General features: G+C 44.6%; 7 protein-coding genes across 18 annotated transcripts in view; 3 read left to right on the forward strand and 4 right to left on the reverse strand.

Annotated features, from left to right (window-relative positions):
- Window positions 1-2683: 2683 nt before the first annotated feature.
- UBE4B (ubiquitination factor E4B) lies at window positions 2684-35739 on the reverse strand. 2 transcript variants are annotated; one of them, XM_058039330.1, is made up of 29 exons: window positions 35595-35739; window positions 29598-29784; window positions 26697-26832; window positions 26104-26191; window positions 25746-25890; window positions 24958-25186; window positions 24089-24496; window positions 23112-23225; window positions 21176-21317; window positions 20579-20679; window positions 19775-19889; window positions 18177-18260; window positions 16588-16644; window positions 16110-16226; window positions 15903-16001; window positions 15348-15461; window positions 14671-14869; window positions 14314-14452; window positions 12169-12268; window positions 11343-11470; window positions 10891-10989; window positions 10282-10517; window positions 9428-9554; window positions 9002-9146; window positions 7793-7927; window positions 7226-7417; window positions 4874-5048; window positions 4296-4442; window positions 2684-3972 (listed from the first exon to the last, which is right to left on the reverse strand). In XM_058039330.1, exons 1-29 carry the CDS (start codon window positions 35616-35618, stop codon window positions 3914-3916), a joined length of 4041 nt encoding a protein of 1346 aa, XP_057895313.1. In that variant the 5' UTR covers window positions 35619-35739; the 3' UTR covers window positions 2684-3913. The 2 variants fall into 2 exon arrangements, with proteins under 2 accessions (XP_057895313.1, XP_057895312.1); XM_058039329.1 differs by lacking the exons at window positions 23112-23225; window positions 24089-24496.
- A 2959-nt stretch (window positions 35740-38698) lies between these two features.
- On the reverse strand, window positions 38699-40690 carry RBP7 (retinol binding protein 7). The gene is made up of 4 exons (XM_058039380.1): window positions 40307-40690; window positions 39607-39785; window positions 39249-39350; window positions 38699-38941 (listed from the first exon to the last, which is right to left on the reverse strand). Exons 1-4 carry the CDS (start codon window positions 40419-40421, stop codon window positions 38891-38893), a joined length of 447 nt encoding a protein of 148 aa, XP_057895363.1. The 5' UTR covers window positions 40422-40690; the 3' UTR covers window positions 38699-38890.
- A 311-nt stretch (window positions 40691-41001) lies between these two features.
- Window positions 41002-47145, reverse strand: NMNAT1 (nicotinamide nucleotide adenylyltransferase 1). 3 transcript variants are annotated; one of them, XM_058039572.1, is made up of 5 exons: window positions 47070-47145; window positions 44498-44665; window positions 43894-44077; window positions 43583-43728; window positions 41002-43207 (listed from the first exon to the last, which is right to left on the reverse strand). In XM_058039572.1, exons 2-5 carry the CDS (start codon window positions 44613-44615, stop codon window positions 42789-42791), a joined length of 867 nt encoding a protein of 288 aa, XP_057895555.1. In that variant the 5' UTR covers window positions 44616-44665; window positions 47070-47145; the 3' UTR covers window positions 41002-42788. The 3 variants fall into 3 exon arrangements, with proteins under 3 accessions (XP_057895555.1, XP_057895554.1, XP_057895556.1); XM_058039571.1 differs by lacking the exon at window positions 47070-47145 and adding an exon at window positions 46705-46786; XM_058039573.1 differs by lacking the exon at window positions 47070-47145 and adding an exon at window positions 46252-46294.
- On the forward strand, window positions 46171-55068 carry LZIC (leucine zipper and CTNNBIP1 domain containing). Of its 5 annotated transcripts, none has more exons than XM_058039577.1 (7): window positions 46171-46341; window positions 47393-47533; window positions 48557-48692; window positions 49178-49276; window positions 49731-49826; window positions 51602-51683; window positions 52625-53023. In XM_058039577.1, exons 2-7 carry the CDS (start codon window positions 47433-47435, stop codon window positions 52681-52683), a joined length of 573 nt encoding a protein of 190 aa, XP_057895560.1. In that variant the 5' UTR covers window positions 46171-46341; window positions 47393-47432; the 3' UTR covers window positions 52684-53023. The 5 variants fall into 5 exon arrangements, with proteins under 5 accessions (XP_057895560.1, XP_057895559.1, XP_057895558.1 ...); XM_058039576.1 differs by lacking the exon at window positions 46171-46341 and adding an exon at window positions 46472-46552; XM_058039575.1 differs by lacking the exon at window positions 46171-46341 and adding an exon at window positions 46764-46822.
- A 2751-nt stretch (window positions 55069-57819) lies between these two features.
- Window positions 57820-78723, forward strand: CTNNBIP1 (catenin beta interacting protein 1). Its single transcript, XM_058039580.1, has 5 exons — window positions 57820-57894; window positions 68199-68288; window positions 70753-70874; window positions 71306-71396; window positions 76752-78723. The coding sequence occupies exons 3-5, from the start codon at window positions 70779-70781 to the stop codon at window positions 76808-76810; spliced, it is 246 nt and encodes an 81-aa protein (XP_057895563.1). The 5' UTR covers window positions 57820-57894; window positions 68199-68288; window positions 70753-70778; the 3' UTR covers window positions 76811-78723.
- Window positions 78724-91951: 13228 nt separating this feature from the next.
- CLSTN1 (calsyntenin 1) lies at window positions 91952-121455 on the forward strand. Of its 4 annotated transcripts, XM_058039558.1 has the most exons (19): window positions 91952-92058; window positions 100779-100901; window positions 104625-104654; window positions 106025-106220; window positions 107643-107851; window positions 108076-108225; window positions 108324-108509; window positions 109599-109847; window positions 110703-110824; window positions 111565-111727; window positions 112835-112885; window positions 114535-114692; window positions 115316-115464; window positions 115947-116173; window positions 116468-116638; window positions 117193-117338; window positions 117942-118077; window positions 118329-118513; window positions 119127-121455. In XM_058039558.1, the coding sequence occupies exons 1-19, from the start codon at window positions 91992-91994 to the stop codon at window positions 119319-119321; spliced, it is 2913 nt and encodes a 970-aa protein (XP_057895541.1). In that variant the 5' UTR covers window positions 91952-91991; the 3' UTR covers window positions 119322-121455. The 4 variants fall into 4 exon arrangements, with proteins under 4 accessions (XP_057895541.1, XP_057895539.1, XP_057895538.1 ...); XM_058039556.1 differs by lacking the exon at window positions 112835-112885 and having other exon boundaries at window positions 91962-92058; XM_058039555.1 differs by lacking the exon at window positions 104625-104654 and having other exon boundaries at window positions 91962-92058.
- PIK3CD (phosphatidylinositol-4,5-bisphosphate 3-kinase catalytic subunit delta) overlaps window positions 120168-138482 on the reverse strand; it is a 23586-nt gene continuing 5271 nt past the window's right edge. The window contains exons 2-24 of one of the 2 annotated variants that reach the window (XM_058039554.1): window positions 138215-138288; window positions 137688-137851; window positions 136746-136974; window positions 135682-135905; window positions 134799-134924; window positions 133996-134145; window positions 133626-133715; window positions 132663-132884; window positions 129798-129894; window positions 129363-129493; window positions 128708-128767; window positions 128396-128563; window positions 127797-127918; window positions 127492-127635; window positions 127182-127281; window positions 126420-126598; window positions 126108-126217; window positions 125771-125849; window positions 125390-125557; window positions 124927-125050; window positions 124541-124686; window positions 124169-124301; window positions 120168-123657 (exon numbers count right to left, since the gene is read on the reverse strand). In XM_058039554.1, the coding sequence (XP_057895537.1) occupies window positions 123520-123657; window positions 124169-124301; window positions 124541-124686; window positions 124927-125050; window positions 125390-125557; window positions 125771-125849; window positions 126108-126217; window positions 126420-126598; window positions 127182-127281; window positions 127492-127635; window positions 127797-127918; window positions 128396-128563; window positions 128708-128767; window positions 129363-129493; window positions 129798-129894; window positions 132663-132884; window positions 133626-133715; window positions 133996-134145; window positions 134799-134924; window positions 135682-135905; window positions 136746-136974; window positions 137688-137828 (3081 nt within the window). In that variant the 5' untranslated portion in view covers window positions 137829-137851; window positions 138215-138288 and the 3' untranslated portion in view covers window positions 120168-123519. Of the gene's footprint in view, window positions 123658-124168; window positions 124302-124540; window positions 124687-124926; window positions 125051-125389; window positions 125558-125770; window positions 125850-126107; window positions 126218-126419; window positions 126599-127181; window positions 127282-127491; window positions 127636-127796; window positions 127919-128395; window positions 128564-128707; window positions 128768-129362; window positions 129494-129797; window positions 129895-132662; window positions 132885-133625; window positions 133716-133995; window positions 134146-134744; window positions 134925-135681; window positions 135906-136745; window positions 136975-137687; window positions 137852-138214; window positions 138289-138482 lie in introns of both variants that reach the window. The other variant, XM_058039553.1, reaches the window with a different exon arrangement.

The following is a 138482-nucleotide window of genomic DNA, read 5'->3' on the forward strand; positions in this document are numbered from 1 at the left end:
CCCAGCTCCCGACTCGCTGTGATTCAGTGGGATTTGCATCCTAAACTGGGCCTAAGGGCGATGCTCAGAGGGGAGGGATTAGTAATCCTCCCTCCCTCCCTCCCTTCAAAACGTTTCTTGAGCAGCCCGAGTCATATTTTTAGACCTCATAATGTATTTTTAGGCAAATGATTAAATTTAGTCAATGATGCTGTATTAACTCTCATGCTTTTAATAATTTCATGCATATTCTCGTAGGAAAATGTTATTTTGTGGCAATAGTTCAGCTTTAAGTTCCTCCTTATCATTAGTAATTTGGGAATTCCTGCTGTTAGAAACTGGCTCATGTTTAAGCTTATAAGCACCTTAAAGGAAATCACTTTACATAAAATGCCTTAATTACATATGTTTCATACACCATCATATACAAATTGGATTTAAGATGTTCAGGAGAACATTCAGGACCTGAGAATTCTAGTTTCAGAACAAGGTTTATTTCTGTTCACAGCCTCCTGGCTATTAGCTATGTTAACCTCAGCTCTGTCCCTTCTGTTCCCCTTAAGGATCAGATCTTTGGCAAAAGTTATTTTTTACTTTGGTGAAAAGTGACTGAATCCCCTCGCCAGTCTCATCTGCAGTTATGGCAACAGATGCAGAAGCCCAACAATACATGGCTGAACAGGAGGCTTAGGGAAATATTGCCACAGAAACAACAAATCAAAAGTAGGTGGCTTTCCTGTGTCCTAGAAAATACCATTATTTGAACTTGGAGTACTTCCTATTGATGGGACAGATAATTTAATGGTGGTTTTAGGGTGGGGTAACTGTGCTAACTCCTACCTAGATCTATGGAGAATTAGGTCAGCCATTCTCTGAAAATAAAAGGGCAAGAACACCTCAAAAAAACCCTCAAACCAGTTTCAAAATCTCCTGCAAGCTGCCCAGACACCGTGTGCGTGCTGTAACCCCCACGGCAATAGACACTGTGATTAATTTGACTCGAGCACAGTTTGTGCAGTGTCCCTGGGAACAGCAGCTCCTGCCCCAGCCCGATGCCCGAGTCTGGGGAGTGCTCACCCAGAGCCTGAACGCTTGCCTTGGTCACAGAGCCCTGAAACAATGGGCTGCAAACAGCCAGAGCATGCCAAGATGGAAAACAGGGCATGAATGCAGCCATTTCTTGCATTTATTGGTGCAGAGGAAATGACTCCAGGGACTGAGGCAGGGCACAGGGGCACACGGTGACACTGCTGCTGCAGTGCTCCTCGCTGCCATCCTGGTCTCAAGGCAGGGCACAGGGCACACGGTGACACTGCTGCTGCAGCGCTCCTCACTGCCATCCTGCTATTCACAGCTCAGCAGGGCAGAGCTGACAGAGATGTAAATTGGGCCATTACATAAGTATAAATTGTGATACAATAGAATCAATTGTCCTGAATTGCGTTGCTACAGCATCGGCGCTTGCCCCAGGAACTTCTCTGGTCTCTGGTGTAGAGCTGGAGGACAAGGAGGGAGCAGTGATTCTCGATAAATTCCAAGGAAAGCTCACTTTGTAACAGCAGCATGAGTTAGCCATTGCTGGGGTAAACCATTCCATGTCAAATGTAAATCCCTCCACTGACAGTTTATAAACTCTATTGCAGTGAGGTTACAATTGGATTGAAAAAGGTAAATGACATTAGTGAGGGGAAGGGAAATCACCAAAACCTGCAGGTAGCATTTAATTAACTAAACTGAGAATTGTCACACAACCCATATGCTTTTGTGGGAAACTGATTTTTAATCCAGCTTCAGCTTTGCTTTTCAGTCACTCAAATGTCCTCTACCCACTGAAAGACAGGGGTTTGATTCACTTTTGTGGCCAGACACAATAGAATGGCACTGCAACAGCTTGTATTAAAATACATTTCATTATTCTGCTCACAAATGCAGAATTTGGGAGAACACTTGTCTGAGCTCACACCTTTGAAACACGTGATACTTGTTGCCCAGATAAAATTGTTTTGGCCACTTATGTCAAGCCTGTGTGTCTTGTGCAATATCTGCATTGACATGTTTTCAAATGATAGATGTATGCCATAATTAGACAAAACATTTCAGTAATGCACTTTGCTATTTATATTCCTCAGGTCAGTCTGACACAATGGCAGAATAAACATAAATTCGGATTCTGAAGGGCATTGTGTTGATTAAAACATCCCACACCAAACGTAAATATTTCTATTTCCTCCTGGCAAAACGCAAAACTATAAAATCTTCATTTTATCACCTATCAATAGAGGCAATAGCTTTGCAATCTTCTCCCATCCTTGCAGAGAAGAAATAGAAGCTCATGCTCTAAGAGGAAGCACCACTAAAAACCCACAAACAAACAAAAAATACAGCCACGACTGTACCTTCCCATTTTGTAATTTAGAGTTATTTGCACACCTGAAAGGTCAATGCTGGATTCTGTACAATCTCACCAAAATTCCCCTTGGAGCTGTCACCAGCTGTCACAGAGCTATGAATAGGTGCTCAGTGGCACCTGCCTGGGAACATTCTTGAGTTTAAAGGATTACTGATATCTGTGTGCACAGAAATTTTCCACATAATTGACAAAGTTATCTACAGATCCTAAATGACTGTCAGCAAACCTGAACAAAGACACCCAATCATTTGTAATTTTTATATTTTCACTGACACAAGAAGGGCCAAGGAAACATTCTGTGCGAGTGTGTATCATTTATTGTAGTTCAAGAGAGTCAGGAATTGAACAGAAGACATGGCGAAAAAAAAAAAAAGAAAAACAACCTTTTTTTTTCCAACTTAATTTTAAAACACTGTGGTTTCAAATCCTTTTTAAAAAGGAAATTCAAGTATCATATGCAGGGGGCAGTAATATAAAAATGTTTGTGACTTTTTTTTTTTTTTAAAAACGTAATTCTACATTTCCTGCACCCTTTCTGCTTTGGTAAGGCCAAGCCATGGATACAAATTGGTAAGCAACATAAAAAATGACCCCTGCCCCAAACTGCAGCCTCCAAGGATAAAAGTATCTGCTCTCTGCGGACAAGCTCCAATGGCTCAGAACTGTCAGTTAGCATTGATCTGCAGCATTGAAAGAATGTATTTTATTTTTTTTAAAGTCACTGAAATCCTGGTATTCCCAAGCATCTCATTCATGGCAGCTGTTTTAACATATTTCTATCTCAAGGCTTTTCACAAGTACCAGAGCATCTTGATCAACATAAAGGAAAGGGACATCTCAAGGAAAGGAAATTAAAATCCACGTGTGAAGTCTTCGCTTTTTTGAAATTATCCTTGTGTCTAACACCAATTAAAAACCAAATAGGCAAATATGTGTAATATAAAAATACGATCCCAAGATGAACACTTTGTTGCAGGCACAGTTATCGCACAAAATATGTTCTTTTAAGGGCAGGGGAATGATTTTGATTTTCACAGGGTTTGTATTTTTTTGCATTACAGAAGAAAAAAACAGCAGTGCAGGTTCATGGGTGGAACAGAAAGAAAGGAAGAGAAAGAGAAAAAAGTTACTTTAGCAGCAAAATGTCCAAGGTTCTAACCACAATCAAATTAATGGATATCTGGCGGTAAAAAACAAGGTTGAAGGGATGCTGCCCTGATCCATTCGTCTTTGCTAAAATAATTCAGCTGTAAAAACTCCAAAATGTGACATATTGGAGGACAGTTTTGTAACATAAGTAACTTCCTAGCTTGTCCTCCATGTTATTGACCATCGTTATCATTTAAATATATGTACAAGAATGAAGCTGCTTTTCTCCTCATCCACATGCTCCTGTGGTCACTATGAATCAGTGCTGTGGGCGTGCCAATCCATCAACAGCTCCAGGTGTGTCTGCTGCACTCCTGCCAGGACAGCCCACACCCTGCTCTGCCCACTGGTGGTGGCGTGCACTGCAAGGGAATTTCAATGGTCATTCTGCTTGTCTCTCATCCAGGCTTGGATTTGCTCTTTAAGTTCTGGCACTAGTAAGGTAAAAAAAAAAGAAAAGAGGAAAAAGAATGATTAAATTACTTGGTAATAGCATTGTAAGAAAGTCCCTCATGACCAATAGCCATTTCCCATTTCTACACCATAATGTTTTTCAGCCCAGCAGTTAAGAAAGCAAGGGTGTGAGGGTTATTTCCCCTCAGAAAAAGGGAAGGCAGAGGGAATGAACTTTTCTGTGCAAGCTGACATGAAAGAACTGTTTGTTAGCCCTGCTGCAGGCTCAGCAGTGTGCTATCAAAGTGCAGACCTGCCCACAGGTGGCTGCCCAGCCCCACGCAGGGCCAGCTGCCCCCTGTACCTGGTTCCAGCATGTTCTCCGTCAGCGTCTGACGGTTGAAGGGGTCGGTGGAGGAGTTGAGCAGGTGCCTCAGGATGATTGACCTGTCCATGATGGTTCCCGAGGGCAGCCTCACGGGGTCGGTCATCAGAGTGTCCATCAGGGGATCTGAGGGCACAAGGGTCTCCTCATCAAAGTGAGCAAACAGCTACAAACGTTATCTGCCCATCAACCCACAGTGCAAAACCAGTGCTCGGGGTCCCCAGGACACTGCTAAGTTATAGAAAATGGTTAAATGGACATAAATCTTCACAGCACTTTCCCCTTTCTGACCTAAGCTTTCCCTACTGTCACCCTATTTTCAGCTGGGGGGGTGCTCTTTTCAAGTACATGTTAGCAAAGCATGGCAAGGACTGGACAGTACAATCCCAGGGAAATCTAAAAAACTCTTAGTTCTGTATTTACTTACCTACATCATTGAAATACAGACAGATGCAAGGCTTCATAAACAATATATAGTTTCTATTAACATATGGAATCAATGCAACAAACAAAATCCCTCTATCCAAGACAGGCAGAGTTCAGAGGACTCCACTTGCCTCTGAATTCATCCGGAGCATCGCTGTAATCAATCTCTGCACGGGCGTTCTTGGCAACAATTTCCTCCACTTTCTCTGCCAGCAGTTTGAATTTCTCTATTGCTATGGTAGACTTGATGCCAGCCTTCCTCATCTTGGAGATAACCTCCTCAAAGAGCTCTTTACTGTAGGACCTCTACAGGCAAAGCATAAAAAGACAACTTTGCTGAGTCGTAGTGTCCTTACATGCCATAAAAATAGTAAAGACATTTAATGCATTTTTTAAATGGCAGAAGAAAGGATCAATGAAACCTCAACCTTACATCAAAGCAAATGTATGTAGCATTCATCTAGCACCAAAATGTCAACATTGGGGTAGACTTACAATTCTTTTTACCAGTCATCACCACAGTAGAACTATTAAGGACCAAAAAGAAAAGGGCAACATCACCTAAAGAAAATGAGGAAGATGTTCAGAGAGGCTGACTATAACTATTAGAACTGTTTTGAGACAAAACATCTGTCTTGCCATTCTCCTGTCTGTATTCTTGTTCTCACAAGTCATGGCTGAAAATACAGCATAAAATGAACTTCTTACCTTCTGTGATAAAATGCAAGGCAGTACTGGGAAAGGAGTGATTCTTTCTCCTAATCCAAACAAGAACTAACAAAAAACCGACCCCACGATGTTGCAAAAATAGTAAGAGAGCTCAGAGAGAGTGAATGCTGGAAATCTGCCACCCAGTGCAGCAGGACTATCCAGAGAGACCAAATGCAACTGAAGCAAGCATTACTTTCACGTGAAAAAGAAAGTTAGAGAAGGACTTTTGTAGCTGCCTGTGTTCTACAGAGACACACCATTTTCTTTCAAGTTTACAATGTCATGTTTTGACATAATCCTTTTAATACAAAGTGTTATGCACTTTCCAGTGCAAGGTTGAATTATATGACAGAACAAAACACACTGAGTCTCACAGACTTCTATTTCCCTTGGGATTTTTAAAGCATTTAACACAGCCCCACTGCTTTCATCTGCAGCAGCCTGCAGCAAGCAGTGCCACTCAGCAGGCAGGACACACAGCGCCCACCCAAACGCCTTCCTCGTGCTCAGAGGGAACAGAGTGATGGCAACGTGCCCAGGCTCCATAAATGTTTGCAGATTCCCTCTCCTGCGTGCTGGGATTTGCAAATGGCACATCTCTGAAAATGCTTTAGAGAGATCCCACCATGATCAAGCAACTTTTTGTTTGTTTTGTTTTCTCTCCCAATACCAGTAGCCATTAACCAACCGCACATTTCCTTGGTGTTTCTTTCCTGTCACTGACAGTTTCCAAGAGACTGGTCACTCCCCCCACTCCTTTTTGATGAAGGGCCACTTTGTTAATTAAGCTTTTTTCCAGTTCTCACACCCGCAGGCTTCTTTCTTTTGAATCCCTACATCAGTCTGTGCATTTGCTGTGGCTGGCATGGATGCATGATGGAAAACAGTCTCATATACACTGAACAGCATAAAAATATTCATTATACACATGCAAACACAAAGTCTGTTTCAGATGTGTTACTGGTATTTTCTGGAATGATCAGAACTTCAATAACTACAGAAAAACAATCTTGAGCTACCCCAATACTGCTGCTTCACAGACATGCAAACAGCTTCACATGCTGTAAGCCAGCTTCCTCTAGAATCTCGAGTAGCTGCTGTCTCAAGAACATTTCTTGCCCTCTATACTTTGAAAAGTTTGTATTATAAGACGTGGGCATGGGCAGAAGTGACTCAGTAGTTTGACAACTTTACAAGGACACAGAGCTGCAGTAGCTTATCTTGCTCCCAGTATTACCATGAGTTCAAAGGTGCTGTTAATTGTCTCATACATGCTGTGCTTTGTCAGTTTATTACAGAGCCATTTAATAAAGTGTTTTCAGAGGGAATACAATTTGGAAACTGTTAACTAGTGAATGAACTTTCATTTGTTGAGGGAGGAACCTGGTCTCAGCTCTGCCTTTTGATGAGGAAAGGGGAGGAAGTCAAAACTCTGCCTCAGTTCTCCCACTTGCAGAGGGACAAAATATTTCTGCTAATTTACAACGAGGCTATAGGCAAAAAGCACATCACACTCAGGAAATTTCCTATGCATGTGAAGTGCCATGGATATTTGTGTATGTTTACAGGTTTGCAAAGCACTGGGAAGACCCATCTACAAAGAGCAGACAGAATATGAACAGAGATGATCTGCTGAAAGAAAACAAACTGCAGGGATGTAAGACAAACTGTCTGGCAGCACACAAGCAAGATGAAACGCTTCTAGAATGTTCTGCAAAGTCCTGTTTGTCCACAGAGCTTTTGCCTTTCTCCTCCATCCTCGTGGAGCTCACCTGATCATCAGCAATTGCCTTAGCAAAGCGAGCACAATCCAGCTGCAGATAAATGTCAGTCAGTTGGTCCAACAGCTTCTTTGGTTCAAACCCGTATTTCTCTGGGTTTTCAACTTTCAGGTCACGGCACTTGGGGCCACAAAGTTGCTGTAGGTTAAAGTTCAACATAGCAGCCAGTCGTGGTCCAAGTTCCTGTGAAAGTGAAGTAAAGCACAGATCACAGTGTGAGGGCACTGATAAAGAAAGTTATCTCTAGAGTTGCACACAGCAAGATCAGGAATTATTAACTAATAAAATTTTCATTTGGTAGGCTTGCAGGAAGTGCCTGTTCTTTATGTATGTTTGCCATTAAAAAATGTCATGCAAACAGTTTCTGTCTGGAAGGATCACACCATCTCAGTGACTCAGGTAATGCTCTCAACATCAAATAACATCAACAGCAATTAGATTTTAATGAGCTGAAGAAAGGGGAGGAGAATGGAGACTAAGTGCTACCAAACATTCCCAGGTTATTATCCAGAGATGTTAGAGAAGCAGGGAACCAGCTGAAATCTGAGCAGGACTTACAGGTCTGAGAAAAGGCTTTTGGACCTGCTTGGTAAGGATATGGAACATATCAACAGTTTCAGTTGCCAGGGCGAGATAGGAACGGGACACGCGCTCATCCTGGGCCAGCTGCGACTGCCGGGCCTGCTGCTGATCCTGCAACACAAACACAGCGTGCTACACGGCCATGGAGCCTCCTGCACCCCCAAAACCTCACAGCACAGTGCCAAGGGCATCCGCACAAAAGGAACACACTCATTCCAATACAGATGTGGGACATCCTTTAGTCTAAGGTACAGCTGCTCACTTTTATTACCTAGTACTAATGTCTCCATCAATTTTCCAGAATTCTGCAGCACTAAAGAATGAATGCAAACAGCATAACAAGCCCCTCTGGTTGTTGAGTTTGTTTACATCCTCTAACTGCTCCTCACAGCTGCAGAACTGGGTTATGCTTCCCTTCCATCCAAATGCCAATACTTCAAAACCAGCTTGGGATCTGGGAGTCAAATGAAGCTCTCTCTAATTCCCTCTAATTTATGCACCATTATAAATAATAAACACTCCCCAGTGGAACAATCTGCAGATGATATACCAGCTCATTTTGTAACTACAGTAATGGCTTTACCTTGCTGGTAGGCACAGACAGGAAGAAAGGCTTCCGAAGAGCAAACCAGAACATGTTTAACAAACAAGATTTTTATAGCTTTTCCTTTTGTACTTTTTCTTTTTTTAAATCAATAACCTTAAAATAGAAATACCTGACATTGGTGGGTCAACACACACAATTACTGTTTAATCAGGCCAAGCTCTGAGGTACAGGACTATAACTGTCTGCATCAAATCTACCAAGGACCAATGCATTAACAGAGTAAAAGCTTCTATTCCTTGAAGTCAATTCAACTGGCGAGCATCTTCCCAAACTTCCTTCAGGAAGGTTAAAGTCTCAGTTTCTCCACTTAGAATTAAGTGCACAGTAATTTGAAACTTCATACTATTTCTACTTCACACCACTCTCTTTGCCAGCCACAACATAACTAGGCAGAATGATGGTTTTTTGCAGAATGTCATTCAGTGACCATGGCCATACTGGCAGCAAGAAAAAGCATTGAGAACTGCTCCTCACAAGCAGCTCTTTGGTGCTGCCTCTTATAAAAAAGCTTTTTTAATGGTCTTGTATTGAAGAATTAAAAATAAGTAAAGGGCACTTTAAAAAACAGCTCTGTTCACCCTGGGCAGCAGGTCCCATTGCTCTTTATTCTTCATCTCCTCTTGCACTTCATGGATACGTTTGAGGGACTCCAGACTCTCATCCAGCAAGAAAGTTGTGTCATTTATCAGCATGTTGATGTAGCGAACAAACTGCTTCCCAGAGCTGAAAACATGGAAACACAGGTATCACAGCAGAGCAGGTGGGAGTGCTCAGCTGCAAGCCCAGCAGCACTGCTGCACTGTATAATTCCAACAAGGATCCCATTCCCCAAGCCAAGCTGACTGTGGTGTCCAGAGCTCAGTTTAGAGACACTCCAGTTGCACTGGAAGGGGCTGCCATGTAAAATACAAGGGAAAGCAGCATCACCCAATGGCAGTGACTCCTCAGGCCCTGCCTGAGCAGCCTGCACGGCAGGAAGCTGCCTCACACCACCTCTTACTCACTTGAACTCTTCCATAAATGTACCATGGTGAGCTATGTTCTGCCAGAGGCTTTTGAAAATGGTGCTGATGTGGTAGCGGATTGTAAACTTGTCATAGAACTCGCTAGTGGCTCCGGTGTGTTCCACATCTGGAAAAGAAAACAGATCCCAAAACCTTCCCACCAGGATTCACTGGCAACACACCTCTCCCTACTGCCTCCAATGTGATGAGCTTCAAGCACCCAGGGAAACATTAAGGGATGAATTTCAATTCCTGTTCAGAAGTCTCCATCTTAATTCCCATTAGAAGAAGCAGCACTATCCATTTTCTAATCTAGACCCAACCTCATTTCGGAAGAAAACCCCCCAGAAACCAAAGCATTCTGCTCTATTCAACTCTGCTCTTCATCCCACAGTCTAAAATCTCACTAAGAAAACTCTGGGTACTCTACAAAAACACTTGTTTTTGTTATGGGTGCAAAAACTTTTCTGAAACATCCAAATCTACAGGACTAGCAAAACTACAGCGAGGAGTTTTAAAATCCCAATATTCCTTCAGAAGCAAAGCAAAGCAAAAGCTTTAATTTTGGAATCTAAAGACCAGAATAGCAATTGTCACATCAATTCACACTGCTGGACTTGTCAGTGCACAACAGCTTGTGACAGGACTGGAATTCTCAGGGTTCCATCTAGTGCTACTTCCCCCCAGTTCCTGAGCATACAGCCTCATCGTCACAAGACTCAAGATCTGTTGGGGGTTTGGGGAGTTTTTTGTTTTGGTTTGTTTGGGTTTTTTCAAACAGTTACAACAGCTAACAGAACCTTTGGGCTTAGAACACTATTGTGCACTCAGTGAGCTACAGACAAAGCACTTACCTGTGTAAAACTTCATCAAGGAGGGGACTAACAATTTAGTGGAGAGAGGGTGATTCTCAATCATTTCAAAGAACTTCTGTGTGCGGGGCTGCACAGCTGGATTTGTCATGAACATCACTTCCACCAGCTTGGCTACTAAGTAAGGATTTCGGATGTAGTTCTGGTTGCACAGCATCACAACGAGGAACATCACTATGTCCTGAGTACAGGGCTCATACAGCACCTGAGGAGCATATCTGGAAACAGGAAACCTAAATTAAAAACCCCAACCCTCATGTTCTACTTTTAAGATATGGCTTTAAAAAAATTTATTCCAGTGATGATTTAACATATCAAAAGATCAAAAGCTCTCACCGAAAACCATAAAGAAAATTCCAAAAAATTTTCAACTTTCTTCCAAGACAAATCTAGTTTAGAAGGACTGTGGAGCCATCTATGCATTACAGCTGCAGCAATGCTGCCATGCCATAACCTCATGGCTGTATTAACAACCAGAACATTAACTGCAGATTGTTAGAAAACTACTTTTGCCCCCTCCATTTATGCATGTGCCACCTGCTAAAGGGACAAGTGGCAGTACAAGTTTCCTTCAAAGATGACTTTACTTACTGTACAATAAAAAATAAAAATTCAGCAACATCTTCCACGTAAAACTCTGGCAATGATGCAAATACTTTCGGAACCTCAGGAGTTAAAGGCAATTTTATGCTGTAAAACAGAAGAGACAACAAACAGGACAGTAAACCAGCAGGGTTAAGCAGAAAGTGTCATGTGCTCACTTATGGAATCCTTCCATGGAAGTCCTTTATAAGAATCAGAGCCTGACTTTTCAGAGCTCCATGTCAGTACTTAAGGGTACCAAACATACCTGAGGGGGCCCCCAAACCCAAGTGAACATTAAACTCTGAATAACAGAAATATTCCATGCAATGATGCATGTCACCAACCTGTAACAATGCAGACATTGTAAGCAAAATTCTAGAGCTGCTCAATTCAGTGAGCAATCCAGCAGGATCTGACATATCTTTGATCCAACTTACACAGATAAACCTGACACTCACTTGGGATAGGCAGGGTCAAGAATGCGAAGCATCAGCTGAATCACCATGCCATAGAAATTCAGGCATCTCCTGAGGAAGTTTTCATCCAGCAAACCAGCATCTGCACAAGCCTTACACCTCACCAGTTTCTGCAGAACATGCACACAAAAATTAATCCAGGGCAAGACAGCATAAAGGAATGGGAAGCCTCTTCAAGATAATCAATATATCTCTGGTCAATAAACAGTGGTCTCTTCTTACAATACACTCTTATTTCAAGAAAATAGGGCCCCAACACAGCAAGTAAAATACAATTTAGAGTTGCAGGGACAGATGTGCCTTTCACAAACTTTATCAAAACAATGAAAGAAGTAACAAATGCATCCAAGTGGGAAAATGTGTGATTAAAGCATTTTGGTGCTACAGCTCAAAACAATCGAGCCAATTTCTTTGAGGAAGATCTAAGTAGAACAGGCCTACAAAAAACAGAGCAACCGGCTTACTCATCTTTGCAGGAACTCTGTGTGAGATCAGTGACTTGAGAGTTCCTACTTGTGCATGGACTGTGAACCCACAGCTACTCCTGAAAAAAGCCCAGTCCCTTTGCTTGGTCTCTTTCCAATTAAAATACACAGAATTTTCTTATTGGTGTAACTTTGAATCTCAGATTCACCACTGATGTTATATTCTGTAATGACCACCATCCAGTGCAGCACTCCCAGGGGTCAGAGGTTCAAACCCACCATTCTCAAGCACAAAAGAGAGAAGTTGTACATGAACATGGGGACAAAAGTCAACACACACGGGCCGCAGAAGGGTTTGGCTGAGAGCTGAATCACTTACAGACCTTGAGCTGTGTCTTGCACCGTTTCAGCATCTCTCGATGCCTGGTGGCCAGAGGAGAATCCTTCCACTGACTTTCGTTGTTTTTCAAATCTTCAACAGTCCTGAAAACCAGATGCAGGAACTGGTTATCATGAGAGAGGGGAAATGTGCTGCCAGCACAAGGCATTTCACTGACTTATCTGCTAAAAGCCAATGAAATACAGAGAAGTGGGGAAAAAAAGCTGATCATTTTCAAAGAAATTATCTATCATCGTAGCAAGAGAAATAAGTTGCTTTTGTAAATGCAGACTGAACATCTGCACAGCCAGAACTCAGAGGCACCACATACACTAGCTCCAACACCCATGAAAATTAAACCTTAACACAAGGAAAAGATGGTTCCATCAATGAGACAGAGAGTTCATTCATCTTCTGGTACCAAAAAGGAAACTGGAAGACAAAATCAGCTAAGGAAGAAAGAGGTGCCCAGCACAAAGTCTTGTTAGAAACAAGAAAGTTGCAGGTCCATATCGTGTGTATCTTTCCCCTTTCTACTATTGCAAATGATTTCTTTCGAGTTTTGTTCCACACTTCTCATGCTCCACTGCCAAGAAAACCCAGGCTTGAAGGGGAGTTCAGTATGTGAACAGTCCAATTCTCCCTATTGGTGTAAGGACCAGAAGGCCAAGGGGGTTGATATTCCTCCCCTTCCTTACCCATTTTTTTATGCTGCTCCACAGAAAAGAGAACTTAAATGTACATTACACACACCATTTGCATTAAAACAAAATTCTATGTATTCACATATCTTAATCCTTTTCAGGAAGTGCAGCTGATTAGAACAAAATTCATACACTGAACTGCATGAATACAGTCCCTTTTCATCCCTTCTCTAAACACAAATTCTCTTCCACATCAATGTCTGCCTACAGCAGACAAATATCCCATTTGTATGTGCAATTTCTTTACTAACAAGATCTAAAGATGTTTCCAGTGTTGTAAGAAGCTATGCAATTCATGGAAAAGGCTGAAGCCTGAGCTCCTACTGCTGTCAGGAAAGCCAAGAGCTCTTCCCTCCACACCGTTGGATGGGGATTGCTGCATCAGCAACTCCTGTGAAACAATTCTAAATAAGGAAAAAGCAGCAATTCCTTTTTCAAGCCAACATATGGCTTTTTACAAGTAATCCACAAGCTGTTTATAGGAAAATACTTTTTACTTTAACATATACTGACTCTTCCTACTCTGCTCTCTGCTGCTTCCCAGGTTCTTGGCCTGCATATGCTTTAAAAATGAAATCATTTCAAATGCAGTCCAAAAATCCTGTAATGAACTCATGGCATTACTGCCAAGGAACATTTACCAAATTGCAGTGAGTGCAATTATAAACAATGGAAAATACTGATGATACAAAATCTGTTCTAATTTTAACAGAGTATTCTTCAAGGTTTAGCAACTGTAAAAGTGTATTTGAGTTTATGCCAAGAGAAATGGAAAACAGGAGTACCTTCATGTTAACACCATAATGTATTTATCATTTTTAAAACAGTAAACCATATGCTGAATTACATGTAGAGAACAATATTAAGAGTTCACTGCTGAAGGCTTCTTTCCCCCTGTCCTGAGAGTATGACAAATTCTCCTGTCTCAGAAGTTGAGGGGGAAAAGCTAAATATCTTCTGGGATGTTCAAAACAGCTCAGGCACAACTCACAGTGTCTGGTTTCTGAAATCACAAGTCACCTGCACAGTGACCTGGTTATCAGCCCCAGAACCTGACACACACTCCTCCAGCTCTGCCAGAGAGCCCGAGGCACTGATGCCCACACCCTGCCAACCACACCACAGATTAGTTATAATGAACAGTGGTAAGCAGTGTCACGAATCCTAAAATGTTCTGAAGAGAGTTATCTTTCAAATAGCATGGTCTTCTCACCAACTTGAGCTGCCTTGTGTAACCAACACCCTCCATCTCACTGTTATCTGAATTCCTGATTCAAACCACAGTCCCTCAATAGCCCAAAATGCCCAAGGGCCAAAAGCAGCAGAGAACCAGAAAGCCGAGGGGGTCTGCACCCAGCACCAGCTTCACCTCAGTTGTTACTGTAATTTCCTGCAGTTTATCAGGTTCCTATCCCTGCTGGCAGCACCCCCAGCCCAGCGCCCACCTGTTGAGCTCCCTGATGGCACGCAGCCTGCGGATGTAGCGGCGGCAGCTGGGCAGGATGGACAGGTGGTGGGCGTGCAGGGTGAGGAAGAAACATTCCGTTGGGAACTTTGGCTCAGAAAACAGAGACGGGTCCCTGTCTGAAAAACAAAAGCAGTACAAGAGAACAAATTCAAACATTAACTGCCTTGTCTACGGTGAGACCTCAAATTCAACTTTCTTGAAAACGAGGAAAAGCAGACAGCATCAAGAAAAGGGATTTAGGAAAAGGGAATTCTTTGCTGGAATCAAGTACTTCCATGTACCCCCGTATCAGAAGGCCCAGTAATGCTTAACATATCTCAGTAAGAGTACTAACAAAGTTCAGCAATCCAGGCTGCAACCTCCTCCATTGTTGCTTTCACTCTTGTCTCATCTGTGGGAAGCTCGATTCGACACCTGGGATGGAATATGTACATGGGATCAACCGTTTCCAGCTTTATCTTCGTACTCAGCTGCTGCAGTACCCAGAGGAAGTTGAGCATGAAGCCATCTGTGGACACCAAACGATCGTCTGTCTGTGGGGTGAGAAAGCAAAGGGCTGAGGACGTGAGCTGAGAAGCACCTGGGGATGTACAATGCCAAAATCCCACCCCTGTGGTTTCACTGGAGCCATATCTGTGCTGCTCCTTTTACAGACACCACACAAAGCCCCGCACTTCACCAGCTGGGAAAGCAGAGTGCTAAACACAGTCCATTGGAACGATGCCCTCAGAAATGGGGCAGGGCAAGTACAAAGTTTTGAACATGTACTACAGAAGCCCTGTTAATGAAGTGATATCTCAGTTCTAAGAGAGGAAATCAACTGTTAGAATAGGTAAAACATATGAATTTCAGAAATAGAAAATGTATTGCAACAAAGAAGACAGGGCTTCTTGCCTGTGGTAGCAGGCACTCAAAATTCTTTTGTCCTCCATTCCAGACCACCACTGCATGAGCCATCTAGTGCTATTTGTGGCTGGATGAATCACAAGAAGAGCATTTCCCTTTATTTACCTGCATTTGGGCCTTTTTCATGTTGGCATTGACCACAGCTGCCATGTAGCTGAGAGCTGCCTCCCGGGTGTCCCCGTTCAGCAGGACACTGTGCAGGATCTTGAACAGCTCTTGCTGCAATTGCAAACAAACACCTCTCAGCACCACAGTCCTGCCTGCTGTTTGTCTGGATTTTTATGTTATACAAAATTCAGTAAAACTTCTGTTACAGTCTTATCACCACCTTTATATGCATGTTAGTCATGACATTAGTTAAACCAAAGATATAAATACAAGAGTAGTGCAACACACTACTAACACAGTATGCACTTACTCAACCTTTAACATGATCTGTAACTCATGACTAACTGAGCAGATATTTTCTGAATTGGCATACAGCCTTAGAGAAATATTCCTAGCACTCTAATTTTTTTCCCCAATTCATTTCAGCCATGTCCTGAAAGGTTTGTGGTTTAAGACAGAAGCTAATTTTTTTAGATTATATTCTTCATCTATGTCAAGACCAAAAAAATCCACATATTATGCTTTATTTTTTTAAAGAATAAGAATACTTACCCTTGCTAATTCCAGGTAATGTTGCAAAGACTGGCTAACAACCCGGGTGTTCTCAAGAGTAATGGCAGGCCCTGAGAAGTACTTTTCAACTACTTTGTTCTGAAAGTAAGATGAATATTGGCAAACATATTGAAATGTTCTGGGTAAGTAAAACACCCCTCACAACAAAAGAACCCCACCACATCAGCATCCTTCTGTGACACTTACATCATCTTCAGCAAAGACAGACAGACTGAAGAAGGCTCCAAGGTAGGAAAGTCTTTGCAGTTCTCTTCCTGCGCCTGGGCTTAAAGATTTAGGCAACCACAAGGGCAAAGAGACAACCTAAAAATAGGAGAAACAGCAAGTTCTTCAAAGCTGCTGTGTCAGCCATCCTGCTTTGTCCCCTTCCAGTGTCTGCCACACAGCCTCCAACCTCCAACACTCAGTCATGCTGATGGCAAAATGGAACCATCTCCTCAGTATTCCAGCAACCCAAGCAACTTGTGTTTGTCCCAGTTTTAATAAATTCTCAGGGTAAAGGATTCCCTCTACCAGCTTAATTTTAACTATTGTTTTGCATGAGAGGCTCCAGTAGCTCTTGCTTAGAGTTCTGGAAAGCATTATCAACAGGGTCTGTACAACACAACCAAAATAAGTTAAATGGTTCTTTTAACTAGAAAAAACTCAAACTGGAGACACTCACCAAACTGCACATGGGGTGCGTTTTGCCAAACTTGATTTCACAAAGTTCGCATAGTGCCTATAAAGAAAACCCAGTAAAAATTACTTTTTTGAGTAATTCTTAAGTAACCTGTCTGCAACAAACAAGCTTACTATGACAGACTGCTGAAAGAGCAGAAGCTTTCACACTTGATCAGTGGAAAAGCTTCACAATCACAGTGAAAATGTCCAAAGAGAACTAAAGCACATCCTGCTCCCATTTTAGCTTTTACATCTGCTCCAAGCCATTTTAAAAGAGCCAACATGTCTCACAGGATAACAAATTATTGCACTTATTTCAAAGATTAGCTGTGCAAATTGTTGTTTGCTCAGAACATGAAAATGCCTGTGCTGGACTCCTGACCTGCCCCATTAAAACCAGTAACAATAATAAATAGAGCAATTGTTTAATCCATACACCAAGGCCTTTGTCTTCTGAATCGGAGTGGAAAAACGTCAAATGAACACAGAACCCAGGAACAAAGAATCCTATCCAAGATCTCCAGCTCACTTTCAACTGCAGCACAGAAAGAAGCAAGCAGCCATAACAGAGATTTCTGGAAACACAAAGATCCTGCTGGGTCCCACTTGTCCTGGGTTACATGTTCTCAGTCCTCAACTGCACTACAGTGAGTGACTACTATTCCACCCTTTTGTTGCACACTGTGCCAACTACAGATAAGGAAAACACAGACTCGTTTTCAAGTAGTCCTTCTTTCCAGCCAACAAACAAAAAAAGCAGGAAAACACAAAACCAGAAAAAAGAAAAATTAATGTTTTTTGCCAAGTAACAGAGTTACTCGATCAGTTTGATTTGCAGCACCCTAGTCCAGGTGATTACCATAAGTACAAATTAAACCTGAGATTTAACAGCCATTTTTGGCATCATACACTGAAGATCCTAAAAGGATCCGAAGGTGTTAAGATGACAATGCTCAATTTACCAAGAATCCAGCTTGCTCCTTGGTGGCCAAACACACTTTGCAAAAGACTGGTTTGTTTTGTCAATAAAAACAGTAGGAGGGAAGCAGACCTAGGACTAAAGTAGGAATTTTAAAAAGACTAAAAATAACCCCCTCAGCTTTTCAGCCAGGGAATATTAAGATATTTTTCTCAGTAGATAGATTCCAATTCAAATAATTTGGGGTTTAATGCAACCTATTTGAATTTTCACATATAAGAGTTGAGTCTAAACATAGAGTGGTATGGATATTGGGTGCTATTCTCCAGAGTTAAACTGAGAGAAGTTTATTGGGATTTTATAACCCTCCACAGTATTGTGCATGATGACATCCATATATTTGATAATTTTATATAAAGCAATACACACAAACATTTGAGTAGTCCACTATACAAACAGTCTTCATTAAGCTTAGGACATAATTGGCCTCCCACTCTACTGAATTTTTCATGTTCTTTACACATCTCATGCCCCATTAATCTTCTGACAGAGTTTAATAGCAATCCACTAACAAAAAAGAATCCCCAAAATGTTGAAGTGTTATCTTGCTTAGAATCTGCGTGTTATCAGTGAACATAAAGAAACTGCTTCTAGAAATGGACAGTCCTTACCATAAGGGGATATTTAAAATTGTCACTATCAAGGGAGCACTCTTTGGAAGCCACAGCCAGGCCTTGTAAGATGGGAATAAAGATCTGTAAAAACACAAGTAAATTACTTTACTCAAGAACAGGAAACAATCAAATTACTGCCATACAAAGCATGAAATGTCTGCTCATTCTTCAAATAGTGCAACTTACACAAAACAAAAACTGTTTGGTTTTTTTTTTCATTTGTATCAGTTAAGCCCAAAGGCTCCAGAGAGTATTCAAAGCTAAAACCCAACTTGCTTGCTGTAGTCTAAGCAATGGGGTGTTGCTCCATTGAGTTCCCTGCATAATCTCTGCAAGCAAGTTCCCTGTGTGCTGTAGACACAAATGAGAGCACGGGTTCTGTACAGGTGTCCCACAACCTACTGCCCAAATGGGGAATAATTTATTTGTCTGTACACTTGGGACAATAATACAGCTCTAATTCTGCATGATGTGTAAGTGGGTAAAGATAATAAGCAGCAGTCAAGGGTTGTTAGGAAAGAGGAAGTGACTTGACAGGAACTTATTAACCAGAAGTAATTATACCCATTTAGTAAGTCCCAATCACACTGTTCTGACAACTACACCCTCACAAAATAAACCCATAGTAATTTTGCAACAACAACAACAGGAGTCCCACTGAATTTAAAGTATATTCTGTTGCTCCTGTGAAGAGACATAAAATGTTATTAAAGCATTCCAGGAAAGCACTGTACAGATGGCCACGTGCTTCAACCCCAGGAATGCTTCTCTTCTGCAGGACAGGACCTCTTACACTTTTACATCTGCTTTTTGTTCTCTACGTGAACCTCTACTAACAGGAGTCCAGACAGAAACATAAATTATCAATAGTTACTTGCACTACACATAAAAATTATCTAATGTCATTCTTTGCAAAACTGGAAGGGTCAAATGCCATTTCAGAGGCCCCTTTAGAGCCAAATCAAATCTTACTATGGGAGTGCTAATTAGAGACAACTACACCCTTACAGATCTGCTTTACACTATACAGACTAGAAGTTTGCTAGTTTTGTATCTTAATTACTTTTCATCTCAGTGAGCTACTCTGACACACAGAACAGACCATCTCATGTTTCCCAGTCATTTTCTCTGTAAATATGAAGAATTACTGGACTAGGATTTGTAAAGTGCTCTTAGCACCTTACACACAAATTATTAAAGATGCAAAGAAGGGTAAAGATTGCAAGATGGCAAACACCATAAGTCTGAGTAAGATTACTGAAGATCGCTGTCTTAACATCTACATTTCTAGGAATTTCATACAAAAGAATGAAAACCAAGATCAATCTTGTAATATATGCCTGCACATTCCAAGTAGTCCACTCCTACATTAGTGTTGCTGCTTATTAGCAAATACACTTTTAATACTTAGAACCAGCAAATACTGAAAGTCTGTCTTTTTCACAAAATGCTAAATGGGTTAAAAAAAGAACAAAACCAAACTCCAGCTGCTTTAACAGGCTGCTAGTCCTAGAGGTAATGGGTAGAAATCCACTCTCTTGGATACTGCAAATTACAAAACCATGTGCTAGAGCTATTTTTGACCTGTGCCTCACCTGTTTGAACACCTCTTCATCCTGGTAAGTTGTTCTCACCAATTCTTGAATGAAGCCAAATGGGAGATTCCTACACAGCATATATGGTACCAGCAGAGACTGCTGCTGCAATGACCTTAATTTGTATAAAAAAAAATAAAATGTACTGATTATCTGCACTAGTATTCACAAAAACATCAGAGCAGTCACATGCAAGGATGTGTCTGCAAGCACATCAGCAATATCTGGGTACACCTATTCCTTTCAGAAGTAACTAATCTTGTCTGCTCAAGTTACTTCGGGAAAGGTTGTTCTCTAACAGATGCTGCTGCCAACATCACACTTCAGTTAACGAGGCTGGAAGGAAACAACAGCTTCTCTGTAGTAATTGGTTGCTCCTTCTACCCCTTCTAATAAAAAAACCTCTTTGTTAAGCTCAATTGGTGAAGGAACAACATTTTTTTTACATGGGTTTTTCCAGATTAAAAAAGAACATAACATGAGTATTTTCTGAATTAATGCAGTCGTTACTTTTAACACCAACTTTAACTGCTTCCTAGCATTCTGAAAGAAGGGTCTCTTTTCTTCTCAGTCCCTGATCCCCCATTTAAACTGTTCACATCACCCTGGCTGATTTCACCCAAATGCAGATAGAAAACACTCAAACTGCTCCCCACCAACTCATCAGTTGTAAAGCAACAAACTACTCCTCTGGCACAGAATTCTCCTGCTGCAACAACTGATCTTCGTTTTCTTGTCTAATCCTCAGAAGGAGAAAAGGACCCTGGGACAGTAACTCTCATGATTAACATTAGCTGGATTTACCTTGGTTGAGTTAAGGATCCCTGTAGCACCAAAGCAGCGTGTGAAATGCACTGGGATCTGATGTTGCTCAGTAACTGGCTAACTGTTGGCTGGCTACACATCTGATAAAAATAACTTCATTTTAGTACAAATCAGAGATTAAATACAGAACACACAGGAAAGAGCATAAATTTATTTGTGCAGTATAAATGTAATATGGACACTAAGATTAAAACTACTCCAGTTAAAACCTTCCAGATTATATATAAAAAGTGTGGGTTGGTTGTTTTTTCCCCAGAAGCAAAAGCTTGGAGTAGAACACAGAACAATGACAGGGAGCCGCTGTCACAAAAACATTTTGCATGAAATAAACTTGGATAAAATGTAGTAGATCAAAAGGGGAAGGATGATTCCTAAGAGGGCTTATTTAAGAGATATAAAATAAATGCATCACTCAAATTTGCTCAATTAACAAGAGTCAAAGGGCCTCAATAAATTCAATAAATCTATTTCTACAACAAAGCCATCAAGAATATTATTGCCACCAACTTTCCCCACTAATGAGTCAGAGGAGTGTTTGTGACAGCACTGACACAACCTCACTCATGTGAAACATACCTTTGGTGCTTTTCTCTCCTCTATTCCAACCCTGTCAAAACACTCAATGAGGTAGTTCAGCATCTCTGTCTCCTTACAGTTTTCAATGGTGAAGTGGTCACTGCAGGAATCGGAAACACTCGAGCTGCCAGAGCCTCCCACACTTTAAAACACACAAAAAGCAGAAACAAAGCATTCAGTAGAGTTCTTCACTTGTGCACAGTCAAACGATTCATGAACACTCCTCTGCCAGTGCTCTGAACACTCCATCCCATCACACACAGGGCTCAGAGGTTTGGGTAATTTCTGTGATAGTTCAAGATCATTTCATTTCAACTCAGTTCATTGCAGTTCAGTAAAAAACATCATTTCATTAAGTAGCACCGCCTCAGTGGGGAAAATAAAACACTGATATTGTAAACACAAAAACTAAACCCACAAAACCAAAACCATCCTTGAGATGAGAGAAATTGAATACAAAAGTGAGAACAGACCCACAACTCTCAATCTCAGACTTGTCATCTCTACAAAATTCTTCTCTACATAACAGCTTGACAAAGCTAATTGAAAATAACATCCTCATTTTACAGAAGAGACTAGAGACATGATATATTCACTTTATGCAAATGAAATCTAAAAACCAGCAATTACTTGGATGGTCTGCTGCAATTCTCAAAGAAAAGTCTGTGTACAGTCAGGATAGATTGGAATGAAGACCAATTTATAAGCCTCAGATCCTAAACTGGAAAATATGAGTACTGGTTTCCTTAAATGCAGATTTTAAAAAATATATTTTAAACTACAAACTGTCAGAACTGGAATTTCCTTTAAACTGTAAAATAATTTACATTACTATAATTGAGCCATAGAAATCTATTGTGCAAACTTTACAGTCCAACCAATAAATCCAGGAAAGGTTATTGCTGTTCACATGCTGAGCTACCAGATGCTAAGAAACACAACATTCTAATAGCAGCAATGTCTGTTTGCAGAGAGATGTTTTCAGTTATTCAATTAAAACTAACCCATGTAAAACACAGCTCTATTGAAATAGTGCTCAGTAACCACAAAACCATGCACATGGGGTTTTTTTAATGGTCTCTTTTTTAAACCTCTTGAATTCTCACATCCAGCTTAAAAAATACTCTTTTAAGAACATAAATTTCTATGAAAACCTGCTAGTTCTACAGTCATTCTGCTAAAGGTTTCACTGCAGCAATAACTTCAACTGTTCTAACACAAAGCTCATCCATGCTGCACACACATTGAATGCCTTGGTGTTTTCAGTGTGCCAGCTGTGCATAGCTGTACAGCCACTGTGTTTATGTTCCAACAACTTACTGCTGCCTGCAAAATGCCAGGACACAATAAACACACTAAACCTCAGAAGCACAGCAGAAATCCCGCCCAAAGCTTGGCAACTCAATCCAACATTTGGATTGAGTCAACAACAGGATAAAAACTAAACAAAACAGTGGGGAAAATAATCCTAAATTCCACATACACAAAGCCCTCCTACAGCTGTGTTATCAAGTTCATTCTCTTGAAATCAGACTGAAGTAGAAAAGGGGAGATGGTACTTGGAAGGTGCATGTTAACCCTTGCCCTCATTTTCCAGTTTTTTCATAGGAGAACACGCACAGGGCTTTAAAATTACAGCCATGGGCAAATACTGTTCCTTCTACTCATGCAGCCTAAGAGAAGCTCCACTCAAACACCTCAGAACCACGTCCATTAGGCCTACAAGACTGTAGGATGAGCATTTCCCTTAGTCATGTCTCCAAAGGAGAGCTGACTGCACTCATTACCCGTGTTTACACACCAACCTAACGAGCCAGCCAAGTCACATCCTCAGCTTCAGTTGTTCCCCAAATTACTTTGAAGATCACTTGACACTACACAGGCTGTTAGTTCCTAAACAACCAAACATGCAGGTTACATTCTCTTTCTTCAATACCTGGACCCAAACTGGACACAAGAAAAATCATCGTCTTCATTTTCTTCATCACTACTGTCCTCAGACACATCAGAAACAGCAAGAAGGAGGAGGGAGAAAGGGTTGTCGTATAAACTACCACAACAAAAATGGAAAAGGCCATCAGATTTTTTAAGCCAGAAGAAAAAGTAAATGGTAGCTTTTCTTTTTAGGTCTGTCAAAAATCACCTTCTCTAAACGTGCAGACAACAGGTAACTCCACGTTAGTAAAACCAGGACCATACTAACATGCTCTGTTACACTACTACAAGTTATTCTGGTATCATAAACGCCACACATTTACAACCTGAAAACTGAAAAAGAACTTTTGAGACCAAATAAAGATGATGTCTAAAGTGGAATGTTTAGACATGACTGAATAATAAATATTACATTTCTAAGCTAATGACTTTAAAGCTCTGCTCTCAAAACCGTGTGTCTTTGTTTCTCCCGCCTGCAGGAACAAGGGATTCCAGGAACAGCCAAGAGAGGAAAAGCAGTGATACTTAGCCTGGCATTCTGAAACATGCTGAACTGTAATTTAAATCTATGCACCAGGGAATCAAATCCAACCCAGTCCAGCAAGTAGCAGCATTCAACAAATTAGCTAAGGCCCTACTGAGAAAACTGATTTTGGAGCAGGAGTTTTATGTGGTTTACCATCCAACAGCAGCAACTGAACTATAAGAAAGCTTATAGTTTAACTGAAATGGATCTACCAAGAGGAAGAAATTAAAACCATACTGCTGCCTTTAAAGTAATTACATCACACCTCAAACGCACACAAGCAGGTCAAAGACACCTGGTTAGCAAGTCAAGGTATTAGCACAAAGCCAAACGCAGAAATCAACTCGGGGTGAGTAGGGTGAGCTCAGCACAAACATGAGTTCTTCCATCCTGCAGGCTGATGCCACACCCTGCAGGGCACACAGCAAACACACTCTGCTCTTGAGCAATACCTAGGAGGAATCCTGCTCTGTAAGGAAGGACGCCTGCGCAAGGCACCGGGCGAAGCAGTAAACAAAGGTGGGCCCATGGCTGTGGGCCTGTGTCTGGAAGTGATGACTGGCATGGCTGCAGGGCCAGCAGCCACGGCTGGAGGACTTGGAGAGCTAGATGGGATGGAAAGGCTCGGGGAGCGCGGGGCAGCGGCAGCAGAGGCTCCGGGGTGCGCCACGGTGTAGGGGCGGTACCGCGGGGAGCAGGGCTGGGTCCACGAGGGGCTGGCTGCTGCCCCCTGAGAGCTGGCAGAAATGGGAGCCACTGCTGGGGTGGCAACTGAACTGGCTGGTGGGGTAAGAGATGAACCAGTCATTGGTACATAGCTTGTGAAATTGGTAGGAGGAGCTGGACTAGTCCCATAGAGACTAAACCAGTTACAGGGGGGAAAAAGAAAAAAAAAAAAGCAACAATTTAGGATATGCAGAAAAAGGGTGAAAAAGATAAAATGAGCAAGAGAAGTTCTTGCCCTTCTGATGACTCTTCAGCAATATTTTTGCAGCTCACACACATTATTCTTTTCTACTGTTGTTCAATAAAACTATGACACAATCTACACACTTTTAAAAATCATGGCCTTCGTGATGCAAGTTAGGGACACTTCTCAGCAGAAAACAGTTACATGGCTTGAGTCTATCAAATACATTCCTAGCCATGGCAGTGTAACCAAAAAGGGTGACATGGAGGGACACTCACATGAAAAAGACTGAAAAGCTTTAAAAATCCATTATATTTATTGTTCTTGGGACACTTCTATGCCCTTTTCTCTCTTCTAGTCTACCAATCAGTATGCAAGTGAAATCAGCATTCAGTTACAATCAGAAGTCACCTGGACAACGAGCTGGAACCAAAGGAGCCCACATTACAGAACATGGGGCTGCTTCCAGGGTTGGAGCCCATATTTAACATCAGGCTTCTGTCAGGAGAGCGGGCAGCTGCAGCAATGGGCTGGGAGGTGGCTGTCAGGCTGGCAAAGGGGTTCTCATCCCTTGCCTGGGTGGACATCATCAGCACTTCCATCAAAATCTGCCCAATCAAGTCCTTAAAATCTGAAAACACTGTTAAGAAGAAAAGAATCAATATCCTCACCTCAGTCTTCATCTACCCAAGAGTCAGGTGTAAATATTAGCAGAGAAAAAAAGAACAGAAACTTCTGTGAATTGAGCACTGCTTTTGGCAAAAACAACACACTGACACATCTGTAATAATCACTGTCTATATTAACCTAAGTTCTGGAATTACAGCTACACAAAAAGTACAGCCTTTATGGAAAACACAGAAGATCATAGATGACCTAACGCTCCTATAGTCATTTATTAAACTTGTCTTGTGTGTTCCACTCATATTTTCCCACCCTGCTGTTGAGCTGGGCAAGTTGTGTCAAAGAAAGGAAAACAAAACATGCACATACCCCACACACACAAAATATCAATTGTTCTCGTGTATCTTACAGCTAACATAGAATATATAGTCTATTATATAAAATAATCATGAAATTTTGGCTTATCAAATTAAATGTTAGATGTCTACTATGATGCAAGAACAATCCTTTAATTCACTAAAACATTTCTGAAAAAATAAACTGAAGCAGCCAGGGCCTCCTGCTCAGGAACCCACCTTCCTTTGGGTTCTGCTTGAACTGGGCAGAGAGTGAATTCAGGAAAATAACATCTCTGTCTCTGTCCTTCCAAGAGACTCTGAAGATCTTACAGACCAGCTGAAGAGCTTGTTCCTCCGACACTTCTGACCCTGACAGAGGTTCCTGGGGGGAACAAAACAATCAACACCTGATTTGCATTTGTATTAGTCAATGTACAATTAGGTACAGATCTTCCTTAAGAGGCTTCAGCTTAACTCATAAGGTTTGATTTCCTTTCCTTGCTGCCCCCAGCCCTGAGTGGAGGAGTGCTCCCATGCAGGCCAGGCTTTACCAAGTGACTTTATTACTGACAGGGCAGACAATGCCAAGGCTCACCTTGTCCGTCAGACTCCGCTTCTCTCTGCGATCGTTCTCATCAACCTCCATGTTCTCAATTCCTGAATCCACATCTACCTGGGACATACTGCACGTGGAAATAAGAGAAAAAGCCCATTAACTGTAGAAAGCTGCAGACAGTCCTCTGTAAGATGCTGACTGAAAAAAATGTCCCCTTAAGCAGATGCAGCAGAGAAAGCACTGCACAAACAGCAATTAAAATCATTGGTTGATAAATGTCTCTCATATTACATTAGAGCTCTAAATTTCTTCAGCAGGCAATACAAACTACACAGCTATCACATCCCACAACCTTCTTCTTTTAAATAGAGTAGCTGAATTATCCCCACCAGACATGCTTATCTGTTAATGTCTAAGATAATGTTTTGTCTTTTACCACTTTAGGTCAGGAATCCCCATTAAAACCAGGCTAGAAAAAGCATTACAGTGGTCTAACCAGTGTATGACTTTTAAGCATTAACCCTACTGCATTAACACAGCTGGGAGGGGGAGAGGGCAGAGCCTTGTCCTGTAAGAGCTTTGAACACCAGCATTGTGCCATTTTTGCCACCTTTGCAAGCTGCATTTTTTACCTTTTCTCACAGGAGACACTATCAATGTCCATGCTCTGAGACCGAGAGAGGGACTGAGATTGGGTTTCAAGGCTGTTTGATGGAGAACTGCTGAGGGAACTCACTCCTTCGCTGCTCTGGCTTCGGTGGGCTACTCCTAAAGAAAAGGCACCACCAAGATTACTGCTACAGCAGTGAGAAGGCACTGCACTATTTGGATAGAAAAGGAGAGGAAATATTGTTTTTCAGTCCAGCTCTTAACCATTCTTAGCACTGCATTACCAAATAAAAGTTAATAACCACATTTTACTGCAGACAATCACATTTTCTACCTTCCCTTGAAGCAGCAATGTAGGAATGCTTACCTGCATTAAACAAAGAACAAAGATAAACTTGCATCCACGAGGTGCTCAGAGATCCACTCCTATAAAAACTGATCTATTACAAGGTTGCTGTGTCTACTGCCTTCAGACATTGTCAGAGCCCCTCTAAAGACTGTCCTATCAGAACAGAACTTAACACTGGGCCATTACAATGGAGTTACATCATCAATTATAAAGGGCCAACAAATATTCCTTGAGTTCTTCGTCTCTCCTCCTACCTCTTCCCAAAGAAAATCTAGCTAAGTCAGTGGACAAAAGAGACCAAAGCAAACAGGGCCCACCAGGGCAAAGGACTGCATTGTTCTGCATTCCCTTGGGGTCTTACTCTTATAGCCAGGAAAATGTACTTTAACAGTGATGCTGCAGCACTCATTAACAGCTCTCCTCAACCTGCCATCTCTTCATACAGATCTTCCAGAATTTACTTGCATCTTTACTTTGCTACATCAGGTATCCAATAAAATACCTGACACCTAAAGTTCCAGTTGTCACTGATAACACTGGGTTTAGGTTTTCTAAGGTATTTTCAAAATACAAACAAAATATTAATATTTTCCATTAAATTGATTCCTATGTCTGATCTCACCATGACAGGCAACTCCTTAGAACAATGGATGCTTACAAGGACACTACTCTGCTGGAACTGCTCTCTGTGTGTCCAAATGAATTAAAATCCTCTGCAGTCACTTCAGTCTGCTGCTGAAAGGAACTGCTGCAAACCACACAGCATTAGCTGAGTCTTCATTTATGCCACATAAACACACAAGATAAACTGTTATGAATATTTTTTTCCTGATCCATTCCCCAATTTAACCAAAGCTCTTACCCTGATGTGAAAAAGTAACACATTATTAAACAGCTGCACGAATGGCACTGCAGGAAGCAAACATTAGAAACTCCTGCTTTGGGTCATCAGCCAATCCAGTCAGTACAGTCAGGCACTGTCCTGGGGGATTCTCAAAACAGAAATCTCCACGGTCCTCACTGTCTGAGCACTTCAAACCTCAATAAACTTCAATAAACCTACCAATACCTGAGCATTTCTACCTCCAGGTACACATTTCCACACCTCCTGCTCTGCTGCCAGTATTGTTTATCCAGTTGTGCCCTAGGATGGGTCAGGACCTCTTCTGTTTGGAAATTAAACATTTACTTTTCCTGAGTTAGTTTTCATTCGTATCAAGCCCACAATCCCCCTCATCACACAGCTGCCACAGACAGCAGAGGAACAAATGCTCCTTTCAGCAAGAGTCAGACCTCAGATGGATTAAAACAGTCCTGTACCCACAGGCTGAGGGAACACAGAGAGTGAACTCTGCACCGCTGTTAAGAAAAAGAAGTCACCTCCACCTCTGGGTTGCTGCCTTTAGTCATGAGAACAATACAGAGTGTTAAATTCCATCTGCAATGAGTTTATCTCAGGAAATGCTTTTGATAGCTTTTCTCTGTCCTGCTTTGGATGTAAGGAAACAAAACAAGCAGGAAGGACTCACTTCTAGGTATTTCTGAACAGCACTGTAATTAAACTACAAGATTGACGCTTGTAAAATACTCTAATTGCCACAAGGAAAACCAGAAAATTCAAGAAGCAAATAGGTAAATGTTAATGAATTCTGCAAGCTCATCAAAGACCACTGGAAAAATGTTATTTTTATTAAACTGTTAGAAATCATATTGGAAATCTTGTTAGAACCATTATGAATTTGTTCTGGGATGGTTCTGAGAACCTCTAAGCTTAGTAACACAACATGCAAAACAATTTAAGTTTTCAGATAAAGACCACAATACTGGAAAACACACCAATTTGTCCTGATTCCCAAGTCAGATAATTTGAAATCAAAATTAATTTCTGTCAGGTCAAATGTGGTATAAATACATTACTTTTGTCTTCCCCTCTCTATAGAGCAACCCTCCCAACTTCCCCTGCTTGCTGCATTTGTATGATTTTAACAGATCAGTTATTTGTTGCATCTTCTGAAATAAATACAATTTGTAAATATCCTGCTTGTATTCCCTCCAGTAAATAGTGAAATTGGCAAATACAGAGCAGAGAGCAAATACTTCATTCTTACACTGACAATGTCCAGTCACAGCTTGCTATTTTTAATTTTGCTGATTGCTTGCAACTAAAGATCAAAAATTAACTTGAGACCGATTGCTAGAATGTACCTAGAAACCAATCAATAGAGACTGTGTTGCAAAACTTGAAAGGGATTTTCCTGTCTCCTTGACACATCTTTTCCATAATATTGTGTAATAATGAACTTTATTACAAACTTTTTTAAGCTTTGCTAACCCATACTGCACATGTCACGAGTTTACGCACACCTGGAAAACAAGTGTAAATTGAATAAATGGAAAACCATTTATTACTTGGAAAATTCAAACAAAAGGTACCTTCTTTCACCATTTTGCACCATTTGTTTCTGAAAATGACTTTCTGTAGGAGCAGGAGCAGCAGCAGCGCAGGCTGCACAGTGAGGGGCTGAGTAAGGGACGCACACAGACACACGGCGAGCCCCAGGAGCTGCCAGCCTACCTGATGCCCCGATGGGAGAGGTAGCTGGGGTCATGCTGTGCACATTGAGGCCCAGGCTGTGCGAGGGCCCCGGCGCTGGGGCTGCTCCCGGCGGCCCGGGCGGGGTCTCTCTCTGCGGGGACGTCAGCGGGGTGGAGGGCTGCGACGAGGAGCCTCCCGCCAGCCGCGCCAGGCGCCGCCGCCGGATCTGCGGGGAGAGGAGAGAGTGAGCCCCTCTGGGAGAGGAGAGAGTGAGCCCCTCTGGGAGAGGAGAGAGTGAGCCCCTCTGGGAGAGGAGAGAGTGAGCCCCTCTGGGAGGAGAGGAGAGGAGAGAGTGAGCCCCTCTGGCAGGAGGGGAGAGGAGAGAGTGAGCCCCTCTGGCAGGAGAGGAGAGAGTGAGCCCCTCTGGGAGAGGAGAGAGTGAGCCCCTCTGGCAGGAGAGGAGAGAGTGAGCCCCTCTGGCAGGAGAGGAGAGAGTGAGCCCCTCTGGCAGGAGAGGAGAGAGTGAGCCCCTCTGGCAGGAGAGGAGAGAGTGAGCCCCTCTGGCAGGAGAGGAGAGAGTGAGCCCCTCTGGCAGGAGAGGAGAGAGTGAGCCCCTCTGGCAGGAGAGGAGAGGAGAGGAGAGAGTGAGCCCCTCTGGGAGAGGAGAGAGTGAGCCCCTCTGGCAGGAGAGGAGAGGAGAGAGTGAGCCCCTCTGGCAGGAGAGGAGCCCAGTGAAAGGAGCCCAGTGAGCCCCTCTGGCAGGAGAGGAGAGAGCGAACCCCTCCATCAGGGAAAGGTGCCCACTGAACCCCCCTGCCAGGAGAGGAGCCCAGTGAGCCCCCCTGCCAGGAGAGGAGCCCACTGAACCCCTCTGCCAGGAGAGGAGCCCAGTGAGCCCTTCTGTCTCCTGCAAAGGCAAACACAACACTGCAGCCTTACCTGAAGCCCGCTCAGTGGAGCTGGGCTGGCTGCCCTTCCTCTGTTGTGTGTCACAGCACACAGTACCCTCCGTGTTCAAATTTAAAGTAAGTGTTTGCTGCCTTGGAGAACCATTTGCACTGGCAATGCTGTCTGTCCCTTGAGGGGTTGTGCAAGACCAGTTTAATGTTTACTGCTCAGCAGTTTCAAAACGTGCAATACTCCTCCCCATTTACTTTGGCATTTGACAAGCCACGTTGATGTGATAAAAGGGACAACATGAACGTGACTTTTGCTTTAACTTCACACCACATGACACCAACACACCCGTGCTCAAGAACATCCAGCTGAAAGTTAGTCAAGACCACCACGGTTCAAATTAATCCAAAACAGAACTGCAACACCAAAACTGCATCCTGTGTGCTGGACAGAAGCACCATGACAAGTGAAGACAGAGTAAAAAACATCCTCTTATCACCTAGAGGCATTCCATCACAAAGAATTTTAAAAACAGTTTTTGCGTGTTCCTTTTAAGATAGAAGCATCTGCCTTTTAAGAGAAGCATCTGCCTTCAAAATCCAACTACAGAAAACTGTTACAAATCTACTTATTAAAACTGGTATGTGATCACATAACACTAATATTATACATGAGAAATAGACAAAATAAAACTTATGAAACTAGATTTATAATGCTTTAAGCTTCACACAAACAAAAATCAGAAAATAAATTATTTATTATCACAGGCTGCTTTACAGGATCTGTGCCCAAAGCTTACATCTTTGGCTTGAAATAGGCCCAAAGTAAAATTATATTTGAGGATGTCAGCTCCCTGCAAAAATCAGCAATTCCTGTTATTCTCTTTGTATTATGACACTCAGGCATTGCACACAACTTAAAAGTTTTCATTTCTGCTCATAGTCCTAAAGAACTGCCAGGCAACTGAAAGAGTGAACAAAAGATTTGTGTCAAGTCAATGTCTACACTACATTGCTGTATCATTTAATGGCCTGTGAAACCTACTCCAACAGGAAGAAGAACAGATCAAATTAAATCAGACTTCAAAAACTGTGGGAAAACAGTGTCTGGAACTACATCTCCCTCCACGACAGGTGTCACCACATGAACATGGAAGGCAGCTACATTTTTTTTAAGACTCAAAAAAATATCTATGAATAGAATCTCTAATCCTTCCTCCTTGTCAAGCAAAATAGGGGCGCTTAATGCTGAAATAAATTGTTCAGCTTTGCCTTTAGGTAAAAGTAATACATATTAGGGTCTCCCCCTTCTTCATTTGTACCTCACATTTCAATTTTTCGGTTTTTCATCCAAGTGCTTATCTGATGAAACTCCAGAACTACCTCAGCCCTCAAAGGTATAACTGAGAAAAGGCCATCTACATGTCCCCATATCTGAATCCAAATTAAGTTCTTAATTTATCACAACTCACAAATATAACAAATACACACACAAGCACTCCATATATGCACCAGTGTCTGAAGGAGAAAGATGATTTCTTTTTCTTGTTTTTTATATCATTAATGTGATATGGAGCTCTTCCACAACTGTTCCCATTAATGCTTGCTAGCTAGTTTGAAATCAGCTGTAAGGAGGGAGATATGTGAGGAGAAGAAGGCAGAGATGATAACCAATACAATAATTAATTAATTCACAAATATAGTCTAATAAAACTAATACAATATTTTTCCCTGCCCCTTTAAGGATGATGGGCAAATTACAATCACCTTCCTTACTGCTGAACAAAGTAATGCTAAAATATAAACAAACTGTGAATATTTTTACCACTGACAGCTACAGCTTTCACAACTTAGGGTACATGGAGCACATGTTGAAGGACCAAATCTGGTTCTTGGATACCTCAAGCTGTCATATTCTTTCCAGGTTTATATAAAATTATTACAGGAATCTGAAGTTTGATCTGAAGACTAGGAAGTTTTAAGTAAGAGATAAAAGAGGAGAAATACTATGCCAAAAAGGCCAAATCCAGGCCAAGTTTGAAAAGATGGCATAAAATTGGTGGACACATTCTATCCAGTTAATTCCCTGTATCTTCAGGCTGAACAGCAGGGAGAGGAGGGAAGATGGGCACAGCTGGGGACTCAGGAGACACAGTTTGTTCGCACAACACAAGGGACAATCCAGACCCCAACCTGCACACAAATCCCTCCTCAGAGGTGTGGGAGTTCCTCCAATAACCTGTTCCCATTTCAGACTGAATGAACCCCCAAATTACCACCCAGCAGCACAAACCTGGGGTCTCAAATAATGTTTTAGGGAAGCTTAAGGCATTTGAATGATCCCCAACCCTTCATTTCAGACCTGAGCCAGTGACATATGACAAAGCTGTTATGTGTCATTCTGTTACCTAACAGTGACAAGGTTTTCACTCCTATTACATGGGCATTGCTTGCTCCACAGCCCATCTTCCCTGCACAGCACAGCTCCAGAACACAGTTTAAAAGCCTAATTAAAAAAAAAAAAAAAAAAAAAAAAACAAAAAAAGAAAACAACTAATTGGCTGAATGGGACAAGCACATTGCTTTTTAACTATCACAGTATAGTACAGTTTTTGCTGGACACATCTGGACTAGATCTATAAATAGCAGTTTTCAGAAATACATTTTTTGATCTAAATGGACTTCTTAAAAGCTGTTAGCTGCATGCATAACAACAAAAATGTTAAAAGAGCACCCTGCAAAAGATGGTTAACTGATAATTTAATTGAGCACCAGGTAATAAAGATACAACAGGAAGGCTAGTCCCTCAGGCTCACACATTCCCAGTTAAAAAAAATTATGCATCCATATCTGCTAGAGTGGCAACTGCTTAGTGAGACTGTAAATAAATCTCCTATTCAAACACAAAGTAGAAGAGTTCCATATCTGTACAATAAAGGGTAATTTGAATCGATAGCTTTATTTTTCTTGTATTCATTAGAGCATGTTAAATTGGTTTAAGAAATGCTTCATTTTTCTGGTCATAGTGGTCATGTTCTCAGAAAATGCTACTCAAAACTCACGTACATGTTGGGAGGTGACAAATTCACATCATTCTTTCCCACTTTATGCCACATTTAGCTGAATTCTGCTTTTTCCCTGTGAAGTCCCTGTTCTCATCTTGTGCTATCTACTGTGCTAAAACTCACATACTAAGAAGGAAATTTCTTTCTCCCCTCTCCTAAAAATTTTACTATGGTCTGTAATGAATTACAACTTTTAGTGCATTAAAGTGAACATTGAGAAAATGTCAGTGAGAGACACTGTTAATAGGAGGGGAAAATATCTTCTTGAAACTAAAATATAGGTGTGATCAATTGTGTATCTCCTCTTTTTAAGCTGCAACGCATTAGTGTTATATTTAATTATGGTTTGATAACAGAAGATAACCTTATCTGTCAGAGCCTTGCAATTAAACCTCCGTTAGGTATTTTTTCACCTTCATTCATTGCCTGAAAAAAAGGCTGAATGTGAAGAAGTCACATAAAGTAAATTTCAGGTTATTTTTCAATATAATCTCATCCAGGCCCACTGTGCCAAGTAACAGCAAAGTGGAGATGTAGAGGAAAATTAAAATCAACTTGGCTCTGACTTTTCAGTGAGAGATCCATTAATCACAAGAAGTGACACCATGACTCTGTTAAAATGATACAAGATTGTCACAAGCAATCACCTAAAAGACCATTTGCTTTGGTCCCTGCTGAACTGGACAAGAAGGACGTGGAAAGTCACTGGAGACAAACATTTGGCCAAAAAAGGTGGATGAGTCCTCAATGGAGAACTCCTTTCCTGCAGCCTCAGATCCATGATGCAGTGGTTTTGATGAGGTCAGTAATGTGCTGAGGCAGTGACACAAATAAGCCTACATAGGTTAAATAATTCTGAAATTAATCATAAAACACCTCAGGATCAGGGCAGTTTAACAACGAGAAGAGCTGCAGGTAAACAAAGCACTCCTGAAATACACCTGTAAAACTGGAGATCCTTTTTCCCAGCAGACTTACACTGCCAGTGTCCCATCCCACTCCTCCCAACATGGGAACTGCTCTCCTTCTCTCAGTGCTTCCACAGAGCACGAGGACCTCCACCAAGTAAACAGCACAAAGTGTTTTCTCCTAGATCATGATGCAACACAGCAGGATTGCTAAATCGTGACAGACACCAGCATCAAAAACATCCCAACTTCTTGGAATACAAATCTGAGTGGCAAGAGCAGCCACCCTGCCCTACAATTCCACTGTAAGATATGGACAGAATAAAAATAACTTCTTTTGATCCTCCCTGGATTAGAAGTACAGCACTGAGCCTGTATTGCAGCAGGTCCAGTACAATACATTTTGATTTCAGGATTACACAGGATCACTGGGAAACTCCCTGGATCCTGCTATAGTAACCCAAATAATAAATTTGAAAACCCTCTAATATATTGGAAAAACTTAAGACTTTAATTATATATTAAAAAACAAGGGAAGCAGCATCCTTTAAAAGAAACAAGGAATAGTTCACCTTATTCTATGTGAACAGAACATATACATTACAGATGTTTGCCAAATACAGCATAACACTAGAATTCTTCAGTGAAAGCTGAAAAGCTTGAATAAATAAAGAAAATCAAAGGAAACAGTGGAAAACTGACAAGCCTGATTCAAGCTGCTTCAAGAAGAAATGATACTAAATATAAGCCCACGAACACACCCATCTTGCTTCTCAGCAAAGACTTTAAGGAAGCAAAATTTCAAGTGTTTCACTATGTTAAAAGGTTGGGTGTTTCGAATCACACACAAAGAACACATAAACGCCTAGTACTGACACAGAGAGGGCACACGCTGCAGACAAAGGCTACCTAGCAGATGGAAGCAGAGAATAAACAATTAACCAGGAGAGCAGCAACCCAACCCCGCGGCCGAGCCGGGGGTCGCGGGTCAGGGCCAGCCCGGGGACAGGAGGGGAGAAAAATGCACGGAGCACAGGCAGGGGGCGAGGGCAGAGCTCTGGGGGATGGCTCCGTGCCCACCCTCGGGCCCGAGCCGGGCCCAGCACAGCCCCGCGCCCCCTCCCCGCGGGCCCGCCCGCCCCTCAGGCCCCGGCCCCGCGCACCCACCTCGTCCGCGCTCAGCTCCTCCATCGCCTTCCTCTTAATGGTGCCCGGAGGAGGGGCGCGTTCCTCCGCCCCGCCGCGGGGCCGCTCCGAGGCAGCGCTCTCCTGCCGCCGCTGCCCCCCGGGCCGCCTCACAAGGGCATCTCCGGGGCGACCGCGCCGCGCCTCGCCCGCCGGCAGCACCGCCGCCCCCGGCCCGCTCCCCGCCGCCCACCCGCGCCTCAGCTGCCGCCGCGGCCGAGGGGAAGCCGCCCTCCCGGTGCCCCCGCGCCCCTCAGAGCTCCCGGCGCCGGCCCCCGCCCGCCCGCGGCCGCTGCCCCGCGCAGAGATTATTCATCAAAACAACAGGGCGGCGGCGGCCATCTTGGGGATCACGTGACCCCCGCGGGGGCGGAGCACGCCGGGGCCGCGCGCGCGCCGCGCCGGCCAATGGCAGCGGCCAGAGGGGAGGGAGGGGCGGGGCCGGGGCGGGGCCCGGGAAAGGCGGGCCCGGGGCTCGTGAGGGGTCGCGGTTCGTGAGGGGCCCGGAGAGGCGGGAACGGGAACACGGCCCGGAACGAGAACACGGCCCGGAACAGGGTCCGGAACGAGAACGGGAACATGGCCCGGAACGAGGCCCGGAACAGGGTCCGGAACACGGCCCGGAACAGGGTCCGGAACAGGGCCCGGAACGAGAACGGGAACACGGCCCGGAACACGGCCCGGAACGAGACAGCTGCCCCTCAGGAACGCCCCGGTCCCAGGGAGGGTCAAGCTGCTGAAGCCTTCCCTCTCCAATGGGCCCGTAAATATTAACCTCTTCTCAGTGACGGGTGTTTGAGAATTCGCAGGATGTAAATCTAATTGTTGCGAGCTGAGTAACACACCAAGGGAAAAACAAGATGCCAAGACCCCACTGAGCACTTGGTCCCGGCCTTTTATAAGTGTAGTTTGGACATGAAGTTTTTTTTTTCTTATTACAAACTTTTCTGCACCTAATTCCCTCCTTATACCACAAAATACTATATTTCCGGAAGATATTAATCTTTTCCCTCACACTCGAAATGTAATTCAGCCACAGAAAAAACCAGCCAGGTTTACATGTAAGTACATAGGAGGTTCATGCCTAGCTCATCTTGTTTGAGTTATAATACACGTAGATGAAAGAGAAAAGAATATTTTAAAGTTGTTCTTTCGATAAAGGATAAACGAATTGAGGGTTGCAGCTGCAAGTTTTTAGCCCAGGAAGAATAGTCACTAACAATATGACCTGAACAGCGAGACTTGCACGGGGCAGTGTGATTTGAGTCAGCAAGGGAAAGAATCCCGTAAAAGCTGGATGTTCTTAAGATAGAATTAAACTGATCCATATGAGCTATTAGGAGATATTTTCATACACGCTGCAAATAATGATATAGCAGTAGAATTGATCCATTTTTTAAATGCAGAGATGAGGCAGTTAGGCTACATGGCCTTACGTTTTCATATACAACTTTAATGTACTTTATTGATCTAAATTATTTTGAACAAAATGTTTTGATGACTTAACCAGGGTGCTCAGAAAGGAAACCAATACTTGGATCATAACATATATTGCCAGTCTTTTTATAGAATAGATGTACATTGTTACCTTTGATTTTTATATTACACTTCATTTTGTGTTTATCTCCTTAGGATTTTTTTTTAAGATAATCGAAGTGGTCTGAAACACCTTTAAATAAAACCCTTCAAGTGCTCCTCTGGGGAGTTCTGTTCTCGTCCTTCAAGGTCATTACAGCCTTTCTGTGTTGCGTCTCCCAGCGGTTTTGCTGGAGAGCGCGGCTTGGAAGCAGCTGGAGGACGTGTGCGTGTTTAACCCCTGAACCTGGCACCGAGCCCTTCTTACAGTAGTTTGACCTTACTGCTACGCAGCATTTTGTTGTTTTATTGGAACCTTTTGTTTTGTTTAAAGCTGTGTGTTACACGAATCATAGCATCTTAATTTCTGCCCGTGCCGGGAGGAGCGGCGCGCTGCACAGGCGCCATCCGGCGGTGCAGAAAGCTCTGCCCGCTGCTGCCGCTGCAATTTGTTAGCGGCTGCTGCCCCGGATTGTGATTCCTACTAACAGAACACTAACAGCAATTCTGTTTTCAAGCAAATAAAACCACTCAGTCCCAGAAGGAAGAACGCTGTCAGAATCCACAGCATAAACACCAGGCATTTTACTGCTGGGCCCCACATTTCCCTAACTGTATTAGTCCTTTTCTTTTTATTTTGGAAACCAGCTTAAATTTATACAAGTCTGGTAATTAGGGGAGAGCGTCAATCTAACCAAAAGCCCTCCACGCTTAAAGAGATTTTTGTCTGACTCTGATGATGTATGAAAGCATTTTGCATGGATAAGAAGTATCAGAAAGGTGACGCTACTTGTTTCAAAATGCCACGGACTATTTATTTCATATGAAGTAATTAAGTTACTAAGCTTAAGCTACAGTTCTTCAAGAATATGCAACGAAGAATATGCACCAACTAATTAAATTTGTAGCTACCTAGTTTGTCTGACAACTTACATGTTCACGCAAGAAGAACTTTTCTATGCAATACTGCACACAGTGATAAAGAAAAATATTTACTCTAATTAACAGTTGTATGCAAACAAAGCTGAACTAAAGCACCATTGTTTTCCCTCTGTATATGTGCTTACAGAGTTCAATTATTTTGCAGACTGGAATCTTCATGGATCACTCAGACCCATCTTCATGCTTCTGGGATTTGACCACAGCCTTGTTTCTTCTGGTAAGCTCAACTTAATTATTTTTGAGAACAAAGCAGCTCTGGCACAATATGGCACCTCACACAACAGTGTGAAAGACACAAGCAGGTAAAGTAGTAGTCTACACCTTAAAGAGAAGCATTTTGAAAAATAAATCCATACCTTCTGTTGCTGGCTTCATTATTTGTTATCTTCCCTTCTCTATCAGCATCCCATTCCCCCTGTTTTGTTTGCCTCTTTGAATTCCTCTTAGAATTGGCAGGTTTTCTTCTTTTAATTGACTTTTGATAACCTAGAGACCCAGGCCTCATCACTTATGTTTTGGATTGGTTTTTTTTTCCTCCAAAAACAGATTCAAAACCAAGATACTTAACATTGGTTTGAGGCATTTATTAGCAAAAATCAGACCTTTAACACTGGCAACAGCAGACTTATTTCCTGAGCCAGGAACTTCAGACCACTCAGGTTAATAGGTACAGGAGCCAGTTCTTGTTGGTAGAGCCCTCCCTGGACACGGCTCCTGAGCAGAGCTGGCCCTGCAGGCAGGACCTAGCACACCACACACACTCAAGCTCTCTTGAAGACCTGTCTGCAGACTTGATTCTCACAACGAAGCTCCTACCAAAAAAACCAAAAACAAACAAACAGAAAACCCAAGAGTATAGATATCTATAGTACTTAAAGGAACAGTTCCCAAATTGAACATAGATCCTTTACCACCACCCTGGCCACGCTAATAACTTACACTTAACATTCAAATTTAACTACACAGTGAAACAATGAAGCTGCTTCAGAGCAGAATGCTCACAATGTACCATCCATTACACATCCTACAGAGCTAGAAGACTTTTGCACACTGTGATCACATTATCAATCTAATTTTTGCCATACAGAGATATAATTAGTAGAAATCTGAAGTCAATACCAGGTGGAGGTCATCCCCTTCGAGCCAGTGAGTCCAGCCCCTGTTCTTCTTCTCACCAGTCTGGACACAGACAAGTTTGTCGTTTTCCCAGGTAACTAGGCTCTGTAGAACAGGGAACAAAAAGGTGTTTCTGCATGTCTGTCTCAGTTCTGCAAGATACTTACAGAAAATAGGCATTTTCGTGGATAAAAGAGGACCTAGATATTACCCCTGAGTGAAAGTGACACTCCTTGTCTGTAACTCAGGCTCCCACTGCTGTCTTGAACTACAAATATTATTTTTGAAACAATTTCAGTTCAAGTGTCTGGATTGATCATAGCATCTTAATTTTGCCACAGCCTCATATATTCCCTCTTACCTTGCATTTTCTGTTATCCAAGCCTTTATTATCTTCCTCAAACTCTTCTCCAACTTTGAATTCAAGCAAATAATCTCTGAATGAGCTAGTGGTATGGATATAGAATGAATCACCATCTTGTTTGATCACTTTCTGAGGCTTCAGCATTTTTGCTATTTTGCGCGTTGCAAAGTCAATACCTTGGACAGAAGGCAAAAACATCAGAGTTGTATTTATCACCAGCAATTTGGCAGCCAGGAATTAACCTTTATTACTACCAGAAGCATTTCTTACAGTAGTTTGACCTTACTGCTACGCAGCATTTTGTTGTTTTATTGGAACCTTTTGTTTTGTTTAAAGCTGTGTGTTACACAAAGTAGGTTGTCCTCTTGTACTTTTTACTCTTTGAAAACCAGTTTATTCAGATGTTGTACAATTCCTATGCAGTATTTCCAGGACTTTCAGCCAGAAGACTCCTGGAGACAGTTGGCTTCCCCCACAGAGACACCCAAACTTGGTTTCAGACTTTACCCCCACTCACCCATAAGAGGTGAATGCCTGTTCTCATCCTTTGTTGGAGGAAAGGCAATGAGAGAATTAACAAGACTCTCTTTAAGGCATTCTATACCTTAAACAGGGTGAAATGAAGGGCAGTCCTTACAATTCAAGAAGACCCTTGAGGGAGAAGGGAGAAAGGACAGAAGCAGATATTTTCACCTACCTAAGGCCACCATATAACCTTCAAAGTTGTCATTGCTGACAAGGTTCCAGGTTCCGCTGAAATCCACAGGCATTGCCACACAGAAGGAGGAAGAAGCAGTCAGAAATACAAACATAGTTTTCTAGCTAGGCCTTTTATAGGGCAGCCTGTGGGTGGGATTACATCCCAGGACCTTTCTGCTGGAGAGGAAGGGTGCTGAGCCAGTGGGTGAGAGGGTATTTGTAGAATGGCTTCAGCTGTGCTGCAGGGAAAAGTTCATTGTGTCTGAAATCTTTGTGTTAGCAAATGTTAATAGCCCAAGAGCCACAATGCAAGCCAAAAACTGGCTTAAACCATTTTGTCCATCTTGTATACTTTAAAGGGACTGATTTTGTCATTACTAAGATTTCCTGTAAGTTTATTAAATCTGGGCTTTATGATCTGAAATCCAGATATCTGTAGAAAAGGTGATGTACCCCTGTAAAGACAGGCTGTACTTGAACAGACACGGACTGACTGTTAAACTGTGGATTGTGTTATATCAACAAATTTTAAAGCCATACCTATGGCACAGAGATAAGAATTATATCATGTGGGTTTATGTCTGGAGTGAGTAGTAAACAGAATTCAAAAAGTAATCTTGTGTATATAGGAGATGTAGCTCGTGCCTTTGCTTTCTGTTCTTGACACATAAAGGAGAGCTGATCCAGGAGCTGTTCCCACTGATGCTTTATTAGATGCTACATGTTGGGGCAGAACACAGGCAGCAGAATGCATGACACAGCAGATAAGCTTCAGTGTTGGACTTCAGCAAAGCAGTGACAGAAATCCCTGATGACCCAGCAATGTGTTTTGAAAAGTGAATAAAAAATGCTTGAATTTGAAGAGAAAGGACTTAGAGAATCTGAAGTGAGGAAAAAAGGGATTTAGAGGTGAGGAAACACACCTATACCTACTACATTTATTTATTTACTGACTTGTGTCGGGCTGAATAAGAAGGACAATATTTTGCAGAGCAGTTTCCCCAAAGTTTAGCTCCATTTTTGGAGCTGGCAGTGTGATTGATATGACTCACAGAATCACGCGAGAAGGAACTCAGGACGTCAAAGCTTCTTTCCTGTTTGCAGCTGCATATTGTTCTCTAACCTACACTAAAACAGGAATGGCACTGAGAAATGAAAATTACTGTTTCCTCTTGACTCAAATAGTAACATTTCACCCACAATTTGGTGTTCTGAGGTTATGGTAGTAAAGCACTGTTGCAATACTACTGACTCTTGCCAGCAAAGAGAAGTCAGTACTTGGTAAATCCTGTGCCAAAGTCCAGATATAACATTTTAATTTAAATTATGCAGATAGTCTGGGGTGTGGTCCTTCTTTCTGTACATCAGTACTTAAACCTCACACAAAGACCTCTAAAGAGTTGTTGATTCATGAGAAGTGGCTTGCAAACCTTGGCATTCTTAATAAGGCACATAATACAAACAGAAATGAGATAGCAGCAAATAACAGGAGGTAGAATTCTATCACCACAACAGTCACAGTGCCTCTCTAGCTTATGTTCACATAATACAGACAATACACTGTTAGATTCAAAACCAGATTTCTCAAAAAGAAAAATATTTCACTTATGACCAGTATTGATATAGTACCATTTTCTCTCTGCTAACAGAAAACAATTCTGGCTAAATATAATTATATTCTACTTATGGCTCAAAAGTAAAAGAAACTTTATTATTTGAAATCAATGTATTATCTGTAATAAAGGGACAAGTGTGTCAGAATCTGTGCAGTGACACTATTATTAATTTCTATCTATTAAATCAATGGCTTTAAACCAGTTCCTGAGGTAGGTTTGTCCTTCCATCAGAAACAAAACTGAGCTTAACATTACAGCTCTGGAAACATGAATAGAAAAGTAAAGTAGAAGACATTTCTGGAAGCAAATTGCATGACAGCAAACAAGCAGCTGCATATCTCAAAGGCAAGCAGCTCAAAGCATGCTACACCTAGCACCACTTCAGCCAGGAGGAAATTCTTCCCTTCCAGGATAGAGCTAAATAATTTCTTTGAGGTGAACCACATGTTGACAATTAAAAAAAAAAAACAACATAGATTTACTGTAAGTAAATGGTACATCTTGAAACCAGATAACTTTGTTAAGACACTGTAAGTTATTAAAAATATTTGTGTTATCATTTTATAAACAGCAGAGCAGTTTGAGTTAAAACTAATCAGAACATTTTCATTTGTTATACATTTGCAATTTTCATGTGAATTCTCATACTCCCTTCAGTGCACTGGGACAAAACATTAAAAAGTGAACATCTTATTACTGGACTTGACAAAGGTTGTGTAGGTCCAATCACGGAGTGCACCAAACCTCACTGCTAACTACAGATGTACAGAATCAGCCCCCTATTTACCTAAGGAAAAGCCCCAGCCAGCCCCTAGAAAACACCCTTTCCTGTATGAAATGTGTTTTTCCAGAGCAGCCGGCGGGTCAGTCGTTCAGTGCCTGCGAGCTCCTGGGCTCGCTGGCGTGTTTCTGCAATGGAGCCAGGAGCAGCCCCGCGTTCCTGTCCTCGCTCTCGGCGCTGTACAGCCCGTTCCTCTCGATGTACGCCCGCACCACGTCCGGCACCAGGTAACGGATGCTCTGGCCCCTCCGCAGGGCTCTCCGGATCTTGGTGGAGGAAATATCATTTGTGATCCATTCTTCCACAAGGTGAATGTTATTCTTGTGTCTCCACAAAATATCCGATTCGTAGATGAATTTCTGAACATTGCTTCCGGCCCTACTGATACACACGAGGCCGTGTTTTTCCACAATTTCAGTGATGTCCTCCAACTTCCACAGATTGGGGACTCCAAAAGATTCCAGCATGTCACTTCCACAAAGCAGTTTAACCTGCGGGACACCTTAAAGAGAAAATTAAATGAGAAATAGGGCTTGGTTTGGGGCTTGGCAGATTTGAGCAAACTTCACAGGGACATTTAATTTCTTGGCTCCCTTTCTCTCTGTATCTTTGGTTGAGATGAGACAATGGAATGAAATTAAAAAAACAGATTCAGAGTATATAATTTATAATTAGTAACCATAACACAGGATTTTTCTGAATAAAGGTTATGGGAGTCCCTTCATTAAAGGGATCTAATGCCTTATGCTATGGAATCTAAGGGAATAAAGTTACTGAGTGACACCAGAACCAGGAGCCACCATAAAAGTTACTCATTGGTGCAATTCTCTTGAAATAACAAGGATCATTAACCATCTAATTTGCAAACAGACTTAACTTTTTACAACTGGACTCTGATTTTTCTTTTTAATGGGCTCATGCCTGTTTGGTTCCTGTTTTCTCTTCCGTCCCAGCTTTGTTATGGGTACGTCATCCTGCAGACTATTAGTGACATCAGCAGATAAAAGCTTTTGATGATGATACCTGCAAAACAGATGTATTTTAGGTATTTTAAAGATGTAGGAAAAAATTGGGATAGTCTGGCCTACCAAAGAACCTCTCTCTGCAATTATCCCAACTTGTTAGAGTTAACACCATTCTTAATCCTTCTATAGGTTCGTGAGACTTTAGAGGTTGGCTGAAGAATACCTTAAAACTTTGAGTGTTTCCAACCACTCGCTCTGGCAGCTTTCCCAATCATCAACTTCCACCCAGTCTGAGTTTTTTGTAGCCAGTTTTGCCATAGTCACTCGGTGATTCGCACTGATCAGACCTTTCTTCTTATATGCATCACCCACTGGTGAAATGATGCCTTTGATTACTTTGTATTTTCCTGTGGAAAAAAACACATCGCACAAGAACATGAGAAGTGGTTGAGCAGATGTTACTTCCCCTGCATTGTATTTAACCTGTCACATAACCATTATGCAGTGCAAAGGCAGCTGATAGCCAGTCCTGTGGAAAAATACAGGACACTCCTGCACTGTCAGGGCAGCACAATGAAGGAGTTAGTAAGATGTATCAGAAAGATATATATTTCTATAAACTATAAACCCTGTGCTTTAGCTCATTAAAGCAACACATAAATGAGTTCTCTCAAAATGGCCTTTGTATAAGACATAAACACATAACACAAATTATAGCATTTACTAAATATTTGTCACTGTCAAGCATTCATAGCCACAAAATATTCACCTTAACATTGAAGTGTCTGGTTATCAAAGCTATTCTGAATAGTAAATAACCATGCTACCTGTTTCATGGAAGTAGTCTTTAGCCAGCTCAAACAGCCTCAGGTGCATGTTGGTGATGGGATTGAAGGACCCACAGGCCAGCAGCACCACTTCAGTCTTTGTGTCAGGATCTTCCATGGCCACTGCTCACAGCCACGGAGCCCAGTGGACAATGCTGGTGCCAGCCACTACAAGGATGGGACAAGAAAGAGTTATCGTTACTTACTTGTGGTGCCAACAAGCAGAAGATAAAATTTCAAGATCAAACTGAATGCTGTATTTTTCTTCCACCAACCTGGCCTGTGACATTTCTTTGTCCAGTTTCTAAGTGATTAAAATATGAAATCACTGCAAAGAGGCTGTTTGCCCAGAGAGGATGGCGTACTGCCCACTCTGTGGAAAAGCAGCTCATTTTAAACTTCATGTGGAGAGATTATCAGTCCTGATTGCAGGACAAACTTTATTAGAACTTTGCACCATTTTAAGATGGCAGTGCCAATCAACTGCCAAGGGACATGTGGGCAGGGAACTTCCTTGTTAAGTAACTTCCTTCTATGCTCACAGGGAGAAATAGAACATCTGTGACCATTCCTAGTCTTGCCACTCAACTGCAGTGACCCTTTCCAGCAAGATTATAAAACCAAGACTGTGTCACATATTATATTGTGTTAAATTCTGGAGGAGAACAGTGTCAAACATTTCTTTGGGATTTATTTACATTTTCTGAAATATAAAATCTAAAGGGGGTAATTTATATAATTAAGTGTGATATGTGGGAAGAGAGTGCTATGGACTAAACATGAGAAAAGTCACTCTGCTTTGTGTTGCAGCAAGTGTTAGGTGTACCAATGGAAAAGGTGAGAGAAGAATAGTAAATTACAAAAGTTTAGTAAAAGCTGCAATTAAATACTGGGGGTTTTCCCCTTTGCTAAAATACCACAGTTCTGTTCCGCTTCTGAGCTTCAGTTTCAGAAAGCTGCTTAAGAATTGCTGAAAATAAGGAAATTTCACTAATTATCATTCAATTTCTCCTCACACCTCACACACATTTTTGCTTCTGTATTTTTTCCTGAGAATATTCTGGCTTGCCAAGATGTTTTCCCACATCTGGCCTAACAAAGGAGAACTGCAATGGGCTGTTGCTGTTTGCGAGATGTCTGAGACATCCTGAGGAGCACAGAATTGTCTGCCATTGTTTCTACAGCAACATCACCACCTGGAAAAATCCCACGAGGTCACCCTCACACTGTGTCTCCCTGACAGAGGGGCTGAGTGATGTTCACAGCAGCCACAGCGCTGAGACACCATCACAGCCAAACCTGGTAACAGCGATCGTGTCCTAACATCAAACAGCCCGTGGATAAAAGGAACGCTTGCAAGGCTTCACATTTTGTAAGTGCTAGTACTTTTCTGTGCTTTCAATAGTTTCACTAACTTTTAAAATATTCTTCATTACTGCAGAGTAGCTCAGCAGTGGAACGGCTGGTGGTACTTGAAATGCAGCCTTCACAGGGGCACGGCTAGGAGAGTTACTATGGGAACAGAGAGGAGAGGAATTAGACTGCCTTTGTAATGCACAAATCCTACTTTCAACAGAGTGACACATGCTGCAAAACTGGAAAAGATTGATTTTTTCCTTAAAAAAAAAAAAGTGCAAAAAAAGTAGAAAATTTTAAGATGTATAGACAGAGTGCCTTTTTCGGGAGTTAGTCAAATGTCCCTTTTCATGCTCCTAACTTTACCGTTTACAGAAACAATTGCCTCATAAACTCACCTTGCACTAAAAGACACCAAAATATGCCTACAGCAGGTCTTGGGATGGCTCTGGAGCCCACCCTGCCAGCCACTTTCTGGGGATAAGCAGGTAAGGATGCTTTGCTCAATCTCATTTATGTTTCAGAGGCAAATATCTGTCAAATATGCTTATATATGGGTATATACATAGAATATAAGCATGATGTGGGCGTCGCTGGGCGCTTCACTAACACCCTCCGCAGCTCTCCGCCCCCGCGGGCCTGCACGGGGGTCCGGTCCTGGCCCAGCGAGCAAGCCCCCGCCGCCGCCGCCTGTCCCCGGTGAGCCCCGCTCAGCCCCGCGCTGTGCCCGCTGTCCGTGCCCGCTCACCCCCGCTCCCTGTCCCCGCAGTCCCCGCTCCTTGTCCCCGCTCAGCCCCGCTCCCTGTGCCCGCTCCCTGTCCCCGCTGTCCCCGTTCCCCGGGCCCGCTCACCCCGCGCCGTGCCCTCAGCCGGGCCCGGGGCCGCTGGCGCTCATTGGCCCGGGCGCGGCGGAAGCGGCGCCGCAGGAGCGGGATGAGCCCGCCCTGACGCGGCCTGCCCGGCTGAGGGGTGAGGGAGCCCGGGGCCGGGCGGGCGGAGGGGGAAGAGCGGGGCCGGAGCGTGGCCGGGGAACGGGCAGCGGGCCCCGGGCAGCGCCCGAGTTCCGGCCGCTCCTCCCGCTCCTCCCAGGCCGCGCGGCCGGCCCGGAGCGAGGGCCGCGCTCCCTCAGGGGGCTGTGGGGCCGGGATGGCCGCTGGCCGCCGTGTCCGCCCGGCACCATCCCCGGGAGCGCTGGTTCTCCTGCTGCCCCGCACACCTGCCCCCGGGCTGGCTCCTGAACAGCGGTCCGAGGGGCTGTTGAGGAGTCGAACCTATTGTGTCCTATAGCGGGGCCTCTGTATTTCAGTAGTTGCTGCTTGATTGTGTGTGCTGTGGCTGTTGGAGTGCCCTCTGAACCGCCTCTTGCTGTGGAGATAATTCTGTGCACGCAGCCTGGCATTTCTGTATTTCCACTGCAAGGATCTCCGGGTGTTGTGATTAAACATTCCGTCAGCAAGATATTGCATAATTTTAATATTTAGAGTGTTTGAAATACGTTATAAGTTGTTGATACAAACAATAAAATGTACTTTCTCTTAGGAGTGTCATGTAAAAACAACATTTTCTGTGAAAACAGAAAATGGCTTCAAGAGGAACAACAGAGACCAGTAAACTAAAACAAAACTTGGAGGAGCAGTTGGACAGATTAATGCAACAACTTCAAGATCTGGAAGAGTGCAGGTAATATAAATAGTTGCTTTCCTCTTATATGGTATTATTTTTCTTAAGTGGTTGGCAGAAGAAAGTGCTACCTTTCAAAAATCTTAGGAGGAAGCTTATTTATTTTTGTGTTTTGCTGTGGCTTTCTGTTTTTAAATTAAGTAGGATATTGGTGTTAGTAAAAGTTATTTTTAAAAACCTTTATTATGATTGCTTTATATATCTAGGAAAAATGCTAGCAGAAATACTCTGTATTTTCTTTGAAATGTTATATTTCAGTGTGACCTTTAAACAGCTGTTCACAAAAATCACAGTTTTTCTATGGGATTTTTATTAGGAGTGAACGAATAGCTTTTGGGGCTCTTTTGGTTTTTCTTATAATTATAGATCCGTGGGGGGGTTGCATTGTTTACTTTTTTGTTTATCTAACTCTTCATGCGATTTTGTATTAGTCTTATGTGTGTTGATACAATTTGACACAGTGAATTATCAAGAAGGTTGGGCTTGTATCTCTTTTAGTAGTTGCATTTAAGCACCCTGTGTTTAGATGGTTTCTGACTCTAGTTCCAGCTTGTCCTAGCAGTACGTATCTTTTCCAAGAACAATTAGAACTGCTGTGGGGTGCTGGTGCTGTTCTGGGAACTGGGCAAGGTTTAGACAGCAGGATCAGTTATTCCTAAGTGGATGGCTTTGGGTGTGAGATAGGCTTCTCAGATAATCTCATTCACTGCAGCTTTGGGCAAGACAATCTCACCACATAATTGTGTTGAGACCCAAAAATACTTCTAAATACTGCTCCAGGTGTGGGGTATCTTTTTCATTACTAGGGCTTTTTTCTCATCAGTGAGTGTAGAGCCATGCAGGTGGCTGGGAGGGGTGCAGACCTGAGCAGTGCATGAGCTGGATGGGAGCTGAGAGGGCCAGAGCAGAGCAGGCTGCAGGGATGGGAACTCCTCAGTGCAGCCTGGAGAGCCAAGCTCTGTGCCCCATGGGTGTCCCAGGCTGGATCCTGTGATTCAGTGTGTCTTCTTGGGTCCTCCCTAGAGAGGAGCTGGATGCAGATGAGTACGAAGAGACCAAAAAAGAAACTCTTGAGCAGCTGAGTGAGTTCAATGACTCCCTGAAGAAGATTATGTCTGGAGATATGACTTTGGTGGATGAGCTCAGTGGCATGCAGCTGGTAAGGAGGATGTGTTGCTAAAAAACTTCATGTTCTGCTTGGAGTTGATGAAATAGCAAATAGATACAAGTGATTCACTAGAATTTTTATGTGAAATATAGATCTATGTAACTAATGTATTTCCTAATTTATTACACTTGTATGTGTAAAAAACTTGGATAGATGTCTTCATTTGAAAAGGGAAAAAAACCCATTGATGAATTACAACCTTAACATTATAGGAGATTAGGACCTGGACTTTAAGTAATGAAAAGTTTCACAGCTCTTTCTCAGTCTAGTTACATTAATTAGAGGATTCTTTAAGCCCTCCATAAAGGTATTTTTTTTTAAATTTCACTTCCATGGTTATGAAAAAAAAGATGAGTTCTGTATATCATATGATGTAGAGGATACTAATGATGCTTTCCAGCCCTCATTAATCTTGTCCTGCTGCTGCAGTTTGACCAGGACTAACAGGAATCACATTCTTGCTCTTCTCCTTGCAGGCAATACAAGCAGCCATCAGCCAAGCCTTTAAAACTCCAGAAGTGATTAGGATGTTTGCAAAGAAGCAGCCGAGGCAATTGAGGACAAGACTGGCAGAGGTGAAGGCTTCTGTTTTCCTGCAAAAGCTGTTCATTTGAGGCAGTCTGATTCAAGTGTGTAAGGATTGCAAGGAAAGCACTGAGTGTACTGGAAAACTTGGTCATAAAGTCCAAAAAAGATGGAGAAGTTCTCTTTCAATATTTGTTCAGTCTTAAATGTTTATTGAGGTAATGGGGGCAACCATGTGTATTTCTTGAGTTATCTCCTATCTTCCTGCTTCAAAGCAAAAATGGGGTTAAGAGAGTGAACTGAGGAAGCTGCAAATAGAAAGTCTGTGATTGTACTGAGGGCTGGAGAGTGCATTCGATGTTTCAGAGATCTAAACTGAAGATCCAGATGATGTGGGTCCATTGCTACTGATGATATTTTTAGGCTGTTGCATTTCTCGTGCTGTTGTGTTGGGTGAAATAATGGAAGCTTATATATTTTGGCTTTTTCTCCCCTGGTGTGCAGATGGACAGAGACTTGATGGTTGGGAAGTTGCCACGAGACCTGTACACCCAACAGAAACTGGAAATCCTGACGGCCCTCAGAAAGCTGGGTGAGAAGGTAAGGGGTTGGTATCATGGTCAGGTGGGTAGAGTTTTCTGTCTATTTAGGAGGAATTAGAAATAATTAAAATAAGAAATTGCAATTTTATAAGCAAATGATAAAATGCAACTTGCTGTGACATTACATAAATGTCCTTCCATTTTAATGCCAAACTTTCTGAAGCTGAACATGTATCAAATAGTTTGGTACCTTTCTGTATGGCTGTTTCTACTTTTAAATACTTCCTTTGGTAGGCTGTATGCATGAATCACACACCAGCTGGTACAAGGTGATGGTATTTATAAAAGCTACAGAACAAATCTTTTACTGGCCACCTACCACCAATTCATCAGAAACTATTCAAGACCTCTGACATGTGTCCAGCTTCACTTTTATAGTGTCAATTGTGCCCACCCCTGGGTATGAGAAAAGGAAATTGGAGAGATGAGTGATGAATTCATTGTTGCCCCAGTGATCCATCAGTGACAGAAAAAGCCCTGGGTTTGCCACCAGAGGGAGGAAGAGAAGTTGCTTCTCTTTGTGGATGGTATATGAAGAAAATGGGTTGCTGTGTATCTCTGTAGTGTAGCTTTTTTAAGAAATGAAGGAATGTCATGGAGAAGATCAAATGCAGTACTTAAAGGAGCTGCAATCCAAGTAGTTTCCAAAGCAAAGGCTTTCCCAATATTTTATTGCTTGAGTGTCAGAGGAGAAAAATCTTTTGCAAATACGTAAAAGCTAGTTAAGGTTGTGAACTGAATGCAGGAAGCTATCTAATCCTCTTGGAATGAGTTCCTTGGACTGCAGCATCAAGCCACTTCACCACACCCTGACCTGTACTCTTAACCTTTTGAAATGATCAGTAGCCTGCTGCACAGAGGGCTTGCTAGGACAGGAGTCTCACATCTGTTCTGGGTGTGAACAATGACAGCAAATGCTGCATGTTTGTCTGCACAACACTGCAAAGTATTAAGTAGCTGTATGCTTGCAAACAAAGCCAGCAAAGGCAGGTAAGTAATATGTTTTCCTTCATTCCAACATCATCCTGAATATCTGTACCTGATTTTTATAGTTCTAATAAATAAACTGATGCAAACACTGTGAAGAGTTTGACACACATGCTTTGCTGTAATAAAGATGTGTATCTGAGGCTAATTAAATGACTTTTAACTTAGCATATCTGAACCTTCCAAATGTAGGTTACTGCTTCATTATTGTAAATATTTTATGGGCATCTGTCACAAGGCATCAGAACACGTACATAAAAGTAAAATATACATGGGGAAATGTCACTTTAAAGGAAGAGAACCATTTCTAGGTCATTGGCTCTTAGCATGGTCAAAGCTGGCAGTGACTGCTTTTTTTTTTTTTCCTTTCCTCAGTAGATGATAGGAAGTAAGCTTAGATCTTAGTTCATTACCATACTGACCTTGTGACAAAAAAGTTATTGACACCTTGGCATAGTTCAGGTACACAGGTACAGTGTGACCTTTTAATAAAAAATGATCACTACAAATCAACTTGAAACTTGCATGTGCAGGCATGTCTGACACTGCACATGCTGGCACTGCACTGCCTGGGCTGGCAGGAGCCAGGGAGGGAAAATTCAGTGCTAGGGGAAGTAGCTTCTGTTTTTTGTTTTAGGTTTCAGTAGGGCAGATAACACTGCCACTCAAAAGCTGCAAATGGACAATTTCTGTAACCTGTCCTAGCTCATGTAGACGCACACGTAGATGGTGGGAACATGCACAGTTAAGGTATCAGCTTCACAGTTGTGGCTTCTTTTGATTTAGCTCACTGGTGATGATGAGATGTTCTTGTCAACAAATGCTGGTACAGCCCTGAGCCAATTTGAGAGAGTCTCCACTGACCTTGGTAAGTTTTCATTCTCATATAACTTGTGATTGCTTTGCCTCATTGAACACTGATTATTAGAAGTATGTCTGGTTCCCCTATGAAAGAGAATATATGAACAAGAGATTCATGCCATTAAATGTTAATATATGTTTTATTAACAATGAAATTCTGATAAACTACTATAAGGAAAAAGTAACACAACAAATAAATCCAATGCCAAACATCCATGAAATGCCAAGGGTGCCCATCATGCTGAAGGCTTGAGTAGTCTGTCTCAGGCAGAGATGCTGCTCTTAAACACAGATCTTTTTTGCATTAAAGACACTCTTCAGGAGAGCTGTGTCCTCTGCTTGATGCAGAGAATTTGGCAGTTATTGGCACATTGTCAAAATACAGCTTTAAAGCACTCTTCCTGCCATGATTGTCATACCTCTGATTGTGTTGACAGGATCAAGAGTTGAGTTACAAAAGGCATTAAATGAGCAGACAGTTCACTGTAGTAGTAGTTAAAACTGGGATGAAAGAGCTATGAATGGCAGGAACGTGCCAGACTAGCTCAGGCTACAAATAAACTGTCTGGGTGCCCTACCTTTCAGCTCTGCCCTCCCTGGAAGTGTAAGCAAGGTGAGAACCCTCTCTTCAAGAGAGGACTTTGGCAGTATCTCTGTGTGTGGGGGTGTTACCAACACCATTCCAGCTACAAACACAAAGCACAGCTCTACAGGGGAATCTGGGGAAAAGGAGCTCCATCCCAGCCAGGCACAGTAGGACATGGCTGCTCTAGACCTGGCAAGCTTTTATGGTTTTGTTTTTTTTTTTTTAATTAGCTCAAGTGTTCAAGTTTTCACAGTGTAGGTTTGATTTCTTTGGATCTCAAATGTTTTGCTTGATTTAAATTGTATATAAGGTAATGCACAATTTCCACTAATACTTACTGAAAATGCTTTTTCCTCCCTCAGGATCAGGAGACAAGGTCTTTGCTCTTGCAAGTGTTGAAGTAGAAAAGGCAAAACAATGAAGAGGTTCGTGAGGCTTGTGTCTCCAGTTATCAGCAGCATTGGATTTTGGTCATACTGCGTTTGGTTTTTCTATTTCTTACATGTTGAAAAAAAAAGCAAAGCAAAACAAAAAACCCAAGCCCTAAATCTCTTGGGTCCTTAACCAGAAGATATGAAGTAAACAGCCTTAAGTGCACTTTGGGACCTTGGTGTCTGTACCCTTTCAGTAATACAAGCTCTGAGGCTGAACACTAAGAGGAACTCTAAAACAAAAGCATAGTGTGACTGTCTTTCGAAAGAGTCAGTTGTTTTGAACTTTTCTGAATGTGTATTTCTCTAACTATTAAAACTGAATCTTTTTGCATGTGGTTGTAGCAAGCAGATCTTTTTGCGAAGTGGTCCTGATGGTTTTTTTGGGTGATTTTTCACATTGTCTTAATTTTTGTCTGGACTCCCCACTAAGTAGTTTGTGCTAGGAAGGCATTGAAGCTTTGGAAAATGGATGTAGTTTATTGAAATGCCATCTTTCTACAAACTGTTTGCAGAAGACCAAAAACGAGCCTGGATGCTGATCACTGGCCCTTGGCTGCTTGTTTGCCGTGCACATGAATGAGCACTTTGTGTCCCAGCCCTGGCTGAGGACAATGGCAGCCCTGTGGGGAGGCTTCTGGAGTCATTTAACCTTGTGTATTGAAGGGACAGGAATTGATAGGACATGGCAGTGAGATGCTCTTCCTTCAGCTCTGGTGTGTAACTGCACACTGCTGTTATTTCAGAGAGGGCATGAAATAGCTTGCAAGCAGAAACAAAAAAAGCTCCCATTATGTGATCAGTGCAAGTGTTGTTCAATCTCAGTGGTGGTGCTACAGAGAGGGGAGAGTCTGTGTCTCCCCTGGATCCTGAATAAACTAAGCTTAGGAGGATTTGAAATCTCGTAGTTGAATTTTTAGCTCAGAGACTTAGTGGGTAGCATTGACTAGAAACAAAATTAACGTGCTCAGTTGTCATTTAGAGTGCACTTACAGGGCATAAATACCCTATAAATTAGCAAGTTTGTCTAATTGTAAACTGGGACTGGAGTAGACTAGAAAATGTGTTTCTAGACTGTATTTTGCTTTAACAGATATACTTTTGATATCTAGCATTTAAGAAATGAAAGGATACAGGATGGAGATAGCATAATTTGTTTTTCGCTGATAGAACTTCTTTCTCCCTGTTATTAGAAAGCCTTTATTGAGGAGGGGTCTTTTGTCCATTCCAGCAGAACTATTTTCTGTCTGGGACAGCATTGTGTTCTCTGACAAAGGCTGATTGCAGCTTCATAGCTGAGAGCAGCTTATTAAAAGGCGTTATTAGACTCTGAAATTATGGGAAGCAAAACAGTCTGTGAGGACTGGAGCTGCCTTCTTTTCCTTTCTGCTCATTACTGGTGCTAAGGAACTCTCTCCCAAACACCCCCAGCCTGCTTGCAGCATTATTATGTAAATTAAATCTCTCAGCACTCACAAAAAGTTTACAGTACAATGACATGGAAATCTTTTTCCTTGTAGTTTGACAGGTGTACGTTTCCAGGAGAAACTTTTTTAAATTGGTGTGTAAATATTTCAGGATTTTTGCAAATACCTGCACTGCGGGCAGTTGTAACATTCCAATTAAATTGATCCTTGACTGAACATCTTTCCAACATCTGCTTCTTCTGCTCTTGGAAGGATCTCTGGTGGTTTAGATGGACAGAGATGAGACTGAGATCAGTACCAGTATTGCAAGATTCAGTGTGTTGGGTCAGACTTCTCTCTCAGAAGCTGTGAAGGGTCAGAAATCAGAGCTCTACCCAGAGACTGGCTGTGTCCTGCAGAAAGCCCTGGCCATAAATGTGATTTAACAAGGAAGCTGCTGCTGATGTGAAGCTATTCATGTGTTGACCCTTACAGAGAGTTAAGTAACCTCTTGAAATAGTTAGATTGATTTAAGGCATAGTAAGTTAATTGGTGTGTTGTGCTAAATACTTTGCTAAATAATCCTGGGATGTACCTCCACCACCACCTCAAATGTTTCTGCAGGGGCTGTATAAAAAAGTCCATAATCTATTTATTATAATAATGATTTCCTCAAATAAAAACTGATAACAAAAGAACAACTGCTAAATGAAAGCATGGGTTTGTGTTTAACAAACAAGCTTGTGATGTGCGAGTCCCATCCCCAGTTCCGTGTTGGACCTGGGCAGATCACTCATTCTGTACACATCTTTCTTTCCTGGAGTAAAATACAGATTGTGATCCTTAAATATCAAGTGCTGTGAAGTTGTTATTGATCATACATTGCTTTGAAGATTAAAAGTGCTTTGTTTTTTGTTTATCATTTTACTTCTGAAATAAGAACTGTAAAGTACAGTAGCTTTAAACACATCAGCAAAGTTCCCAGAGTCCTTTTTTGGATGTATATAACCTCCTTTTTTTAATCTTCTTTCTCTATAGAGTGAATTCAGTGATTGTACTGATCTGAAGGAAAAAGTGTTAGAAAATTGAAGCTTCAAATATTCTGCCTCTCTTTCTTCTATCTTTGTCTCCTTGAGTTATTTCCCTTCTTTGATCTTGAATGGAAAAGTAGCAAGTTACCTTTGTGCTGAAGAAAAAATACAAGATTTCTTAAGAGATCCCTTACTTTCTCATGCTACTTTGCCTGTAAAAGTCAAATTCATTTTGATAGAGAGCTCTGTGTAAATGACACCCTATGGCCAGGCAGTTCAGGCTCCGTCACTGCTGGCTGAAATGGGATCAATGCATGATTTTGATGGATTTGAATTATCAGACTAAGTCTGACATATAAAATATTAACAAAAGAATCCCAAACTAAAAACAAGTCCTTCATTGGGTACCCCACATATCTTGGAGAGAAAGGGTTTTCATTATTGTTGTGTGTGGTTGAATCATGGATAATGAAAGCAGGGATTGTGTGTGCAGATGCTGCTGGAAGCCCTTAATGAGAGGGGGATGCCAACAAGTACAGAGGGACATGGAGGGTGGAAGCAGCTGTGCTGTGAAGGAATCCTAAATGAATTTCCCAGCTGATGAAGAAACAAATGGAGATCAGGAAGGAAAGGGTGAATTGAGAGAGTTTTTCTAAGTCAAGCAGGGATTCGGAGGAAAAGGTTTCATGAAGTTTTGGCTTACTAGAATAAACAGCAGCCTCATTAAACAAGAGATTAGAAGCTGTTGAAAAGAAAAATCCATTTAATCTGATAGATTTTGGTAAAATAATATCAAGTCTTTATACAATACTTGTAAAAATGTTAGACTTAACCTTTAGATAATTAAACTTCTGACATTCCCTTGCTGAGGGTTAGGTCAGGCAGCGTGATGATTGGGAGGTAACAGATTTGATCACGTGCAGTTCTACATTCTGTTTGCTTTGGGAGGCTCCGTGCATTCCCATGAGACATGAGCAATATTTTACTCTATCTCTTGCAGACCTAGCATAGTTGAGAGGCCTCTTGAGCGTCCATCATGTCTTATGATGATACAAGTGGCTGATGGCAAGATGTCACCTTGCTTGAGAGCTAAATGTCTTGGTAAGCTTGAAGGGAATAAACTAAGGTGGGGCAGGAGTTCAGTTTTAAGAAAATAAATCTAAAATTCTCCTAGGCTAGAGGAAGCCTTGTGGTATCTCTCCCTGCTAAAACCCTTCCTAAATAAATGCAGGATGCTAAATTGATGTGTAAGATTGCATTGCACTGCTGTACAGTCAGCCAGCTGAATTAGGAGAGCTAGACAGTACTTAGTCATAAAATGGTGTTGTGCCCATGATGTTATCAGTAAGGAAATTCATACTATTGCAAGGATGCAAATGATGGCTTAATTATATGCTCCCACTAGCATAAGATGCTTTTAGATCTTTCCCTCAGACTCATGTACTGTGCTAATTAACAGTAATCCAACTGGAGGATCCCAGTGCAATGCTTCTGCATATTTTTTTCAGCTTATGCTGGAGCTCTTATGTTCTTTTCTTAAATAATTAATAATCATTACTGCCTGCTGTGCTGTGGGTATGTGCCAGTGATCTCAGATCCCAGCACATTTGCACCATTCCTGTTCCTGTCAGAGGCTTGGGTTTGCTCTTTGCAGAGGCTTTCATGTTAAGCCCTTCATTAGCTGGCAGTGGGGTTTGGATTTCAGTGGCATCGGGCTTTGATGTCATTAAGTATCAAGCTGTTAAAGGAAGTGCCACCTATTTCATTACTGTGACTATCTTTATGCAATTAAGTTAAATACCGAGTGGAGAACAGATGCATTTTACTAAATAACACTTGGTTCACAAAGCATTTTCATCTCCAGGAATATTGTACTTACCTTGCTGGCCTCACCAATGCACCCTGTAAGGAGGCAGGGTTACTGTTAACCTAGTGGGAAACCATAATGCAGATGAGTGATGGAGCAGGGTGAAGAGCCTTTGGTGGCTTGTGTATTCTTTGGTTTTAGTTTTAATTAATTCCTCTCTGTGTTCACTGGGGTTTCACTCTGCTTCAGTCAATATACTTTATTTTTGAGTGCTTCAATGACCAAATGACCACTTATTCCAGTTGGAGGCTGGCATTTTCTGTATTGGCTGAATTAGCTCAGGCTATACTGGATGTTGCAGTGTCTTTAACTTTCTTAGCGCAGCGTTACTGAGCCCCGCGCCCCGCTGGGATGGATCTGGGCGGCCCGAGCGCGGCAGCCTCGGACCGGGAGGGACAGCAGGAGCGCCGGGACCTCGGCACCGCGTTCCTCCAGGGGATGCTGCTCAGGTGAGTGCGTGCCGGGCTGTCCTGGCTGAGCGGTCCCGCGGCGGGGCCCGGCCTGCCCGGCGCTGCCCCTTGCCCGGCCCTTCCCCGGCACTGCCCCTTGCCCGGCCCTTCCCCAGCACTGCCCCTTGCCCGGCCTGCCCGCCCCTTGCCCGGCCCTTCCCCGGCGCTGCCCCTTCCCCGGCCCTGCCCCGCGTCCCCGCCCCTTCCTCCCGGCCGGCTCTCGGGTGCTGCCTGCGGCGCCGCCGCTGCCCTGGGCGCCGGGACGCGGCGGGTCCCTCCCCCGGAGCCGCCCAGGCACCTCCCTCGGGCCGCCGCGGTGAGTCACGACGGAGGAGGCGGAGGAGGCGGCTCCGCTCGGCTCCGCTCCGCTGCTCTCGCCCGCCCGTGCCGAGCGCGCCCCGCCGCCGCCCGAGCCGCCGGAGCGCCGGGGCCGCGGGCCCCGCACCAGGTGAGCGCGGTGCCCTTTGTGCGCGGCCGCGAACAAAGGCGCTGGCCCGGGCCGGCTCCGCTCCGCTCCGCTGCGGGCCGGCTCCGCTCCGCCGGCCGGGCCTCCCCGCTCCCCGCTCCGCTGGCAGGCCCTGGCCCCGCGGCACAGGTACGGGAGGTGCCCTTCTCATTTCTGCCATCACCCCCTGCGTCACCGGGCGCCCGTTCCGGGGTCCCGCCCCGGGCATGGCTGCGCTGCGGTGGCAGCCGGAGCGGTGCCCGGAGCTGCCCGGGGAGTACCGGGGGCACGGACGGCAGGTGCCACCCAGCGCCGGGCAGCCCCTGCGCCCGCCGTGCTCTCGGCATCCCGGCCCTCGCTGCACAAACGCCTCTCGGACAGTGGTTACCGAAGGGCTTCCCTCGGGGTAATCCTGCCTCGGCTAAAAACTGGGTTTGCGCAGCCTCTGAGGCAGCACTCGGTAACTTTCAGTGTACATGGGCGGTGTTTGTTGGCACACGTTAGTTTTTTACCTGTTGGGAAGATACGTGAGAGAGGGACAGCATCATCATCCGGATCAGAATGTATCAGAGATGAGACGTGATCCTCGTTTCTGCTCAGCATCCAGATGTGCTCCATCAGGGCATGTTTGCCTCACAGACTCGGGTTTGCTTTCTCTTCAAGAAGAGAATATTTTGCTCTGTTGTATATCATCTTTTATTTGTCCATTCCTCATCTTGGCATGTTGAACAGGATGAGCTTTGATGCTCTGTGAGATGAGCATGAGACATTCTGCAGATGTGGGGATTTAAAAAAAGAATCAAAACACCATTGGAGGCAAGTTAGGTGTGCTGGTTCACAGTCCCGGTCTAAGCTGGCTCCAGTATGGTGAGAGGCATGATTAGAGAGTATTTAAGAACGTATTTTTAAATACATTTACAAAATCCTACTATATTTTTTTTTTTTTTGGCTGCTGAACGTACAGACTTTCAGTTTCTTTTGGCCTTGCTTAGTTTTGGAGCTCATGTGTGATGTGAAATAGCCTGCTGAAGGAGAACCTCTATGTAAATGGTGAAAAAATGAGGCTAAACATGTACTTCAGTGGGGTTTATTCTGAAAGTACAGGTATTCAAGGTGAGAGAGCATACAGAAAATACAAGCTGGTTTTCTTACCAAGCTACAAGCCACTTTTGCCTTACAAACAGATTAATTTGGAAAATGGTGACAGGTGTACTTTAGATGCATTTCTGTTGCTTCACTTTGCCCTTAGCTGAAAGAGCATCATCAGTTATTGCATCTTTGGCATCGTGGGAGAAACTGGCAGCTCCCTCAGTGTAATTTAGAGTTGTTGGGGATCTGTGTGCTGTCTTAGTTGATGTGGTACATAGAAATAATAAATCTCTGAAGAAGGACTGAACAAATGCAGGAGCAAAGGCCATTTATGAAAAGCTTAATTGGTAATGGGTTGGACCCAAATCTGCTTTAAAGCAATTTTCTCTTTTAGTTCATTGTATGCCTTGCAACAAGTTATGGAAAAGTTACACAGGGCAGAGAGTGCTTTCAGGATTCCTCTTGAGGTGCAGTACAATGAAATCTTGAGCAGGGCAAGCATCCCTGGGCTGGCAGGGGTCCCTGTGCCAGTCCCTGTGCCATCAGCAGGGCTGTGGCTCACAGTGAGCAGGAGCCCCTGGCCCTGTCTGAACAAATCAGTTATTGCTCCTGTCACTGACAGAACATCCTGTGCAGTGTTTGGGAAAGCCAGTTCTGAATCCCAGGTTTATGGAAATCTGTAGCTGTGTCTCCTGCTCCCCTCCATCCTTTCCCCCTTCCAGGGTTTGAGAGTGCTTCACTTTGCAGGAGGAGGGAGATGTTTCCAAAACAATTTGTGTTGTTTTCTAAACAAAACCAGAAGTGAACGGAAACAAAACCTAGATTTTGTAACTGCTAACAATGACTGTGATACATATCTGCTGCCAAAAATTAAAAATCATCCTGCAGTTGCATATGGGCAAACAGAGCTAACACCTAAAAGTGCCTGATGTGGTTGTTCAAGGTTGATGCTTTGCCTGGGAAACAGCTTGTCAGAATTAGATCTATTTATATGTGTTTAATAGAAGATTTTCCTCTCCAAAATATTTGTCATCTGTAACCAACACAAACATTTATGTTTTTTACCAAGTATTTCAGTTCCTAAGTTGGTTGTTGACTACAAAGCACCCTCCTGAGCATCTGACCTAGTTTGAAGCATCAAACATCCACCCAAGTGCTGTGCACAGAAAGGCAATAGGCTTTGGGGGGCTGCTGTTGGAGATGCTGGGAGAAACTTCCAGGAGAATTTTTTCCAAAACAAAAGGATTTGGTATCAGAAATATTCCTATACATGCACAGGCAAAACTGTGCAGGCTGTGATCAGATTGGGTTTCCTGCTGAAATGCAGCAAGGACAGAGGCAGCTGCTACAGCTGCACCACACCATGGGGTGTGTAGTGCAGAAGTGATTGGGAAAATTGCAGTCCTGCCAAATGTGCCAAATGTTTATGTTCTGGGCTAAAGCTATTGTGTGACCAGTCCCAGTTTTGATGGTGATGTGCACCAAAGATATAAATTATTGGAATGAAAACATTGTCACCTATTCCACATCCAGTGTTGGTAATTCAATGGTCTTACTTCTACGTATGAGGGAGAAATTATAAGTAAATGGGTTTGAAATGTGCTGAAAACTTTTTACCAAGTAACTTCATTTGGGAAAAAAACCCCAAACCACTTTGTTCAGTGTTGTATCTCTGAGAATGAAGAACTCTTACAGCTCTTTTTCCCTTTGAAGAGCTGTGCCCTGTCCATGAGCTTCCATTGCCACGAGAGTGCAGATGGAGCACAGGGAGCAGAACTAGAGGTGAGAAGAAATCAAGGATCAGCAAATTACCAAAACCCATTAGTTAGTACTAGAATGAGGAGAACACTCTCCTGACTCTCAGATTTATTTTCAGCCTTAGTGTTGAGGAAGCATTATATAACAAATACTCGAAAAAGTGAGGAAAGCTCATTCTTGTTTCTGCTCACTGCTGGTGATCTGACAGAACCCTGCAGAGCTCCTGTAGGGTTTAAATGTCAGTCTGAATTCAGAAAGTGGAGTCATACTTCTTGCTTTTCAGTAAATACATCCAAGGTTTTACAAGTAGCAAATCTGCCAAGCCTATTTCTGTTTTCAAAAATAATATAGATATAATTAGTCATGATATTTAAAAACAAACAAGACAGCCTAAAAATCTCAAAAAAACCCTCTAATAATTTCAACTTCTTGCATTATTGGAATTCCTGTGACTAAATGAGCTACTGATTGGGGAACAGAGGTGGAGTCAGTAAATTTGTACAACCATTCCACTTGTCTCAGGACATTCTGTTTTATTCTATGCAAATACCCAGACCAGGAATTTATTTGATTTTTCACAAAGTCCATTTTCTCTGTGTTATAAGGGCAGCTAAAAAATATGGAAACAACTTAGGTAATCAACTCTGTTTATGACCATGACCAAGCTCAGAAACCTTCTGACTCAGTTTATCCTTCCATAAAATTAGTTGACTACTTCACATGAAGGTGGAGATGTTTAATTAAAGTGTAATTGTTTTGCCTCTGAACTCATCCAGGTCCTGATTCAATGCACAGTGAAGTCAGTGAGGAGCTTTTAATTAATTTCCTTGAGCTTTAAATAAGTACACATGGATGTGCACCCTTAAAGGAAATGTGACCTAAATTTTTACAGCAGAATTGCTGTAAAGGAGGAATATAAATCCTGAAACAACTTCAGGTAAACTACTGAAGGAAGGCTTTTTGTAAAACTGAGGAGGGGGTAGTGCAGCTGCAGGGATCTCTGGTGCCTGTTGCCATTTTAATGTAATTTTAATGGAGTTTCCTAACTTTGAGTGTGTTGGATCTTATGTGGGAAACTGGAAATTTCTTTGTGCCTTGGCAGCTTGCTCAGTTGGTCGGGGGAGGCAATATCAGACTTCAAGATAAACACAGTTAACTGAATGTTTATGCAAAACCAATCAGCAATAACACTTACAATATAATTAACTTCAAGAGTTGATGCCAAATTGAGAAAAATAGGAGCATTCACGTCTTCTTAGCTGCCCTTTTTCAGGAATGTCTGTAGATGCCAAATAATACTCATAGGTTTATGTGGAATTCGTGAAAGGTTTTGCTTAACTTCAGAGGTCAGAAACATCAGGGTTTGCTAAACAGAACTTTTATTGCTGAGGTCTTGGTCAGCAGCTACAATGAACTTGGTAAAATAAGCCTTTCACAGTTCACATCGAACTGCAACCATTCTGTTTCACTGTCCAGATTCTTAGTTCAGTAAGTTTTACAAAACACATTTTAATCTTTAAATGAAGTACTGTGTGTGAAGCAGCACGTGTGAGGCACTGCAGTTTGGCCCTTTATTTTCCATGGGTTCATTTCATTGCTCTTGGTAGCTGCAGTTTCAGATGTAATTGCTGTCAGCTCCTGCCTTTTGTTGAGCAGCTAACCATAACAGAGGTATACCTAACTGTGCTTGTGGTTTGGCAGAAATCTGCCTGCTTTTCCAGTCATTCTCTTGGCCCATTCTGCCTTAAATTGGTGGTGGCTGGGTGCAGTCCTGCTCCTGGGGTCTTGCAGTGCTTTTAACTTGTGTCAGGATCAGCCACTCTCGAGCTCTGTTGTGAATGCTCTCTGGGCTAACTCCTGTTGTTGCTATCATTATGTATTGCAGTTTGATTAATCTAAATTAGTGTTTTTGCATGTGGTTGCCTTTGACACGTGTGTTGTGTCCTTCCCCTGTGCTCAGGAATTGCTGAGTCCCAGAGCCGATGGGGGCTCACTGAAGGGCCCCAGGCCCTGCAGTCCCTGGGTTTGTTCAGTGCTGAGGGGACTCTGCAGCTCTCACACCACTCACCTCCTGCAGCTTTGTGCCACAGCTCGTGGAGTTAAGGTAGCATTCAGAATGGTGGCTAGGCAGGAAGGAAATTGCATCCATTTTCCTGAGAAATACGAAGTCTCTTGAAGGCAAGGTTTCCTTCCTTGCAAGCCCACTTGGCCAAAACATAGGGAAAGGAACATGTTCATGGTAAAATTGGTGTGCAATCAGGGATTTGTTTTCAACTCTCTTAAAACTGACAAGGACTTTTTTCCTTCCTCCCTCCTCTGTCCATCAGGTATCTTTGCAGCACAGCCTTGTTTGGTGACCTAAGGAAGGAACAAAAATCCTCCTCTTGTGCTTTTTGTTTCTAGTAAGTCCTTCAGAGAAGAGAGAAGCTGGCATACTTGGCATACTCTACTGAGACCAGCCTATGGAACACTGTCCAGGAAAAGCCTTGTGCATTATTGTTTGATGAAGGTCTTAGGAGCAAAAGTCCCAAATTCTCCAGGAGCTCTGCTGCTGCTCAGGGGGCACTGAGGAGGCAGAGTTTGTGTTCTGCTTGGTACCACAGACATGATGGAGGCTTGTGGCCTTATTAGACAAAGAGCCATTAATTCTTAGTTCAACTCACAGCAAGAGCTATTAATAATAGATCTCTTTAAATGGTTTTGAAAATTAAACCTTGATTCAGACCTGAAACCTCTTCTTTGCTCTTTTTCATTATTCAGAGCATCCATGGGGAAAGCAGCACAGAATTTTGGTTTTTTTTTCCTAAAGAGGCAAGATAACTGGGAGACATAAGGGGCCGTGTTTGTCACCTTTTACAGCAGATTTTATTGATGTATGAGGCCAGAACACTGTTTAATTTTGCTGTCCAATGGTTTCGCAATTTTGGTAGTAAAGAACTATTAATCTGAGAGTGTCTGGTCCTAACAATGTACTCTGATACACTATTGCAAAATACTAAAATGCTAACTAGTCACCAACCTAATAACAGCTCACGTTTTAATTGCTTTTAAAAAATCTTGTTGGCCATAATCTTTCTACAATAACAGATTTATAGGCATTTGCAGTGTGAAATGGCTGTGACCTGGCAATAATGATGGTCAGATGTCAGTAAAAATTACAGGGCACCACATTGAGGGCTCTCACTAATACCTGGCTGTCTGTAGATCCTGTTTAGATAAGTACCAGAGAAATGCCTATAAATACATATATAAAAAATATGTAAATATATGTACACACACAGGGGAGAGAGCCTTTCTGTGCCACCACGTGTGCTCTCTGCCATTTCAGGTTAAATGCACCCAGCACTGTGTGTGTGGGGTGGGAGAAGTTGGTCACTCCAGAAGTGGCACTGAAATCTTCTCCAGAAATTTTCTGTTCCTGAAATAAAATATTTACAGATAAATCCATACAAATTTTGGCTCTGATGTTCTATTTTAATGATGGATGCTGAACACTTTTTAGCAGTAATTCTTCAGTGGGATACCTGGTAATTAAATCATTGGCTATCTGTCATTAGTGCCTAATTTCCTGCCTAGAAGATTTGTAGCTTTGTTTTAAATAGGAGAAGAGCCCATGGTTGGGACAGGAGCAGCACTGTCCTTGCAGCTGTTGGGGACGATTGTGAGTAAAATATTGGAATTGTCTCTTGGACTGGGGTGCAATTTGTGTATAAACTGCTCTTTATAAAGTGCTGTCACTTTTTTAAGAATTTTTGACACATTCATCTTTGAAGTGTGAATACCTTTGTGAAATGAAAGGCTTTCTTTCAGGTTTTGTTGCTGTTACTACGTTTAATTTCAGAGGCTTCAAGTTGACTGACGTGAACTACCTAAAACCCTGTGCTGCCTCTTTTAACTGTGTGAGATGTGAGAGTGTCTTGTCCTTGAGACAAGGGGGGGAAATTGTCTGGTTTGTGTGTGCCTGAAGGTCAGGAGGCAAATTTTAATTTCATTAAAGTGGTGATTATGATAGTAGGATTTTTAAAATTTATTTTCTAAGTCAGCTTGAGCACTGATGTAAGAACTGTTTTGGTATATTGGGAAGCTCTGTGGAATGCACTTCACTGGTACTTTTGAAGCCCATTTTGAAGCTCTGAGAGGTGTTCCAGCACTGGGGAGAAAACCCCCTGCTTGTGTTCATAAATGTTTCATGAATAAATGGCCGTGTTTGGGGCTGTTTCCTGTCCTCCTTCAAGGAGGAGGACTGTAGTGTCTCGTTAAAAATTTAAATCTAACATTTAAGAGATGCGAACCTACCACATCTGGGAGTTCCAGCAGTAAATTGACCTAAATCTGACACTGGGTTCAGATTCTGAAGTCAGCTAAAAGGTAGCACTGAACATAGAAAGGAAGACAAAAAAACCCCTATTAAATATTTCAGTTCATACTGTTCACCTATAAATAGGTAGCTGTTATGAATTCTTCATTGTATCCCTCTGGAGATGGGAATTAATCCAGTCTCCAGCTGCCTGTGACTGAAGGTCATGAGTCAGAGTGAATTAGAGGAAAATTTGTAGCAGGGTTTTTGCAGACTCTGGCTCCTGACTTCAGGTTTCAGGCTCCAGCTTGGAAGGTTCTTTGGGCTCTTAACTGTTCTCTGAAAAAATGTCATTTGAAAATTAACAAGGCTTAAATTAGGGGCAGCATCCCCTTGCACTTCCAAGCTTCCCATGCTGAAGCCCTGCAGTGCTTGGTGGTGGCACTGTGGAGGGGATGGCTCAACCTTGATAATGATATCAGAGAGTCAGAGGGACCCTTCCTGCTGCTCTGAACTCCACCTGTGTGGAGCAAAGGGAACCTGCAGGGCTCGGGTTTATTCACCATAGCTCCTCAGCTGAGCTTTATAATCCTTTCCCATTAATTGAGGGTTTTCACTGCCTTCAACAGAACCAGTCAGATTCAACAAAAAAATAAATTGTAGCTGAACTAACTCCTGTTGGGTTTCCTTTGGCTATAACTGGAAATGCTGCAAGATGTTAAAGAGGTAGTCAGCTGTGACTTAGGCTTTAAAGAACTTGCCAGATGGCTGCTCTAAGTACCCTAAATTATTAAGGCTGAATATGTAAAATACTACATTTTCCAACAGCTTACTGCCTTTTTATTTTTGTCCCCCTTAATTTAGGCTGTGCAGATTCCTCAGTTGCACTTTGTGTTTTCCCATTCCAGTAAAATGTGGTCATTAGGAATTTCAGCATTACAGAGGACTACAGCTTGTGTTGTTTTCTCATTGCATTAAATAAGCACGGCTTTAAAACTGAATGGGATGCTTAAGTAACTTCCTTTATGCAAAATTTATAAAGATGCATTTTTTTTTAGCATGTCTATTTTTCTGTTGAGATGTGAAATTTTTGTTTGTTTATTTTAAAAGGTGACAGGAGTGGAGTCAGAAGAATTTGGGAGTTCCTAATTATCAACTTACCTGTGACATTGTCCAGCAGAAAGTCCCTTCCAGGGTTTGAATTCATACCAGTGTAGGTGGAAGTGAAGGAAATGCAGTTACAAATCTGTAATTTTCAGTTGCTGTGTGTTGGAATCTTCTTCTGAGGGCGTTCAGTCAAAACAGTTCTTGCTGGTGAGGCTTGAGTTTCCTGAGGAGCTGTTTCCATCTGTTGGTAAAACAGACAAGTTAAACTGAGTACAGATTTCTCCTGTCTGCATTTTTTTGAAGTGAAACCCCAATAGCTGATGTTCTAGACCTAGCTAGGAAAGAAGAATAAAAGGGAAGACTAACTGCAGTTACAGTATTTTTTTATTATGTACTGTTGCATCTGGGGTCAGTGATTGAAGAGAAAGCCACTGTGGTCTTTTAATTCATTTTGGGAAGAAATATATTTTGTTTTCATTAGAGAGTTTTCAGAACAAGGAGCAATGAGGAGAGGTGAGGAAATTGGAAGTGGGAAAATTGGCAGCACTTAGCTGTTACATTACTTGGGTAACATCCTTGCAAAGCAGCCCAGCTGTTTTTAGGTGTAAAGTCCCTCCTCCACCTGCCCATTCCAAACCCGTGTCTGCTTTCCTCTGCTCTCTGACTTCCTGCCCTGCCAGACCTGCAGCTGCAATCCACAGGGTTGAGTGGGAAGCCTCTGCCTGTGCTTGGTGTGCCAGGGGTGCCCAGCCTCTGCCCAGCCCAGGAGGGGCTTTGGGGGACACAGATGGGCATGTCAGGCGTTCCTGGCTCTGCCCATCCAGGGGTGCCCAGCCTCTGCCCAGTCCAGGAGGGGCTTTGGGGGACACAGATGGGCATGTCAGGCGTTCCTGGCTCTGCCCATCCAGGGGTGCCAGGGGTGCCCAGCCTCTGCCCAGCCCAGGAGGGGCTTTGGGGGACACAGATGGGCATGTCAGGCGTTCCTGGCTCTGCCCATCCAGGGGTGCCAGGGGTGCCCAGCCTCTGCCCAGCCCAGGAGGGGCTTTGGAGGGACACAGGTGGGCATGCCCAGCGTTCCTGGCTCTGCCCGTCCACATGGAGGGCCTGGCTGGGCTGGGGGAATGCCTGGGATCCTCACCCAGCCCTCTGCAGGCAGTGGGGAGGGAAGGGCTGGCCTGCAGGACACATTTCTGTCCTGCTGGGCAAGGGGAGGGGTGTTCTCAGACTCACATTATTCCTTGGCAAAGCTGGGCTGGCAGGGTTGGCTCTAATATATAGATCTTTGTTGTTTATTATTCTGTCATGTGAATCATCTTGAAAGTAATGAGAACTAAATTTCATTGCCTGTGCCTGGCAAACAAGGGAGAATTAGGTGACCCAATTATGTCCATTTGCAGTGTGTTGGATGCAGCAGGACAGGCTTGAAGCATTTATTCTTTTAACAGAGTTTAGTGAAGAATTCAGTCATTCCTGACTGACACTGCAGCTCTTGAAATGCAGGGGTCACTTTTTTTTGTGAGAAAGGAATGGAAAAGTGGCCCTGGGGAGTAGATCCACATTCTGCTGCCAGAGGTGAGCACAGGCAGCCCAAACTTCCCTGTTGGCTCTGCACATGTGCCTCACCCTCACCTGGAGAGACCAGCTCCAGATCTGATATATAAAGTGCATTCTCAAAGGTCTCACCAGCCTTTGGCCTCTCTTCCTGCAGTGCCAGGCACACAATTCCCAGAGATTCAGCTGAGATCCCATTGCTTCTATCAGCTGGGTTTTGTGCTGAAAGCTGCCTAAAGAATGCAAAGCTTGAATGCAATTCATTCTCAAGTGATTGGGAATGCCATTGGCATGGCCAGGGTGGAAATCTTGCAGCTGAAGAATGGCTTGATTGTAAAAAACTTTACACATAAAAAGGTTCTTATGTTTAACAGCTCCAGACAATTGTGCAGTTTTTTGAATTTTGAATCTAAAGCAGGCTGGGAGTGAAGGTGTATTGAATTAAGGATCTTTCTGGGCTTCAGCTGAGTATGTTCTGTAATTCTTTGCTCATTTGTTTTCACAGGGCAGTTTCCTCATACATTTTTCCCAGCTCCAGTCACTGGTCAGGACAGCACACGTGGATTATCTGATCTCCTGTGGTTTTTAGAAGCAGGTATGTGTTTTGTTGGTTGGGGATGGGACCACTCATGAGTGACCACTCATCCATGAGCCAGAGAGACTTGTGGGGGCAGGGAAATGCTGCTTAAGGAGCATTTCATAATGTGTAGCATATTAATGCATCTTTCTGGAGAGAACTAAGCTGATAAGTGTTTTGAAAAGATTTTTCAGTCCTTCATTTGCAAATGTGGATCATGCTGTCATCTGGGCATGGACCAGCTTTCTATGTGGGTTTGGAAATTTTCTCATGTAGCATATGCTGGGTAATGTTGTCATCCTAAACTGTGTCTTCTGAAAGCTTTATGTAACAAGAAAACAGAGATATGTTCCCATTTCTCATGCTGGGGTCTGAGTGCTGTTTTAAGACCTTTGTCTTTCCACTTCAGTGTCATTGAGTAGGAAGAGCTGTGCTGGCAAGGTGTTGTGTGGTGTGGGGAGAGCAAAGTGCTTAGTTTTCCTCTCTGTGCATATTTTTGAGCCATATTGGGTGCTTTTTTCCCCCCATGCTGCTTCCTAATTGTGTGAAGCATTCACTGAATGGGCAGGCTTTAGGATTTTATCCTTCCTGTTCAATAGGTGGCTTTGTGACAAGCCCATCTTGGCTGAAGGTTACTTCAGAAGAGCCAGGCTTGGATAGGAATTCCCATCACCCCTTTTTAAAGCTGGAAAATTAATAAACAACTGGAAGATAGTTCTGGTGGAAAACAATGAATAGTGACCAAACCAGGTCTGGTAATGCCTGATGTGCAGAGCAGTGCTGAAGTGGGGTCCTCCTCGTTTGCATGGGGGCAGCTGTGGCATTTTCTTGGTGCTTGTGGATGGTGCCACCTACTGATATCCCATCCATTCTGTTTCATTTTTAAACAACAGATGTCTTACTGCATTTCAGTTTTTCTTGTGATTTTTCTTTCCTAGGTTGATTGGTTACTAGTACAGCAGCTTCCCTTTTCAAGTACAATGTTTTTTTGAAAAGTATTTACAATATTAAGAACCAGTCCCAACCTTTCAGACTGGTTGGATATCTTGATCAATGTTTATTCTTTTATCAGTCTCTGGATGTGTGTAACTTAATGTCTCTTGCCCACTATCTTATTTTGTTCATTGCCTTACTATTGGCATCACTTGTTAGCACTCAGTAAATTGCACTGTGGAGAATAAACCCAGTAGCATAATCCAATTTACTTACTTGAGTTGACACTGGGCAAAATGATGGGTTTGTTTAATTCCCCCTTCAGAGAGCAGTTTGCTGGCTGTATAAAAAGCCCCAGCAGTCACCACCTTGTACATGTACAGGCTGCAGGTTTCCAGGCAGAGCCATCTCCAGCAAATCAGCTCCGTGCAGCTCTTCCCACTGAGACGTGTCCAGGGAGGGCTGGTGATGGATCTTTCTCACTTGTTCCTGCTGTTATCTCCGTGCTCAGTGGTGTGGGTGGCAAAGCCTGTCCCAGCAGCTGCTGCTCAGGTTTGCATTACTTCTGACTCACTCAGGAGGGCCTCTGTGTAATTTTAAACGGTTTCCACGCCCAGATTACTTTCCCTTAAAAGTAATAATGGAAATGAAGTGAGAGGAGAGGTTGGTAATGACTGCAGGAGAACATTACTGGGAAAACTGTTTGAACCTGCTGGGATCAGCCTTCCCTATGCAGGCCTTGTGTCGTGTGTTCCCTTCATTACTGGGGGTCAGGAAATCACATTTATAGGCTGGAGCAGGACCAGACCCAGTTCTGGGAGTGAAAAGTTGGGGTTTTTTTGTCATAGTAAACACCCTGTTGTGGAACTTAAATAATTACCAGATACTCATATAATAATCATCCTTTGTGCTATAGAATTTGGATAGCACCGTCTGTTTATTCCAGAACATAATTGTTTTTATTAAAATAAGAAGCAAAAACTCAGCTTTTAAATAATACTATTTCCCTGCTCCTCTTAGTTCTGCTTTCTCTCCAAAACCATTTCATAAATTTTAGTAATTTTTACAGTAACGCAGTGGCCTTTTTCTATGATATATAAAGGAAAAAAGAAAAAGAGGAGGAAGACTTAAGTGTTTAGATTTCACACAGCTTTTGTTTAGCCATTGTGGGCTTGATGGCTGTGCATTCTGCATCCTGTTTTCATTCTGCTTGTGCTTATTTATGGAAAAAACCCCAAACCACGGACTGCTCTGTCAGGGTGGTTCTTTCATCTAGTTCTTACAATTCCTTTTCTGCTCAAGCAGTAACATAACCACAGATAATGAGCTGTGGGGATGTGAGCATGAGCCTCTGTGAATGTTTCAGTTGGATGTGTAAGGCCCAGTTTAGCTGCTGACATTTTTAAGGGTTTCTCTGGGGAAGGATGTGATTCCTTGCTCCCCCAGGATATTCCACTGGTGGAAAACAGGTATTTTGGAAATTGAACTTTTCCTCTATTTCCTGTTAGACCCCATTGCCTATTCTAGTTTTCTGATTTTGTATCTGCAGGAGATCCAGGAGCTGGCAGGAGGGGAATGAACCGTGAGGGCGTCCCCGGGAAGAGTCCGGAGGAGATGTACATTCAGCAGAAAGTGAGAGTGCTGCTCATGCTCAGGAAGATGGGATCAAACGTAAGATCCTCCTCACAGGGTTTTCAGACCACTTTGGACTAACTGGGGCAGTGCTTGTTGAGATGGGCAGGTGATGGTCTGCTTTTAATGCTGAATTGTTCGAGCCATCCTGAATTTAACTGTTATCATTTAAACACAATTGATTTTTGCTTAAATATTATAAGGCTTGTGATGCCTGGAATTACCATATGTAGATAAATGATTTTAAGTTCTTCATTACTGGAGAAGGAGCCAGTGAAGCAGCTGTTTTAAGGCAGCACTGAACCTGCCCACGGGTTCACGATGTCCATCAGGCTGCTGTGCACAAGTGAGGGGTGGTGCAGGTGGCGAGGAGCAGAGCACAGGTGCTGTCTGTGGTCTCTGTCCCTGCTGGGGTGGGTTGTGCTGTGCTGGGGGCTCGGGTGTCACCTGTGTCCCCTCCGTGCCCGCAGCTGACGGCCAGCGAGGAGGAGTTCCTGCGCACGTACGCGGGGGTGGTGAACAGCCAGCTGAGCCAGCTGCCCCAGCACTCCATCGACCAGGGTGAGTGCCCCCAGTGCTGCCCAGTGCCCCTGTGCTCCCCCAGTGTCCCCCAGCTGCCCCAGCACTCCATCGACCAGGGTGAGTGCCCCCAGTGCTGCCCAGTGCCCCCAGTGCTGCCCAGTGCCCCCAGTGCTGCCCTGTGCCCCTGTGCTGCTCAGTGCCCCCAGTGCTGCCCTGTGCCCCCCAGTGTCCCCCAGCTGAGCCAGCTGCCCCAGCACTCCATCGACCAGGGTGAGTGCTGCCCTGTGCCCCCTGTGCCCTCCCTCTGCCCTGGAGCTGCTTCCCCTGGGCAGCAGCCTCAGCAAACCCCCCCTGCAGCCTCCCGGACTTCCAGCATCGTTTGCCACCTGCTGAAACCCATCCTGCAGGCTGGGATGTGCTGGCTGTGTTAATCCTGTGCAGAAGTGTTGGTAAACAGTCGTGTGGAGCTGCTCTGGGTTCACTCATCTCTTCTGGGCCTGAGTGTTTGTCACTGGGTTGCTCTCCCTGCCCTGCACAGCCCTCGTGCCAGGTCACGTTCGTAAGGTGCAGTTTGGAATGGAAGGAGCGTTGTAAGACTCGTGCCAGAAAGATCTGAGCAGAAATTTAGTGTAGATCTGAGACATCCAGAAATCCATTACAAACACAACCTGCACAAACTTGCTGCTGTGCTCATTCCTTGCATAGCTGGGGGCTGGTGGAGGTGGATATGCTTGAGGAATTCTGAGCCAAAATACACAACTTTTCTGCCAGTCTAAAGTGAGAATTTTCTTGTTTCTTGTCAAAAACTGAGGTAGACACGTTCAGGTAAGAGAGACTTAGCTGCAGTTGGCATTTTCAGCATTATCCTTCAAAGCTACAATTTTCCCAGTGAAATCAAAGCTGAATTACCTGCACTTTGGCAAAGAAAAGGTGATAAAAGCAGAAGCCCAGCCAGGGGACACAGATACTTCCTACAGTGGTGCTGAAGCTGTAGTGTGCTCCACAGACAGAAGCAACAATAATTTATTGCTCAGGACTTTGATTTGCTTAGAAACCTCTCCAGTTTCTCACAGTCAGTAATGATAATGCTCCTTGCTTGCTGCTGCCTGTGCCCTCTGCCATATCCTGGGTCAGAGAAACAGGAAGGGCTGGGTATGGAATTCCTGGGAGCTGGAATACCACGGCATGGGTGTGGGATGTGCCACCCTAAGGGAGGAGATCCCATCTCCACTAGATGGCATTGCCTGGTGCTGGAACAGCCCTGCAAGTCCACACACTCCCCGTTCTGTTGCTCCAAGATTGCTTAAAGGAATTTTCTTCCCTGCTTTTGTGTTTTCATTAAATCTCCTCTGGAGGATTTCTTTTTTCCTTTGTGCAGCTTGTCTTACACAACAACAAAAAGAGGTGTTATTTAGGGAGTAACTTACACCAACTTAGCACTTCAGTGGATTTCAGAGCCTTTTGTTCCAGAGCAGGACAGGTTGCTCTGAGCCTGACGTGTCCCTGATGTATCTTTAGAGCCATTTTCCTCCAGCAGGCACAAAAGACACAAAGGTAACTTCACCTCCCCATTTTGTCCCAAAAACCAGAATGACATCATCATTGGCCTGAGCACTCTGAGAGCTTTGTCATGGACCTGCAGCTTTCTGTGTGTCCCTTCAAGGGCTGCAGCCTGGCTCCACTTCCAGGAGCTTGTTTTGGTTTGTGGGCTCTCCTTGGTAAGAGTGCAGAGGATGGATGGGGTAGAGTTCTGAGCTTGTCCCTGCTGTGCTGTCCCTCTGGTGTCCCTGCTGTGGTTCCTGGGCAGGCTCTGTGGCTCTGTCTGAGCCCCTTTGGTTGCCCACAGGGACCCTCTGTGTCCATGGGTCAGGATGTGGCAGTGCACCAAGGAAGGAGTTTTTGCTATCCCTGCTGAATTGTGCCATAAACCCTCCATGAGCCACTGCTAAGGCCAAAATCTCTGACATTTAAAGCTCCTCCTTGAGACTCTGTTTGCTGTCTAAGGATCAAGAAGCATCTTGGAATATCTCTGTAATTTTAAATCAAGCTTGAAGGCTGACTCCCCTTCAGTTTATCCTTATTTTTATTGGAAGAGGAGATATGGTAATTGAGTCTAATATTAATTTCATTTTATTTTTCAATCATTCACCTATACTAAAGTTCAAAATCCAGGGTGTTTTTCTTTACTCTGGGAGCTCTTTAGCTGACATCTGTGGAGTGTTTGTTGTTTGTTTTTATGGCTCCAAGAATAACTGAGGAACCCTGAGGCATCTCAGTTCAACCAGGGTGTGTGCTGGAGAGGGGATGTAATCCTGAGCTGTTTTGGGATGTTCACACACTGGTGTTGCCTGCATTGCAGCAAGAGCTAACACAGCTCACACTTGATGAAATTCAGGCTTTCTCACATATTTTTGAGTGCAAGCAAAATGCTTCTCAGGCGGTTCTGTGCGCAGAAGCATCTCCTGCATCAGCCCCATGTTCCCTGTTGCCCAGCTCCCTGCATTTCCAAGGCTGGGCTGGCTCTGGGCTGGCTGCAGGCTCTGCTCTGGCAATGGCAGCAGTGCAGGGAGGAAGCCGGGATGGGAATTGTGCTGAGACCTTGGTGGCTGCAGCTCTGGTGTTCCTATAGCAACAGGAGTGTGGTGCTGTTCTGGAGAAGCTGCTCCCGTGGGGAGGGCAGGGCTGCGGTGCAGACACTGCCTGCCTGGGTGAGGCTGTTCCCCGGTTTGGGGCACCAGAACCCCCCAGGCTGCTTGTGGGGCTCAGGAGAGCCTGCCCATGGCCTGGCAGGTGCTGCTGGAGAATGGAGACCCAGCTCTGCTCAGTGCCCTTTCACTCTGTTGAGCACAAGGCTTGTTTCAGTGTGCTGCTGCTCTCAGCAGTGCATGGGGTGTTTTTAGAATGCCAGCCTGGGATGCTAATGCTGGGAATTCCAGGGAAGAGTTAATGTTTAGAAGATTGTTGCTGGAAGGTGGTTGAAGAAATGTATGTATGCAAAGATCTTGTGTGAAGTGAAGAATTTCTTTTTTTTAATTTTGGCAGCCTTTAGAAATTCCCAACAGGCTAAACCTTCTGATCTCTAAATGCTTTTGGGGTTTAATTAATTCTGCAGGTGACTACAAGCAAATCAGGTGTATGAATCTATTTCTCATTCGCAGAGCACTTGGGAACAGCAGCTGTTGGAGGTGTCAGCATCTCCTCTGGTGTTGAGGTGGTGAGGTTTCAATGCAGCCTTACCCTGCTGGGTTCATGCCCTGTGCCAGGTCCTGGCTCTGGCATCAGCCCCCCGGGGAAGCTTTCTGCCATGGGGGTGGGCAGGGAGCAGGGGCACACTGAGCTCAGGCTGCAGTGCCCTGCAGTAAAGGCATTTGACCTTCAGCTCATCCTGGCTCGCTAAGACTGAGGAACAAGAGGTGTAAAATAACTCTAAATTCAGCAATTCAACCAGCTGCAACTGGAACATAATCTCAGTGGGATTTTTTGGAAGTTAGTGGGGTAAGATTGTCACTATTATTTTCTAAGACAGGACATAAGCCCACCTGTTAATTATTGTTAATTTGTAGGAAGAACAAGGGTGAGAAAGCGTGAGGCAGACACAGAGAGAGAAGTATCTGAATGTCTAAAGGTTTGTGGCAATTAATACTTTGCTCATAAAAGATAAGGAGTATTTCACTGGGAAGGTTGTGAGTCTCTGTTTCAGGGCAGAAATGTGTGCTCAGAAAAGGGACAGCTGCGTGTGCAGATGCAGGTCAGGTAAAAGTGTGCCTTTGTCATTGTTCTGTGCATTAATTGCTGGAAGTGCAGAGCTCAGTGAAGGATGTGCTCCAAGCAGACGTGGTTCACATCCCATTGTCTCAGTCACAGCCTCTTGGCCATGTGCAGCTTAACTTCATAACCTGTGCTCTGCTTTTTACATTACTTTACTTGATTATTCGGAAAACATCCGTTGTGGGAGCCAAGTGGGGCTGCAGGAGCAGCTCAGGTTGGTGGGTCCCTGCTTTCCCTGAGACACAGAAGGTCCAGCTCTGTTCTCTGGCAGTGTTTGTGTCTGTGCACGGGCACTGGAGAGCTGCTTCAGGAGCAGCCTCATTAGCTTGGTTTCCTTTGGCTCTGGATGGTTTGGGTTATAGGGCAGGGCTGGAACAAAACCTGCTTTTATGCTGGGAAACATGGATGAGCTTTTTCTGGACAAATGTCACCCAGGTTCTCTTGCTGGAGACACCTCCAGACACAGCCAGGTGCCCTCAGTGGCCTCTGAGAGGTTCCTGCTGGGGCAGGCAGGAGCACAGAGCTCTGGGGTTATCTGGGATGCAGCCTCCTTTCCTGCCTGGGATGGCAAGGAAACCTGCAGGAATTCTGTTCCATTGAGACCCTGGGACAGGGAGAGCCCAGGAGAACATCAGGTCTGTGAAGGAGTGGAGCTGATGCTGTGCTGGGTGAGGCTCTGTGCTTGCCAGGTGTTTCCAGCTGCTCCTGCCCCTTCAATTGCTGCTGGAGGTGCTGCTGCAGCTGCCCTGGCCTCCTCCTGCTGCAGCCCCCCAGCATCCAAGGCTTTGTCACCATCCTTGCAAGTGAAATCCTTGTTTTTCTTCAGGGGCTGGTAGTTCTTGCGTGTTTTAAAACCAACAAGGCAGCTTGTTAATTCTGAGCTGGATCCTGGTGCTATATATCATTTATGTTTTGATCAAGGAAGAAACAGTTTGTGCAGGAGATGAAAAGGGAGATGACTGCAGGGCTTCTGAATGCTGGCAAGAGGGTGCATCAGAGCAGTTTTTGATGTAGTTTTATATAAGATAAGGGCCCTACATATGAAAAACAAACTACTACTGCTTGGTCCTTAATATTTCTTCCTTCAAGTACATATAACAAATAAATTGTGAAGTGTATAAAAGTAAGTGCAGTTGCATTTCAGGGGCATTGATTTAGCTTTTAAGGACATTAGCAAGAGGAATTTAAATTTACCATTTTGGCCACTTTTCCTGCTATATTGCAACTGAAGAGCAGATTAGATAACTGAGAAATGGAATTCATATAATGAGATCAGATGAGACATTTTTATTAGTTCTCTTTACCTTGTGTGCAGGTGTATGGGCAGAAGTTGCTTGGGGCACAAAACCGAGATTTGCTTGTTGATATGCTTCAGGTGAAAGACTGGAGGAATTTTGCGTGCTGGTGCTCCATCTGAGTTGAATTTGAGCTTTGTAAAGCCCTGGAAGAGGATTCTGTGGAGCTGAGCAGTTACCTGCTGGGACAGGCAGTGGTGGTGGTTTGGCATTCCCTGGTTTGTCATTTCCTTTCCTGTTGGTTGTGTGGATGTTTAGAATGACACTTAGGGTACTGCTCTTTAAAGGAAGTAATTATGGCACAGATTTCCTGTATCCATTGTTGTTGCAGGTGCTGAGGATGTTGTGATGGCATTTTCCAGGTCAGAGACAGAAGACAGAAGACAGTAACTACAGGACACCTGAACAACACAGAACTGGAGAGGACAGTGAGATTCCTGAAGATAGAGGAGGATGGCTGAGCATTAATAAGTTCCTCTGCCCACCCTAATTGTTCCTTGGTATTCCTTCTCCTTTGTAATGTTGTTTCCCTTTGCCCAACCCTCAGAATGCATCTCACAGCCATCTGTTCCTGTCAGATTTTGCAACTCAGCTGGGCTGTGTTCGTTAAGGACAAACCCAAAGGTGTGCTTTTGGTTGGCTCAAAGGGACAGGCTGTGGTTGGATAAAGGAAGGCAATTTTTCAAACTTGACCAATGGAAACCTTTTATCTCACGTTTTATTTTATATTTTAAACAAAGTCTCTTGACATTCTACTTCTAAAGAAGCTTTTCATGCTGTGGTGCTTATTTAGGTCAAAGTTGTGAATTTGAAGAGGGTTTGATTTGGCTGCATAGAACTGGAAGCAACTTGTGATTGGGTGACAATGCAAAAGCTTTCCCTTCAGTTGGCTTGCAGGTATTTTGCTGACTCCAACGTTTTCATTGCAGGAAGCTGATGTTTTGGTGCATTGGTTATTTCTTTATACTTATTGACTTGGGGGGAAAAGACAAATGTGCTTTGCAATATTTATTACCTCTACACACATATAAACGCTTGCTTTTGGGGGGTTGTTTTGGTTTTTTGATTGGCTTTGAAGTCATGGTTTGATTTCCTTTTGGCTGCAGTGTTTCTGATGCAATCAGTTTTTCCATACTCAGCTGCTCCATGGCCTGGAGCTCTTTTGGGAGCATGTGTCAAAGCAGATTTGGCTCAGGAAGTCCACCTGGCCAGGCTGGAGGCCGAGGATGCCCAGCCCCGGTGGGCACGGGGGCTGTGCCCCAGCCCTGGCACTCCTGCCTGCCCAGGGCTTCTCTCTGCTTCCCTGGAGATGTTCTGCAGGAGTTGCAAGAATGAGATCTGAGGCTGTGACTTGAATTTGCCAAATTTGTACACATAGAGAATATGTGAACTGGTTTAAAATACTGCAGAGTTCCACCTTAACCCTTTAACTGCTGCACAAGAGTAGCTCTCACGTTAGGAACAATTAATGATCATTAACTTAAATCCAGCTTGCACTGGGCTTTAATAGACTGAAGTTTCTAGTCACTTGAAAAGTTGTACATGGCTTCCCTCCTCGCAGCTGTTTGGTGAGAGGGGAATTCTCTGGATGCCAGGAGAGCAGCAGGCTTCTGGGGCACTGCTCAGGAGGCAGCAGTGCTGCTTCAGGCTGTCTGAGGATACAGGGACACTCTCAGCTTCACTCTCTGCAGCTGCAGGGCCTTAGAGCACACACAGACCTTGACAGGCTGGAAAAGCTGCAGTGCAATTCCTGAGGTGCACTGACTGTTCAGGAATCTGCACAGAGTCTCCAGCACTGCTGCCTAAAACCAAGCACTTCATTCTCTCTCATGTGTGCAGGTGGTTTTTACAAAACTTCTGGATTTTGCTGTGGGTTGCACTGACTTCAAGATGTTTCAGAATCTATTAAACCTGAACTCAATTTACCTGTTTCTGGTTCTTTTCCTATGGTTGTTAATTATTTACAGTGACAATTCTAGAATCTAACTGTGACAACATGACCATTTTCATGGCCAGAAATTCTGCTGACAGGATGCTGTTGTGGTCTCAAAATGGGGGAAAAGCTGGAGAGAAACCATGGACTGTCTGCAAAAGGAAGAACAGACTTGTGAGCACAAGGAAGAAATTATCTTGAGCAAATAAATACTGTGTAATGAGAGCAACTGTACATCTATTTATGAAAATGCTCCTTTTGATTCAGTTGCAGCTTTGTAAAGTTCTATGTGAAAGTAAATCTTTTACCCCTTTTTGTTGGGGCCAGATAAGAAATTTCTTTATTAAAATAAACCAGGAATGAGCCCAAAGGATTCTCTAGATTTTGACTTGGTTGCCTGAGAAGCATTTGATGTGAATTTGGTGCAGAGGGGGGAGCTCTCAGTGTTAACTGGGGGGCTCCTGTGACTCTGGCTGCTCTGGGCTGGCACTGACACTGATCCTCCCTGGCCATCCAGGGCACTCCTCAGCAGCTAAGGCTTTTCAGTAAGCAAAGTGGTTTGAGCTTTTGTGTGGTTTGATCTTCTCACTGAAAATGTAACTCTTGGGCAGGGGGGAAAATGCAGTTTTTAATATCTACTCGTGTTTCATATTGATTTATTACACTGCTCAGCTGCCAAATGAAAAACACCTGGCTTCACCTTTGAGGAAGAGACAGGGCATCAGCATGGGGGACTTGTTTATTGTTTGTACAGATTTCTCTAGCTTTGCTGTTGTGCTTTTGCCTTCTCAAGTAAACCATTACCAATGAAACCAGGAAATCAAATGTTCAGAGGCCAGAGTTGAGCACAGATCTAATTTGAAATATGTTTGTAACTAGAAAAGGCTTTGTAGTCCAATTATCCACCATATAGTGCTTAAGGCATTCAGAAAGGGAGTGGAAAAGCTTTGGAGGCATCTTCCAAGAAAAGCACACACTCTTTGGGTGGTCTTTTGGGGAGAAATGTTCCTTTAGAGATTCCAAATGTGCTGTTGTACTTTCACTGCCAGGCTGCTCATCTGCCTCTCACAACACACTGTGTTTTGCAGAGCTTGAGGAGAAGATTCAGAGCTGAGTCCCACCCTCCTCCCTGCCCAGGTGGGCAGCAGGTGCTGCAGTTGTTGGGAGCTCATTGTGTCTGGCATGGCCTGTTGTGAATGAAAATGGGGCTCCACCATTCTCACAGGCCTTGAGTCTGATTCTCCCAGGTCCTAAAATAAACCCTGGAGTAGCAGAACCTGGAGCTGGAGGCACAGCAACACTTTGGAAGGAGATACTGCCTGAAAGAAGCTTGGATCACTAAATAAATTTAAAAGTCTTTTGAGATTTTTTCTTCCTACCTAAGGTAAGCAGTTACTAGCAGTTGTATCCTCCATGGCCTGTGTGAGAGTTTCTAATGCTTGACCATTACATCTGTTTCAGTTCCATAAAGTCAGTTTTCTAATTCACCAGCAGCCTCATTAGTTCTGTTAAAGGCTGAAGATTTAATGGCCCATGAAGTAGAGAGACCCATCACCTATAGCAGAGATTGTCTAAATGAGACATGGGCATCATATGTGGGATAAATTCCTGTGGCTATTGAGAATCCCTTACAAGAATAGAACAGTGCCATGCCTGAGGTTACCAGTGTTCTGCACTGCAAAAGGGAAAAATAAAGGCTAGAAGTTAAAAGCTTTGAATTAAATGTATAAAATATGTTAGAAATTATTTATGAAATACACTGAGTGCACTGGTAGAGAGGAATATGTGATTTGGAGTCATTTAAGATCAGTCCTTCAGCTTTCTTTTTGGTTTCTTGCCTCCTCAAGAACTGTGGCAGAGCTGTGGCAGCAAAAAGGCTGCAGGGCACTGGCACCAGCAGAAACCAAGAGTGCAGGAAGAACAGTTTCTGGAAGTCTAAGGAATCTCGAGGTCTATTCAGTCTGCACAAAGGAAGTCCCTAGTGAGTAGCATCTTTTCCTCACTGTTACCATCACAAACAAAGTGTTCCAAAGCTTGGAGGCTAAAAAAGGGCGTTTAGGAAGCTCCATTGAAGCTGCAGAGCAGTTCTGAGTTAGAGTTTTACAGATATCAGAGTGCTGTTAGCAGGGAGGAGCATTGTTGCTGCTTACCAAGGTAGGAGGTTGGATCTGTTCCCTGCCACACCAAGGTAGGTTCCCATGCAAAGACAAACCATCTCCTGCCTCCTGAGCTCTGCTTTCATTTGCTCTGCAGCTGATTTGCCCTAAGCAGGATTCCTGCTGGATGTTGTAAACAACCTGGCTGGCTTCCTTTGTAGCCTGAAGAACTTCAATTTGGGGATTGTTTATTTTGGAAAAGAGAAAAAAAATCTGAAGCTTTATAAGCTGGCCTGCTCACAAGCTGCCTCGTGTATCAGCATGAAATGGTTCTATGCACAGAGCTTTATGCTGCCTTGGCATTTTCCAGGTTGACTCTCCTTGGTACTAAATGGTGCTCCAGAGGCATGTGAAACTCTGGAAATACACTTTCAGCCCTTGTTTTACAACTGTAAGAGTGACTCCAACCCACATGTGGACTGGTGCCTCTGTACTTCAGTTTTTCACCATCTCCAGTTCCTGCTGCTCTCTGCTGCTGCAGTTACAAGTGCAGCAATCCCCACAGGGCAGGAGAGGATGCTGCGTGTGCCATGGAATGGAGTGCAGGGAGTTTCTGCATCGAGGAGGGCACAGGAGCTCTGTAATCCGTGTGCAGCTTTGCCTGTGACCTCCTAATCAGAGAGGGCACGGTGTCAGTCGCCCTGACCTGATTGGAATGGACAGTGAGCATTTGCCTTCAGCCCTCTGTGCTGTACCTGGAGCAGCCAGACAGCGCCGAGTGTGCCTGCACCGTGTGTGCCTGTCCTGTGTGCAGCCAGGGCCTGGCTGCAATTCCTGCACTGAGGGAGTGCTGCTGTCATTGCTGCACTGCTGCCCTGCCTGCAGTCAGTGAGTGAGTGCTGCTGCCATGCCTGCAGTGCTGCCATTCCTGCAGTCAGTGAGTGAGAGCTGCTGCCATGGCTGCAGCCCTGCTGCCATTCCTGCAGTGCTGCTGCCGTTCCTGCAGTGATGCTGTCATTCCTGCAGCCCTGCTGCCATTCCTGCAGCCCTGCTGCCATTCCTGCAGCCCTGCTGCCATTCCTGCAGTGTTGCTGCCACTCCTGCAGCCCTGCTGCCACTCCTGCAGCCCTGCTGCCACTCCTGCAGCGCTGCCCTGCCTGCAGTGGGTGAGTGCTGCTCCCTGAGCACAGGGAGGCACAGCCCTGCCTCCTGCCAGGAGAACAGCTCACAGCACAGTCTCTCCTCTGTGGTGGATTTATTTTTTAATGGCTCGATTCTGCAGAATCTCTGGGGTGTGAGGGGAGGGAAGTAGGGGCAGGTCAGGAAGGGATGAGTTTCTGTAGGTGGAAGCACAGGAGGAGAATTCTGCCTCGCTGTTGTGTTCTCATAAGCTTCTTTGAGCCTGCAGAAAGATGATAATTAAGCTAGACAGAATCTTAAGCTTTTGCCTTGCCTTGCCAGCAGCACTTCAGAGTCTCCCTCTGAAAGGAGCCGTGCCTTGTGCTGGTTCTGTGCATGCTTAGCTGCTCTCACACCATATGGGTGTCCAGCAGTGCCTTTGTTTTAGTCTGACCTTGACCTTGAGCTCACAGGCTTCTGAAACTATATGGGACATGTGGACTTACCCTGGCTGTTGTAGCTACATCATCATTTTTACCTGATTTTTTTCTGCTCTCTAAATGTAGCAAATTCTAGATGTCAGAGGATTGGAGCAGTGCAAGGAATTAAATTAAATCTTTTCACTTCCAGTGCCATTGTCAAAAGGAGGAGGGGAGACTTGGATAACTGAGAAGTGTTTGGATAAACTACATGCCAGTAACAACGAGGGTTTTGCAGAGACCAAAAGCAGCAGAGCTCAGAGTGTACCTGCTTTAGTAAGTAGTAGACTAGCCTGGTACCAGTGCCTGTGCAAAGATTGCTGGCTCACATCCTTCTGCAGAGAAGGTTCCTGGGGTTTAAATAGAGAATTTGTCAGGAACAGCACCTTGACTTAAGTACTGGTGAGATGGATCCCAGAGAACGAGATCTTTGGCATAGTCAGATGCTAGACCTGGTCATGCTTAAAGCTGAAAGTCAACACCTCAAATTCTGCCCAAACAGAAGGAACATTAAATTCAGCTGTGTCAGGCTGCTGCAGAGCAAAGACTCAAAAATACTTTTGAAACACAAGTGCTCTTAAATATCACTGAGGGATCATAACATTTTATCTGCTGGATTGGGTTGTGGCTGAGTTGAGCCTCAGTCACAATTAAATTGGTTCTGTAATTCTTACTGGCATCTTTGCAGGAGAGCAGCATCACTGCTTTTGTGATGTGTTTGACACCTGGGTAGAAAGAAGAGGTCGTGTGTGTTGTTTTTTTAGTCTCCTGTCTTGACAAGAGTGCAGAGTTGGTTTCTGTCTGGACCTGAATGAGTCTTTGTGTAGGTTGTTAGCACCATTCTTGCTCAGAGCTACTAAAAAGAGGGGAAGCAGTAAGGGAAGAAAGAGAGAGATTAAAGGGGAAACCCCAGTAGGTTATAAATGCATTTTCCTCTGTGCTGGAGGTTAAATAATATTTTATGTGTGTGACAGATACTGTGATTAAGGAGCTGTTAGGCAGAATGAGAGCGGGGCAGCAAAGGGAGCAGAGATGCTTGAGGGAAAAGGATGCTAAGATGTTCTAGTGCTGAATTCTCTTGTGCATATCTACTGTGTGATATGTGGCTTTGTGTGCCTTTCAGTGGAGGAATAAAAAGGATATTCTACAGACAATTAGGGTGTTTTTCCCTTTCGTTGCTTTAGCATTTTTTCTGCCTGAGATGTGTCACTGGTTACCAGTGACATTGCTTTAGGAAATGGTCAGAGGCTCTAATCTCTGCTGCTGCTTCAAGGTCCAGGATTAGGACCTAGAATGGCATATGATAATCTTGTACATAAATCATGGCTTTAACAAATGGAAAAGGTTTATCCTGTTTACTCTGGTGCAGGCAGACTCACTTCTCTGCATCTTGCTCAGTTTGAGGGCTCCTCAGTCACTGCAGAGCCTCTGGAGTTCCAGCTGTTATCATGTACCCCTCATTCAATTCAGTGAAACCTGGGCATCAGGCTGAGTTTCAGATCAGCTCAATAAATACCTGACCTGTGCTGGGCTGTATTTCAGTGTTCCACAGGCGCCTGTCATTGCCAGAGGCTCTTCCTCACTCCCACACCAAGCTGCCTGTGTAAGCTGGGCTTCAGACAGGATGATATGCCTGTCTCATCTCATAAGCTGTTTACTTCCACTCAATGGACAATGCCTCATTGAAGCAGCAGTAAACAGGGGCAGTGTGTGCTGTTAGCATGCACTCCAAAGCTCCGTACTTCACTCATTTAACACAACGTGGGATTTAAAGCCCTCCCCGCTTCCTTTTGCAGAAGACAGTGTGTCATTCCGCTTCTTCAGCTGATCCACTTCTGACAGACAGCAGTGGATAGAGCAGAAGGAGAAAAAGTAAAAAGTCTCAGTTCAGAGGCTCTTTGTCCAGATTGAAAATAAGAGAAGGTCTGGAACGTTAAAAGGTCCAGGTGAGGTGGAAATCCATGGCTGTTGAATGCTTGTGTGAGTAGTGGGATGGTCCTTGAGATCCTGTGGGGTCCAGCAGACGTAGATCCCATGAAAGAGGTGGGCATATAATTTTCCAAAAGGTCGATCACTGGAAATGTTTTACCTTCCCTCACTGAGCAGAGGAAACCATAGAGTTAACAATGCAATGGATGCATTAAAGCAGCACACGTTGGGATGGGGTAATTATTGTAAATCCCTCCGATTCATTTGCATATGTTGGATTGGTTGGGGAGGGACCCGCTGAGTGCCGAGGTTTGTGAGGTTTGTGAGGTTTGTTCTGCCCCATACGGGACCCGCTGAGTGCCGAGGTTTGTGAGGTTTGTTCTGCCCCATACGGGACCCGCTGAGTGCCGGGGTTTGTGAGGTTTGTGAAGTTTGTTCTGCCCCATACGGGACCCGCTGAGTGCCGGGGTTTGTGAGGTTTATTCTGCCCCATACGGGACCCGCTGAGTGCCGGGGTTTGTGAGGTTTGTGAGGTTTGTTCTGCCCCATTCGGGAGCCTGAGCTGTGTCCGAGCCGCCCCGCGGGCTCTGCGTGCCCCGCTCGGCGGCAGCGATTCCGCGGCTGCTGATCAGAACGTGATTAGCAAAGCTGCAATTAGAGAGGAGCCAGGAGGGCAGCGGCTTACTGCAGCAAGGGTCAGCACTGCTATCTGTCAGAACAGAAATAAATATGGGAGATGACAAAGGGTTTAGCTGCACTCGTGTCTGGGGAGGCTGTAACTTAAATAGCCAGGGCACTGCCAGGATGAAAATGGGAGCGCTGGAACTTTAGACAGAGGGAGGGAAAAAGAGAGGAAAAAAAGAAAACCAAAATTGGGTTTTCCTCCTGACCAGATAATTTCAAAAGGGACTTTTAAAAACTTTCTAAGAGGTAAGTTATGTAGGTAAAACATTGCCTCAGGGGAATCTGGGAAATTTATTCACAGTGCAGATCCTGGAAACGGATTCACTGATACCAACCAGCGTAATGGGGTTTGTGCAGAGGGACTTGTTCTTGGGGTTGTGGCTGCAGCCTTGGGTTTCCTCATTGGGGAAATGTGGGGAAATGTGGTAAAATGGGTACCAGAGGGCAGGGAGTGAGGAGTGCCTGCTGCTGTCTGTGGGAAGGAGCAGGGACATGGATTCTGTGGGTGACACCCCAATTTCTGCACACACAGCTGTACTGCAGCCAGACCTGCTGCACACCTGGGCACGGGATTTGGAGGAGCAACCTTCCACCAGGTTCTCTACCACTGCAGAATGATGTAACATTTTGCTCCTTTTTCTCCTCCTTTCCAAAAAAACAGAGAAGAAAACTGCTGCAATCTTTCTTTCCATTGTGGGGCTTTTGTAGCCATAGCATATGAGTCCAATGGGAGGTTCAAGATCTGCTTTTAGAGAAAACCTCACAGAAACAGTAACTTGTTTTTCATTTGTCCTGAAGGTAAACCCCCAAATGTTTGAGGTGTCTGTATGTACTTAACTAAGTAAAATCTACCCACCTTGATGTTTTACAGCACTAAGAGTGCTTGTTTTGTTTTGTTCCTTAATATTCCTTTGCAATATCTGGCAAGTGTTGATTTGTGCATGACCTGTGCAGTTGTAAATCTTCTTGCTCACTTGTATTTGCTAAATGGCTTTGAGTTTCATGGATACCAGTGGGAGATCAGAGGTTTTGGTACCAGGGAGGCTCTGAATGTGTGGTGGCATTGGAAGAGCTTTGTGTGGCAGTGCCAGTACAGTCCTTATGGCCCTGCTGCTTCAGGCTGATTGCCGTGCTGGAAACACAACTAGGGGACAGTAATTTGGTTCATTTTGGAATCTCTGAGATAGGCTGCAGCCCAACAGGAGAGCATCTGCCTTTCTTTTTGCTGAAGAACACTGCTGGAACTTCTCTCATTAGAAAACCCATGGCTTGATTTTATTAATATGTGGTGATTGGCTCCTTTTACCTACAGAAAATTACTTTTCAGAATAAAATGCAAGAATATTGGCTACGAAAGGAGAAAATAAAGAGTGTAATTGTGTTAATTATCAGAATACTAGACATGTAATTAATATGCCACAGGAATAAAGAGCAAATGTACTAATAGCATATAATTGGACTTAAACTACACCCTTGGTAGAAGTCTCTGCAATGGAACTGTTGTGTTTGTGCTCCTTTTCAAATTAGCAATAAGGAATAAATTAACATCCATTTTCTTGCCCCTACAAAGGCAGAATCATATTGTGGGGCCGGGTAATGAATTCAGAGAATGCCTTTACATTCCCATATGGCTCTTGGGGAGGGGAATACTCATGCACATGGCTCTTCTCCCTTGCAGGGGGAAGGCAGAGAGGAAAACCTCATTGTGTGACCAGATGTTTGCAGAATACCATGAGCCTCACGAATACAAAACATCTGTAAGCTGAGAATTGAGACACTGTCACCAGTACCTGGTGCAAATACACGAGCTGGTTTATCCACCCACCCTTTTCTACCAGGTGTGTTACTAGACTGCGTTGTCAGACAGAGAAATGGGGTAGGGGCAAGACACTGAGGGACATCTCTGATAGAAGTGGGGAAAAAACTGAGTTCTTCATTCAGCAAATACTCATGTTAATAAAGCCAAATATTATTGAGGTCCTTAACAAGTATTGCTTTTCAGGTAAAGACTTGCAGGCCAGTCTCTTCAAGGTGTTTCAAGGTATTTACAGTATATCTTGATTCGAGGTATTTCAAGCTATTGCAGCACTTGTTAATTTTCTCTCCCCTCTTTGTTCCCTTCTTTCCTAAATATGTAAATGGAAAGCCTAGAAATTCTGTCTTATTCAATTGTAATGCACCTGTCACCACAGTATACAGACACCTGCCTTTTGCTTCACAGAGGTATTGTGAGAGTGCATTAATTAATGCTTGTAAGTGCTCGGAGATCCTGGGATGGAAGGTGCTAATGAGTTGTAAAATATTATAATGATGATGCAGAAAATTCAGTCTCTCTTTGTAAGGAAGGACTTGCATCTCCCCTTCATTGCTTTCATGTTTCTGGATGCATATTTTGCTACAGAAGGTAAGTCTGAGCAGGAAGAAGAACTGAACAAGGTAGAAAGATTGCTAATGCTGCTGGTTTTCTTGTGAGGGAGCTGGTTGGTTTCATGTACTTCTTTGCTTATTGAATTTTCTTTTTGTGTCTCTGATGAACCCCTACTTCAATGGCTTGTTGAGAATTCTCTGAACGTTCAGAAATGTCAGGGGAGAAGATTTTCTTCTTCACATTACCAAGGCCTTCATTTGCATCCCCTAAATCAATTCTCATACATGATCAAAGCAGTTCTGGAAATTTTCAAGTGTGGGGAAAACCAGTCCTGTAATTTTTTTCTCCTCTAAAATATACAGTCAGGTTCCAAAGCATTAAAAAATAATAATAATAAAGTCTTAATCTACTGAATCTAAAACCACTCAAGTTTTATGCCTGTCTTCAGAGTGTGTGTATTGGGGACAGCAAGACTAGAAATTATCTAACTGGTTACCTGTGTGTGCTTTGTCTTCCAGCTGGCAGGGGCATTGCTCTGGCATTGTGTTGTGGAGTTTTCTTTTGAATGACCCAAAAGATGCCACTACTGCCTGTTGCCTTATGAGAGTATTCTGGGGTTTCATAGACCTTGTTGTGCAGAATTAATCCTTAATATTCACCCCAAATTATCTTTTTCTTGGCTTCATAATTGTTTGTTCTTCAGCCATGTCAGAACCAGAAAACACCAAAATTCAAATTCCCCAAATACTTCAGGGTTGTCCTATTTCCTTTTCCAGTGGGGATGGGAGCAGCTAGAGTGGTGCTGTTACAGCTTCTCATGGGCTGCTCTTTGGTTCCCTCATCTAATATTTAGCTTGGGTGTGCATGCAGCTCTCTCATGAGCCTAATTACTGCATGGTCTCTGTGGCAATCGGTCCCTTCTCAGAAGTGGTTTCAGGGCAGCTGTGATAAACTGGCAGAGGAGGTAAAGCTGGGTTTTAACTTCCCATTAAAAGAAATCATCACACACTACTATGCAGACATTAATTGCACCGAGATGAAAAACAAGCCCACGCTTGGTTCCAGACTCTTTATTTAAAGATAACCATTTTCTCAATGCAGTTCTAGACTATTTGAAATTTGGGCCCTTTTCCTTTCATCCCCCTTTAAACAAGAGTCAAGTCTAATATTCTGCATGTATTCAGAATCATTCATGATGCTGAGCTCCAACAGGCAGATCCAGATTTGATGTTGATGCACCCGAGCATGTCCTGCTGCTCCCTGTATTCAGTGTGCATTGCCTGCCTTTCAGGAGCAGGCAAATGCATTCATTTTTCCCTATCACCCAATCTTTCCTGTGCTGGCTGCTCAGCTCCACTCTGACAAGCACAATAAATGTGTCCTCCTGGGTCCTTGCAAGCCAGGCATTAGTCACACTGTACATTTCAAGGACGTCAGGCCGATAGGTTTTCAGCTGAAACAGAAAACATGTTCTGCCAGGAGCCATTTGTTCCAGTTTTGTTGCTTACCAATAAAATAAAGATCAATGGTTTTTTGGAACCGGAGAAGCAGGTCAGAGAGTAGGAGGGAGATAAGTGGTAAAATGAAGTTGCTGCAGTTAGTTCCCTGAATTTCTCTGAAATAATGGCATGTGGCATTTGGGATAGAGTGAGGCTCTCTGTCAGCGTGGGAAATGCAGTTTTCTCTGGCAGACAGGAGGAACAGGACAGCTCCTGCCTAACAGCAATCAGGACTGGTGCACAGCAGGTGCCACACCGGGTGATTGAAATCAAATTGAGTTTTGTGACACAAAATGAGAGGATGTTGTATTTGCTGCACTTCCAGAGTAAGTGCCAGTGGCACATCCATGGTGACAGGGATCAGGATTTCATGTGGCTGCCTCACCTCGTGTGCAGGGCCCTTCCTGTCTGTACCAACCTCTCAACTGCCTCTTCAAACCTCTGTCACCCAAGGAAACAAAGCCATTGAATTGATCCTAAAATACAGCCTGAAGAATTGTTTGCTTTACTGAATCAGTGCCTTAGTCACAACTGACTCGGAGGAGTTTTGCTTAGAAAGTGAAATGCCATCAATGCCTTCTCCTTCCTTGGAAATTTCCCAGTTTCAGCATGACTGATTCAGCTGATTAATTCATCTGAGCTGGTAGTGTCATTGTGTAATAAATAAGGTTTTCTCAGACATAGCATTTCTTCTCTTAAAAGTGTCTCTTCTTCCTAATTCTGCAGAATCAGAACAATTTAAACGAGTCCTGATGGTAACACTGAAGTCCCCTTCTCACTGTGCTCCATGGTGCTCTGCTTTCTCCTGTTAAAATGTACGATACAGCCCAAGGGAAATGCAGAGCTCTTTTAAAATGTGTTTTTGCCACACCTAGTGATAATTTATTTTGCAAAAAATGTTTTAATAGAGAATGTGTATGTGAATGCCGACTGGCCAGACATTCAGCCCTCTTCAGATACCTTTATTTTGACATTAAAGCTCTGTCCACAGTTAGATTCCTAATCAAAATCCAGTATTTGGGTGAGTACTGGGTATGTGTTACACCGTGTATTCATCAATGGGCAATCATCTTTCAGCTGATGAGATCTTGCCTAGCAAATCTTTGCTAATGGGGTGGTTCTTACTGGGTGTATTAGTAAGCCCAGTTGGAGAGTCACAGTGTGCTGGACAGTCCTACTCTCCATACAAAAGAAAAACACATCTTGTAGCACCCTGTCAGCTGAAGCTGCGTTGGCAGAATGTAAAGACTCAGCTCTCTGGCAACAGATGGGCTCCAGGCTTCTTCTGACATGATCTGCCATCCAGCATATGTTAGCCAGGCTGAGAAATCAAGGAGGTTTAGACTGAGGCTTTAGCTTTATTTAAAAAAAAAGAAAGATGTCTTAGCTCTTGATAGAGCAGCTGCCCTACAGTCCATGGAATAAATGTGGAGCCCCTTGGCTAAGGGAGAGCTGCAGAGCCCAGGATGGAACTGGGGATGTTCCCTCAGGGTATGGCTCTTCAGGGTCCTGCTCTGCTCTGCAGACACAGTGAGCTGTGAGTAAAAGTGGTTGGTTTGGAGCGTGGAAGAGGAAGAACATTTTCCTTTGGACACCCAAGTGCACTGGCTCGGACAGACCAGATTCTGTCACCTCCTGAGATCCGAGTGGCTGCTCCAGGGCAGTGAGTAGGCTGGTTCCTCACCTTTGGTTTCTCCTCCATCTCGAGTGTGGGGTGACCAGGTAGAGAGCCCTGGGCTTGCCTCAGGAGGGAGGAGGAGGCTTTTCCAGCACAGATCAATCTTGGTATTTAAATTGCACAGAAAATAAGGAAATACCACATCTCTAGGATCCTGAATATTCTGGACTTTATTTTTATTTCACTGTGGGAGTGAAATGGCTAATAGGTACAAACCATGAGTAGTCCGATCTAATTATAAAATAAGTTGGTTGCATTTTAATTGTCAAAACTCAGATAATGGAATTGATTATTTTTTCCTTTGTTGAAATATTTTCTCATTGAAATTTTGGATAGTAGAGCAAAGAACTTTTCTATTATAGGACAAGCTCTGTGCAACTTAATGAATATTCTTGAATTTAGATACCACTTGAAATTTTTCTAAACAGAAGTAATCTTTTGCATCGATAGAAATCCCTACACTAAAAGGGTTTGTTACTCTGCAGGGCAGACTCGGTGAAGCACCAAGGTGTTTGTGTTTGGACACATTGCTGCAGGATTGCACTTCTAGAGCTGGCAAAACAGCAAGATGGGGGTGCTGGGTTAATGGTTGGATTTGATGATATTAAAGGACTTTTCCCACCTAAATGATGCTGTGATTGTTTGTACCCGATGCTGTAGCACCAGGTGTTGGCAGTTTGTTCCATCCCAGCTGCTGACTGTGTTTGTGCGTCCCATTCCCAGTGAGGCATCAGCTTTGGGTTGGGTAAAACCCAGCGGTTTCCTCTTTTTTTCTGAAAAGATGTGTGAATGTTAGGGCGAAAGCATTCAAATAGTTTTATATGGGGTTAATTATTTCTTAAATAGCTTCATACGGGGTTTAACTCTTTCTAACGACTTGGGGGCTTAATCAGCATTTATTAAATCAGCTGTGTGAGGGTTTGGAAGGGCATCAATTTAAATCAGCTGTGTGAGGCTCTGGAAGGGCATCAATTTAAATCAGCTGTGTGAGGCTCTGGAGGGGCACTAATTTAAATCAGCTGTGTGAGGCTCTGGAGGGGCACCAGATTCCCTCTGCTGTGTGAGGCTCTGGAGGGGCACCAATGTAAATCAGTTGTGTGAGGCTCTGGAGGGGCACCAGGTTCCCTCAGCCGTGTGATGCGCCGGGGAGACCCCTCTGCTCCCTGCCCGCAGCCCAGTTCAGCCCGCGGGAAGAAAGAAGCCAAACGCAGCCCAGAGCGCCCGAAGCAGCGGCGGCGCTCCGGGCCCGGCGGGCCGGAGGTGCCCGTGAGGGAGGCACCATGGCTGTGCCCGTGAGGGAGCGGCGATGCCCGTGAGGGAGGCACCATGGCTGTGCCCGTGAGGGAGCAACCACAGCGATGCCCGTGAGGGAGCGGCGGTGCCCGTGATGGAGGCACCATGGCTATGCCCCTGAGGGAGCGCCATGGCGGCGGTGCCGCAGTGCCCTCAGCGCCGGGGGCGGGGCGCGCCGCAGCCCGCGGGGGTCCGCAATGGGTTCTCCCGGCGCCCCCCGCCCCGCGCCGTTGGTTCGCTCCCTCCCCCGCCTGGTGCCCGGCGCGGGCCCGGCCGCCATTTTAGGAGCCGCCGGCGGGGTGGGCGGGGGAGGGAGGGGAGGGACGGCGAGCGGAGCGGGGCCGCGCAGCGCTTCTCCTCCCTCCTCCTCCTCCTCTTCTTCCTCCTCCTCCTCCGCGGGGCCGAGCCGAGCCCTCGCCCGCCGCACAGCGGAGCCCGGACCAGCGGGGGCGCCAGCCGGGGCTGCGCGCTGCCGTCCCCGCTCCGCGCTGCCATGCCGGCCCCCGCCGCCCGCCTGCTGCTCGCCGCGCTGCTCTGCGGAGCGGCCGCGGCCGCTCGAGGTAACGCGGCTGGGACGGGCGGGGGAGGCTGCTCGGCGCCTTGGCGACGGCGACGGTGCGGGTCGCCTGGCGAGCCGCGCCGCGGGCGGGCGAGGGGACGGTGTCCTTGGCGCCCTGCGCAGGGGAGGGAGCGCGGAGGCGGGCGGACATCGGGGGTAGGGGAAGGGGGAGGATGGAGCTGGGGCCGGGATGACTCCGCCGCGGCCATTGCACCTGCAGAGGGGATGAGGGGATGGCGGCTCGTCCTCCCGGCTCACCTGCGCCCAGCGGCCCCGAGCCCTCCCAGCCGCGGAGGGCACAGCCCGGCCCGGCCCGGCGGGGGATGCGCGGCGGCGCTTGCTGTGTCCGCCCGCCGGTTACATAACGGGGCCCGGGGCGGCCGGGGGGCGGCACTTGTTGCCGGGAGGGTCCAGCGGCAGACCCGGCCGGAGCGGGGCCGGGCAGAGCCGGGGCGGCAGCGGGGATAAAACCCCTGGGCGGCCGGGCCTGGCTGGGCTGGCGGGGCAAAGCTCCGTGCGGGATGAGCCGGAGCAGCGCCTGCCTGGGCCGGAGCGGGCGGGCTGGCGATGCGAGCGCGGGCCTGGTGGCTATTGATTGATCCCGAGGAGCAGCAGCATCATACGCATTGCGGGGCTGCTCCCCAGCAGGCTTCAGTGAGAGGCTCGGAGACGCTTCCTCACCTGAAGGTTACCCCTGGCATCGGGAATGCTGCTTCTGCAAGATTCAGCTGATCGCATGATGAGATTTAAGAGCATTGAATAGCAGCGTACGTTAGAAGTGCGGCTGTAAAATGGCTTATAAATACGTTGAAGGGAAGTACTTGATCTAAAAACCAGCTCGTTATGGACCCATCTTGATGCAGTTTCCCTGTGTGGGATGAAGAAGCTGATGCTGTAGTATGTCTAGGAAGTCTTCTGCCAGCTGTTCTGACAGTGGCCATTATTTACCTGAGTAAGATCCCTCAAGTACAATCTGTTCACCAGCATTCTTGGAATCGTTAAATGTAGTATTTACCACACCAGTACACAAGCACGGTGTCTTTGAATTCCGCCGTTTGAAATCAGGAATAAGATTAAGATCAAAAAACCTTTTTCCAAGAAAGCTGCTTGGAAACAAATGGCAAATTTAGGCAGCATTACCCAGAACGGCATTGGTAGGCAGATTTTCTGCAGCTTGTTGGAGGCAGTACCTGTTTTCAGTCAGACCTACAGAGCTGCTGGACTGCAGGTCCTGATCTGTTTAACTTCATCACACATAACTGAGTTACAGAATGAGGGCTGCTTCGGCTTAGTGTGTGCAGTTGCCTTAGTCCTTGCAGCGTTTTGGCTGCTGTAGGTAGGCCTGTTAATAATATTACGTGGAGATGCACTTAGTGACAAGTAAGCTCTGGAGGACACCTGAAAAGCTGCAACGGCTACTCGTTTTTATTTCCCTGTTGTTAGGAAAGGCATTTGTCCAGAAGCATTTATGGTAAGCTTTCCATTTTGTGATGTATTGGCAGTTGCTTTTTTTTTTTTTTTTTTTTTTTTCCAAGTACAGTTGAACTTGCTGGTTCTGCCATTCCTGTTGTTGGAACAGGGGAGTGAAAAGTGGTTTCTCTTTTGATGTTGGAAAGAAAGGGAAATAGCGTTTGGGGGATGCGATCTTGCCCAAAAGGCAGGTGTGAGCTAGCTGACCTACCATCTTCCCTGTAGTTATTTTAAGGGGTGCAGAGAGTAATTTTGGGTGCTAAAGAGGCATTTTCCTGTCCGGCTGATGCAAAACTCTTAAATCTAATCGAATTTGTTTTGTGATTGATCAAGTTGACCCAAATCTTTTCCAAGCTTGTTGCAGTGGAATAGCAGTACCTAGCAGTGCATTCTGGCTGTTTTTGTGGCTAAAGCAGCTGGGTGTCTCTGACCAGAGCAGGATGGAGAGTGGAGTGGAGCTGCTTCCATGGGCCTGACCAGGCAGAGTGGTAGACCTCTGTCATCTTGGGGCCCTTCCAACTCACTATCATTTAGAAAGGGTATTGATGGAAGTAATACTACCTTGAAGAAACTTTGCTGATCTGTGATCATTTCAGGAAGTTCTGTGGTGCTGTGGATGTCTTAAATCCAAACCACAAACCATGTTGTTACTACCACAGTCTTGCTGCAGATGTTTCTTTGACATGGGAACAGCCTTTTAAATATAGGGCTGGAGATTAGGTAGGTTTCTTTCTCCTTTCTAGAGGCTAGGAAATGTAACACTACCCTAAAGCATTATGTAGAGACAATTTGGCTGTTTATGTGGCCTGGACTTTTTTGCCTTCAAGTATTTATGAAAGTAAGAAACCACTGAGAAGAGAGAGAATTAACCAGTACTAGCCCTCTCTACAATGTATGGTGCTTGGGGGAGCATTATATACAGCCATCTGTTCATGTAAACAATTTCAATCTCTTGTTCTGTATGTGTTATTTAAAATAATGCACTGCTGTGGAAACCGAAATGGAGGAGAGGTGGTCTGGGCAAGCACGGTGTACATTGTGTTTGGAATACTCCTGTGCTGGCTGTCTTCTCCTTTGTTACCAGGCTGCAGGTTGTGCTGTCTGTGCTGAGATAGCTGGAAATTTGTCAACAGAAACTTCTCTAGACTTAATAAACCTATATATCTTTGGTTTGAGGTTGTAATGTTTCTGCAGACACAAAATCACCAGCTGCAGACAATTGCAAAGATTTTTCTAAGGAGAAGGGAAGAAGCTGGGCTCATGGGCTTCAGTGTGTCACGGAAGTTAGAAGGGTTGAAGTTAAACCCTGCTTAGGCCACAGCTCTGCATAATGTGAACATCTCACAGTTAGCATTCTGGTATTCTGGGTAAAGCAGTGTTTCCTGCCTGAAGCCCAGATATGTGATAGCTGAGTGGCTTGTGGCTCTGAAACTGTTATGCAGAGAGGAAAAAACATCTACAGTCATTAGAGTTTTCTGAAGAAAAGCTCTTCTACCATTTTTCTGAGCCTTATCTCATTCTCCTTAGTTCCGTTGGGGGAAGTCTCTCTGAAACGTGGTTTGTGGTGTTAAAGGCCACATATCTTGTAGCATTATCATTGTTGTCAAAGACAGAAATGATACCTCAGCATGGGAGAGTTCAGTGAGGCGGAAGCCTTGGTCTTAAATAAATCTTGTTTTGCACTCTAATTTATTTGTTTTGTACTGATTGACTCGCATTGGCTTCTGCAGGGACTAAACCTCCTTAGGAGTCTTTAGAAGGGATTATTGGAAACCTCAGTGCCTTTGAAGAAGTGTCTGTCTGTCCTTTGTTTATAGTATTAGGTCTCATCTCACTTGCTTTGTGTCTGATTGAAAACAAGTTGCAGCTACTGCTCCCAGTGGGTTTCCCTGTTTTTAAATGGAGTCAACAAGAAGAGCCAGAAGTGCCAGCTATACTGGGCTGATGTTTGCTGTATTTCTAAATACTGCTTCCTTTCAAGGAGCGAAGTTTATATATATGACAGCAGTTAAAAGGAAAGGGGTTTCCAGTCTTGCACTATAATTAGCAACATTTAAGATAACATTTATTAAATTAGTGTTTGTAGTTAAAGGCTTATGTTTTCTAGTTCAGTCTTCTGTTTAGTGTAAAACATTTTAAATTTCACTTGAAATTAAGACTTTGTTGTCTTAATCCTATTTAAACTGTTTTGTGGTGGAATCTTTGTTTTCTCTGACAGGCTTTTATCCAAATTCAAATTTGGTCAGTATATTGTCTGTCTGAGGTCTTGGGTGCTCTGAATGTTTCTTCTGTTGCAGTTGTGGATAGTAAAAATTGCAGATAGTTTCTAATCAGTCATTTGCATGTCTCTTAGTTTCATCAGGTTTACAGCAAAACTTCATCTATCTTTGCACAAATAAAATCAGATAGAGGCAACTGGTTCAGTGGAGAACAGGAAACTTTCTGTAAGTAGTGATAAACAAGTGATTTTTCTCCAGGCAAAATCCAATGTAATGAAACCCTGTTGAATCCCTACAGCTATTGGTTTGAATGTGGTGTTTGAAGAGGTACAGGCTGATAGTGTGGGCAACTGATAGATTATAAATTTATCTTGTGCTCCAGTGTATGGCTGGTGAGCTTCCAGAGCAGGAGTTAGAAGTGCTCCTTGACTGTGGCAGAGTCCAAACAGAGATGTGAAAGTGTGGGATGAATTTCAGCCACTGGGTTTTCCTTCAGCCAGGGCCACAGAGGGCAGTGGTGGATATCAATGCCCTCGCTTAATCCGTGTCCTGGGGCATCTCCTGGCTGTTCCAGGTGAGTCTCCTGGCTTCACTCATGCTCTGTGCTGCCTCCAGTTCCCAGCAGTGGGAATGGTAGTTTGTCTTGGAGCCTCATGCTGTGGGTAAGTTCCACACTATCAGGGAAGTCAGGATTCGAGCAGAACTTCTGTTCAGTTTTATCCCATTGTTTGGACCTGGTTGTAGGACAACGACTTGTGATAAAATTCTAGGTTTGAGAAGACCCAGTTAAATAAACAAACACAATACATCTTTTCTTTACCACTGGTTTATTTCAAGTTCTTATACCCAAAGTTAATCCTGGGTCTTTTCTCTTGGAGACTGGGGGCAGGAGCTGTGAGTGGCAGGCTGGGCAGGACAGAACACACATTGTAATCAGGCCAGGCTACGCCTTCTCTTATTCAGCTTTGCTTTCAGGGTGGAGAAGCATATTTTATTGTGTAGCTCTTCACTCCTTGGCTGGACTGTATTTTTCTGTGGTTAGGTACTACACAGATTTGTTCTTTTAATGATACAGCTTCAAATTTCATCAGAACAGTACTAAATTACAGCTGTTCAAGGTAAGACATGTTGGAGTTTTTATTGTCTCGCTGAAAGGCTTCCTTGTGATCTCTTGAATCCAGAGCAAGACAATTAAGAAAAGATACACAGTGATCAGTTTTTGTCAGACCTTCAAGACAAGTAAAGGACTCTTTACTGGTTCATCTGTATTAACAGAGATTATAGTTCTCTTTTTGTGAATTTTTCTATACATTTTTCATGAGGTCTCAAAGGTACATTTTCAGAATGAGGATTTTGTTGTTTCTGTCACTAGACTGAACAAAATAGCTTTCAAACTTTAGTACTTGTCACTGAGTTTAGTATGTTTAACCAGTTAGTTCTTAAGAATTTTTTTTACATGAATCATCTTGATTCAGTTCTAACAATATGCAACATGGCTATACAGCACTGTATATTAGAAGTAGTTATCTAGAAAAAGGGTTCCAACTACAGTCCTTTCTGGGTGAGGTGTGTTTAAGTCTTTGGTCATGTGGGTGCCAGATCCCATTTGAGTCAAATAAACTTCCGACCACTTGTAAGAAGAAAACAGAGGTCCTCAGAAAGGACTTTGATAAGTACATTTAATTTTAGTATTTGCTTTAAAATTACAGAGCTGAATTAATCTGATTGTCTTAATAGCTTGTGATTAAAGTTTCCATACTAGCCCTAAGCCCAGCTGCCCTGCCTACCTGTTCATTTACATTCATTAATTCTTTTAGGCAGCAGGAAAAGGTTGCTGCTGGTTATCTGCTGGATTGTGTTCTGCAGCGGGAGCCATCCATCCTTGCTTTGAGGAGCATTCCCCTTGCTGCAGCACGGTCAGAATGGTCTGTTCTGCTCCAGGAGACAACGAGCAGATGGTATTTTCAAAGCTGGGCTTGGAGGCACCTGTGCAGTGCCTCCCCTGCAGCAGCAGCAGTTACCTGCGGAGAGCAGGGCTGGGAGGTGGCTGTGCTCTGCTGAGGGACGTGTTCTGTCAGGCTGGGCAGCAGGGAGGGCTGGCAGGGGTGTCCCTGTTCAGGGTGACACCTGGGAAATGGGGAGATGCCTCTGCTGAGCTGGCCTTGGCATTTCTGTGCCCAAAGTCTGCCAGTCTGTGCCAGCACGGCTCCCCCCGCCTGACTGGATGAAATGCTCGTTGGGATTTACAGCAGATTCCAGCTGAGGCACTTACAAATAGTGTGAATATTGTATTTCAAGGAAACTGGTGTAGTTTATCCCAGTTAAATGGCAAGAGATTAACAGCTCAGGGCACTTGGTTAGTGTCAAGCTTGGGACAGGCTGCTGTTCTGGTTTGAAATTACCAGTGTGTCTTTGAACAGCCTCTGTAGCTTGCAGGAGTTCCGTGACAATTAAACCACCCCTTCACAGTCCAGCATTTAATGCTATTTAAGCAGCTGAGATCAGGATAATACTTGGTTCAGTTTGATTGAAGGGAAGCAGTGATGTAAGCTGTACTTCATATTTCAAATGCTAGCTTGAGAATTCCTTCCAGTGTGTGGTTATGCTGAAGTCAGTAGATCACAAATATGGATAACAGGCCTTTCCTGGATATTCAGCAGTAAGTTTGTGTTTTAAAATCCAGTGATGTTTAGCCTTCATACACACAAAGGGATTTAAGCTTTATGTTTTAAAATCTGGTGATGCTTTAGCCTTCCAAAACACAAAGGGGTTTAAGCTTTATGATTTTATTGTCTGCAGCACAATAAAAAGACATGACTTTGCTTTCAACTGGGCCTGTTGTTTGAAGGTTCACTAGACTTTGCAGATGCTCAGCATACTCAAAATTCTGTTCATATGTGCTTACAGTACTTCAAGGTTTTATAGAACTCCCTACCCAGCAGTAGTGGGATTTAGGAGGTTGCTAAATTAGGAGAAGATTTCTCAGAACATTAAAAAAAACCTAAGTATTTTTGTAATCCACATTCAGAAGCATTAGAATGGAGATGGAGGTTTTTTCTGGCAGAGATCTGTTCTGGTATTTTATGCTGTGTCCTTGCAAGAATGAAGCTGAACAGATGAAAGGACTCAGATTTTCAGTTGGGGTGTAACAGTCCTGGATGTACTGACATAAAAATACACAATTGTGACCTCCTTGTGCTGCTGAAGCCAAAGCTGTGCTGGTGAGATGGTTTTCTTGAGACCAGGTTTGAGCTGTGGGTGTGTTCCACAGGAGCCTCAGAGCTGGGCAGGTGCTGGCACCTTCCCTGGCAGGGATGAGTGTGTGTTGTGCCCCTGAGAGGAGCAGGTTTGTTCTGAAACGCCGTGTTCTGGGAGCTGCTCTGGGGAAATGGAGCAGTGTGCTTGGCATTTGCTGCCTCTGTGCTGTGCTGCATGCTGGAAGTGTGCCTGTGTGAGCCTACTGAGGCAGTAAAGAGAGTGTTGCCATATTAAGTAAAACCACATGGAGTAATTAAACAGGGTTTGCATTAAAGCAGTTCCTTGTGAGATCTTTCTTGCTGCATTGTTATGGGTGAAGATGATATATCCTGTCTGCTGTTGCTGCTAACTAGTAAAAGATTGCAGATGGAAGCACATTGGGAGTATTATGGTTTCCTGTATGAGTTCTCTAGGTTTAATCATTTATTGAAGTGTCCTTTTATCACTGTTGTTAATTCCCCTAGGTAAGCATATGGCACAAGACATGAATCCATTTTGGTTGGTTGAAGAGACAGGATTCAAGAGTCTGGGTTAGCCTTCCATCCCTGCCTGCCTTATGACAATCTGCTTATATAATTCTTGAGAGGTGAAATAGCAGGACTCAGCTGTGTGCTAGTGTTCAAGCTGTAGTGTATATTTTACTTTTATTTCATAAGTTTTAAGTTCTTGATCTCCTGCAGACCAGAACCTGGGTGATATTGCCTATGGAATGCTCTTTGGTGGGTTTGTTGTAACCTCTAGCAAAGCATTTCTTATATGCATCATTTGCTGAAGATTACTTGGTTTTGTCTGGTAAGGAGCAGCTTTCATGCCCTTTAGGATGTTTTTCAGTAGGCTCTAAGCAGCTGGACACATGAAATTTTCCAGAATTGCATGTGGGAAAATTGTGCTACTAAGGAAACGTAACCATCCAGGAGCAACTCAGGCAGTCACACTCCAGCACCTGAGCTGGGGATCATAAAATAAAGCTAAATGTTTAATAATTAAGGGACTCTCCTGCTGGATTGTCACGCAGTAGATGACAGCCTAGTAGGTAACATGATTTGATCTTGCATCTTTAGTGATGTAGTAGAAAAAACTGTTTTTGAGGCTGACAGGGAAAGAGACTGCGCTTCTTTGCAGCAGAGGCAGACCAGTCATCCTGAGACAGGCTCAGGGGATCAGTTTGAGGCTCTTCTGTGCAGAGGTGAAGGATTCTTTCGTGTGAGATTTCTTAGTGTTTTCCCAGTATCTTGAAACAGCCACTAAAGAAATGAAGCTTGTTCTCTTTTCCACCTGTTTTCTTGATGATAGTGAAACCCCCTATGCAGGACAAAAAGCTGACCTGAGAACAAGTCTTCATGTTCTGAAGAAGATTGCAGCAGCTGTATCCCAGGTTTTGCATGGTGGGGGGAAGCACGGTGTAAACAAACCCTGGTGTTTCGTGTTCTCTGGTTTGTTTCTGACTGAGATTTTGCTGGTGTCACACTTGGCACTGAAGGCAGCAGCTCCCCATCGCTGTTAGCAGGTTTTTGAATTGCACTTCAGGGGCATCTTAAATCCCAGCATAGTTAGAAACTAATTTAAATTCTCTGAGTTACTTTTGGAAAGCCTACAGGGACACTCAAATTTTCTGAACATACTTAGCCAGGATTTTGTCTCAAATTTTTTAGTTTGTTAAAACTTTGATTCAGAATTGCAAAAGAGGAAAATACAGAAATTAGTATTATAAAACATTTTTTAAAGATATTGTCAGTTTCAATTGTTTTGACTTGGTACTTTGTTTCCCCTTCAGTGAACAAGCATAAGCCATGGATTGAAACAACCTATCATGGCATAGTTACAGAAAATGACAACACGGTGCTCCTGGACCCCCCTCTAATAGCCCTGGACAAAGATGCACCTCTGCGATTTGCAGGTAAGGAATTCATCTGGGTTTCTGTTTGAAGATGTGCAAATGCTTTCCTGGGGGCAAGTGCTCTGTGTTAGTGTGTTTTCCCTAACAGCAGCATAACATTTCAAAGCTTTTAGATCCTAGGAAATGTGTGTGCATGGACCAGTGTTTTATTTCAGGTTTGCAGCTGTATCCAAGTATCCAAACCAGAAAGTACCTTACTTCTTTCAATTTCATGTGTACATGGTAATTTTTCTGGTGGTTTATTTTTGTTTTCATAGTGTCTATCCTGTTCCTCAGTCCTCCGGATTCCACATTTCACACCATTCAGCGTGGGAGTTCTGAAACAATGATTTTCTTACCATTCTGAAGAGTTTGGTTTCCTTAGCGATTTTTATTTGTGTCTTAATAAAGTGAAAATACTAATTAGTAGAATTAGGATTGCATGTCTATGATAAGTTTGCTTAACAATCTAGGGTATTTTGAAAACTGTACAACTTCCTCTGGCTGAAGAGAAGGCTTTTTCTCCTCCAGTGAAGAATATAGAGAATGATACACAAGATATTTGCCAAGTGTAGGTTGATTCTTCACTTGGAACATAGGACTGACAATTTTCTTATAAACTTCTGCAGTAGATTTTTTTCTGAAAACTTTTGTTTAGGCATACTGTATTCATGAATTGGATGCAGTATTAAGGAAAGTCCTTTTTTGAATTTGACAGTGTTAGAAAGATGTGTTTGAAAAATACCATTGGGCATCTGTAGGCATTTAAATTACTTTTAGTGGATAACACAAGCTTAAATTGGATATTTGGAGAAGCTTATTTGGTTAAGCAAAATTTGAGAGTTAAGAATCCTAGTGAAGTTCCTAAAGGATGTGACATGAGCCATTTTTGGGAGCATTGCTTAGCCTGGCTTCATGGAGGCAGAGATAGGAGAGTGATTAAATTAAATTAAGAGCCATTTGAAAGGTTCAGCAGCTGACTGCATTGAATGCTGCAGTTTTATGGCAGTTTGGTCACAATTTTCTTGGGGTACTGCTTAAAGTAACAGTTTTGTTCATTATCATAACGCTGTAATTATCTCCAATGAAGTTGAAGATAATGGTAAATTTGCTATTCAGAAGTTGAGAGATAATGCTAAACCTCTGAAATTCAAACTTCCTCATGCATTGGGTACATATGGCAGAGGCTCTTCTACTGTCTTAACTGGAAATAAAACTGCTGTCTGTGGACAAAACTTTCATTGCCAAACGAAGAACATTGTGTTGGGATCCACAAAATCTGTTAATTAAGAAGAGGAATGGGAAGCCTCACTTGTGTTCTCAGGGATGAGGAGAACGTGAATCACCTCTTGCAGTTCTTAAATGCTTTAAATGTAGGTGCTGGTAGTTCAGCAGCATTGAACAGATTCTGAAAATGGCAGTTTTATACCTCTTGAATAGGAATGCTTTCAAGAAAGTACTGTCAGAGTATCTTCAAATGTTTTGTTTGCAGAGGAAAATCCAATGTCAAAGCATTTCTTGAATGAGACTTTTCCCATTGGGTTGATCTAAATTGTATAAACCTGCTTTCATTAAATGAACATTTTTGTCAACGGGAAATCATATAAACAGAATATATTTGTATAAAGAATATATTTTGGCCTTCGAAAATGGACATTTCTTAAACAGCAAGAACAGAGCAATGGATTTAAAGAAATTAAGTTTAGAGTATGGCACATGAGGGTTGTATAGAAATTCCTGGTATGAATTGTAGAGATGTTGAAGGGCTCTGTGGAAGTGTTTATGCCCATGAAATGGAGCAGTCCTGGGTGAGTGCTGCCTGTCCCAGCTGTGCTCACAGCTGTCCTGCACACACCCTGCTGGTGCCCAGCACTGGGGGTTCAGTGGGAGCAGCCCACGGGCCTGGTGTGCTTTCACAGCAAACAAAGCACTGCTCAGGATTAACTGCCTGCTTCAGCCCTTGCTGCTGTGCTCTTGCTTAGAAATCAAATTTATTCATGCTTCAAAAGGCTGGATATTTTAATTAATTGTGCCCTCTAGCTGAGCTGTGAAACTTCTGAACTGTCTGCAGATTTAAAATACTTTAAGTAGAGCTTTTTTGCTTTATTTCAATTTCGAGCATGTCGAAACATCTCAAAACGAGTTCATTTAGATGCTTTGTAGTACATGAACTGTGGGGCAAGTAAAAGTAACATTTATTGCTGTGCTCACTCTGTGCTCTGGGTAGGACCCTAAAATTCAGGTGTGCAAAAATAAGTGGGATTATGTAGATTTTTATTTCTCAGGTTAATTGTATGGTTTTAATTGTGAAATTATACACTTTTGGAAACAGGGTGAATAGAGTCATGCCAGCTTGCCTTGTCAAGCTGCCTGGCACATAGGGACAGGATGGAATCAGTCTTCTGCACCATCACTGTTACACATCTGCTTGAGAAGACAGTGACCATTCTTGTTCCTCAGTGACTCTTTTCTACATTACAAATTGAATCATGTTGGAATTTGATCCTAAGTGGTTTTGCTGAAAAAAAATAAAATAAAAATAAAATAAAGGACAGTTACATTTTTTATTGTATGTTTATTGTTTGTGCCTAAAACCAATCTGATGGCTGAAGCTGTCAAGCAGGGATTTCCCCTTTACTGTGCATAAAGGAACTGAATTTCTGTTACATTTGAAACAGCACTACTGTATCTGGATGCCTTCACACAGCTGGATGTGCAGTGCAGGGTTTTGGAGCCAGATGTTTGAAGTGTTTCCCGTGGTTTTTTGATGTGCCTGTACCAGGGCTTCAGTCCCTCTTCCCCCACCCCTGGGGAAAACCACTTCCCAGCCACAGTCCTTTATTTCCCCCTTGCTATTCTGGGATGCAAGTAGTATTTTGTGGGGGTTAGGAATTTTTAATTTAAAGCGTGACTCTGTGGAGAGCTTTGAAAAGGATCTTGCAGAATCTCTATAGATTCTTTTAAAAAAACCCCCAAAATCCATCAAGCCCTTGGGGTCCCTCTCCCTGGAGGCACTTCCCGTGCTGGGATGGGACAGTGCTGATGCCACCAGCCCCAGTTTGCTTGGGAAGGGAGCTCTGCTGCTGTGGGCAAGGCTGGGAGGGGGATTTTTAGAAAAGAAATGTCCTATAGAGGAGATAACACCCTAAGCAAACAGATTTTGCTCATGTCCCATCTGTGGCTCACTTGCATAGCTGGTAGCAAACCTAAGAGGAAATTTTGTTGCAATAGTGTTTCATCCATTTTTGTGTAAAATTTGATGCTATGCTGCTAGGAAAACATACAGCTCCCTCTCCACATTCCTTAAATTAAAACTTGTGTTCATCAGGATTACATTTGAATGTGTATATTTTTAGTCACTAATTATGGCAATACTTTATACAGAATAATGTAAATAAATTCAGATGAATTCTACTTTATGGGCAGTTATTCATCAACATGCAGTTTTGAAAATATCTCATTTAGCAGTTGGTATTATTAAAAAAAGAAAAGGAGAAAATAAAGCCTTGATCATATGAAATATTGCAAAATTCTCCAAATGAAAACCTGGAGTTAAAAGATTAAATCATATTTACCATAACTAAAACTCTAAAATTGTAACAGTTACAGCAAATCACCGCTGGAATTTTAAAATACAGTTTTTCCAAAGCTTTTCTGTGTAATGTGTGCATCTTTGCCTTTTCCTTATTTGCTCCCATTCAACCTTTCCTGTTACTGACATGGGTTTGTCTTTTTTCCCTTTAGAGAGTTTTGAGGTGACAGTCACCAAAGAAGGTGATAAAGGGTTCTTTCTATCCCTTTTATGAATATTAACCTACTAACTTTGGTTATGAAATGGGGAATCAGCACTGAAACAGAAGATCCTGTCATGCTCTTTTGTCCCATTTATTCTCCCAGTTTTTTTCTATTTTAAAATATATTGATAAAAAGTGTTATGTAACCAAACCCTTGGTTAGAAATATCTGTAAATCAGACATCCATTTGAACCATTTGGGGTTATTGTACATTGTGGGGACATTGAAGAAGTTGTTTGGGGAAAATTGGCATTTTCTGATAATTTCCCTTGTAGATCACTTCTTTGGGACAGCTGAAGTTCCACATGCTTTGTGAAGTGCTGAAGCATTGCAGCACCTTCCTGCAGTACACACCCTTCAGGACTGACTTCAGTGGTTTAAAATATGAATCACCCCCATTTTCTGAATACCTGTAGACATGTTTTCATTAGGAGTGTTTTGTTGGTACCAAGAAACCACTGCAACTATAACAACAAAAACAGTGGGGTTTGTTGGTGTAAGAAAATCCCCAGCAAAATACAACAAGTTGCAGAGGTAAAAACACAGTGTAGGTGGTCAGGCAGTTTATTGAGTGGCTTTTGTTGTGTACTGGGCTCACCCAGCTGTGCCAGACAGAGCTGTGATGTGTTTAAAAATGATGAAAATGATGTGCTGGGGACTTCTCTTCCAAGTTTGTAGGGTGAAGAGTTTGACTAGAAGGAAAGCCTTCTAAAACATTTGCTGTGAGCTTCCTTGACTAACATTTGGCCTGTGTTAGTAGATAGCTGTTGAAATGGATGCCTGAGAAGTTGGTATTTCTACCTTTCTCATTCAGTAGTTTATTTTGATTCCCTGATTTTAGCCAGGTACATTGCACAGGAAGACTTTGTCCTTTGATCTGTTGACAGAATTTCTGTAATTATGGTGCTGAACCTGTACTTGAAGCCTTTTCATCCCTTGACTTGTAACTGTGCATTTTAACCTCTTGCTCTGGTCAAAGTAAACCAGCTGCCCAGCTATTGCCAGTAGCTTGGCATAGAAGGTATTACCAGTGGCCTTGGCTGTATGCTCACATAAGATCTACTCTTGCCCTAGAGCTGTCTCAAGTACTCCTGTGAAATGCCTGTCTACATTTCTCTTTTTCTCTTTTGTACTCCTGCATGAATGGATGCAAAGTAAACAAGTTGCTTGGAAGGCAGACGTTTGCTTCTTTTTACTAAAGTTCCCAGAATTCACCCATTTTAAAGCACAGTGCTCTTGCTTTGTCCACAGACCCTCACAAACCCCTGGCTGCAAAATATTTGGTCATTTATTTTAGAAATGCATCATCGTGTTGACCAGTTCTAACCTATCTTTACTTTAACTCTGTAGGTGAGATTTGTGGATTTAAAATCCACGGGCAGAATGTTCCCTTTGAAGCAGTGGTGGTGGATAAATCCACTGGTGAGGGAATCATACGCTCTAAGGAAAAGCTGGACTGTGAGCTGCAGAAGGACTACACCTTCACCATCCAGGCCTATGACTGTGGGAAGGGACCAGATGGAGCAAATGCCAAAAAATCCCACAAGTAAGTCAGCCTGGGGTGGGCTGAGGGGGACTTTGGCTCCAAGGGGTCTCCTGTAGTGGTGATTTATGGTCTGTGTATTGAGAGTAAATGTGAACCAAGTGTTCATCCTGGAAGGCTTCTCACGGAACCACAGAAAGGGCCAGCTTGGAAGGGACCACACTGGCTCATCTGGTCCAAGCTCCCTGCTCAAGCAGGGCAATAATAGTGATGAAAAGAGCAGCAAAATGGACATGAACTGCTTGGACATCCCTTCTTTTGTATCTTAGGTGATACTGCTTTATCCCTTGATGTCTCTGGGTTTATATTAGAGAACCAGCTGGGGGTAGAAGCAGGGAAACTGCTGATACACTTAAAATCTGTCTTGAGTTGGTAGAGTTTGCAATAGGGTAACAGGCCTTGACATTGTTTTGGAATTCAGTTTCTAAATCCAAAAAACTGGTTCAAGAAGTCAGTCTATTAAGCTTAACAAAATGCCAAAGCATTCATGTTTCTATCATTTCCAGACAGCCCCACCAGAGAACCCAAGATCAACAGCATGGGGCTCGTCTCTGCCTACATTAAAGGATGGGAACAAAGCAGTCTTTAGCTTATCTTTATCTAAGGAGAAACCACAATATAAAATAGTCTCTAGAAAACCCACTTGAGAATAACTGTTTGACACTCTGGTGTAAGCATCTGCAGAGCATGTGGGAGATGAGCAGTTGTGTGAAGCAAAGAGAGAGGCATAAATAAGATGAGGAATAGAGTAGCAGAGGTCATCTTGGTGACAAACAAAACCTTGCTATTCTATGACTATACAAGGGTTTGAGTTTTATATAGCAATACATTGGAGAAACATCCACTGCTTTCCTAGTTAGGGTAGTTGAGATTGCTGCTGGGTTTATTAGTCAGTGGTTGCTTGTTTCTGAGAGCTGGAATGCTGAAGGATGGCTTTATGTGAAAAAGAAGCTGATTTAGCAGAACCTGTAATACCCAAAAAGCATTTATTTGAACAGGAGAAAAGTAGCAGTCATTCAGAACCAGGTGCAAATATTCCTATTAATCAAAACCCAAACCTTCACATTCATGGAAGTAAGCGGACTGGAGGGAAAAAAGACAAATGTAAAATGCAGATTTTTCCTTGTTTAAAGTACCCAGGAAACAGACCTTCAACACAGGTTTTCCTTTCTTATTCCTTGGTTTGACCTAGCTGTGTAATTCTTGCAACAGGAGCAGGATGTGCAGGCCCTGTGTATGTCATTGCAGGGCCACAGTTCCCATCCAGGTGATCCAGAGGGAGCTGCTGGATGCAGTGCTGGGAGCAGGGTGTGCAGGCCCCGTGTGTGTCATTGCAGGGCCACAGTTCACATCCAGGTGAATGAGAAGGAACTGCTGTATGCAGTGCTAGGAGCAGGGTGTGCAGGCCTGTGTGTGTCATTGCAGGGCCACAGTTCACATCCAGGTGAACGACGTGAACGAGTACGCCCCGGTGTTCAAGGAGAAGTCCTACAAGGCCACGGTCATCGAGGGCAAGAGGTATGACAACGTGCTCAAGGTGGAGGCCGTGGATGCAGATTGCTCCCCCCAGTTCAGCCAGATCTGCAGCTACGAGATCGTGACTCCAGATGTGCCCTTTGCCATCGACAAGGATGGTGAGACATGGAGCTGGGGTGGGCTGGCACTGGGCACAGAATGGGGCCACCCTGGCCAGGAGGGCCTGGAGCCTGGCACTGAAAAGTCAAGCGGTGCAGGGCAATGCACTTGCAGATGAGTTTATTCAAGTCTGTATGAAGTACATTGATGGTACCTGGATGCATTGTATGCAGACCCTGAAGAATTGTCTTGTTGTCTGACAATTGCCCTTTTTCTGTGTCAGGTTATATAAAAAACACAGAAAAGTTGAGCTATGGTAAAGAACACCAGTATAAACTGACAGTAACAGCCTATGACTGTGGGAAGAAGAGAGCTGCTGAAGATGTGTTGGTTAAAATTAGCGTTAAGCCTACGTGCAAGCCTGGCTGGCAAGGTTAGTTTGCTGTCTTTCCTCTCTGCTTTTAGCATTTACTGGTGCTGTCAGTTAAACACGAGAAATCTTCAATATTGTTTCTTTGAATAAATATTCAGGTTGGAGCAAAAGAATAGAATACGAGCCTGGCACTGGTTCTTTGGCTCTGTTCCCTGGGATGCATTTGGAGACATGTGATGAGCCAATAACCTCAGTGGAAGCAACGGTGGAACTAGAAACCAACCATATTGGTAAAGGCTGTGATAGAGACACCTACTCTGAGAAATCCATCCACAGGCTTTGTGGTAAGAAGGCTTTTGTTAAAATAAAAGTGGTCTCTCTTGCTTACTAGTTTTACTTTGAATTTTATGTTAGACCAGAAATCAATGAGTAGATCTGGTCTTCATTTGCACATAGTTTCCTTCAACTCATTTCCTCACTGGCAGCAAAAGGCATGAAATTGCCTGAAGGTGACTTCTACAATAATTCTCAAATGTGGTAAAGAATCTCTTTCTTCTGCCTCTCTGCTGTCTTACATAGACTAATAATGTCCCTTGCATGAGATTCATATTGAAGAGCTGGAAGAATTTGTGTGGAAGGGTATAGCTGTTAAAGCCTCTACTTTTCTCAGCATGATGGATGTAACGGCTGCAATCTGAGAAATACATGATGAAAAACTAGAGAAAACCAAGAAAAAACCATTTAACTTGGGTCAGTTAAATTTGTACCGTGCTTGCCCTAGGAATAAATGCCCTTGGCATCCATTTACACTGCAGTTAAAGGTCTTACAAAAAGTCAGTGGAGCTCTTTGTAGCCATATGGAAGAATTGAGATTACAGGATAAATTATCACTCATGATTTATGCCTTCGGCTGCAGTTGAAAGTAATTGAAAGTCTGAGTAGCATGTAACCCCAGAGACCCAGGCAATTGCTGAGCTGTTCCCTGATTGAGGTCAGTGTGACGTTAAGGGTACCTGCTGCTGACTGTGCTGGGGGCTGGGAGGGGGTGCTTGTGCACGCTCTTCAGCTGGATCACTTCTGCTCTCACAGCTAAGTACAGTGTCCAGAGAAAGGCATCGTGCTCCTGGGGCTCAGGGACAAGTGGCATTAATGAAAGGCTTCCTGAGATAGAGGAAGAATCAGATCCTATAGCTTTGGAGGTTGAATTTGCTTATTATGAGATTAGTTGTCCACCCAGAAGTGAAATTTGTGGAAGTTACCATGGTATTAGATGCCTGTAATTAGTGCTACACTGTTAAAAAGGAGAATTGGGTGATGGCAGTGCATAGTCCTGACAGTTGGTGCTGAGAAATTAGTGCTGAGATAAACAGTTGAATTTGAAACCGGTGGTGGTCTTTTAAATTTCTGTTTTGATTTGATCATTTGTGTTGTAGGTGCTGCCTCTGGCACAGCTGAGCTGCTGCCCCCTCCCAGCAGTGCTGCTAACTGGACTGTGGGGCTGCCCACGGATAATGGCCATGACAGCGACCAGGTCTTTGAGTTTAACGGCACCCAGGCTGTGAAGATTCCAGATGGTGTTGTCACAGTCAATCTCAAAGAGCCCTTCATGATTTCAGTGTGGATGAGGCATGGGCCCGGAACCAAGGAGAAAGAGACAATTCTGTGCAATTCAGACAAGACAGGTTTGTCAATACTTCAATTATAAACAGTCTCTGTGGTTGGTCGGTTTTTATGTGCTCTGGCAGCACATGTGACAGTGTTTTCTCTACCTTAAGGTTTTCTTGGAATTTATATGAGGTTGACTTTAAAAATCACTGTTGTGCTTATGTTTAGGCTCGGCCTTCGATTATGTATCTTCAGATTGGGCAGACTTGTTTTTCTAATTCTATTTCAGTTTACATCATGCACTTCTTTTACTGTGGTAGATTACTTATTCTGGCACTGCAGCCTGGAGTTTGCATCTCCAAAGATAGCCTTGTTCTTGATGCTGCCTAAAAACATTAAGACACACATATCAGGTCTAGTGACAGCATTTGCTGCTATATCTTTATTTTCCTTAGGAGGATATAATTTCTCTTTCTCCAGAGATTAAGTTTTTTTTTTACTCTGTGCATAATTTCACTCTCTGCTTGTGACACAGAAACAATAGTTTGGAAAATGCCATTAAGAGGAAGGAAATGTGATAACCCTGTTTCCATAATTGCTATTTGTATCAAAAAAAGCTCTTCTGTTTGCAAGTAGAGCTCTTTTTCTCCTGCTGACAGGTTTATCTCTGGCTCTTCAGTGCTGTGCCTTGCTTTAGGTGGGTTAGGATAGAGACTTCTCTGTCTGTCCTGGAGCCTCATGGGTTCCTCAAGAGTGTTTGCCCTCACTACTGCTGCAGATGTTTTACATTCCTCTTACCCTGCCTGATTTACTTCTGCATTGATTACCGCCTACCAGCGCCTTTGGTATTGAAGTGTGAGATTGCAGAGCAGGTGCATTTTGTTGGTGAGGTTCAGAGCAGGAGCTAACGCTGTTAACTGAACTGCCCGCAGATATGAACCGGCACCACTACGCCCTGTACGTGCACAACTGCCGCCTGGTGTTCCTGTTCCGCCAGGACCCCTCCCAGGGAAAGTCCTACCAGCCTGCTGAGTTCCACTGGAAGCTCAATCAGGTGAGCCTGGGAGCTCGTGGGTACAGTGCCAGGGTGAAAGCCAGCAGCCACTGACAGCCCTGGCAGTGTCCTTAGTGATGAATGCTTCCTGCCCCTCCAAGCTCCTGTTCTGCAGAGCCCAGCAGTGCTTGTTTCACTTGTGATTGAGTGGCAGGCTCAGCTTCAGCTTTTCATCTTGAATATAAAGTAGAAAGTACAGCATCAGTCTTAGAGCTGTGACATCAGTTGTCTTCACTAGATGCACTCTAATGTGGAGTGCATGAGAAAGCAGGAGGTATTTATTCCAGGTTGAGCATAGCATTCAAGTGCTTCTGAGCATGTGACATTTTCTCAGCCCCCTGGATCTGTGATAAATAGTCCTGTCTTTTTAACAGTTCCTCTCTGCAAATACCTGTCCTTTGTCAAGTAAGGTTGTCTTATAACAGTATTTCAGGATGTGCATGCATGTAGAAATGTATTGTTAGATTGGAATAGGCTGTTATTTAATATAAAAATTAAAGGAAAGGAAGTATATGCAGCTTCCTGTATTGGCAACAGAATAAAGAAACTTTTTATTAATGTTTGGCAGTCAGTTTGCTTTTCAGATGTGTGCCATGTGTGTGAAAGATCAACTGTGTCTGTACAGGCTTGTGTTGTAGGTCATTGGTACATCTGCATGTATGTTTATGCTAAACATGGGACCAGCTCATTACTGAACTGTAATGGGGAAAAAATGACAGAATTTTTAAAACTCTGTTCAGGTGTGTGACAAAGAGTGGCACCACTACGTGGTCAACGTTGAATTTCCTGCAGTGTCTCTGTACGTGGATGGGGTTTCCTATGATCCCTTCCCAGTCACTGAGGATTACCCACTCCACCCTTCCAAGATAGAAACACAGCTGGTGGTTGGAGCATGCTGGCAAGGTAAATACTGACAATTGTTAATACTTCTAATTAACTTTTTCTAATGAAATCTCTGTGGTTATCTAAAGGTACCCAGCAGGTCTTTTTAGTGCGTGAAATGTAATGTGTTTTGCCTCTTGCAGATGGGTTTTGCTCCAAGCTGGTATCACATATTTCCTCTGAGTAATTTTTTCCATGAGTGTTTGTTTGTTTTCTCGTTGGCCACAGGTGTGTGAAATGCAAGGCTGCTCACCAGCCTGTATTCCATCAACATGATTTTTGTGGTGGCCGTGGGGAATACTGTTAGCTTTTTTTAATAGTAGTTGTAACAATGCCTCATATACTCCAGGTTACCAAGCAGAACACTTCATTTCAAGGAGGTTGAAAAGCATCTTGTAGGAAAAGTCTTCTCATCAATGGAAGCCTGTCCAGCAGACAGCTCTGCAGAGCAACACAAGCAGTGCTGTCTCTTGGGTATTTTACCATTTCTGCTTATAAAAATAGACATCTGCTTTATTGTCTGCTCTATTTAGGCTGCACTAAGTTGTGTATGCAGCTTGTCTCCAAGGAACAAAAGATTTTATCCTTCTAAAGAAGTTCTTGGAACATTTCTTTTAAAAAATTAAAAGCCGATTTTCATTGCTTGGTGCTTCCATTTGATAAATTGACTGCTCGATACATGTGATTCTATTATTGATTAAGAAATCTGTGTTGATAATGGCTTCTTTTGATTACCTTTCAATACCTTTTGGTGATTTACTGTATTAGTCTGGTTCTTGCATTAATTTCCCCTCATATGGAGCCAGTTGTTAGAGTTGTGTTGTCTTACTAAAGACAAAGGTTTGTGTGAGCTTTCCTCTCGTGGTTCTGCAGCTCTTGCTGCTGCTTGTGTGTGGGGCTCTTTGGGCTGTGGTGCCATGACTGTTCTTGTACCAGCACAGTGATGTGTCTTGCCCTGCACTGCAGCTCTTTGTTTCCAAGAACTCATAATCCTTGAGGAGCTGGGTCCAGTATAAGCAAGCTTTGGGGGATGTGCTGCTTTGTATTTTCTGGGATTTGAGAGTTTGCCAAATTGTAACTACTTGGTCCTTTCCCTAGTGTCCCATTCTTTGTCTTGCTTTTCTACAGAATATACAGGAAGTGAAAATGACAATGAAACTGTGCCTGAGACCTCTGCAGGTTGCTGGAGTTTTTTTCCCTACTGTTTTATTTCATTTTTAAGCCAAGACATTGCTTCATCTCGCACACAGCATGAAATGCAGGCATTGCATTCGGGCCATTGACCTTCACATAATCCTCTCCTAGGCTTGTGTCTTCATTGTGCTTCTATTTGCAGAGCATCATCAGCTGACTTCTGCTTAGTTTTGGGGGGTTTTTTGTTTGTTTTGGGTATTTTTTTGGTTGCATCCAAATGTACTTCCATGTACAATCTGCAACGGTTGTGATTGCAGTGAAGTGGTGAAAAAAGTTGCTGTTGTAAATATCAGTTATAATCTCTTTCATCCAGTTTTGTTAAAGCATAAACACACACCATCATATATAAATGTATGTATTTATGCATGTAGAGTGTGTCTTTATTATAGAATTTATTCAGTACATTGGGCAGCACCTCTGGAACTCGGGTACCTTTGCTCCTCTTCAGAACAAGACTGATCTCATATTTAGGTCAGGCTGCTCACAACCACAGACCTGTAATTTACAGGGGATACTCACAGATACTTATATAAAATTGTAATTGTGAATGGGCAGAAAAGCTTTGGGTACCAGGTATTTCAGATTTGCTACAGAGTTATTTCCTCATAACAAATTTTAGTGATAGCTCGGTGTCTTGAGTTGGGATACCCAAAATTAGTGTATATTTTTAAAAGTGAATTCAAGATGGGTACCCTCCCTGTAAAGTTTAAGAATTGCTGGAATAGTCTGGATGTAACTGGCAAGAGGTTTCTAGCTGTGCATCACATTTTAATTTGGCAAGAAGGAAGCAGCATCCAGGGGCTCCAGAAGCTGAAGCTATATGAAAATGGTGTAATTTGGAACAGGACATTTCACCACTGAATATTTGAGTTGTAGCAAGGATCTGTTATCACTTAAAACTTCTAAAGCAAGCTTAGACATCTTTCCAAAGTCAGATTGCTTAGTAAGTAATGGGCTTGAAAATGCACATTTCCAGGTGGTGTTTTGTGGCCCCAGGATTTAGCAAGATGGACTAGTTGATCATGGTGACATCATCTTCAAAAACACTGAGGAATTAAGGGCTTGTTAGGTTGCCCTTATCAGACTTAGTTGAGTTACCTGGGTTTAAACTGCTCTCTTGAATCTGCAGAGAGAAGATGGCACCTTTAGAGGGGGCAGGTGACTCTTGGACACCTCTCAGAATGAGCTGAATGACTTTACAAAGCTCCTTTCTACCCTTGGAGTGCAGGGAGAGCCTGCAGGGCTGGTTTAGGTGGAGATCCCTCAAGCTGGAGGGATGCTCTCCTGTGTCCTGAGTAGGAGGAGTTAGCCAGCAGGAAGGTTCAGGTTTCATGGCTCATCCCATTGTGTTTGATTTCTGAGCACCACCTCGCTGTATGGGGCTTCTTGTGAGATGTTTGTCATGGAGCAGGCAGTTCAAGGTGGCCACAGCTCTCTGAGGGCCACGTGCATGGTGAACTGTTCAATTCTTTCTTTGTGCCTGACATAATCACAAGGTTAACACCCAGAATGGATGGAAACTAACCTGCATGTGTATGATGCTGTGTGTATCAGCTGGCATACTTGTTGTTTTACAAAAGAAAAGCAGAAAGAATCATGACAAGTGAAGGTTTTTCCTCTCTCGTGTTTTGAAGGTGGCGAACTGCGCATGGTTCAGTTTTTCCGAGGCAACCTGGCAGGGTTGATGATCCGTTCTGGTAAACTGGAGAACAAGAAGGTGATTGATTGCCTCTACACCTGCAAGGAGGGGCTGGATTTGCAGATGGCTGATGGTGTTGGTAAAGGTGTGAAGGTAAATTTGCATATAAACAAAGGGGAGCGTGTATATTCCTTCTCTGATCAGAGTTACAAGTTTTGCTGGCAGAGTTAACAGGGTGCCCCAGATATAACAAGCTCATCTCTTGTAGCATTCTGCATTAATATTACATAAAAGTAGGAAATTTTTCTTTTATAAACCTGGTCTTAAAAATGTAAGTTACTCTGCTGTCTTTTAAGTCTTGAAGAGATACTCCATATTTGTAAGCCTCTGTTTTACCAGCTGTGCAGATTGTCTAATAAGAGTTGTTTAACAAGCAGCTTCATAAAATTAGATTACGTTGCTTTTTCAGTAGCAAGGTTGTGTGAACAGAGCTAAATTTCTCTTATTTTTTTAGCTGTCTCTCTTCTGTATTACTAGAACCAGAACTAGAATATGTGCTTAGATTTTTTCTTAAAGAATGAAACACAAATACATGACACTGGGGTAAGGCAGTGAGCAGGGAGCTGAGACTGTGCCACAAGGCTGGGAAATAATGACCCTGTTGTTTTGAATATGGATGCAGTTCTCCTGCATTTATCAGTGCTGAGCTCCAGTTTGAATTGCAGATCATGTCACTCAGCTGGGTGTTCTCTTACGGTTTTCCTCCTTGTTTTCAGATCCACATGAACCCGAGCCAGTCAACGCTGACCATAGAAGGGGATGACATTGACAGAGTGGACAAGGCCATGCAGCACATTTCCTACCTGAACTCCCGCCAGTTCCCAACCCCTGGCATCCGCAGGCTGAAGATCACCAGCACTGTCAGGTGTGTCCTGCTGCTGAGCTGGAGCATTCCTGTGAGGGGCTGGTGGAGCCTGGTGTTCATGGGCCTCTCTTGGGAGAAACAAAGGAGTCCTGGGCTGTGTGACCATCCCACACTGCAGTACAGCAAATGTTATCCACAGGGCTCTGTTCTCTGCCTGAGAATGGAGTAGGGAGTGTGTAAGGTGGGGAGCAAAGTACTGCCAGAGTGCTGGGAGTGTCTCCAGTCTCACAGCTTCATTAAAGGGGTTACCTGTGGCTCTAAGTCAAAGCGTAGAAATGAGGCCAAATGGTAACTGTAAGTAAAAATTAATTGTGAGATTGCTCCCTTGGTGGCTATTCCATACTTTCCAGGGCAGTGATGAATTTATCTAAGACTCCTGGGTCTGAGACAGCTTTTCAAAAATTTATAAAGCAATTACAGTGTGTAATTGTGCTTCCCTCTGAAACAATCACCTTGACTGCAAAACTGCTTCTGTCTCTCAGGTGTTTCAATGAAGAGGCCTGTGTCTCCATTCCCTCTGTGGAGGGCTATGTCATGGTCTTGCAGCCAGAGGAGCCAAAAATCAGCCTGAGTGGCATCAACCACTTTGCCCGCTCCGCCTCGGAGTTCGAGAGCTCCGAGGGCGTGTCCCTGTTCCCGGAGCTGCGCATCATCAGCACCATCACCCGGGAGGTGGAGCCCGAGGGGGATGGCGAGGAGGATCCTACAGGTACCTGTCCCACCCTCCCGGGCAGGATCTTCCTCCTGCACAGAGCCGTGGGCTTTTAGTACACAATCCAGTAAGGGGGAAAAAGGTGTTGATCCTCTGGTCTGGGCTAACAAAAACTTAACTGGAAATGATAATAAGTCCAGGCCGTTATCCTCATGTAAATATCCCTTGTTTATATTTTGTGTTTTATTTTTTAAATCATTATTTCGTGAATGCTTGTTCTCCTCAGGCCTAGATTTTAATATTTGTTCTGGTGTTTCTGCTTAAATCTTTGGCTTTTTCTCTCATTTTTAGTTCAAGAGTCTTTGGTATCTGAAGAGATCATGCACAACCTGGATATGTGTGAGGTGACGGTGCTGGGAGAGGAACTAAATCAGGAGCAAGAGAGCCTGGAGATTGACATGACACGATTGCAGCAGAAAGGCATTGAGATGAGCAGTTCCAACCTGGGCATGATAATCACAGGTGGGAGTTCCTGCTGCTGCTCTTGGGAGGGAATGAGGAGACTGACACAGGGAGCAGTTCAAGAGAGGTGGTTTGTAACACCTTACTCCAAATACTTCATTTCTTTTAGAATTCCAAGCACAGCAATTCTGTGGAAAGCTGTGATTCTAGAAAATACAGCATTCTAGAACTATCCTTCTGTTCTTTACTCTTTTCCAAATAGCCTGTCACCTCTGGGCTGTGGAACTGCAGTTAGATTTTGCCCCAAAAAAGGCTTGTTCCTTCCATGGGTACTCCAGTGCCTAGGAGCACGCATCATTCTTTTCTGTTATGTTAAAGTATTCCATAGAAAAGCTCCCAGAATCCCTTCAAAGACTCTCTGGGTTTAGGATTTTACCACAAAACCAACCCACAGGATTTCAGTGGAGCCACACGTGTGTGTCACTGCTGTTACCCTTTCTGTATCCTTAAAAATGTGTTGGCCAAGCAGCCTCAGGTGAAGCCACGGAGTACTGTTTGTCTGGGCTCTGAGGTGGTGCCCTGGCAGAGCTGTAGCAGTGTCTGTCTGTCCCCAGGGGTGGACACCATGGCCAACTACGAGGAGGTTCTGCACCTGATCCGCTACAGGAACTGGCGCACGGCGTCCCTGTTCGACAGGAAGTTCAAGCTGCTCTGCTCGGAGCTCAACGGGCGCTACGTCAGCAACGAGTTCCAGGTGGAGGTGGGTCCCTGCCCGGGCCTGGGGCCTGCAGCATGCAAATGTGTCCCTCAGCCGAGAGATAACCGAGCAGTTACTGATGTAGGTTTTGTCCTGTAAATCGGTATCAGGAAATGTGAGCATTTCAGGCAGTGTTTTATATATATAAATGTGGTTTTAGTTCTGTGTTTCAGCTTGAAATAAAATTGTTTGTAGAAGAAATAGTGTGGCTAATGGAGGTGTGAAGGTGGAAAGGTTGCTCTGAGAACACAGATTATTAATTTAGCAAATGGAGTGAGAATGGTGCTACCCAGAGAGCTGAGAGAGCTTTATGTGACACTTCAGGGGTGCCACAGATGGATGTGCCGGGCCCTTCACTGTTTTGCTTGTACTGTGTAAATTTCTGATACTAAGGGATTATGTTAAAGCACAGAGAGGCTAAAATTGCATTTTCTCTGCAGCAGGTCACAGGTTAATTATTATTTAGTATGCTTACATCAAGTAGATGGAAGTACAGCAGAAAATGGCATTTAAGGCACTAAAATTTAATTTTTTTCTCTTTATTTTTATCTTTTCAGAATGATACTATTGGGTTTCTGGAGTTTAACACTTTCTGTTTGTCTCCAGGTGAATGTTATCCACACAGCCAGCCCAGTGGAACATGCCAATCACATTGCTGCACAGCCACAGTTCATTCACCCAGTGCATCATTCCTTTGTTGATCTCTCTGGTCACAACTTGGCAAACCCTCATCCCTTTTCAGGTCAGCATTCTCAGCCATTGAAGTTGAGCTGTTTTTTTGTCTTTCAAATTGATGTAACTATATTTAAGGAAATGAAGCCTAGTTCTTACTTTCCTACTAACCTTTTAAGTGGCTGTATACAAACTGCCTTTGTGTAATATATATGAAAAATAATAATTAAATACTTGTGTAAAGCCATTTCCCCTGGCAGGTGATGGGAGGGTTTTTTGTCAGCACTATGAGAGTTACCAGTGTTGTGTTTCTGGCTGCAGTTGTGCCCAGCACAGCCACAGTGGTGATTGTGGTCTGTGTGAGCTTCCTGGTGTTCATGATCATCCTGGGCGTGTTCCGGATCCGCGCCGCGCACCAGAGAACCATGCGGGACCAGGACACGGGCAAGGAGAACGAGATGGACTGGGACGACTCTGCCCTCACCATCACTGTCAACCCCATGGAGGTAACCCTGGGCAGCTGCTGGCATTACTGCCCGTGGGCACGGGGGGAGAGCAGCACCAGCCCTGAGCACAGGCCAGAGACATGGCCTGGGAATTTAGAGCAAATGTGCCACGTGCCAAGGGCAGTTGGTTGGGATCTTGCAGGGCTTAGGAGGATGGGATTTTACAGGCCAATGTCCAGCACTAGGGTTCATCATGTGCTCAGAGCCTTAAACACAGCCTGTGTTTGCAGGAGTTTATTGTCAGAACATCTGTGTTTATGATGTTTCCTTCTCCTGTGGCTGACATCTGAATTTTTAGAAAATTGGGGGCAAGAAAGATGTGTGACCTTCATGCTCCGTGTACTATTGTAAGATCCTTTTCCAGTAGAATTTGCAGTAGTGGATCACCCTTCAGAGCCAATTTGTGTAGAGTGCCAGGATGTGCCAGGATTGTCACAGAACTCTTTTACAATGTGCTGCTTCCTTTGTCTTTTTTGCTTTCTGCCTAATTCCTGCTGAACTGCTAAATCCAGCAAGGAATCTTCGATAGCTCTTCCTCAATATAAAGCCTTGAATAAAGAGCAAAAATAATTTTAGCCAGTATGGTAACGACAGCTAATTTTTGTCTGAACAGACGTACGAGGATCAACACAGCAGTGAAGAGGAGGAGGAAGAGGAGGAAGAAGAAAGTGAAGATGGAGAAGAAGATGACATCACTAGTGCAGAGTCTGAAAGCAGTGAGGAGGAAGAGGGAGAGCAGGAGGAGGACCAACAGAATGTTAACAGACAGCAGCAGCTGGAATGGGATGACTCTACCCTCACTTATTGATTCTAGCTGCTCCCTTTGTCTTTATGTTCCCGCTCTAGAAGACTCCACTGTAACACACTCCATTGGTACCAAGGATTCATGGTGTTTGAAACAAAAAAATTCATTCTGGCCAGTAGATTGAACCCCCACACAGCCGTGTTTGTGTTCTGTCAGCTAGTTCCTGATGTGTAGGGTTGTAGTTAGCACCTCTTCCTTCAGCCATGCCTCAGTGACTGGATTTTTTTTACGCTCTGTGAGGAACCACCTTGCACTTTTTTCTTCATGTCATCTCAGCTAAGTGACTCTACAGCTCTGTAGCCATTGCACATGAATTTCTGAACTGTCTTTTTTTGCTCAGTGAAACAAACTTGGCTTTGTTCCTTTTTCTAAAAGATGCAAGGATTGCTTGTTGACAAAGGGTAAAGCTGCTCATTTCAGCCTGTTGATTTCTTTTAATTTTTTTTCCCCCGAATTAGTGCATGTGTAAAGTGGCAGAATGAGGTTAATATGTAGAAGATTAACAAGACTTTTTAATATTTTGTAAATATATTGGAATTATGTAATTATGTCATTTGTGGTAGTGAAAACAGGGATTGGGGTTTAAAACATGCTAAAGTGAAAAATCATGCAGCATGAACTATTCCAAGTCTCATCCTACTGCAGCAGGAGCACGGGCACAGTTCTTAGTGTAGATGTTCAGTAACTCTGTCTTGGCCTTGACTGCGATGTGTGCTCATGCCCCGCTCTCCTTGAACTCCTTCCTCTTCTTTCATCTCCTTTTTGTTTTGCAGAGGGAACAGAAAAGCTTGTGAGAAGTTGTAAAGGCTTTAGGAGCCTCTGCAGAGGTTCAGCTCCCCTGTGCACTACAGTTTGGTTTTAATTTTATTTTTTTCTCCAATTGAGGCTTGCCATAAAGGCTTTTAAGTTATCGGGGAAATAACACTACATGCATGGTGGGCAGATCTGTGTGCTGTGGCTGTGGCCACAGTTCCTGGTAGTTCTGGGGAGTGCCTGGAGCCCAGTGTGGGCTGTGCACACTGCAGACAGGCTTGGGTCTAGGGGAGTCTGAGCACCTGGGCTACCAGTCTACATGGATAGGGATTTGGGGGGTTTTTGTTCATTTGTTTCTAATTTGGAAGTGGGAGGGTTTGGGGTGTAGCTGATACCACTGAACACTCCTGCTCCTCCCCTGCTGCCCCTTGTACAGATTGTCGGTGTTTTAAGCCTTTGTTTACACTTAGTAATTGTGTTTTCCTGCTGGTGAAAAACTGTAGCATAAATTATCCAACCAGAAAACCTTGGGAATCATGTTAATTCATGTGATTTGGGTTGTTTCTGATCCCAGTTCCAGTTTGGGATTGCAGAGGGCAGTAGCTGGAAGGTACAAACATGGGGGGCTGTTTTTTCTGTCAGGCAGGGTTGTTTAACTTTATTTGGTCTGATGCAGAGTCGTGAGTAATGAATTTCTGCTTGATCTGTGTGGAGGTGGATTACAGAGTAACTTGCTCTGCCTGCAGCAGGAGCATGGGACTGCACTCCCTCCTGAGCACGGTAAGCCAAGCGCCAGCCGCTGCTCCTGGCTGTGGCTGCAGAGCCCAGCGTGCCCCAGCCAGGCCAGGGCAGGGCCAGAGAGGGGCACAGAGGGGTGAAAGATCAGGGTTGAGCACGTGTTTGTACAGCTGGATCCCCAGAGCAGCCCCAGCATTGATGGGGTTTGCTCTGGGGGAGCCTGACTGAGGAGTGCCTTTACAATAGAGATGGACCTGGCAGCAGGGAAAGAACCCACACCAGAGCTTACTGTTTTTGGGGGTTGTTTTGGTTTTTTTTTAATGTAAAATTTTAGATTTCTAAAATGGGAAAATGGTTTTGACTACTTATGTGGTAATTAACTGCTAGTTTTAAGTAAACTGGGAAACTTTTAACTTATGTCTGACAGTTGTCCTGTGTTAATGTGTAGAAGACTTATCCTTCCATATACTGTTGCTGTAGCTGCTGTATTTTAGACCAAAACTGATCATGACTTAATGGTAATACTGAGGGGTTGTAATGTCCTGATGCAGTTTGTAGCCACTGTGGGTATAACTTTTCAGATGTGTATATTGGTAACAGGTCAGTTTGGAAAGTCTATAAGCTACAATAAATTTCTGGTTCTAAAGGTTGCTTGCATTTTTTATTTTCCTGAGTGAAACAAAATAGAATCCAGTTATATAAACTGCATTAATTTGCCTCTGCTGGGGGAGTAGGAGAGTTTTGTGGTCATTGCTCTCAAACACACAAGGACTTGGCAGCATTTGTGTACAATTCGTCAATATCTTTTATTTCTTATTTACAAAACATGTACCTACCGCAACTGAAGAGCTAAACATGTAAACATTCTCTTCTTGCAGAACCACGGTTTGGCTTAAAAAAATACTTCTTTTTCAAAGGCAACAGAATAAGCACAATCAGTTTGTACAGAGTTTAAAAAAAAATAATGACAGAAACATCTCTAAATAAATAGAAATAAGTCTATCATTCTGAGCATATTTGTAAAAATGAGAAGCCACTTGTAATGAAATGGAACATGTTTGAATACTCTCTAAGTTTCAGTCTTTAGTACAGGTCAGCTTGCTGAAAACCATCAGGTGAGCTGCTGCTTTGTGAGTTTGGAGTCAAAGGCTCTTTGCTGACCCAACAGAGCTCTCAGAGATTTATCCAAGATGCCCTCCCAGGGTGTACAAAAAAGAAGGTCCACACGATGACTCACTGAATTTTTACTGCTCGTAGGTAAGTCAAGTTTTCCAGACTAAGCTCTGTAAAACTGTGCTCAGTTCTTGCAGCTGATACTGATACACCTTTGTGTTATTGCACTTCTCAAAGTGAGGGACAGGACAGGAGCCACTGCTCTGCAATCTGTGAGGGCCTGGCCTTTGTGCTGTGAGAGGGATGAGGAGAGCAGGGGCCAGTGCTGCAGCACCCTGAACACCAGGCTCTGGCACTGCAAGAGAATTGCTTTTGCAGCTCTGGAATTGTAGTGTCTTCCCTTCCACAAGAACCTGACTGGGGCTGTGCTTTCAGTGCATCTCACCTTGCACAGGGCCCAAGACTTTCTCTGCATACTTTTTGCTCTGTAAATTAGTTCAATAAGCAAGGAAATAGCAATATTTACTCTCTAAAATGGAGCAGAGGCACAGGGCTGTTTCTCACTGATCAGCCTGCACAGAGCTCTAAATCCTGCAGTATTTCCCTCTAGTACCAAAGTAGCTGTTAGAGCCTGAGTGCTTCAGTCACAGTATCATCTGAAGGTGTAGGAAAAGGGGCTCTCCCAGGGTTAGATTAAATTAAAATGAGGTGTCTTCTATGCCAGAACTGCTGCTTCTACCAACAGGTGCTTGAGAGGCAACAGGGTTTGTATGAATAGATCTCACAGCTTAACATCTGTTATGAAAAGCAGTAAGTACTTCAATTTGAAAATGCAATCTTAGCGTTTTCACATTTGAAACCAAAATAAATGCAGAAATGGAATTACTTGAGGCTCAACTAAAGCCTAACTTTATGAAGCAAAAGTACCTGATCCAATGGCCACCTTAAAGCTGCTTTTGTGCCATCAGTTCTAGACAGCAGTAGCTGAGTTCCAGCTCAGTTTCAGAACACTTTGGCCTCTGGAGCAGACAGAAAGCAATATGACAGCCTGGATGTTTTTATCCTGTCTCAAGGCAGAATAAAACCATTTATCCAAGTCCGCTTTGGTGTGCTTTGAGCTGACCCACCTCAGAGGCCACTGACACAGGGCAGGAGTGACCACATGCTGAAGTTAATGCCTCTAAGCTGTAATAGTGGTGACCTAGATAGGCTACAGGCATAGGGGGATCTCTGCTCAGCTAAATTTTCAAGAAAATAGAAACACAGACATTAGCACACTGGAGGGATGTTACAACTGTCTTGACTTCATTCAAATGTGCATTTGAAGCTGAAGGAGTTCTCAAGGGTACAGTACCTGCACCTACCTTCACTGTATGCAGTAGTTTTATTGCCTCACGTCTCTCCTTGTCCCCCAAGGATGTTCAGCAGCCAGGGTGGGGTGGCTGAGGACAGGCCAACAGTTTTTCAGTCATGCAGCAATGTCTGGTCTCTGGGAACGAGGTGGGGGATCTTGCACTCTGCACCCCTGTTCAGTCCTTAGGCACCTGGCTGCCAGTGCTGGGCTGCTCTGTTCTCCTGGGCAGGGGCAGCTCCTGCTCTACTGCCTGTTGTCCTTGGAGACGTTGTGTGCCAGCCAGTTCACTTTGGTTTTCCAGCTCTCCCTCAGGGCCTCGTTAAACTTCACTCTGAAGTGCTTCAGTGCCTCCTCATCGCTTTTCCCAAGGGCCAGGGAGTCCTGTAGGCAGGAGGCACAAATCAGTGCACAACTGAACAAGTCACTGCTCCCCCAGCAAGACATTTATTCATAAGAAGTTACTCAATTGAAAGGAGCAATGGAGTGTCCATCAATTATTTTTAATTGTTCCTGCAGTTGCAGGAGGCTTTTTCTCTGATAAACATTTGCACCCTCTGCTTCTGTTGGTGCAGGAAAGAGCACATTGTGTATTGCTCTTGGAAAAAGTGTTCTGCACCTGCCAGGGATGGGTAGTTATGACTCAGGAGGCAAACTAGGAAAGGAGAGCCAAGGGCTTTGCCTTCTTCCCTGCAAGCAGGCTCCTGCTGCCTCCAGGTGCAGAACCTGAAGAGGTTTCTGAGCACCAGGACCTGCACAGGGCATTGTCCATCCACTCACTGTTCTGGAGCTCATCTGCTTTTAAGAATCTGGCCTTGCCCACTGACCTCCTCCTCCTCCCCCAGCCAAAATCAGGTGCTCAGTTTTACCCCCTTGTGTGGGCTCTGCCTCTTACCTTTAGATACTGGATGTCTTTGGAGCAGCTGAGCTCTGGCAGCCCAGCAGCCTTCATGAGTGCAAAGAGGTGCAGGAAGAGGAGCCCGTGGCGCCGCAGGATCATGTAGGCCCTTTCACAGTAACCCCTGAACCTGAGCAAAGACCAGCCAAAGGAGTGAGGACTGCCAGCTCCACCATTCTGTAAAGCACTTAAGCAGTCTGAACCCTGCTCTCTCCAGTTAATAATTTATTTGCTTTCATCTGTACAGGCAGCTATAAGCTGCACGTTGGTGGAAATAAATACTAAATACTTATATTACTAATGGTGGAAATAAATACTAAAAATTTAGAGCTTCAAAAGCTGAAGTCAAGTTTAACTCCCAGCACTTACCTTTCAAACTTCTCATTGTTGTTAGTTTTTCCTTGCTGGATGACATGCACAAAGTCGTAGGTTAAGATGAAAGGGACTCGTTCTCTATTAATACCAAATTTAGTCTTGAAATTCCCCAAAAAGTGACCAAAATCAATATGGAACAGCTGCAAATAAAAAAAATAATATTTTCATAATATTACCTCTTTTAGCTGATCAGAGCTGAGCTCCTTTCAGTTACTGCATTGAGCAGATCCTGGCCATAGAGTTTTGGGAGAGAGAAGAGTGGCCCTGCTTTGGGCAGAGCACCATCCCATGCCCAGGTGCCCTGCTTTGGGCAGAGCCCATGCCCAGGTGCCCACCACCCCCGTGCCCACCACCCCCGTGCCCAGGTGCCTCCCCATTACCTGCCCCGTCTCCCTGACCATGATGTTGTCGCTGTGCCGGTCCCCAATGCCCAGCACGTAGGTGGCCACGCAGTAGCCAGCACAGGACAGGGTGAACTCCTCGATGGCTTGGTCCAAGGCATCTCTGGAGAGGGAAGAAAGAGTGAAAGATAATTTGGCTTTGGACTCCAGTACAGCCCCACGGGGAGAGCTGTTTTCAGCTGCAGAAGGGAGGGGAGCTCGTTTGGATTCCCACAGTGCTCTCTGGAGTAGGACTCCCACCCCTGCTGCACAAAAATGAGCTGCAAGAACTGTCTGTAACTGAAGGGGTCTGAATAAGGGGGTGTCCACAATCTCAATGGAAATGAGATCCACATGAGGCCTCCAGGTGTGCCAGGCAGGGGAGCAGCCACAGCCCCTGTGGGACAGCCTGGAGCTGTGCAGAGCTGAAGGAAAGGAGCAGGGAGGGAAGGTGAGCCCTCACCCCGGGTTCTTGGACTTGAGCCAGTTCAGCAGAGCGTCCTTGTTGAAGGCAGCCGTGGCCACCATGTTGCTCTTGTTGAGCTGGATGTTGGCGATGGTGTCCGAGTGCATGACCACCTCAATGAGCCCCGTCTTGTCTCCTGTGGAGAGGCAGCCATAAGGGGTCATCCTGCAGAGATGAAAGAAACCCTTCCACTGAAATCCTGCCCACAAATGCACGGTGGTGACTTTTAACCTTTCCCTTGCCTGCCCTGTCTCCTCCCTTTCTGCTCTGCAGTTCTTTCCCCAGCCCACAGAAGCTGCCCAGAACACCAGACAGAGCTGCAGAGAAAGCAGCCCCTGCACCCTGTCAGTGCAGGACAGCTGTGGGCACACTGCTCACCTCAGGTCCAGGCCCTCCTGCTTCCACAGGATGTCCATCAGCTGGATCATCTGCAGAGTCAGCATGTCCTGGCGCAGATCTGGGCAGCATTGCACAGGAAAATATCATTTTACTGTTCAAAGGTATCCTTACTGCACTAAAATCTTAATTAAAGGGGGAAGCAGGTGAGATATAGAGGGGAATTAATATTAATTTTCAGATTACTACCAAAAAACTCACCCAAAACTATTAAAGTTCCTAATTTACACAACATCTTAATGGTCCAGATTTAGGCCCACTCACCCCGTAAATACTTGACACTAAAAGACATATTTTCACAAGCATAATAAACACTTACCATCTCCATTTTTAAAAATTATACCCACTCCACCTCCACCTGTCTCTTCACTATTAAATACAATCCACAAAGGTTTCATTTTGGAGTCCATGAAGGTGCACTGATCCACACTAGAGGAAATAAAAATATTACCCTCAGTTTCCATCTATTAAAATATCAACCATCCAAGCTGCCAGTCCTACAGCAACTCCACCCACTGCTGGACCTGGGACTCCCATGAGCAAAGAACCTTGGGATAACCCAAGGCCTGGCTCCAGTGTGAAACAAAGCACAAAATTCACACAAATTCAGAGGTGCAGATCTGTCCCTTACCAAACTTCAGCGAGGATGATGTTGGGGTTCAGGGGGGACTGGAGGTGGGAAAGGGCTTCCCTGTAGGTTTCCTGCTTCATGCACATGTGCATCATCTCCTTGGTTTGAGGCTTGGTGGCCTTCTGAGAACTCACTTTCACAAAGTCATTCAGAGCTTTCATCTTGTTCAGTGCTTCTCCCTGAAAATGGGAGGGATGAAACAGGGTTAACAAATAGGAAATTCCTGGAGAAAGTTTAAAACATTAAAATCTCCTGTGAAATGTAAACCTTGGTTCCATCTCTTACTTCCTCTTCAATTTGTAGCAATTTCACACACTGCAGCAAAACAAATTTAGTAGTATCTGCTCGAGGAAGATCCATAATTAATTGTGGATACTCTGCTGGGCACAAATGCATTGCAGGATAATGGCTGCAGCAGGAATAAAGCACATTACCACACTCCAAAGGAAGAAGTGAGGTGCCCTGGCTGGAAGAGTGCAGAGGATGAGACTGAGAGCCCAGCCTGCCCTTGGTTGCTTTTGGGGAGTTCTGGTTGTGATCAGCTCCCACTGAACAGTTGATCTGTAGTAGCAGTGGTCTGCACATTTCAGAGCATTCTAGACACACACTGCAGCTGTGTGGGTGAGACCCCCAGAGCCACAGGGGACCCCAAAGCCAGCAGCCCTCACAAGGCTTTTCTGTACTACTGGTAACATTAATTTGGGCAAGCCAAGAGCTGAGAACCAGCCCCAAGGCAGAGGGAGGGCCCAAAGCAATCAGTACCTGCTTCATCAGCACCTTCATGTGGTGGGTGCTGCCCCGGCAGTAGGCTTCCAGGATCAGCCCAAACCTCAGGGAAACAGCAGGCACGTGCATCTCTGACCTGGGCAGGGAGCAGGCAGAGCAGTTAGAGCAGAGCCACAAAAGACAAAAAGAAATTAATAAAAAACAATACTGTGTCCTCCTGGAATGATTCTTATTGAGGCACCCGAGGTAAAAAGTAGCAGTTCCCACTTCACAGAGCAATGAAGGACTCAGTAAATGCTGGCTTCCCTTGAGTTTTGAGAAAAAGCCTGTAAGATTTGCTCTTCACCTCAGATGCCAGAAGAGGAAGTGGCCGATCTTGCGGTTGGACAATGCCCTTTCCAGCAGGAACTTGGTCAATTCACAGTCTAGGTAGGATTCGTACTTGAGCACCTGGACAAGCTGCAGCAGGTATTGGAACACATCATCATCCCTGTGGACAGAAAGGAAACATGAAACACGACCTTGTATTCACTGCCATGAATGTTCTTGTAAGAGCTGCAAAGGCAAGGCTGTCACTGCTGTTCACAGCCCCTCAGCAGCCCTGAGCAGAAATAGAAAGGGCTCTGCCTCTCCCCTGGGGCCAGCACTTACGTCAGCTTCTTCAGGGAGTTGATGGCAAAGGAACCAACATAACGGTCAGGAAAGCTGAAATCCAGCAGCTCCAAGGCATTCAGGACAGGCAGCTCTGGCCAGGTCTGAAGCAGAGAAATCATCTGTAATGACCAAAAAGAAAATAGTTAAAAAAGGAACAAGGCTTTTATGACAATGGATATAAATCTGAAATTCTATTGGTGAAAGAGCAGCTCCTTACAGAGCATCACTATTTATAGATGCCTCACAGCACGTTTGCAGATACCAGGTCAAAAACTGATCCACTGAGGTGGCTTGTGCTGATCTCTTACTATTATTCAAGAATATTCAATCCAGATATCTTTTTTTCCCAAGAATTATACAGATTTTTTTTGTCTCCAGTTTCTTGAAGGGATAAACAAGGCCTTGTTGGTCAGTAATGAATCTGGGACAGCTCCTAGAACCACACAGAGCCCAGAAGAGCCAGACCTCAGCTGGGAACTTCCCTGAGAAAACTGTGAAACCCCTGCTCAGCCAGGCTCCCCAACACAGCGCAGGAATGCAAACACTGAAAGATGGACCAAAACAGGAGCCCTGGCTGCCAGCCCCAGCAGCCTCACCTGGGCAACATCCTCGTGCCTGTTCCACTTGGTGATGACGAGCAGCTTGGCCAGCGCCTGCGGGTACTGGTCGCGGATGTCGTAGCGCATCTTCCACACCAGGTCCTTCTCGTGCTCGTACAGCTCCGTGTGGCTCCTCCGCTCCAGGATCTCCTTCAGCTGCAGCTTCTGCACGGCAGGAGCACACCCTGGGCTCAGCCAGCCCACAGGGGCCCTGCAGGGCTGGGTGAAAGTGCTGGGATGGGGCAAGGGGTAAAAGCAGCCCGTGAAACCAGGCTGGCAGCAGCTGAACACTGATGCCAGCAGACTCACCTCCTCAGAATCTTCTGGGGCAGCTCGGGGCTGTTCTCCATTCCTCCCCAACTCCAGCAGCTGGGACACAGATAAAGAGGGTGAGAAAGGCTTTCAGTTCCCCTGTAACTGTGGGCACCATCACCTCATGCTGCATTGGAGGGCAGTCCCTTGCCCCCTGTCTGGCTCCCCTTTGTGCCTGGCACAGGCTCTGAGCCAGACCCTGCCTCTTGGGGAGCACAGAGCTCCTTCCTCCCCTGAAACCAGGCACATCTCTTCCTCCACTTGTCTGGCCAGTTGCAGTGACAGATGGAAAATCTCCACCTCACACATGGCATGTTATCACTCTGCTGAAAGGGAGGGAGCTGCCTACTTTCACTCATTTCCCCTTTATTCCTCTTCCTTCCTACAGAGCCTAATGCAGTCTGAAGGCAGCTCAGTTAAACTCATTTTTTAAACAAATGCTCATCTATTAGAGCAGCTTTACCTCAGTAATTCATAGCTCAGAAAAGTATTCACTCAAAGGTCCATTAGGTGAGAGGATAAAGTGAAATTTTCAGTTAACAATATCTATTAATCAAGTTTGCTTGCACCCAGTCCCTGTGGATGGCTGCCCCAGAGGTTCCCCACTGGAAGGGACAGTGAGGGAATTCCTACAAGTGTCCCTGTGCCCCACCTGCTCAAAGGATGGGTAGTACACAGGATGTGCTGCCACGCTGGGGAAGCAGATGACCAAGGCTGCTGCACTCTCAGTGTTGGGGTTGCACTGCACTGTGCCCATGGGGTTCAGAAGTTCCCCTTTCTCATCTGAAAAACAAAGTACACAAAACCCATGAGCCCAAACCTTGCAAAGCTTTGGTGCAGAAAGCAGAGCAGAGGCTGTCCCTGGGCACTGCCCTGGCACTGCCTGGCCACGAGCACCTCACCCTCCTGAGCCTTCCCCAGTGAGGGGCACGTGGCACCCTCAGGTGAGCAGCCACCACTCAGGCCACGCCTGCAAAGCCAAGCTCAACAAAGCCTTGCCTTGGCAGGGCTCCAGCTCAGGGCAGAGGCCACTCCACTTGCTGGGGACACTGCGGGTGCCACAGAGCAGCTCCCTGTCGTGCCGTACCTGGGAAGGAGGACCACATGTGCAGGCAGCACTCCCCCGTCTTCAGCTGGTCCCTGTAGTCGAAGAGCATCACGTTGGCCCAGGCGATGGGGCAGTCCTGCGGAGACAGCACTGGTGGGGGGCTGCCCTGCCCCGAGGGCACTGAGACCCCCCTGCACAGGGACACCTGCCTGCTCCCCTGCTGAACTGCCCTAAATTAACAGTGCAAGATGGCATTGGGCACCTGCCAAAACCGGGGGTCTTTTGTGTGGTGCCAAACGGCACCAAACGCTCCCCACAAATGTGTCTGAAACTTCGCCACCCGAGATTTGGCAAAGCTGAAGAATCTAATTTTCCAAAAAGGCCTTGCTACTCTACAGTCAATATTTGAGGAAACTATTACACATTTCATACATTTTACCATTTGAGGGGAGGGAGAAGAACTTTAATTTTGAAACAGGGAACACAGAGCAGGCACGATTTTGGGAAACAAGGCAAAGGATGCTAGAAATAGCTCATAATAGGAAAAAAAGCCTTGGCTTCTTTGTACAATAATAAACACTATCTATAGAAATCAAACTTTATGCTGCCAATCCCTCACCACACCCCCAAAATAAACCCCACAAATCCAACCCAGCCTCATTTTAGAGGAGGGAGACTCCAGCAAGCAAAGTGCCTGGGACATGGCCAAGACAAAGAACCCATCCCCTGCCCTCACCCAGCTCCCAGCCCCAGAGCAGACACACATTCCACGAGTGAGCTCAGCTTTCCTGCAGCCAGGTTCCCCAATGGAACACTTGACCTCATGCAGCAGCACTCAAGAGCTCAGAGCACAGCACAGAAAACAGCTGGAAAAGGGGTTACATGGCAGAAATCCTGCACTGAGGCACCCACAAACAGAGCCACGCTGGATGGAGCCACAGGGACACATCTGGTTCCATGGGGAACATTCCAGGCAGTGCAGCCTTACCCCACAGGACACCCCAGCACTGGAGGAGGTTACAGAGCCCCCATTTCCCTCTAACGTGACAAAATGAGTCACTTCAAGCGGCCTCTCACAAACCTTGGAGCTGATTTGATTACTCCAAATATCTTCAGTGAAATCACATTTGAGACATCAGCTTCCAGACAACAGGGAAAAGCCAAATAAAACACCAGCAGCAGCAATAACCTTTTCTAACAGAGTAAATGACATCTAACCACAGCTCAGAGCCTGCCAAAACACAAGGCAGGATTTCTGGTGGATAAGGTCCAGCAAAACAAGGATCCAGCACTCTAAAGAGAGCCATCTCCTGCATGATTTAGAGAAACACTGAAAGCCAGCCCTCTGGGTGACATTAACCCTCTGACTCATCCAGCCAGCCTGCAAACATGCCTGCTTTTGTGGTAGTAAATGATTTAGTCCCACCTATCTGCTCTGGACAGTCTGCATATAAACAACATGTATGGAATTAACCTCTGAGTAAGGAAAAAATAACAGTCAAAGCAAACAAGCAAAAAAAATCAGCTAACCTGCCCTTAACAATCATTTGAGATTATTTCTGGGCACCTCACTCAGAGCTATAGCTCACCGTGGGGAAAAATTCCTTTTTTCACTGCTCAGCTGTGGTGAATGTTGTGATTTTATACTAAAAGCTCATCAGAATGCACCCACCTTTCCCCAGCACCAGAACACACATTAATAAGATCCCCTTAACAACTCAGCTAAACAGACTGGCTCTGTTTTGTCAATCAGAACAGCAAGATTTCCTTCTGACTGCTTCAAAACTGAAAATTATTCCAGTGTGACCACAACCATCCAGCCTGTGGATGAATCAGATCTTCTGTCCAACAAAAGCCTCCAACAAGAGCTGGGGTTCTGCTATTCTTAAATAGAAAAGAAACCAAACAATAAAACTGTTAATCCTGGTCCTGGCCTCAAAATGTTTCCAGTCTGAAGTCTTCAACTCAGAAATTGGTCTCCACAAGCAGGATTTGTGAGCTGGCTGCTGCTCCCAGACATGACTGCACAGCAACCCTGAGAACCCCACTGATGTCAGCACAACAAGGCTCAGTGAACCTCCCAGCAGTGAGGAGGAGTGAGCAGAACTGAAATCTTCCCATCACACTCACCAGTGCCTCATTGCTCTGCACTCTAGCACAGATGGCATGAGTAACCATCCCCTTAAGGCACGGGAACAGTCTTTGTGGTCACAGAAACAATAATTTGCAGAGGCACAAATGCCTTTGCTGCTCATAAAGAACAGAGCTTGAGGCTTATGTTACAACTCTGGGAAATCAGCAATTAAATCACAGGCTGCAGTTGAATCTGTTCTAGTTACTAAATTATTAATGGCGTAGAAGTTTTGGAAAGTGAGAAATACCACTACCTCTGATTAAGATGCTCAGATCAAGAGCTTCCAAGGTGATTTAACACTGGTCAGTTTGCAACACCTGAACAGTGACCTTGAAGAACCCGCACTTTAATGTTACCTTGCCATAACCAATGTTTACATTCCTCAGTTCATTCCCCCTCCCTAGCTGGCAATTTGCTCCACTGGGGATATGCAGGAAAGACCTTGTTAGAAAGAAAATGCAACAGAGATGATGGTTTAACCTCAACTACAGAACAAGGAAGTTGCGGAAGAGCGAAACAGGGACACCAAGATAAGCGATTCCTCTTTAGGTCCAGTCAGATGCTGGCTATGTTTCTCAATGGTCTTTCTAGAGAAGAAATTGCACATAAACAGCCTTTCTTACAGGCAGCCACTTCTCAGCTTCCTGCTCCTGCTGGAGCGGTTACTGGCCATTGCTCTGTACGCTGCTTTAATAACACGAACCTTTCTGAAAGCAAAAAGGTTCAGGAGCACAAGATGTGATCTGCAGCCCCAGGCTGGCCTCACTTACAGCTTTCTTGGACTTCTTCTTGGTGGAGCGAGCCTTCCTGGCCTTCTCGACGACGGCGTAGAGCGCGAGGCAGAGCCGGGCCATGCGCGGCAGGTCGCGCACGCTGATGTCGAACTCCAGGCGCTGCCGCCACACGGGCTCCGAGCACACGCTCACCTCCGAGCTCGACACGGTCTTGCACAGCATCTCGGTGCCGTGGAACAGCCCTGCCTGCACCACCAGCTGAGGGACAGCAAGGACAGCACCGTGAGCACGCGGGACTGTCCGTGTGCTGCAGGGGAAGGGGACAGGGCAGCTCTGCCTGAACACGGCGTCCCACTCCTGTCTCATTCCCAGCTCACTCAGACACTCAGCTCTGAACTCTCTCCTTAGAGAAGCTCTCCCTGGACAGAGTGTCCCTCTCCTGTCTCATTCCCAGGTCACTGAACAGGGTGTCCTTCTCCTGTCTCAGTCCCAGGTCACTCAGACACTCAGTTCTGAAGTCTCTCTCTTTACTCAGCTTCAGTGAGGGCATTGGTATCTTGTCACTTCGTGCAGACTTGCATATTGATTAATGCGGCATGTTCTTGCCCAGTTTCCTTCCTTTCCCAAAGGGCAGCTGTTCCCCTTCTCCTCATTTCCCCCCTCATGGCAAACACCCCACACATCCCAGGCCTCTGCTGCCTCCTGCCTTCCCTTTGCCAGCCACCACCTCTCCCATCACTCCTCTCAGAGCTGGGTGTCCCCTGCCCTGTACAATGTCATTACCTCAGGGCAGCAGCTCTTTCCAATGCTGAGCTGCTGTCTGCCCGCTTCCCTCCCCATCCCTGTTGTGCTGCAGCTCAGCGACTGCCCAAGGGCTGAATGGAGCCCCACAGGAGCAGGTGAGGTCACACTGCCAGCCACCCCTGTCCTCCCCACACAGACCAGAGGGCTGTGACTGGGAAAGCACAGGTACAAACCCCAGAGTGAGGCAGTCCCCACCTTCATTCTCTCATCTGCATTGACCTTGCTGCCTTGCACCAGCTCGATGTAGAAAGGCTGCTCCAAGGACCAGAGAGAGCCATAGTATGGCTGCAAACAGAAAGGGTTCTGATCAGAAATAGATGCAACAAAGGCCTCTCAAGGCCCCCACCAGAACTCATCTCCCATTCCATGCTTTTGGGTCCCACAGAAAAGAGCAAGAAGCCTGGAACAGCCAGAGAAGCTGTGGAGGGGGCTGGAAGGCTGGCTGGAAATTGCCACCCTATTTCCCAGCTGGGAACCTGCCCTGAGAAGGGCAGGGAGCACCCACTGCTGTTCCCAGCCCAGCGTGTCCCCAGCAGAGGAGCCCAGGGGTCCCTGTCCCCTCTACCTTTTTCTTGGGGAGCGGAGGGGGCTTGGAGGCCGCCTTTGGGGGGCTGGTGATGCAGTTGGTCTGCTCGTCCCTCATGGCAATGATGGCAGAGGAGTGCACCATGGTCAGGTGGGGGGTCAGGCCCCGCTGCAGGCAGCTGCGGATGTACTGAGAGGGGACAGGGTCAGCCAGAGCCACCAGCCCGGGCAGGAGCCCTGCAGGGACTCGGGAAGGACACAGCAACAATCCAATCCCAGCTCTCCATTATCTCCTCTTGCTTTAGAAACCTGCAGCTCACTGGCCTCATGCTGCCAGAGCTGAGAATATGAAGTGCCTTTTATAGCTGGCATTTCATCAATGGACTCAAATGGCTGCATTAAGGGAAAACACTGAGGAGGATTCAGCACTCCCAGCAGCAGTCTGCCCTGCCAGAGGAGCACATGATTCAGGATTACTTGCCCAACTTTCAATGGGAGAACCCTCATCCCACCATACAAGCATGCAGATATTTCCAGAACCACAGCCTGTAAATGTATTTACACAGCACTTGGCACCCAGGGACAGGCTTAGACTATTGGCCCCCCAAAATAAGGATTGGTTAGGTTGCTGGAAGTACCTTTCACCCTAAATAGCATCCAGGTGCTGTCACTGATGTGCTGCACCCCTGCAAACAGCACTCTCTCCTTCTCAACATGTCCCAGCCCATGTCCCCAGCAAGAGAAGGCCATGTGGGAACAGCCACTGACAAAGCAAGACACGAGGCTCACCTGGAACTGGTACAGGGGGTAGTTCCCATAGAGATATTCACATTTCCCATTCACCTGCAGGGTGTAGTCCTCTGGCTGCTGCACGGTCTCGGGGCGGAGCACAGTGGCCTGTTTCTTAATGGCACAGGTCATGAGGGCGATGGGGAACTCACAGGGGGAGATCTGGAACATGAAGCTCTCCTGCAATCCCAACAGCACAGCAAAGTGTCAGACACCAGCACAGGGATGGCGTGGCACAGACTGGGAGCAGCATTCCTGCTGCTGGCAATGAGGAGCAGCAGGGAAGGTACAATCACACACATCAGCCTATGGTAAGCAGAGATATTCCTCCTGCCAAACTGGGCAGGAGCGAGGTTCAGCAGTGTAAGCACAAGGCTGGAAAACAGGAACTTCAATTTTCAGCAGAATCACCAGTTGATGTGGCTGCCAGTCATTAAAAACCTTCCCACAGTCATTGCAGCAGCAGGGCAGGGACTGGAAGGGTCCCCATGCTCAAACACACTGCTCTGAAGGCTGTTCTCCTGCCAGGGTGACCTTGCTTCGTGCCCAGGCCAAGAGGCAGAACATGAGCCCAGGCAGGAGCAGGAACAGCTCAGAGGCCCAGGGGCAGCACAGAGCAGTGCCTGCAAGCAGTGTCTGCTGAGCAGGCTCCTGAGCTTCCAATCCATTCTGTGCTGGATTCCCACCCAAACCCACAAAGGTTTCCAGCCCATGTACATGCAGCAACCTCAGCTAACCAATACACCCAGTGCACGTTCAGGAGGGAGAGCAGCTCCCTCCCAATCTTCTCCACAGGCAAAGCAATCTGGAGAATGAACACTGAACACATGCAATCACTCTCCAGGCACACATTATTCTGTCTGCACACACACACAGAGGTTTCCAAAGCAAAAGCACAAACCACCAAGCACCGTGACAGGAAAGTTTTGTGCTTTACCCCGCCAGACTGGAACCTGATGTTGACAAAAATGTTCTTGTTGGGGATTTGCAGAGAGGAGAGGCCCTTGGCGGCGGGCTCCAGCTGCAGGGGGAAGTTGTACTCCATCCACGCTGCCCAGCCCAGCTGCTGCCGCTGGGCCGCCTTCTCCTCACAGAACTGGCACATCTTGGTGCGGAACTCGCTCACCTCCGGGTCCTGCACCGAGTCAAACTCGTGCAAACCTGGGTGCAGAGCAGGAGAGGAGGGCAAAATAAGCATCTGCAGCCAGAGGGAGAAATGAGCCTTTTCCTCAGTATCTCTCCCTGAACACGTGTTTAACACGTGGCCAAAAGCAGAGTCAGCCGAGCTGCCAGCAGCCCCTGATGGACGATGTGCAGCGGCACTGTCCCCAGGGCCCAGCACTCTGCAACCCCCTTCCCTGGCCCTGCACAGGCAGTGTGCCCTGCATGCCCTGCAGGATCCTGCTGCTGTCCCAGTGTCCCACCCTGCAGCCAAGCTGTCCAGGACGGAAAGTGAGAAATATCACTGTGTCCAACAGAAATATCTGTGCCCCCAGAGCCAGCAGCTGTGCTGGGCCCATGAAGGCTGTGTGCCCCCGGAGCCATGTAGGGCCCATGAAGGCTGTGTGCCCCCAGAGCCATGCTGGGCCCATGAGGGTGAGGGCTGTGTGCCCCCCAGAGCCAGCAGCCATGCTGGGCCCATGAAGGCTGTGTGCCCCCGGAGCCATGTTGTGCCCATGAGGGCCATGTGCCCCCAGAGCCATGTTGTGCCCATGAGGGCTGTGTGCCCCCAGAGCCATGTAGGGCCCACGAGGGCTGTGTGCCCCCAGAGCCATGTTGTGCCCATGAAGGCTGTGTGCCCCCAGAGCCAGCAGCCATGTTGTGCCCATGAGGGCCATGTGCCCCCAGAGCCAGCTGCCATGTTGTGCCCATGAGGGCTGTGTGCCCCCAGAGCCAGCAGCCATGTTGTGCCCATGAGGGCCGTGTGCCCCCAGAGCCATGTTGTGCCCATGAGGGCCGTGTGCCCCCAGAGCCACGTTGTGCCCATGAGGGCGGGCTGACCTTTCCCGATGAGCAGGCTGATCTGGGAGTTGATGAGCTTCTTGGCCCGGTCTCCCTCGCGCGCCACGAGGCGCAGCACGGGCAGGAAGGGCTGGATGTCGCACAGGCGGCGCTGCTCGTCCTCCAGCTCCTGCTGCTCGGCCGTCTGGTTGATGCAGGTGAACACGTAGGCCTCGGGGTCGCTGAGCATGTGGAACAGCGGCTCATACTGCGCGTGCTTCCAGAGCACCTGCGGGGACATGCTGCTGTCACTGCACTGCTGTCACCATGCTGTCACCATGCTGTCACCATGCTGTTGTCATCCTGCTCCTGTCCCTCAGCACACACTGCCACCCTCCATACTGCCACCCAGCTGCCCTCGGGGCCTGTCCAGCCCTCACCCTGCCACTGTCACCCACCACTTGTCCCCCAGCACACAGCTAAGGCAGAGCACAGCCCAAGCTCCCCACAGCCCCCTGGCTCTCCCAGGCTGCTCCTCAGCCAGGTCTGGTGGCTCCAGCTGGTGCTGAACTGCTGGGCAGGTTTATTTGTAGGTGCCTTTAACTGACTTCTTTTCCTCATGCCTGCCTTTTGTTTCGGGCAATGTCAACCCCTCAGTCTGAGCATTTAAATAACCCCCACCTGAACATCTCACAGTAAGCACCTGCTGACTCTGGTCCTGTGCAACACAGCAATTACTCACACTGGAAACAAAACTGGGTTAAGTAACTTGCCCCCAGTAACATGAAATCTGTCAGGATGCCAAGGACAGGAGCCAAGAGCTTCTCAAGTCTTGTCAACACTATCCAGTTCCCAAGGATGCTTCTCTCCCTGTGGATAGCACTCTCACATGACTCCACGTCCCTTTTTTGACTAAGTGCCTGCTGCTGGAGGCAGAGCTCTGCAGTGGATGACCCTGGCTGTAACACAGACTGTCACCCAAAGCTGGTAGGAGGCTGTTACCTGCTTGATGGTGCCCAGGCTGGCATTGCAGGGCACTGAGATGTTTAGGTATATTCCTGTGGGCAGCAAAAAGTCCACCTGGATGCTTTGGTTTTCCCCCTTGGACCAGAATTCCGTAAGGCAGTAAATGCCTGGGGGCATCCTGCTCACTGCTCAGCTACCACCTGCAACAAAAGGGAAAACAATCTGGTGCTGTTGACTACATGTTATCTGCTCAGTTCTGGGCTGGGCTCTGTAGAAAATTAATGTGCAAAAGAACCCAAAGAAAGGAAGGTCAGCACAGCCTTAAAGCTCATGAAAAGTTAGTAAATTAGTAAAAATTCCACTTCAGTGCCTTCGAGCCACATGTAACTATAGCATTTGCTTCTATTTCAATGCAACCCTCTCTTAATCCCTTCTAGGCCAGGATTAACATCTACACCTGCATTTGACACAGAAATAAGAGAATTATCTTCTCTGGAGAACAAAGGCATTGTCCCAATAGCTCATCTATGACCAAGCAGCCAAGAGAAACAGCAATTTCCTACCCCTGGCTGTGTAAGGCAATCCTCAGGCCACATGCTCCAAGCTCCACTTTGTTTTTCCAGAGCTCAGTTCCAGTCTGCAAGAGGGAGAAAGAGTTGTTGCTGGTTCCAAGTATGCATGCAATTTATACACACAAACAAATAATACTCTGCTGTATATCTCCTCTCTACAAGTACACAAAAATGAATTTGAAGGGTGAGGTAGTCAGAATAAGTTTGTTAATTCCATCTGCAGCCTGTCCCTTGGCAAGATGCTACAATTTATTTCCAG

This window comes from Melospiza georgiana, chromosome 22, assembly GCF_028018845.1.
Source record: "Melospiza georgiana isolate bMelGeo1 chromosome 22, bMelGeo1.pri, whole genome shotgun sequence".
Lineage (NCBI taxonomy): Eukaryota > Metazoa > Chordata > Aves > Passeriformes > Passerellidae > Melospiza > Melospiza georgiana.

Excerpts from the sequence above, each read along its gene's own strand:
- UBE4B (XM_058039330.1), bottom strand. The coding sequence starts at position 35,618 with ATGGAGGAGCTGAGCGCGGACGAG. Across the intron at positions 23,226-24,088 it reads CAGAGCAGGATTCCTCCTAG|TTTATACGACAACCCTTTCT; the intron begins GTATTGCTCAAG and ends TTGTTGTGGTAG. Across the intron at positions 16,002-16,109 it reads CTGTCTTTGCTGAAGATGAT|AACAAAGTAGTTGAAAAGTA; the intron begins GTAAGTGTCACA and ends TCTTACTTTCAG.
- RBP7 (XM_058039380.1), bottom strand. The coding sequence starts at position 40,421 with ATGTTTGTATTTCTGACTGCTTCTTCCTCCTTCTGTGTGGCAATGCCT. Across the intron at positions 39,786-40,306 it reads AGGTTATATGGTGGCCTTAG|GTATTGACTTTGCAACGCGC; the intron begins GTAGGTGAAAAT and ends CTTCTGTCCAAG. Across the intron at positions 39,351-39,606 it reads TGGATAACAGAAAATGCAAG|AGCCTAGTTACCTGGGAAAA; the intron begins GTAAGAGGGAAT and ends CCTGTTCTACAG.
- NMNAT1 (XM_058039572.1), bottom strand. The coding sequence starts at position 44,615 with ATGGAAGATCCTGACACAAAGACTGAAGTGGTGCTGCTGGCCTGTGGG. Across the intron at positions 43,729-43,893 it reads GAAACACTCAAAGTTTTAAG|GTATCATCATCAAAAGCTTT; the intron begins GTATTCTTCAGC and ends TCTGTTTTGCAG. Across the intron at positions 43,208-43,582 it reads TCAGAGTCCAGTTGTAAAAA|GTGTCCCGCAGGTTAAACTG; the intron begins GTTAAGTCTGTT and ends TTTCTCTTTAAG.
- LZIC (XM_058039577.1), top strand. The coding sequence starts at position 47,433 with ATGGCTTCAAGAGGAACAACAGAGACCAGTAAACTAAAACAAAACTTG. Across the intron at positions 47,534-48,556 it reads CAAGATCTGGAAGAGTGCAG|AGAGGAGCTGGATGCAGATG; the intron begins GTAATATAAATA and ends GGTCCTCCCTAG. Across the intron at positions 49,827-51,601 it reads TCAGAAAGCTGGGTGAGAAG|CTCACTGGTGATGATGAGAT; the intron begins GTAAGGGGTTGG and ends CTTTTGATTTAG.
- CTNNBIP1 (XM_058039580.1), top strand. The coding sequence starts at position 70,779 with ATGAACCGTGAGGGCGTCCCCGGGAAGAGTCCGGAGGAGATGTACATT. Across the intron at positions 70,875-71,305 it reads TCAGGAAGATGGGATCAAAC|CTGACGGCCAGCGAGGAGGA; the intron begins GTAAGATCCTCC and ends CCGTGCCCGCAG. Across the intron at positions 71,397-76,751 it reads CCAGCACTCCATCGACCAGG|GTGCTGAGGATGTTGTGATG; the intron begins GTGAGTGCCCCC and ends TTGTTGTTGCAG.
- CLSTN1 (XM_058039558.1), top strand. The coding sequence starts at position 91,992 with ATGCCGGCCCCCGCCGCCCGCCTGCTGCTCGCCGCGCTGCTCTGCGGA. Across the intron at positions 100,902-104,624 it reads TGCACCTCTGCGATTTGCAG|AGAGTTTTGAGGTGACAGTC; the intron begins GTAAGGAATTCA and ends TTTTCCCTTTAG. Across the intron at positions 104,655-106,024 it reads GGTGACAGTCACCAAAGAAG|GTGAGATTTGTGGATTTAAA; the intron begins GTGATAAAGGGT and ends TTAACTCTGTAG.